The 105,552-nt window shown below is 38.1% G+C and overlaps 1 protein-coding gene and 1 pseudogene across 4 annotated transcripts; one reads left to right on the top strand and one right to left on the bottom strand.

Annotated features, from left to right (window-relative positions):
- The first annotated feature begins 8,673 nt into the window (after nt 1-8,673).
- Nucleotides 8,674-80,203, top strand: SPAG6 (sperm associated antigen 6). Of its 4 annotated transcripts, XM_004089055.3 has the most exons (14): nt 8,699-8,865; nt 8,952-9,047; nt 11,298-11,414; nt 28,006-28,131; nt 29,351-29,462; nt 34,274-34,440; nt 37,923-38,106; nt 56,139-56,344; nt 57,202-57,375; nt 58,540-58,692; nt 61,119-61,310; nt 70,612-70,728; nt 74,433-74,578; nt 79,216-80,203. In XM_004089055.3, exons 5-14 carry the CDS (start codon nt 29,417-29,419, stop codon nt 79,283-79,285), a joined length of 1,455 nt encoding a protein of 484 aa, XP_004089103.1. In that variant the 5' UTR covers nt 8,699-8,865; nt 8,952-9,047; nt 11,298-11,414; nt 28,006-28,131; nt 29,351-29,416; the 3' UTR covers nt 79,286-80,203. The 4 variants fall into 4 exon arrangements, with proteins under 4 accessions (XP_030675070.1, XP_004089103.1, XP_003257752.1 ...); XM_030819210.1 differs by lacking the exons at nt 11,298-11,414; nt 28,006-28,131; nt 29,351-29,462 and adding an exon at nt 75,392-75,470 and having other exon boundaries at nt 8,674-9,047; XM_003257704.3 differs by lacking the exons at nt 11,298-11,414; nt 28,006-28,131; nt 29,351-29,462 and having other exon boundaries at nt 8,705-8,865.
- Nucleotides 12,137-12,473, bottom strand: LOC115836724 (annotated as a pseudogene).
- Nucleotides 80,204-105,552: the final 25,349 nt, after the last annotated feature.

Here is a 105,552-nt window from a genome sequence, read left to right as displayed (position 1 = left end):
CCTCCCGTCCTCAGTCTCCAAAATCCTCAGCTCTGCTCAAAAGCCAGCGCCCCCGGCTGGGCCCTGCCCCCACCGCAGACAATAGGGGCGGCCGGGAGCGCACAGGGCGGCGCGCGCCGCGAGCAGCGGGCACCTGAGCCCCCCAAATCCGGGCGCATCGCTGAGTCTCAGCCCCAGGTGCCCTCTTCGCGGAGTTGATCAGCAATTCTTTTTCAGTGGCCAATTAGAAAGCTTTTCTTGACATCAGAAATAAGGGTGGTGCCAAAGAAAGAAGTCAAACGCCCACTCCCTTTCTAATAACATCGACACAAAGAAGAGCTCATGGTTGCGTCTGCGCTTGGTAACAGTGGCTTTCCTCTGGGTTAGAGCCACAGGCACAAGCACCCGCTGCTATCTTTCTTCTTCGCCTACCATGAATATTTTGCATGAAATCCAGAATGTAACCATTTGCGTTGGCTTAACTGTTGCATCTGGATACTAGTTATTTATCAGTGGATGGAACACTTTTTTTTTTTTTCATTTCATTGGATGATCCGCATCAACCCTTGGCAGTGTGGACTGCGTGGTTTGAAACATAAAGAAAACGACTGGCATTAACCCTTGAGGGATCTACTTTTTCTGTGGCTCTAGGACACCAATTTAACTTTTTTTAAACAAGAGAAATCTTGTTAATGTTTTAAGCAGGTTTTATTGAAGAAAAGTCCTTAAAGTATCCGGCTAAGTCTTTTATTTAGCTACTAGGATAACTCGGGAAATATGTGCATTGCCAAATTTCTTCGCTCTTAACAGTTGTCCCGGCTTTCTTAGCTGAGTGGTCTTAATGGGTTAAAATTTCTTGTAAATCACAAATGTGCTGAAATTTCCAAGTTTAAAGCTCCCTGAGGATAAGCACCTGCCTTACTCATCTTTGTAAGCTCCAGAGTCCTTTGAACATAACAAATATTTGTCGGACTTCCAGGGAATTTCAGAAGTTTCAACAACTCTTATTAGGAAAAAAACCTAACTTACTGATAACTAGCACAAAGCTTGGATATCTTTAATGAACTCAATGAAAAGCTAAACAATTTCCAAGCTGGTAGCATTATCAGATATTCTCATTCATGAATATTTAACTTAATTATATTTCAAATGCCATAGATTGTATGTTAAAATATCTGACAGATGTTTTCAGGATTCTAAGGAGAATGACAAATTGTACATAAGAACTTGAAACTGCTAATTTCTCATCTAGTGTCTAAAAATTTGGTTAAATAGCCACAAGTAAGGTGCAACTTTAAAGTGCTTTCATACTTCCTGATAGCACAGACATGGCATTAACTGTCTTTACAGCTGGACAGGAATGCTTAAGGATCTAGCGTTAGATATTGCAAATCTACTAAGACAAGGTACCTTGAAATATCCTCTTTAATTTAAATAAGCTTTAAAGCATACTGAAAATAGTATGTCTCAATCAAAAGTGATGGTAAACTCAAATTAATGCCTCCTGAAATGACTCTTAGGTATATTATTAAAAGAGGTTCACCTTTAAGCTTCACAAAATATCAAGTTCATTAAATAAGACAGTTTACCTAAAAGAAGAAAGCACTGCTTGGTTCCTAGAGGGAGCATAACGACCTGTAGCTTGCCAAACCACCCCCATCAGCACCTTAAAAATAGGAAAGCAAGGCTTTAGTGAAAAGTTCCTTTCTACGGTCTTTCAAGAAAGAAAAGCTCCAACAACTTGCTTTGGACCAAGTTAAAGAGATTATCTCCCTTTTTCATTACGACTGTCTTTCAATGAATTGAAGGATAAGATCAAAGTGCATTCATATTCATGTGAATTATCGCTATTGACTTGAATAATGATGGATTTCATTGTTTTATTTAAACTGAAACCAGGAACGCTGCTGCTTTTGAGGCTACACCCCTAAGGCTGTAGAATTTCTTCTCTGAGGACTCAAAAGCCAAGCAATTAGGTCTGACAACCACGTCATTTCCATAATGTACTTCCGTACAGAGGACTTTTTATTGGAATCGGTTACATTTCTATAGAATCTTATTACCACTCAATTTTTGACTTCTTTCCAACCTTCTCAACAAAACTCCTAAGTTCTCCTACACTTCCAAAAAACTTATGAGTAAATTGTACTGAGAAGATACAGCGATGTTTCAGAAGCTTTTGTTAATAGCTGTTCATGAATCAGACAAATTAATGTTATCAGTAATTACCTCAGGAGAGTGTTTTTGTTTTGAACATGATACATTACAGTTTTTCTAGGGTAACTGAAGAACTCAGTTACAGTAAGCTTGGGAAAATGTGTTTACCAGCTGTTTCTTTCTAAATATGTCTCATGACAATTTTCTTAAAACATTTTCATTGGGGTTTTCCTCAAACTGTCCCATCATTTTCTAAGCAGATGGAAGTTACTAGATTCAGTGGAACTCCCCCTCACTTTCACCAAGTGATCACTCTGCTCAAATAATTCTTAATAAAATGCTTATCAGTTTGGAGAACACTTTTTAGGAAATTCATTACAATAAAGTAAGCTTGTCATTGAATTCTGCAAGCAAGCTTTAAAATAGACTTAGGAAACTGCATTTTCCTGAACTTTAATATTCACAATTTATATAGCCTCTCTAAACCTAAAAAGAGACTCTAGTGCAACAAAAATCTATTACATTATCATGGTCTGAAGTGGGTTCTGGGAATATCCTTTCTCAGAAAGAGAACTGATTCAGTTACTTGGTTTCTCTCTTAAACTTTTGCCATACATTTAAGGCATTATACATAAACCACATTTTTAAAAAATTCAATGTTTTTCTATTCAATTGGGCTACAAGAGATCTCTATTTTCATTTACCCATTGTGTGTTTTTAGTATTGCAAGACACTCTTTAAGCCAGGAATTAGTAAATTGTTTCTCTTTGGGATATGATCATATATATCTTGAAATTATTTGCATACGTTCAGCTTTACTTGTAAATTTCCAGGACTGTTACCCTTGATTTATAAGGAAAATGATAAGCAATTGCATATTATTTCACCAGGGCAAAAAAAAAAAAAAAGCATTCCTTGAATAAAAAGCATTTCTTTATAATTCAATTCCTTAAGACCAGATTTGTCTTACTAATGGGAAAAGTATTAGTATTTTCTTCAAATAGGTAGTTCATCTTTTATATTGTTCATATAGGAACTTTTTTCACTGTAAAAAAATTAGGTAATATTGGAGTAGGAGGTAAAGTAATCCAACTTTAGCAATATTTAGATGTTTTCTCTGAAATGTCAAAAAGCAAGGGTCCAAACTGTAGTGCAAGCATCTCCTCTGAAAGAATGAGAGATGTAGTGCCACCGTGCTCTCGAATTTAGCCTACGTTTTAGCGGAGCTCACTCTCTGCTCAGATAATCTCTGGGGAAAAAACGGACAGATAGGTTAAACAGGAAACACTATTTCTTTTTTCAAAGGTTTCAGAAACCTAGAAAACCATCTCTCGGTACTTTTGCAGTAATTTCCAGGAGTCAGAACATACAGTCCATTATTCTTCAGAGTAACCAATGCACAAGACACTTTGGCTTGGGACTTGATATCGCGAAATGACGTCAAAAAATTAAAAAAAAAAAATCGAGGCTCGCACATGCGCAATGAAGTGCAGCTGCTTTTTATTTTTTTGTCTATATCAGCTATTGGCTCTTATCCCCGCCTCTGGGATCCGGCCTGCGCCGCGGGGTCCTAGGGGGCCGGCCGGTGTAAGGCGGTGCGGAATTCCGCACCCTACTCCAGCAAGAAAGAGCCTGAAGCCCCTCCCCACCTTTCCCGGCCAAGGCGCTCTTCTAAGTCCCGCGCGCGGACAGCCGGGGCAAAGTAGGCCGACCGGCGCGGCCGCAGCGAGTTTTCTGGCAGCGCCAGCGCTGCGGGGCCTGGGTTCCTGGGTTACGGTCTCCGCCGGCTCCGGGCTCGCCCCCGCAAGTTGGCCGCACCATTTCCCCGCCCGCGGGGCAGCCGCTCCTCCGGGAGGCTCCGGCAGGGTTCCTCCGCCCCGGCCCCAGCGCGGCAGTGCGGCTCCAGCTGGAGGCCTGGCCCGGGAAGCAAAGCGAAACAACAGAGGCCTCTTTCCTCGCCAGCCGCCCGCCGCGCCTTTCCCAGCCCAGGCCGGCGGCCCGCGGCGCGGAGGGAGCGAAAGAGTCGGGGCCTGCCCCCTCCACCGCCCGCACCTCGGCCGCCGCGCCGGGGTCCGCCCCGGGAGGCCCGCGGGAGGGAACCCCCGGCCCGCCCCGCTAGGCGCTTCCGCACTGGCGCCCTGGGGCCGCGCGCCCCCGCCCCTTCCTCCCGCGACACCCGCGGGGCCCCCGCCCGCGCTCGCGGCCTGCTCCTAGCGCCGCCTCCCCCGTTAGAAACTTCGCAGACACCGCGAAGCTGCTCGTTGGAGTTGGAGAAACTTGGGAAGAATGGGAAAAGCCGAGGAAGCCGGGGAGGACCACGTTCTTCCCTTGCCCTCGGCCCGACAGTCCTGTCCACATTGGACGCGGCTGCCTGCCAGCGCCCGGGAGCGCGGACCCAGTGGACACCCCGCTTGGGGACCCGCCGGTGTCCGGCTTCGGCTCTAGGCGGGCGGCCAGCCGCGGCGCAATCCCCGCGGGACACGCACCTAGGGGATGCGTGGCCTGGACGCGGGCTTGGTGGGCTCTCTAGAGTCGTTTCTTATGTGGCACTTTCTGTCTTTGCTGTGTCCTGCACTGATTAAAGGGTGGAGAGGATAGTACGGACCTTCTCTGACACAAGTCCAACAACGCCAACATTTTAAAGGGGTGGGAGGTATTGAGCGGGAGGGCTGACTGGCATCTGGAGCAGGGCGCTTAGTGTTTTCCAGCTCGTGATGCAGGCTTTGGGCACAGTTTTGAATTACTTAAGAAAACGCACGCGAGTCTAAACGGAAGATATTTATATCACACTCACACACCAAGCTCCAATAATTTGTTTTTATGCATGTCACCACCGCCTTAGAAAACGGCATGCAGCATTTCGGACTTATACATTGAAAGCCCCCATTTTTAGTATCAATCACTTCGCACTACACGGTGCCTTTTGGGGAAGCAAAATTATTCGTGTGTGGAATCCCCCAATCACGGGTTTCTTTGGAAGTGGAAAAGATTAGTTCCATCTCTTCATCCTCTGAATTACTGGAAAGGAAGACAGGTACAGGTATATATTTAGGAATTTGGGGCCAGTTAAACCACTGTCATCTTGACATTGACCTTAACACTGAAAAGAAAAACTTTAAAATGCAAAGAGTTGACTTTAAAAGGTTTGAAAAGCCAAGAATAGGGAGTAAGGCATAAACACAAAACATGCACAGAAATTTTAATCTTCCCTTCCCGGATGGAAGTGAACAAGTCTCTTCTCCTCTGCTGACAAACTTGATGAAATAACCGGATGGTCGGCTCAGACCTAAAATCCTGACATTATTTCCCAAAAGAGGCGCGATGCACCATTTAAGATAGTCATGTTTACTTTCATCATTATAGGTAATATTTCTGTTCCACTAACTTGGCTATGGACTAAGTAATGCTTTTATTTTTAATTCCAGTATGTAACTATGGAGTTATTTTAGTAATTTTAAATTTAGTGTTTGCAAAATGACTAATGTAGTCTCATAACTTCAGTAATTACATGCAATTGCCAGTTGAATGCCTTCTTAAACGCTAACAATGATTTTGGGGAAAAATTATTTTAGAGGAGGGAAATTTCATAGCTGCATAGAACTCAGCTAATTTTTATTAAAAACAAGAAGCCTTTTGTTATTTAAATGATGTTTTTAGGTATTCTCACTTCTTCGCCTACTTTACCATAAGTCCCTCATCTTTGCCCCCAAAACACTAATAGCCCTTAGAGCAAGTACAGCCCTTAAAACAGTGGCAGACTGCAGTACATGCCCATTGAATGAATGCAGGCTGCGGTATATGCTGGTAGAATGAAGTGATGTCTATCTCCTGCTAGGCTTCATGTCCTGGAAGAAAGGCACATTCTTTTATTAGCAAGGTATTTGACACACATTGATAATGAATACGTGTTAGGCTTGATGCAGAATATATATAAACACTTGATTCATCTCAATGACAGTTTTAAAATGCAGATGTTAATATCTAATTAGCATATATAAATCTTTAAATTTTAAAATTCAGCTAGGAACTGAAGAAAAAATACATGGATGTTAAAATTAGCAAAGCTTCTTTTAGGCATGTCTAGCATATATTCCCATGATAATAGGATTTTCTGAATTCTCAAAGGAGATATGCAAAGAGAAACAACAGGATTTTCAAAATGGCTATATTTTGTTGTCATTTTCAGTCTCATTTTCATAAATAAAGGAGGAATTATTTGAAAAAGTGATTTTGAAGTTACATATTATGATTAGCTTTTTACAAAATTAGCCAAAGGCTTCCAAACAAACCTTTCATGGAAACACTTTTTTGCAAGTTGTTCAGCTAATGGTCCATTCTCAATCAAATGTATAGTCTTATGTGCCAGTTACATTGTATATCTCTAAAGTCAGCTGGTACTTTAAGAACAGTAATCTTCCTGTAATACTTCTTAAAATACCGAAGTATCCCTTTGAATTGTTTTCTTTTTCATTGCTTAACTGTTAGAGGTGTGTATGTGATCATGGGACATTCATTTAACTTTAGAAAACAGAATAGTATTTTGTTTTAGAGTTAGTACATTGAACAATGGGTCAGGAAATACAGATTGGTTTTCTTGTCAGTAAAAGTAATCTGCCATATTTTATGCTTGAATTACTGATAATTTCACTTATATGCATATTATAATCACACTGTGTTACGTACATTTCTCCATTTAGTTTTTAAGATTTTTTAAGAAGGAACCTAGAATAAAGAGCAAAGATCTAGCTTCTTTAATATGTCCAATTTCAGATATGAAGTAGGCATCCTATATTATGTTTTATCAGGAATAATACAATTTAACTTAAAGATATTGTTAATAACAGATACTCAGACTCTAAAGTAATTTACATAGCTTTTGAACGTATGTTTTCAAAGAACTTAGTAACATCCCATACTGTGTTATGTTTATAGGTTTAGACCTCTCCCCCTCTATTGAGCTCTTAACACTTTTAAAATAGAAAACAAATAGTAAAGCCATTGCTAAAAATGGCAGTTGGAGTAGCTTAAGAGTTTGAATTGTTTGTTTAAGGACTGAAACCAAATATAAAAACTTTTAGTTTTAAGGGGATTTTTTTTTCATCATTCAACAAGGAACTGAAAATTACAAGGCTTATTTGCAATCTTAATTATTTACTCTGTTTCCTCCCACGTCTCTAAATGGGAACGCACAACTTTAATTTTAAAGGACATATTCCCATAGGGAAATATAGATATCACTGTAAAACTTACGACTTTGAGTTAAGTAAAAAGATTGTGGCCATCACTGGCTTTTGAGCTGCAGAAGCAGAAGACATGTACCTGCCCTTCGGAGGTATTAGGGACCCGACTAAACACACTTATTCTTCTCTCTGATTGCTCCAACTATTTGGAGCTCCACAAAATTTCAGGACTTCATCAAAAGCTCAGTTAAGGGTGAGATCTCAAAGATTGTTATAGAGGACTCATTCCAAATATAGAACTAGTTAAGTTTGCATGCTCCCTTCTGTTGAAGAAGTATCAAGGGGTTTCCTGTCTTGGCACTACTTAGCAGCAGCTGCGGCTATGTATCCACTTGACATCTGGTGAAACTGTAGTTTCTGATGGAGGAACATTTAAAGTTGACAACTGTCATTGAAACAACTGGTATATAGTTTTCAAAGACAAGCTAGAAACCAGTAATAGACTAAGTACTTCAATTTTGTTGAAAGAAACTGGGTAAAGGGTTCAAGTTATATAAGACAGGGAAGTCTGGTTTTCCAGGTAAAGGTTCTCTCTCCTTTTCTGTTGGAGATGTCATTCATCAACATAACGAAGCCTAAATTTAAAAGACTAAGACAAAATGTTTACAAATCACATAAAAGTGAGGAAACAGCAAAATTAGTAGTCATTAGGAGAAAGCCAGGGAAGACAGGACATTCATCACATCCTTTCCTCATCTGCTTTCCTCACTGAGTCTGTGAGTGCTCATTAAATGCTTTCAATACAGTGTAATTAAGTGTATGAACATGGTTGTCATGCTCCTCCAGGAATCTTGAAACCAGGAATGCCAGGTATATAACAGCGGGTTACAAAAGAAAACATGGATTCTTAAATCAGTGTTTTACTGTCAGTGCAGTGTTAAATGTCAGTGCAACACTTAAGTTGCATTGACATTCATGTGTTGATCGGATTGTACAATGTCACGTGTGAGATTTCTCGGGACCGTCGAAGCTCAGACAACCCAGGGCTGCAATTTACTCGTCTGGCTGCACTCGAACCAGGCTCCCTTGGCGCGTGGGTCTCTCCCAGCGCTTGGTCCCGACCCGCGCCGCAATCAGGACACCACGCCGATGTGGGGTGGCTTTGTAAGGAGCTCCGACCTCCAGGAGGTGCAGGGATACTCGACGGCGCGCGATGTGCCGGCGGCTCGGCGAGCCTGGCGCGCTGACAGCCCCAGCAGTCCGAGTCCTCGAGCTCGGGCGTCTTCGCGCCGCCGCCCCGCGCAGTGCTCCCGGGCACCGCGGCCGTGACGTCACGCCCGAGACTGGCCGTTGCAACAAGACGGCCGCGTTCCGGTTCCGGTAGGTTGCCCGGGAGACGCGGGTACACAGAGAAGCGGCTCCCGTCGGAGGCCAAGTCGTCGCCACGATAGCCCCTTTGGTGGACTCGCAGGCCGAACCGCTTCCTCGCAGAGCTCGAGGAGGGCAGACGGCGGCGGGGGCGCCATGAGTCAGAGGCAGGTGCTGCGAGGTAGGGCCGAGGCGGGCAGGTGCCCTAACTAGCTGGCGGCGAGGAGACCCGGGTGCTGTGGGCTCCACCGACTCTCTCTCCCGCAGTGTTCGAGCAATACCAGAACGCCAGGACCCAGTTCGTGCAGATGGTGGCGGAGCTGGCGACTAGACCCCAAAACATCGAGACGCTGCAGAACGCGGGTGAGCCCGGAGCCCGAACCCGCGTCGCCCCCCGCGCACTGAGTCCCCGACGCCTCCGCCCCGCTGCCCTGCCCGTGGAGCTCTTGGGGAGCCGCAGGGTGGGGACTGGAGTTCGCAAAAGCATCCATTCTTTTCAGCAGGTCTTTGGGGGTCAGGCCGAGAGGGTGAAGCTTCCAGATGGGTGTGGGAGGTGCCCGATGTCCCTATTTCCATGTTCATTGCACACAGGCAAGTGTCAGGTTGAAAGTCGAGGCCCTAGGAATTGCCAGGAAGTCATTTTACGTGAATGGGACTCTACCCTAATGAGACCCATTTTATCCAAGTGCCATTTTGCGTGCCACCCTGCCTTTGATCACCTTCGACTTCCTCACAGCAAAGCAATTCCAGTGGTTTAGACGTGATTTCTCGTCTTGCTTTAGTGAAAGGGGAATGATATGCTCGAATCTTTTCCAAGAAATTCCAAGTAGGTAGAGACCAGACTTTGCGAAATCCTTGTGGCAACTTCATTCTACTCCTCAGTCCGGACTCTTGCAGATGTGAGATGGGGAGAGAGGGGAAGAGATAGGGAGAGAGATCTTCTTATCTCATAACATACACTGATAAGAGAAAGATGATTCCTCCTCCTCCTCCTCCTCCTCCTCCTCCTCCTCCTCCTCCTCCTCCTCTTCTTCTTCTTCTTCTTCTTCTTCTTCTTCTTCTTCTTCTTCTTCTTCTTCTTCTTCTTCTTCTTCTTCCTCTTCTTCTTCTTCTTCCTCTTCCTCTTCCTCTTCTTCTTTTCTTCTTCTTTTTTGGATGATTCTACCACCATCTGAACTGTAAGGTAGCATTTTATCACTATTGTGTCATGAGAAATCTTTAGTTTATAGGATGTGATCTTTAAAACTAACACATAATTTAAAAAATTAACATGTTGACAGCAAGAATACTTAGGTGTAATGATTACTCTGGGTTTCTTTGAGGGGAATTACTACTGCACCTATGTGATACTTCGTTTTGTCACTGGGATTTTTGGCATTTATTCCTTGTGTGTTTTTATTGGGGGGCATGTATTTACAATAAAGTATATTTTATAATCTTCTAAACGCATTTTAGTTTGAAATAATTGTAGATTCACAACTGTAAGGGATAATACAGAGAGATCCCGTGTACCCTTTACTCAGTTTCCCCCAATGGTAACATTTTTCAAAACTGTAGTGCAATATCACAAGGACACTGACATTGATAAAAATTCATTGATCTTATTTAGGTTTCTTCCTTTTAATTGTTCGTGTGTGTGTGTGTGTTTTGTCCTATAGAATTTTATTCCATGTGTATCCACCACCAGCACAGTCAAGATACAGAACACTTTCATCATCACAAGGATCCTCTCTGTTGCCCTTTTATAGCCACACACACCTCCTGCTATCCCTAACCCTGGACAACCACTAATCTGTTCTCCATTTCTAAAATTTTGTCATTTCAGAATTGATAATCCTTTGTTCTATAGTTGTTTTATATGGATTAATTTTCAGTATTCTGTGTGTGTGTGTATGCAGTCGTACTCCTCAAAGTACTCAGAACAAAACCGGGTACACAGTATTTCATATACACAGACTAACACAGGCTAAGGTGTTAGAACATGTGCATTTAAAAGTACATTTTAAAGTGTAAACTTTTAAAGTTTTTTCTCTCAGTGCCTCTCAATGGCCTTCGTGAGTGGACACTTACTACTTAACAAAGCTTTACTTTCTGGACAATATGAATATAGCCAAACTAAAACTTTTAAAATGGGAAAATAATTGATATTATTTTTAAATTTTAATACTGAGATGTTAAAGTATACATAACTTTTAAGATATGGAGTATCATGTTTTAGTGAGTAGTGGCAGGTTAGCTCCTCCCATAAGAGTGCAATGTAGACTTCACAGCGGAATTTAATCCAAATTGACAGTATAAGTGGCTTAGATATAAGATTCTACACTTATGGTCTGGCTTAGGAAAGACAAATACGAAAGGAATATAACTTTATGTTTTGAAATTCTCTGCACTTGACTAATATCTGGGTAGCATGCTAAAATGTTTCTTTTCCTGAGGAACTTACTTTTAACATATTTCGTGTTATCGAGATTCAATTCAAGCATTCCTTCAGCAATTTTAAATAGAGACATAATGAATATTTCAATGTATTTATTCTTTTGACTAAAAAATAACCTGTAAGCTTTGTTATGAAAACTTTTCTTTCTTTTTTTTTTTTTTCTTTCATTGAGACAGAGTCTTGCTCTGTTGCCAGGCTAGAGTGCAGTGGCATGATCTCAGCTCACTACAACCTCCGCCTCCCAGGTTCAAGCGATTCTCCTGCCTCAGCCTCCTGAGTAGCTGGGACTACAGGTGTGCGCCACCATGCCCAGCTAATTTTTGTACTTTTAGTAGAGATGGGGTTCCAGCATGTTGGCCAGGATGGTCGCGATCTCTTGACCTCGTGATCCACCTGCCTTGGCCTCCCAAAGCACTGGGATTGCACCCGGCCAGTTTTCTTTCTTAATAGTCAGTTTACTTAGCCATTCAAATGATTTGTTCTTTTAAAAAATTACGATTTTAAAAACGTGCTTTAGAATGAGCCTCAGTATGTGTAAATCAATTATACATTATGGTCAAACTTTTTTTCAGTCAAATGCCTTCATCTGGTAGCTTCAGATACCAATGCATTTTACTCCTGACTTTGACATACTGTCTACATATCTAGGAAGATTTTGTTTGTTTTCTTATTTTTCCCTCCAATATGCTAAGTAAATATATATCATGGATGCAAGATAATGTAAAAAATATTTTCCCTATGGGCATCATGATCAAACCAGTAATTCCCTTGTTAAGAATTTTTGAATTTATTCTATGTGAAAGGAATATTAAAGGTGAAAATTGTCAGTGGAGTTTTTATTTCGTTTTAAGTCTCTGATCTTTTTTATTGTGTTTTTGATATACTAATAAGAGAATTTGCTTTATTAAATATGTCCAAAGTAATTGCCAAAGCAGACAAAGTATGTTGCAAGATCTTTTCTTCAGAGTTATTTGGAAAAGATTAAGTTTGATTTCCTTCTTTTTTTTTTTTTTTAACAAAAGTTTATTCTTAAATGTACAACAGCTCCAAGACAACACTTAATTCAAGCTATACGTGGCAAAAGATGTTATGGCAGGGAATAGAAAGGTTTAAATACGGATGAAATAAAGGGTCACCATCTCCTCAGGCACAAGGAACAGGCTACTTTTTGCTAGATTTCTTAATTCCACCTGTGGCCAAGGGCCCCTTCCCCGCGGCCTTCGCTTTTAGCTCCTCGAGTTTTTTCTGCTCCTCTTTTTGTTTCTGCTTGAAAGCCTTATCTCGTCCATCTCCTTGGCCTGCTTCTTGGGCTGTTTCAGTGGCTTCTTCTTGCCACCTTCGCAGCCGGACATGGCGCCTGCTGCCCCTTCCCCAGACCCTGCCACCGGAAACAGCGGTTTTTTTTGTTGTTGTTGTTTTCGAGACAGGGTTTCACTCTGTCGCCCAGACTGGAGTACAGTGGCGCTATCTCAGCTCAGTGCAACCTCTGCCTCCCAGGCTCAAGTGATTCTCCTGCCTCAGCCCCCTGAGTAGCTGGGATTACAGGCGTGTGCCACCACGCCTGGCTAATTTTTGTGTATGTTTTTTTTTTAATAGAGAAGAGTTTTCACCGTGTTGGCCAGGCTGGTCTCGAACTGCCAACCTCAAATGATCCACCCGCCTCAGCCTCTCAAAGTGCTGGGATTAAAGGCCTGAGCCATCACGCCTGGGTAGTAAGTTTGATTTCTAAGCAAAATTATTACTAGAAAGAACTGTGTACAAAGCATCTATAACCTTGAGGTGTTTTTTTTTTTCTCACTGAGGTTTTATTCCTCTAAATTAAAAGAACACATGTGAACAATTAAAAAGTTTAATATCTGTTATAAAACTTCTTTATGTACTCTCAAATTCTATATGTTTGAACCATTACCTCTTGCAGCTGTTTAAAAAGAAATTTTGATACTTCCCCTGTCTGAATAATTAGTAACACATGACTGTAATAGTAGAGATAATACATTGTTACTTCTACCAATTGTAAAATTTCAGCAATTGGAGGTGTTTTGTTAGTTATAAAATATAAGAAACATGTTTTGTGGCTTATTGGAATACTAGGCCACTTTTAGTTCTGTTTAGGAGGTCTTTTGAAATACACTGATAGAAGCTCCAAGGAAATGACTTTTAAACTTAGCTATATAAAATACACTTTTCCTGAACCAGCTATCTATATAAGTGGGGTAAAGTTTAAAGTATTACTCAAAATTTTACATATTACAACCTATAGTAGAACATAGCAAATCAGTAGTTATGCACATTTTCAGAAGAGTAGGAATAAATAAGTTTGCATAACACTTTAAATGTGCACCTGTATGAAGCTAATTTTCAGATTGAGGCAATTTAATGGGTTCAGAATTCAAGAAAATAAGTCAAATATGTTGTTGACATAAAGTAATTTTAGATTACATGTGTCTGGAGCAGGGTAAAAGCTCCAGATTAACTATCTAGTACCTCTTAATATGCTATGAGGAGGAAAAGCCCTGAGTAAGCATTTATCATGTATTTAAGACATACCTTGATAGGTACATGTGCTATGATCCTCTTACAAACCTGCTGTTTCAAAGGATATTGAAACTGAAAAGAAAATTAACAAAGCAACTACAAAAAATTTAACCAATCATGCTATTTAAACTTGACTTTTTTTTTGGTATAAAAGGAGTCTTAGCAGTTGTGAATATGAATGATAATTAACTCAAAACACTGACTTCTTTTTAAAAGATAGGGATAGAGAGGTTTGTTACATATGCTTAAGTGGAAAATATGCCAGGGAGCTATACACATTCTGGCTTTGTAGGCACCAAACAATAAGTTCTAAAAACAAAAGCTTAGTCAGAATTTTATTCTGTGTTCCAAACCACTGTTCCTACATGGACATTGATCTGTTTTGTTAGCTGAGCATTGGTACATAGTAGAAAATAATAGAGTCAGGGTTAGGCTCTCATTGTTTCCTTAGAAAAAAAATGGACAATTAAAAAAAAATCTAAGCTGTAGATGAGCCTATAAGAAGGCTTACAAATAGCAAATTTCATAGGTTAAATTTTACAGATTAAAGTTTTGATATTTTCAAAAGTTTTTGAAAAGTTATTTAGGTATGCCATAATCCTACTTTACATCTGAATGAGGTTTCAGGACCTTTGCACTTCTGCCTGAAATCTTTCCCTATGCTTATTTGACTAACTAATTTCTACTCAGTCTTTATGGCTCTGTTTTGGTATTGATTTCTCAAGGAAATCTTGCCTGAGCCCTCACAGTAAATTAAATCTCTTGATTTATGGTACCCTTGCTCCCAGTATTTTTGTTTTCCCCACTAAACCCACTAACCCCATTATGCTATGCATAAATTCCATGCATAGCATAATCAAAATGATTAAATAGGATGAAGGAAGGAGTAACTGAATGAGTAAGAAAAGTTTTTTGAAGTAGTAATTGTTTTCACATCCACAGGTTGGATAATTGTTCTCTTCACAAAGTGACTTAGGCCCCAAAGTGGAACTAGAACTCATTTTTAATACTACCTCATTTTGTGCTCTTTCTGCTTTAACTTGTAGGTATTAGTAAACTGTTTTATGTGATTCTAGGAATTCCTAATAAACCTTGGTTTTAACTGTTGAAACAAGTGCTGTCTTTAGGTATTTGAGTACCAATGGCTGTCCAATAACTGGAAAATTTGGTGGCTTTGGAGGTCTCTTTGAGGACTATTGTGGTATTTGAGTGGAGGTCAGATGCAGAGGGCTAACTTTAATTGATAAATTCCTCCAGGTTTGAGGGAGTGGGAGTAGTATTTAGTGTTTAAGCTGGCCTCAGAACTCTAGAGGGCCTTTAGGCTTCCTTGGGCTTCTAATTAGAATCTTAATCAAACCAGGAGCTCTTTAAACGCACGCAGAAGAAAATCTGTAATCCACTGGAAGTTGGGAACCGAGGTAGTCCTGCAGAGACTACCTTGGACTGAGACCCTGTCTGCATGAAGTGCAGGCTAGAGGAGAATTTTTCAGAGCTCTGGGCTGTCAGCTGACTGTGAGTTACTGACTGCTCTCCTGGGCTTTTGAAAACACCCAGGGGTAGAATACAGTGAAGTGGGAGGCACTTGGTGTTTGTTGATTGATTGATGTGAGTATATACTTAACATTTCTTGCTTTTTAATCATGCTTTGTGTGAAGTACTTTTTGTTCCTGGGGGCAGAACTTTGGGATTTCTATTGAGTGGTTGTACTGGCCTTAGGAGAAATTCAGGGCTACATCTTGAGAAAAAATTTGGCCTTGTCTTGTAGTGCTTGGAATGGCCTGTGTGAATACAAGTCGGGCCTCCCTAATTTTCAAAGGAAATCTTGATTTTCCCATATACTCCATGCTTGCTTTCATAAGGATGGCTCAATTTAAAATTTATTGTTTATTTAGTTTCTGTTAAAAGTCTTACTGTGGCTGGGCGCGGTGGCTCACACTTGTAATCCCAGCACTTTGGCAGGCTGAGGTGGGTGAATCACAAGGTCAGGCGATAGAGACCACGGTGAAACCTCGTCTCTACTAAAAATACAAAAAATTAGCCAGGCGTGGTGGCAGATGCCTGCAGTCCCATCTACTCGGAGAGGCTGAGGCAGGAGAATGGCGTGAATTTGGGAGGCAGAGCTTACAGTGAGCCGACATCGCGCCACTGCACTCCAGCCTGGGCGACAGAGCAAGACTCAGACTCAAAAAAAAAAAAGTCATACTGAAAACAAGTGATATTTGTGTGTGTGTGTGTGTGTGTGTGTTTAAATGAAATGATCTCTATTCACTTTTCTAAATATTCTGTGTTCTATACCTGTGTCAAGTTAGAATCACTATTAAAGTATATTCATAGGCTAGATTATGTTAGTTTCCCATATAAATGTCTTTGTAGACTTAGTTTAATAATATATCACCCTTTTTAAAAAAAAATTGAGGGATTATTTAAAAAAATAGATGCTTAGATTTTCCAGTAGCTGCTATAAATCTGTAAAGACATTTTCTGTCTTGTTAAATTCTTAATATGAAGATAAACTTGCATATTCAACAAATATTTATTTGTTTATTTATTTGAGATGGAGTTTCACTCTTGTTGCCCAGGCTGGTGTGCAGTGGTGTGATCTCTGCTCACTGCAACCTCCACCTCCCGGGTTCAAGTGGTTCTCCTGCCTCAGCCTTCCTAGTAGCCGGGATTACAGGCATGTGCCACCACGCCCAGCTAATTTTTGTATTTTTAGTAGAGACGAGGTTTTACCAGGCTGGTCTTGAACTCCTGACCTCACGTGATCCACCCGCCTCAGCCTCCCAAAGTGCTGGAATTACAGGCATGAGCCACCACGCCCAGCAACAAAATATTTATTAAGTATTACATGGTATAGGTATAATATATAATATATTGGTGCTAGATTTGAAATTTCAGGAAAAAAAGTTCCTGCTCATTTTTATTTCCCAAAGTGTTTTCCTTTTTATTTTTGCTGCCAGGAAACTCAGTGCTCTGTTCAGAACTCAGTTGCAGTAGCTATCTTTAACCTACATTTCTGATAAAATATCAGTTCTCCTCCCCACTACATAGGGCAGGTGGGACTGTATACATACCTTTGTATACATATATTAATATTTTGGAATAAACTATTTCAAATATTTTAGAATAGTGAAGTGTGAATAAAATAAAACATTAATTCTATTTAAAGATAGATTTTCAAACTGATTGCCTTCCATACATTTTCTCTTCACATGTTACCCATGAAAACTCTTGGAGCAGATAATCCTGTTAGTACTGTCCTGTTTATTCTCTGTGCTGCCCCATTCCTGATTTCAGTCTTCTGCAAACAGATGGATGTAATTAGGTATTTACTGTAAAAGAGAAAACACATTAGTAAGAGAAGACAGGACTAATTCAACATTGGCAGCTCTCTAAAAAGACTTTCAAATTAAAATAGAGTTTTGTCTGTATGGTATGGGGTGATTTTAGGTGAGGAAACAGTTTGAATGACCCACTTGAGTTCCTTAAAGCTTTATCAATTTATGTTAAAGTGCTATGCACGTACCTGACTTCTTGTACCTAAAAAGAAAACAACTGTGAACACAATATTACCCATTTTGCTTTTATTTTAACTAAAATTTACCTGAAAAGAGAGAAAATTGCACATTAATTTTCACAGCTGGTTTATTCATTATTCAATTAACATTTATTGAGGGTCCAAGTATCAGATGGATGTTTAGATGCTGACCATGCAAAAATCGGAGGCATAGTCCCTGTGCTTAAGTGGCTTATTTGCTAATGGAAAGACATATAAATAAATTATTGTTTATTCGAAGGGCACCTTACTCCAGATTTGGGAATGCGGGATATCGTTCAAGGGAGACATCTAGGAGGAGGTATATAATCACACAGATACTGTGCTCAATTTCCTAGGAGTTAGCCAGATAAAATGGCATTCAGGTAGAGGGAACGTTATGTGTAAAGGCACAAAGACAAGAGAAAAGGTGATACCCACGGAAAAGGCCAATGTTTAGTTATGACTGGAGCTCAGGGTAATAGGGCAAGGAGAGGAGAGTCAGTCATGGTTGGAGAAGAAACAAGTCTAATTATGAAGGGCCTCATATGAAGTTTAGATTTCTCCTGAAATTGATGGAAAGCCATTGAAGTGTTTTAATTGGAAGAATCATGGGATCCATTTTGTGTTTTAGAAAGGCAATTTTAGCAGTCTTTTGGAGAGTAGATAGGAGGGGATTAAATCAGGATCAGGAGACTGGGTGCTCATTTTTGCTATAGCAGTCATGTTGGATAAGAAATGTTAAAGGGGTAACATCTGCAGGACTTGGTGACTTAGGAGTAGGGGTCGGAGCAGGTAAGGTGAGAGATGACTTCAAGATGCCTCCTGGACTTCTGGTTGCTTGGACACGTTAGCACCATTCATCTGTAAAGAAAGGATGCCAAGAGCAGAGAGAAATAGTGATTTTACTCTTCAGTGGTTGAGATATCCATGCAACAGTGACTATGGTGATGTAGAGTGCTAGGGCTCAGGAGAGAGAGATAGCTGGAAAGAAAGATTTGGATATGTGGAACTAACATGTTAATTTGAAAACTATATTAAAAGTCCATTTTATATTTCCTCATGTAATTGTAAATATGTTAAGTTCCAATCATTTTATCTAGAGTATAATGCAAATCCAACTTTGCATAGCTTTCATGTTCTACATTCTCACTCAGTTGAGAATCTCACAGACAGACGACGGTGGCTGGGACCTAATCAAGAGACAGCTGGCTAGGCACGGTGGCTCACGCCTGTAATCCCAGCATTTTGGGAGGCTGAGGCAGGTGGATCACCTCAAGTTAGGAGTTCGAGACCAGCCTGGCCAACATGGTGAAACCCCATCTCTACTAAAAATACAAAAATTAGCCAGGTGTGGTGGCAGGCGCCTCTAATCCCAGCTACTCAGGAGGCTGAGGCACCCGGGAGGTGGAGGTTGCAGTGAGTTGAGATTGCGCCACTGCACTCCAGCGGGGCAACAGAGCGAGACTCCGTCTCAAAAAAAAAAAAAAAAAAAAAGAAAGAAGAGTCAGACAGTTGCACTGGAAAAGTGAATTAAATTTTGGTTTCATACAATAACAATGGAAGCAGTTACGATTAATGCTAATGGTGGAAATAATGTGAATTCAACAGACTATATACCCTTTGGTATACATTCCAAACCTGGCACATAGGCCAGTTTTTCTTGGCAAATGAGCTGTGATAGACAGTAGGGAGGAGAAACAGGAGAGCATAGACTCGAGCCATGAAGAGCATCTACCTCACTGGATTGTAATGAGGGTTACATGGGTTACTATTTGTAAATTTCTTAGAGAGGTACCTGGCACATGGGAAATGCTATGTAAGTGTTTGCTAAATAAGTGAATGAATTTATGATGTGCTGGTCCCCATCCCATCTTCCTCGCAGCCCTTCCCACTAAAAAATGACATATCAGATATGGTAGACCTTTACTCACAAACAACTGAATCAACACTGAATCACCAAACAAAACTTGGAAGATACCATAGCTAGTGAGAATAAATTTCAAAGGAGAAAACAGATTATTGTTGCTCATAATAGTTTCTTGAATTATTTACTATTACAATTGAATTCTATGTAAAAAGGCCATACTTTTTGTGATTCATTCTGACACTTTAGATAAATTACAAGACTTTTTGTGTGTTATAAGGGATAACACCCTAAATCACAATTGACTTTATGTCTGAAAAAGTATTTCAAGAAAACAAGGCAAACGGATATGTGATACCAAAATTTGTGATTTCTTTTTTTTTTTCTTTTTTTTTATTATTATACTTTAGGTTTTAGGGTACATGTGCACAATGTGCAGGTTTGTTACATATGTATCCATGTGCCATGTTGTTTTGCTGCACCCATTAACTCGTCATTTAGCATTAGGTATATCTCCTAATGCAGTCCCTCCCCCTCCCCCCACCCCACAACAGTTCCCGGAGTGTGATGTTCCCCTTCCTGTGTCCATGAGTTCTCATTGTTCAATTCCCACCTATGAGTGAGAACATGCGGTGTTTGGTTTTTTGTCCTTGCGATAGTTTACTGAGAATGATGTTTTCCAGTTTCATCCACTTCCCTACAAAGGACGTGAACTCATCATTTTTTATGGCTGCATAGTGTTCCATGGTGTATATGTGCCACATTTTCTTAATCCAGTCTATCCTTGCTGGACATGTGGGTTGGTTCCAACTCTTTGCTATTGTGAATAGTGCCACAATAAACATACGTGTGCATGTGTCTTTATAGCAGCATGATTTATAGTCCTTTGGGTATATACCCAGTAATGGGATGGCTGGGTCAAATGGTATTTCTAGTTCGAGATCCCTGAGGAATCGCCACACTGACTTCCACAATGGTTGAACTAGTTTACAGTCCCACCAACAGTGTAAAAGTGTTCCTATTTCTCCACATCCTCTCCAGCACCTGTTGTTTCCTGACTTTTTAATGATGGCCATTCTAACTGGTGTGAGATGGTATCTCACTGTGGTTTTGATTTGCATTTCTCTGATGGCCAGTGATGATGAGCATTTTTTCATGTGTTTTTTGGCTGCATAAATGTCTTCTTTTGAGAAGTGTCTGTTCATATCCTTCGCCCACTTTTTGATGGGGTTGTTTGTTTTTTTCTTGTAAATTTCTTTGAGTTCATTGTAGATTCTGGATATTAGCCCTTTGTCAGATGAGTAGGTTGCAAAAATTTTCTCCCATTCTGTAGGTTGCCTGTTCACTCTGATGGTAGTTTCTTTTGCTGTGCAGAAGCTCTTTAGTTTAATTAGATCCCATTTGTCAATTTTGGCTTTTGTTGCCATTGCTTTTGGTGTTTTAGACATGAAGTCCTTGCCCACGCCTATGTCCTGAATGGTATTGCCTAGGTTTTCTTCTAGGGTTTTTATGGCTTTAGGTCTAACATTTAAGTCTTTAATCCATCTTGAATTAATTTTTGTATAAGGTGTAAGGAAGGGATCCAGTTTCAGCTTTCTACATATGGCTAGCCAGTTTTCCCAGCACCATTTATTAAATAGGGAATCCTTTCCCCATTTCTTGTTTTTGTCAGGTTTGTCAATGATCAGATAGTTGTAGATATGCGGCATCATTTCTGAGGACTCTGTTCTGTTCCATTGATCTATGTCTCTGTTGTGGTACCAGTACCATGCTGTTTTGGTTACTGTAGCCTTGTAGTATAGTTCGAAGTCAGGTAGCGTGATGTCTCCAGCTTTGTTCTTTTGGCTTAGGATTGACTTGGCGATGCAGGTTCTTTTTTGGTTCCATATGAACTTTAAAGTAGTTTCTTCCAATTCTGTGAAGAAAGTCATTGGTAGCTTGATCGAGATGGCATTGAATCTATAAATTACCTTGGGCAGTATGGCCATTTTCACGATATTGATTCTTCCAACCCATGAGCATGGAATGTTCTTCCATTTGTTTGTATCCTCTTTTATTTCATTGAGCAGTGGTTTGTAGTTCTCCTTGAAGAGGTCCTTCACATCCCTTGCAAGTTGGATTCCTAGATATTTTATTCTCTTTGAAGCAATTGTGAATGGGAGTTCACTCATGATTTGGCTCTCTGTTTGTCTGTGATTGGTGTACAAGAATGCTTGTGATTTTTGTACATTGATTTTGTATCCTGAGACTTTGCTGAAGTTGCTAATCAGCTTAAGGAGATTTTGGGCTGAGACAATGGGGTTTTCTAGATATACAATCATGTCATCTGCAAACAGGGACAATTTGACTTCCTCTTTTCCTAATTGAATACCCTTTATTTCCTTCTCCTGCCTGATTGCTCTGGCCAGAACTTCCAGCACTATGTTGAATAGGAGTGGTGAGAGAGGGCATCCCTGTCTTGTACCAGTTTTCAAAGGGAATGCTTCCAGTTTTTGCCCATTCAGTATGATACTGGCTGTGGGTTTGTCATAGATAGCTCTTATTATTTTGAGATACGTCCCATCAATACCTAATTTATTGAGAGTTTTTAGCATGAAGGGTTGTTGAATTTTGTCAAAGGCCTTTTCTGCATCTATTGAGATAATCATGTGGTTTTTGTCTTTGGTTCTGTTTATATGCTGGATTACATTTATTGATTTGCGTATGTTGAACCAGCCTTGCATCCCAGGGATGAAGCCCACTTGATCATGGTGTATAAGCTTTTTGATGTGCTGCTGGATTCGGTTTGCCAGTATTTTATTGAGGATTTTTGCATCAATGTTCATCAAGGATATTGGTCTGAAATTCTCTTTTTTGGTTATGTCTCTGCCAGGCTTTGGTATCAGGACGATGCTGGCTTCATAAAATGTGTCAGGGAGGATTCCCTCTTTTTCTATCGATTGGAATAGTTTCAGAAGGAATGGTACCAGTTCCTCCTTGTACCTCTGGTAGAATTCGGCTGTGAATCCATCAGGTCCTGGACTCTTTTTGGTTGGTAAGCTATTGATTATTGCCACAATTTCAGAACCTGTTATTGGTCTATTCAGAGATTCAACTTCTTCCTGGTTTAGTCTTGGGAGGGTGTATTTGTCGAGGAATTTATCCATTTCTTCTAGATTTTCTAGTTTATTTGCATAGAGGTGTTTGTAGTATTCTCTGATGGTAGATTGTATTTCTGTGGGATCGGTGGTGATATCCCCTTTTTCATTTTTTATTGCATCTATTTGATTCTTCTCTCTTTTCTTCAATTTTGTTGATCTTTTCAAAAAACCAGCTCCTGGCTTCATTAATTTTTTGAAGGGTTTTTTGTGTCTGTATTTCCTTCAGTTCTGCTCTGATTTTAGTTATTTCTAGCCTTCTGCTAGCTTTTGAATGTGTTTGCTCTTGCTTTTCTAGTTCTTTTAATTGTGATGTTAGGGTGTCAATTTTGGATCTTTCCTGCTTTCTCTTGTGGGCATTTAGTGCTATAAATTTCCCTCTACACACTGCTTTGAATGTGTCCCAGAGATTCTGGTATGTTGTGTCTTTGTTGTCGTTGGTTTCAAAGAACATCTTTATTTCTGCCTTCATTTCATTATGTACCCAATAGTCATTGAGGAGCAGGTTGTTCAGTTTCCATGTAGTTGAGCGGTTTTGAGTGAGTTTCTTAATCCTGAGTTCTAGTTTGATTGCACTGTGGTCTGAGAGACAGTTTGTTATAATTTCTGTTCTTTTACATTTGCTGAGGAGAGCTTTACTTCCAACTATGTGGTCAATTTTGGAATAGGTGTAGTGTGGTGCTGAAAAAAATGTATATTCTGTTGATTTGGGGTGGAGAGTTCTGTAGATGTCTATTAGGTCCACTTTGTGCAGAGCTGAGTTCAATTCCTGGATATCCTTGTTAACTTTCTGTCTCGTTGATCTGTCTAATGCTGACAGTGGGGTGTTAAAATCTCCCATTATTATTGTGTGGGAGTTTAAGTCCCTTTGTAGGTCACTCAGGACTTGCTTTATGAATCTGGGTGCTCCTGTGTTGGGTGCATATATATTTAGGATAGTTAGCTCTTCTTGTTGAATTGATACCTTTACCATTATGTAATGGCCTTCTTTGTCTCTTTTGATCTTTGTTGGTTTAAAGTCTATTTTATCAGAGACTAGGATTGCAACCCCTGCCTTTTTTTGTTTTCCATTTGCTTGATAGATCTTCCTCCATCCCTTTATTTTGAGTCTATGTGTGTCTCTGCATGTGAGATGGGTTTCCTGAATACAGCACACTGATGGGTCCTGACTCCTTATCCAGTTTGCCAGTCTGTGTCTTTTAACTGGAGCATTTAGCCCATTTACATTTAAGGTTACTATTGTTATGTGTGAATATGATCCTGTCATTATGATGTTAGTTGGTTATTTTGCTCGTTAGTTGATGCAGTTTCTTCCTAGCTTTGATGGTCTTTACAATTTGGCATGTTTTTGCAGTGGCTGGTACCAGTTGTTCCTTTCCATGTTTAGTGCTTCCTTCAGGAGGTCTTTTAGGGCAGGCCTGGTGGTGACAAAATCACTCAGCGTTTGCTTGTCTGTAAAGTATTTTATTTCTCCTTCACTTATGAAGCTTAGTTTGGCTGGATATGAAATTCTGGGTTGAAAATTCTTTTCTTTAAGAATGTTGAATATCGGCCCCCACTCTCTTCTGGCTTGTAGAGTTTCTGCCGAGAGATCAGCTGTTAGTCTGATGGGTTTCCCTTCGTGGGTAACCCAACCTTTCTCTCTGGCTGCCCTTAACATTTTTTCCTTCATTTCAACTTTGGCGAATCTGACAATTATGTGTCTTGGAGTTGTTCTTCTCGAGGAGTATCTTTGTGGCGTTCTCTGTATTTCCTGAATCTGAATGTTGGCCTGCCTTGCTAGATTGGGGAAGTTCTCTTGCATAATATCTTGCAGAGTGTTTTCCAACTTGGTTCCATTCTCCCCGTCATTTTCAGGTACACCAATCAGACGTAGGTTTGGTCTTTTCACATAGTCCCAAATTTCTTGGAGGCTTTGTTCATTTCTTTTTATTCTTTTTTCTCTAAACTTCCCTTCTTGCTTCATTTCATTCATTTCCTCTTCCATCAGCGATACCCTTTCTTCCAGTTGATCGTATCTGCTACTGAGGCTTCTGCAATCTTCGCGTAGTTCTCGAAACTTGGCTTTCAGCTCCATCAGCTCCTTTACGCCCTTCTCTCCATTGGTTATTCTAGTTATCCATTCGTCTAATTTTTTTTCAAAGTTTTTAACTTCTTTGCTATTGTTTTGAATTTCCTCCTGTAGCTCAGAGTAGTTTGATCGTCTGAAGCCTTCTTCTCTCAACTCATCAAAGTCATCCTCCATCCAGCTTTGTTCCGTTGCTGGTGAGGAACTGCATTCCTTTGGAGGAGGAGAGGTGCTCTGCTTTTTAGTTTCCAGTTTTTCTGCTCTGTTTTTTCCCCATCTTTGTGGTTTTATCTACTTTTGGTCTTTGATGATGGTGATGTACAGATGGGTTTTTGGTGTGGATGTCCTTTCTGTTTGTTAGTTTTCCTTCTACCAGACAGGACCCTCAGCTGCAGGTCTGTTGGAGTTTACTAGAGGTCCACTCCAGACCTTGTTTGGCTGGGTGTCAGCAGCGGTGGCTGCAGAACAGCGGATTTTCATGAGACCACAAATTCAGCTGTCTGATAGTTCCTCTGGAAGTTTTGTCTTAGAGGAGTACCCGGCCGAGTGAGGTGTCAGTCTGTCCCTACTGGGGGGTGCCTCCCAGTTTGGCTGCTTGGGGGTCAGGGACCCACTTTAGGAGGCAGTCTGTCCATTCTCAGATCTCCAGCTGCGTGCTGGGAGAACCACTACTCTCTTCAAAGCTGTCAGTCAGATGGGGACATTTAAGTCTGCAGAGATTCCTGCTGAATTTTTGTTTGTCTGTGCCCTGCCCCCAGAGGTGGAGCCTACAGAGGCAGGCAGGCCTCCTTGAGCTGTGGTGGGCTCCACCCAGTTCGAGCTTCCTGGCTGCTTTGTTTACCTAAGCAAGCCTGGGCAATGGCGGGCACCCCTCCCCCAGCCTCACTGCCGCCTTGCAGCTTGATCTCAGACTGCTGTGCTAGCAATCAGCGAGACTCCGTGGGCATAGGACCCTCCCAACCAGGTGCGGGACACAATCTCCTAATGTGCTGTTTTCCAGGCCCGTTGGAAAAGCGCAGTATTAGAGTGGGACTGACCCGATTTTCCAGGTGCCGTCTGTTACCCCTTTCTTTGACTAGGAAAGGGAACTCCCTGACCCCTTGCGCTTCCCGAGTGAGGCAGTGCCTCGCCCTGCTTTGGCTCGCGCACAGTGCGCTTCACCGACTGTCCTGCACCCACTGTTTGGCACTCCCTAGTGAGATGAAACCAGTACCTCAAACAGAAATGCAGAAATCACCCGTCTTCTGTGTCGCTCAGGCTGGGAGCTGTAGACTGGAGCTGTTCCTATTCGGCCATCTTGGCTCCACCCCCAAAATTTGTGATTTCTTAACCAAATACCGGAACAATGGCCAGAGGTATATAATCAATAAAGGCTGGAAGAAACCAAATCAAGGCCTGAAAATTCTTATTCTAAAAAAAGGCAGGGGAGGAACACAAATAATTTTAAGTAAAAAGTGACCAGTGAGGGAAATGAGAACATGTTATACAATTCATCAGTGTTGTGAAACTTGTTTCAGTAAAAATTATCATATAAATATCATAATTTGTTATAGAAATATTTAAAAATCTATTAGAGTAAGGATGGTAAGTATAATTAGACACACTAACAGGAGAATATGTAATGGTTGCAGTAGTAAAATCAAAGTGGATGGTAGTTTCTAGGTCCATTAGCACAAGTGTTGGGCTAGCTGTATATTGAGAACAAATTACAAATTACCTATGCTAGGTCACTTGAAGAATAGAAAAGAAGTTTAAAACATAAGCTCTGGCTTAGAGAGGTTTTTTATTTTACTGAGGATATAAGACATTTATTCACACAAACTAGAGAACCATATAACATGCTGTGTCAAGGATGGCTGCTGTGCTGTGCTTTGCACAACTTCAGGGGTGCCATTTATATCAATCTATGTGAACGGCATTCCTTTAATTTGTGCAGTGCACATCCTGCACAGCTATACATGGTAGACCTGGAATTATTCAAAGTTTTCATTTTTATTAATTTCCCTGAGAGTAAGTGGGGCAAACAGTAAAGCTCCCCAGTGACTTTCCATTCCCCTTAAAATAAAATCAGAAAATCTTAGTTTGGCCTATAGCCAAATTTGATCTGACCCAAGTAAACTTCTTAGCTTTATCTCTTGCTACCTCACTCCTCCCATTTTATGTTTCAAGCCAGTATGAATTTATTGAGGCTTCTTCAACAGTGAGCAACAACTATATATACTTTGACCAAACCAGAAACTTGGAAATATCACTGATTCCTTTCCAAAAATCAATTTGTCTTCTGAATATCTCCTTAGACCTTTCACTTTCACCTTTCCTTTTGCCATTACCATTCTCCAGGCTATCTTCATATCTGGCTCGGTAACTATGATAGTTTCCTAAGTGGTCTTCCCTGCCTCTCATCTTGTCCCTTGTCATCCTTTTTCCCCACTGTAATCAGAGTGATCCTTCTTTACAAGCTGTGATTTTGATCCTGTCACTGCACTGACATCAATGTTCAGATAAAGTTCAAAATACTTAAAATAGTTTATTGGATACTTCAGGACTTTTGTCTCTATTTATCTCTTAGCCTTCTTTCTCCAGCTTCCTGTCTCCCTTCTTGCACTATAGTCACACTGCATTCTCAGTTTTGTCAACATATCAAACTCTTTTTCCTCTTTGTTTATACCGTTCCTTCTGGGTGCAATACTCTTCAATCCTTTCTCTCTCCATCCCCTCCAAGTTTTTCAGCAGGCAGTCAAAGTCTGCCTGAAAGCCTTTGGATCTTAACTTCAGTGTCACTTTCCCCTGTGTTGCTTCCCCATGTCCCTCCAAGCCTGGGTTAGATGCTCTGTTGTATGTTTGCAGAGCTCTCTCTACTTCTCCTATAGTGGCATACATCATAGTATGTTGGGATTATCTGTCACAACCCCTTTAGAAGTTCCTTGAGGTCAAGGACAATTGTGTTTTTAATACTGTGTATATTCTTGATAGATATATCTTGAATGAATTACTCATTCAAGAGTAATTAAAAAATGTATGGTAAAAAAGCCTCAAACTATGGGGCCATTGAACCTTTAATAGTTCTTCGTTACAATGGATGGTATTAATTAATGAGTCACTCACTAATAATAAAATTCTGTGGATGAAAATATTATAAATTTAGGGAACTGATTTCTTTAGCATTTTTATTTATCAAGCACCTGATGGTGTTTATTTTGTTCTAATCTTCCTAGCACTTTAGAAATTTTATCTAATTCTCACAATAACTTTGTGAGTAGTCCTAGAATTTGAGGGAACTGAGGCACAGAGATGTTAAGCAGTCTTGCCAAGGTCCCTCAGCTAGGAAGTGGCAGAGTCCAGATTTGAACCCAATTAGTTTTCCTCTAGATTCATGCTTTTAACCACCTTACTCTGTTGCCTCTCAACATGGGCAGTCATGTAACCTTCCTTCTATTTGTAAAACATGAAGTTTCTATTATATTATTTCTTATTGGACCCCAGAAAGAATGCCTGAGTCAGATGGTAATATTGACAGTGAAAGGTGAATCCTTTACTGTGTAATTGGTTAGTTTTGTGCAAAAATCACTTCTTGTAAAACTTGAATGAACTATAGTAGCAGTTTCATAGTAAGTGGTTACACAGAATGTAGCTTTAGATTAAAATGAAGCATATTGTTGGAATTTGAAGTTTTAAAGTTTTGTAAAATTTATAGTAACAAATATCTAACATATTTTATAAGTTTATGATTTTTTTTTTTGAGATAGAGTCTCATTCATTCTGTCACCCAGGCTGGAGTGCAGTGGCACCATCCTTGCCCACTGCAGCCTCCACCTCCCCTGTTCAAGTGATTCTCCTGCCTCAGCCTCCCAAAGTGCTGGGATTAAAAGTATGAGTCACAGCACCCAGCTGGGTATGGAGTTTCTGTTAGGGATAATGAAAAAGTTCTGGACATGGATAGTGGTTGTGGTTGCCCAACACTGTAAATGTACTCAATGCCACTTAATTGTACACTTAAAATGGTTTAACTGATAAATGTTGTTATGTATATTTTGCCACAATAAAAAAAATTTAAAAAGCAGTTTAGAGGTAACCTAGGCAACAAGATAACTTTACTATGACATAAGTGGACTGAAAGCCCAGTTTGCAGAAACCATTTGTTTTATTTTTCATTTAACTTTTATTTTGAGTTCAGGGGTACATGTGCAGGTTTGTTACATAGGTAAACTTGTTGTGGGCGGGGGGAGGAAACTTGTTTTTAAAGGAACAAAGTTGCAGTGTTAAATGTCTTTGTAAGACAGCAGACTGAGGTAATATGTATATAAATTATATGCTTTAATATAAGAATGAGTGAGGTGTTTTTTGTCATTGGAAAAACTTGACATTTTCTTCCTGATGATTTCTATATGTCACTGGCATGCAAAATAAAATAATTTGGCCTGAATTGTGTTATAACAAATTAAATGAAAGAGTTGTGATTGTTTTGAGGCTATTTTGTAATCTCCTTCACTAGACTGTTAGTTTCTTGACAGTAGGTGTCAAGAAACCTTAAGTCATATATGTATTCCTATTGCTTGCTACGTAGTTAACCCTGATATCTTTTTTGAATGAATGACTATGGACAGGATCAGTGTGGCTATTTTTTTTTAATTTTTGAGTGGCTTCTTGTTTTTTTTTTTTTTTCATAACTGGATTGCAATATGGAAATTAAAAGCAGTGTCTTCAGGCCAGGTACAGTGGCTCACACCTGTAATCCCAATACTTTGGGAGCCCAGGAGTTCAAGACCAGCCTGGACAACATGGCAAAACCATGTCTCAAAAAAAAAAAAAAAAAAGTAGTGTTTTCAGTATAGCACTGGAATAAGAAAAATAGGCAAGGAACTCAAAGCTATAAATTATGTGTATGGGAGCATTGTAAAGATTTATCTTTAAGTTAAATTTCAAAAATATTTTCACACAATTTAATCAGTTTTTATAGAGCAGACAATTGTTTTATGGATAATTGAGTTTATTATATGAATTGTTATTTTTAGTATTTGATATAATATTACATAGTATATGTTGGGTCCTTCAACTGAGCCCCAGTGATGTCATTTGCTCCTTACTAGAGGCTTTGTTTATCAGATATTGTGGCAACTATTCAGACTGCTTTAATTTGTGAACTCTAAATTTCCATGCATTCACTCACCATGGATCTCTGGATACCTAATGGACAGGCAGGTAAGAAAAATTTCTTTTTATTTCCTTCCTTCCTTCCTTCCTTCCTTCCTTCCTTCCTTCCTTCCTTCCTTCCATTGTCACCATTTTTATGCAGTTTCCTTGCATATTTATCTGTATTTTTAAGAGAAACTTATAGTTAGAATAACAAAGTCTCCATGTTTAATATGTGTAAGAGTTAAAAACATGTCTCTTTAGAGGAAGAGAAGCACATGGGGACTGATAATTATGAAGCACTAAGAGGCCATTTAAGGACTAGAAATTTGGGGTACTATTTTTGAGAATTTATTTTCTTTTCCAATAAGGTTATTCCAACAGATATTTCAAATGGACACTTTAGCTTTTATTTATATAAATTTGTAGATTTGAAAATTTTTCAAAATTCTCTTTGTGCTACTGTCTAAACTAAACAATATAGGAAAATTATAATAGAGCAGAAACATCACATATAAGCCTAACTTTGACATTGGATATAGAAATGGAAGAGAATTATGAGTCATTTTATTGGCCTTATATTAATATTTAATGAGCCAGATGCAATAGAAACATGGAGAAAATATATGAAAAAGAGAATTCCAGCCAGGTGTGGTGGCTCACGCCTGTAATCCCAGCACTTTGGGAGGCCAAGGTGGGTAAATCACTTGAGCTCAGGAGTTTGAGACCAGCTTGGCCAACATAGGGAAACCTCGTCTCTACTGAAAATACAAAAATTGGCCGGGCATGGTGGTGCATGCCTGTAATCTCAGCTACTTAAAAGGCTGAGGCAGAAGAATCGCTGGAACCTGGAAGGCAGAGATTGCAGTGAGCCAAGATTGTGCCAGCCTGGGTGACAGAGTAAGTGAGACTCCATCTCAAAAGAAAAAAAAAATTCCCTTGGGTATATGGAATAGTTAGTACCTTTTTGAGTGGGCAAAATATTTTACTTCTAAATTATAAACTAAAATTTTTTAAAATTGGAGATTTGTGGCAGATTAAATACTATAATAAACACTTATAATTAAATATTAGAATGCCAGGTAAATTAATTCATTCTTAAATCCTTAATATGTTTTCAAAGCTCTTTAGATTTAATTCAAAATATAATTCAATATGAAAAATTTCAAAAGATGATAAACCACTGCCTTTACATAATATATCAAGTGGGCACATAAATATATATATTTATTTCATATATTTATTTTATATAAATATATAAATATATATTTTATATATTTATTTTAGATATTTATATATATTTATTTTATATAAATTATATATATTTATTTTATATAAATATATTTATATATTTTTATTTTATATAAAGATATATAAATATATATTTTATATATTTATTTTATATAAAGATATATAAATATATATTTATTTTATATAAAGATATATAAATATATATTTATTTTATATAAAGATATATAAATATATATTTATTTTATATAAAGATATATTTTATATATTTATTTTATATAAAGATATATAAATATATATTTATTTTATATAAAGATATATAAATATATATTTATTTTATATAAAGATATATTTTATATATTTATTTTATATAAAGATATATAAATATATATTTATTTTATATAAAGATATATAAATATATATTTATTTTATATAAAGATATATAAATATATATTTATTTTATATAAAGATATATAAATATATATTTATTTTATATAAAGATATATAAATATATATTTATATATTTATTTTATATAAAGATATATAAATATATATTTTATATATTTATTTTATATAAAGATATAAAATATATTTATTTTGTATAAAGATATAATATATTTATTTTGTATAAAGATATAAAATATATTTATTTTGTATAAAGATATAAAATATATTTATTTTGTATAAAGATATAAAATATATTTATTTTGTATAAAGATGTATAAATATATTTATTTTGTATAAAGATGTATAAATATATTTATTTTGTATAAAGATGTATAAATATATTTATTTTGTATAAAGATGTATAAATATATTTATTTTGTATAAAGATGTATAAATATATTTATTTTGTATAAAGATGTATAAATATATTTATTTTGTATAAAGATGTATAAATATATTTATTTTGTATAAAGATGTATAAATATATTTATTTTATATATTTATTTTATATAAATATATAAAATATATATATTTTTGTGTCCACTTGATATATATGTATATATGTATATATCTATATATCTCCCCCCAAAAACAAAACAAAAAGCCCAGAATAATCAGGAAAAAATAACATGAAACTTAATTGTGATTCTTTAAAGCTATTCTAAGCATACTTTTTTGCCTCATTAATGCATTTATTATGAAACTTTATATGTTAACAAATTTAGCTTTTCTTTTTTAGAGTGTTGACTTATTTTAATTAAAATAGTGCATATTTATTATAAAAAATATGAAGTAAGTCCAGGCACAGTGGGTCATGCCTGTAATTCCAGCACTGTGGGAGGCCAAGATGGGAGGATCTCTTGAGCCCAGGAGTTTGAGACCAACCTGGGCAACATAGTGGGACCCCCATCTCTACAAAAAATAAAAAAATTTAGCCAAGTGCAGTGCACTCAGTTATTTGTTAGGCTGAGTGGGAGGATTGCTTGAACCTGAGAGGTTGAGGCTGCAGTGAGCCATGATTGCACCACTGCACTCCAGCCTAGGCAACAGAGCAAAACTCTGTTTCAATAAAACCCAAAAAAACAAAAAATAAGAACGTAATGCTCGATGATAATGACAATACAATGTCAGGCCAAGCCCTGTGCCCAATTCAAAAATGGTCACAGGGCTTGGCCTGACATTTCTTCAAAGAAGATGTACAAATGGCCAATGAGCACATAAGATGCTCAACATTATTAGTGCTATGGAAATGCAAATCAAAATCACAATGAGACACCAGCTCATCCACATTCGGATGGCTGTTATTTTTTTAAAATGGAAAATTACAAGTGCTGGTGAGGATGTGGAAAAATTAGAACCCTCGTAAAATGATGGGACTGTAAAATGGCTCAGCTGCTGTGGAAAACAGTTTGGCAGTTCTTAGTGGTGATGGTCACACAACATTGTGGATGTACGTAACTCCACTGAACTGTAAACTTAAAAATGGTTAAAATGGTAATTTTTATTTTATTCGTATTTTATTCAGTAAGAAACCAACAACAATGAATCAAGTAATAAAGCAAGCAACAAAGAGATGGACAATTTTTTTAAGTCCACCTTTCCTGAAATAACCTGTGTTAACATTGAGTAGTTATGCTATACCTTGTTCTGTGCTTTAAACTTTTGTTGTGGATATTTCAGAAATTATCTCTATCAAACAGTATAGATAATAATATATAAGTAACACCCATGAACACTGGATTTGTTGAACATGAGCTATGACCCAAGTGTGGGCAGGGGCTCTGTGTGCCTGCAGCGCTTACCAGCCTTCATGGGATTCACACCTGCAACGGTGATAGAAGATGATCTAACCTAGCCAACTTAGGCACGAAACTAATGACTAAGTAAAACCAGAAACTAGGAAAATCCATAGGTCGCATCATTAAATGTGTCTGTGATTAAGCATCACTGCTCTCTGCTTAGGTTATTTGCTAGTACTCTTTTATTTTGGTCTAATCCTAAGTGTTACTATAATGGCTTCTCGGCCTTTTGCTAAGATCAAGTGTTTAGATGTTACTGTAAATGTTTTCCTTTTGTTCTATTTCAAATGTTTCTGCATATAATAATATAAAAGAATACTGGTAATATTTGCTTTTGTGTATAACTAGGATATGTTTTTAAAGAAAAGATTTAATGATATCTAATTGAGTAGACTGGTATAAATTAATGTGTAGAAAGTCAAGGGGTACTTTGTTATAGTTTGAATTCTGTTATTACCTTTCTTGTAATCTTAGACTAAAACAGCATCATTAAAACAGAAATAGCAGTTGACTCTTTTGCAGAATTTATAGTAAGGCAAAGTTAATAGAAAGAGCTGGAATATCCAGTAAAATGACCACAATGCAAATACTATTGGTATCTCTCTTCCCACCTCCTCAGTTTTCAATATGTATTATTTAACAATTATCAATGAAAAATGTATGAATTATAACCTTACTTTACCATTCATTAGTTGTGTGACAACCTTTCTCAGCCTCAATTTTCTCGTCTGTAAAATAGACGTAATAGTAGGGCCTGCTTCATAGTTTTGTTGTAAAAGTTAAATGAATTATTATGGAAAAAAGTCCTTAGAACAGTGCTTGCATATAATAAGCCCTTGATAAATATAAGCTACTTTTACTATTGTTGCTGTTGTGGTGATGACGATGATATACCTACTATGCATTCAACCGTTGGACGAATATGATGAGCACTAGTAGTACACTTCCTCATCTCCAAGACATTTATTTGGAGATAATACGCAGGTGAGGCCTTGAAGTGAGCCTTGAAATATAAGATTTGCAAAGTCTGGGGGGAAGCCCTATCTTTTTTGTGTTAGACATCATAGCATACTCTACAACCTTTCTCTGCATGCCTCATAATAACCCTATCAGGTAATATAGACAGGACTTGCTGAATCAGGGATTCTTACCTAAATCCAAAGCCTTTCTTATTTCCATGCTCTACTGCATGTTTAACAATGATAGCTTGTATTATTCTGTGTCTTGGCCAGTTAGGTACTTCTAAATTTCCATTAGTTTATAGTGAATAGTTTTGTTTTTACTGATTTTTTCCCTTTAATTTTACTGTCTGCATATATATTGAATTGTATTTTTGCTTTTTAATTTACATTTTCCTGATTTCTGTTCTTTCATAATTTAACTCAGGTGTAATGTCTTTGCTGAGAACTCTTCTTCTAGACGTGGTCCCAACAATTCAACAGACTGCTGCTTTGGCTCTTGGGAGACTGGCCAATTATAATGATGACCTAGCAGAGGCTGTTGTGAAGTGCGACATTCTTCCACAGCTTGTTTATTCATTGGCAGAACAGAATGTAAGAATTAAAAAAAACTAGTTATATATTTTTTGTTTTAGATTTTTTAAAATGTGACAGTTTGGATACAGTTGCAAGCCTGTAGGCATAAAATTATTAGGGGATTAACACAATCTTCAATTATCTGAGCTGCATGTAATCGTATTTTCAGGGTATTTTGCTTTGGTGCTGATAACCACCATTTATCTATTATTGATAATATAAGGAGAAAATAGATTTTTTAGGGGGAAATATACATAAAGCAGTATTTCTATATATGAGAGTTTTAAACAAAGCTGTCCGATCTGTTTAGGGAAGTATGTAGACCCTAGGCAAATAGTTGATCTCAGCAGTCCTTATATGCTGGTGAAACCAAGTTAAGTGAAATAGTGAGAGACAGCCTTGAGGCAAGGGGTAGAGAAGCAACCAAAAAGAGGAAGAGAATAAGTATGTGTAATGGAAGGTTTGATAAATCTTTTTTACCAAGTTATAGGCATGTCAACTCTGTTAAGCACTATCTAAAAGTGCCCCATTTTTTCCCCCTCCTATCTGGTACCACTTTCTGTTTCTATACAATGCCAGCTATTTGGTTTCCACAGTAGTTAAGGACCACCTGTAGGTAGGTTTTGGACTGTTCATTCTATTCTGTTAGTTTATCATAACCTAGGGATAGAGCTTTCTTGACATATCTTTGGGATTAAATTCCTATTTGTGTAACAAAAAGACAAGCCAACTGAAAAATGGGCAAAGGAATCAAATAGACATTTCTCCAAAGAATATATACAAATGGCCAAGAAGCATGTGAAAAGATGCCCCACAGCATTAGTCATTAAGATATGCAAATCAAAACCACAATGAGGTATCACTTCATACCTTCTAGGGTGGCCATAATAAAAAATAAAAAGAAAATAACAAGTGCTGGTGAGGACATGGAGAAATTGGAACTTTCATACATTGCTGGTAGGAATGTAAAATGGGGGAAACCACTGTGAAAACACTTTGGTAGGTCCGCAGTCAGTGAAACATTTGTTACCACGTGACTCAGCAATTCTATTCCTAGTTATACATCCAAAAGAATTGAAAACAGATGCTCCAGCAAAGCTTGCACGCAAATGTTCATAGCAGCAGCATCCACAATAGCCAAAAGGTGAAAGCAACCTAATTCGATCAACAGATGAATGGGTAAACAAAACGTTGTGTATCCATACAATGGATTATTAGTCATAAAAGGAATAAAGTACTGATAAATGCTACACCATGGATGACCCATAAAAACATTATGCTAAGTGCAAGAAGCCAGACACAAAAGGCCACAGATTGTGTGGTTCCATTTATATGAACTATCCAGAATATGTAAATCCATAGAGACAGAAGCAGATTAGTGGTTGCCAGGGGGTGGAAGGAGAAGGGAATGGAAACTGACTGCTTTATTTGTGAGAAGTTTCTTGTTGGGGTGATGATAATAGTCTAGAACTAGACAGTGGTGATGGTTGCACAACATTGTGAATGCACTAAATGCCACTAAGTTGTATACTTTAAAATGGTTAAAATGGTAAATTTCATGTTATGTGTATTTTGCCAGAATAAAAATAAATCCTAATGGTGCAGAAATTTGCCTTATATTTATAGATCAGAGAGTCACTTACTAATGCTTGTTATAGCTCTACAAGGAGTCACAGAAATTTTATTTTTCTTGTGGATATTCCTTCCATCATCAAATACTGTTGAGCTTTCTTCCTCTTGGACTCTTAGCTCTTTCTTTTGAGAGCAGAGTCTGTATTCTGGTATCCCACGTAGAAGATTTTCAGTAGAAGTTTTCTAAGTTGAATGAATGTTAATTAGTTGTAGAGAGACAAAAAAGCACTACAGCAGAAAAGTGAGGAGGCAGTGAAAACACGAAGCGTTTGCACAAGCTTCTGTCTCCCTCACCTTCCAGCCTTTAAGTCATTTCTCACAGGAGATTTAATCTCCTCTTTATGAGGTACAAAGTCCTGTGGTTTTGCTGTTTTTTTTTGTTTTTTTTTTTTGGCATTTCTTTTGATGAGGAATGGAAGAGAAGAGTGTTAGGAATTTGGGGGAAGTGAAAATTAGGAGAAAGAGGGAATGAGATCAGAAAGTGTGAGTTATAGGCACTGTAATTAATAGTGACTATTGATACCCCTAAATGGTCTGTAAATTTGACAATTCTGCAGTATAAAAAGTCAAATTAGCTAAGGTAATGAAAATAAATATATCATCATTTTTTCCCCACATTTGTAAGAAAATAATCTATGGAAACCTACTTCAAAACTCTACACTAATATTTAGAGTAAATTAGTAGAAATTTGGTTACTTATATAATTTAAGAAACTAAAGAAAATATGTCAAATCAAAAACATCAGTACTAACATAGCATATTTCTTATATTAGCAACATATACTGATTTTTAAGATATACTATGTTTAAGATGTACTTGATGTGTTTTTTTCTCATGTAATTTTCATTGTATCAATATTATAGTCTAAGTGAATAGAATGCTTTCAAAACAGGTGCTGTAGTCAACTAGTCACTTTTCAGTAGTCACTGTGAAGAAATAGAAACTTAGAATGTAAAATAGGGGATTAATTGGGTTTTATTAATAACAGAAAGAGTTAGGAGACCATCACTGTGTCATTATGCTAACCATAAAACCATAGTGAGTGTCACAGCCACGTATTTCCTATACATTTAATTTTTTTAGCGATATGAAGAGAAACATGTTAGTCTTGTGTTTCAGTTTCATTTACTCATTCCTTAGTGAGATACAATGCATCTATAGGAAATATAAGTATGAAGCAGTATTTAAAATTTACAAAATGGTAAGTAATTTGCTTTTATCTTAAAAAAAGCATTTCTAGAGAAAATAACTTATATCCCATTGTTTGGCTGATTTATTTGCCAGGAAAAGTTTTAAAATGTGTCGTGAATGTTTTGCCTTTATGTTTATTTGATGATTGTAAGCACATTTTGGAACATGGTTGTTACTTCAGAATAATTTAGGACACCAGAAAGATTAGTTGAGGTCATGAAAGGCCTACCATGCTTAAAGACTGAGGGCAAGTAAAGGAAATGAATCAGTCAGTTGACAGTGAGCTTAGTTGCACATGCTAACAATCTAAGAGTTCCCAAGGGTCAAACAATACGTTTTGGTGTAATGCAGATACATAAAATCTCATTATTTTATGAATTTGTGGAAAGTATGTTTATAATTTTATACAATTTCCAAATGCAGGCTTCAGGGTAAAACATTTGAAATACAATGTAAAACCTACCTTATTTTCAGTTGAGTTACTGAACAGAAGCAATGAGGGCACATCAAATAATCAAAATTATTTTGCAGGATGTTTTTCATCTTTTATATTCAAAAGCTGCTGAGCTTTATTTACATTAATGTTATTTTTATGTTAGTTTTGGTCTATTTTAGATTTTGGTTTTCTAAGTACTCAATTCATTTTGAATTTTGTCTGTTTGACCCTTGTTTGTAGCGCTTCTACAAGAAAGCAGCTGCCTTTGTGTTACGAGCAGTTGGTAAACATTCTCCCCAGCTAGCTCAGGCAATAGTTGATTGTGGAGCACTGGATACGCTGGTCATATGCTTGGAAGATTTTGACCCTGGAGTCAAGGAGGCTGCAGCCTGGGCACTTAGATATATTGCAAGACATAATGCAGGTAATTTAAAATATGCAGGAGCATATTTTAAAATAGGATTATTATAATTCAGATTTATTAGGTAAATCCAGTTTTGCTTAGTAAAACAGGTGGAGTTTTAATGATGTTTCTATATGTGATGAGAAATACGTTTTGAATGATGGCAAAGTTGTTTGGATCATATATTCACACACACAAAAAAAACCCCTATATATTTCAGTCTTTATCTTTGCAGAAGGGAAATTTGAAGAGGTGGAGAAAAGGAGAGAGGGGTGGCAGAGGGTGGGAGAGTGGGCTTCAGTCTCAAAGGCCTTGGTAAATTGGTTCAGTTATTAGGTTGGTGCATAAGTGGTTTTGCCATTACTGGCAAAAACCCCAATTACTTTTGCATTAACCTAATAAATTATTTTAGTTAGTCACCCTCTTGGGGTCATTTGATCTTCCTGCCCATTCATGATAGGGAGTTCCAAACCAACCAGGAGACGTATCACGAGTGAGTGATGTTGAGGAGATACGGACATAACTTCCTGGAAAATACTGGTATTCAACTCATACTGGGCAGGAAGAAGAGAAGGAGCATGTTCTTCTATAAACTGACAGCTCAGTGGGGTCATCAAGAAGGGACCTGGGCCTCTTGTGAGAGGATTGTGTCAACGCACCCAATTGGTAAAAAGTACATGAGGAACATAATTTTCCCCATCACTTTACAGAAGTTGCTTATGAACAAATAACATAAGAAGAAAATACAGTTTTAAAATAAACATATGTAAAAATGATCAACTTTGCTAGTAATCAACAAATTCTATATGAAAACATCAATGAAGATCTTTTTAACCTGTTATTTGAGTGGGGGGTGGTGGCAGAAGAGTAAAGCAGCAATATAGCCAGGTGATTAAGAGCACCGTGACATTAGACAGGGTCTGAGTTTAGTTTAGATACTACCATTTAGTTGCTGCGTGACCTCGGACATTGCTTATAAACCTTCTGAACCTTAGCTTCCTCATCTGTGGAAGAGGATGACTAATAGTGGTTACATCAGAGATTTGTTGTGAGGATGATGACATGATACATGTAAAGCACTTAGGTCAGTGCTTGGCATATGGAAATACTCAGTAAATGTAACATATTAATATTAATACTGAAGGTTAGAGTGGACAATATGACGTGTGCACATTGGTGGAGGAGCTACAAATTGTATAAACTGGTGGAGAGCAGTTTGACGAAACTATTAAAGTTGTTGCCCTAAAAAAGCCTGCTTTGAGAATTCATCCTAAGGAAAGAATTCCACAGGATGGAAAAGCTATATTCATGCAAATGTTATTATAGCATGATTTGTAAATCCCTCAAATATTTGATAGAAATTTAGTGGATAAATTATGGAACTTAATGAAATCTGAGGCAACAAATTTAAAAGGTAATTATGAACCTACATGGTAACATGGAAAAGTGGTTATAATGTTAAAAAGATATAAAATTGTGTATTACAATTATAATAATGTAAAAATAAGTTTTTATGTGGATATAATTACAAAAAAAATCATGTTTGTATTCCTAAGGTGGTAAAATTAAGGAATTATTTCTTCATGTTCCAGATTTTCAGTGTGTGTCTATGTCTAAAATATTAGCTGCTGTGTAGTGAGTAATTAGTATATGCCTGGCTCTGTGCTGTGTGCTTCAGACACATTATCTCATTTTGATTGCAGCTACTCTTGGGTGGGCATTACTCTCCCTGTTAAATGGAGAAATAAAGTGGACTTTAGAAAGGATATCCAAAATTATATTAATGGTGGAACTGGAATTTGAGTCTAACTGTCTGACTGCAAAGCCTATGTTAACTACTATACCATACAGCTTCACTAAATACTTCCTGAAACAGTATTGAAGAAAAACTTCAAAACAGAAACAGGAAGAGGCTCTCCTAAGGTTATATTTAATTTGGTTCTTAAAATGGTGACATTATTACAGACAAAATAGAAATAAAACAGTGTAAAAGGCAAGTTGAAAAAGACAACTGTTGTCATGCTTAGAATTATTCAGAATTAAATTACAAATTATTAAATTATTTTCTTAAATCTAGATTTTGATTTTCCAAAAAGGTTCACCTTAAGACTATTGTTTAGTACATGTTGATTGAGAAAACTACAGCAGGGTTTTAAATCAAAAGCTGGTTATCATAGGAAACTACATGAGTATATTTAGTAAGTTTTTTTTTAAGTCAGAGGGACACATTACAGATTGTAACATGAGTGTTGGAAAAGAGCTTTGAGGGACAATTGTATAGATACTGTCTCAGGCAGGTGCCCCACAGATAACATTTCCATCGCTTCATTTTGTTGAGTCTGGGGCAAAATGCTTATAGTTCATAAATAGGATCTGTCTTAGGGGTCTCATTCCAAGTTCTTGGTATAATCTGGCTCCCACGTGGAATTTCCACTGTAATTTCAATATTTCACAGTAGTTAGGGGCCTGGGACCCAGAAGCTCCCAGAAGAGATTATTGCATAGATTTCTCAGAAGGAAAGGGAATTGTTACCTAGTAAACCATAAAAGTCATCACTCACATCCATATCAATGAAAATGGAGGATTTACCTCCAAATAACCTGATTTCTTTTTTTTTCGAGATAGAGTCTTGCTCTGTCACCCAGGCTGGAGTGCAGTGGTGCGATCTTGGCTCACTGCAACCTCCGCCTCCCGGGTTCAAGCGACTCTCCTGCTTCAGCTTCCCAAGGAGCTAGGATTACAGGCACGCCCCACCATGCCCAGCTAATTTTTGTATTTTTAGTAGAGACAGGGTTTCACCATGTTGGTTGGGCTGGTCTCGAACTCCTGACCTTGTAATCCGCCCACCTCGGCCTCTCAAAGTGCTGGATTACAGGTGTGAGCTACTGCATCCGGCTTTTGTTTGTTTCGTTTGTTTCTTGAAAATAATCTGATTTCTTAATGATTTCCTAAAAGCAAAATATATTGAGATTAATGAATATTAGTGGAAAACTGTTTGGTTAGACAGTTCAAGAAATATAAATCTTAAATTGAGATGCAAAAGAAATAATATGTACTTTTAAGGGCAATAGAAAGAAATTTTGTTTCTGTGTACAGGAAACAAAATTAAAATAAGCATAGAGAGAAGCCGATGGGCATTACCTGACTTTTCCTTGTTTGAAAAATACAACTTCTAAAACATTTCTATGTAAAGATTTTAAAGCATTTTACAGACAGCCAAAGGGAACTTGGGGCTGACAACCAGAAATGGTGGTTTTTTTTTTCCAACTGTGTACAAATCATATCATTAAATTTTATGATTGAATCACCAGTTATTGAATATACATGGTAATGTTTACCTCTGACTTTGCAGATAAATAAGTGATTTCTTTCTAGTTTTTCCTGCTCCTTAGTGACAGCTGAGGTAGAATTCTTCTCAGATTGGCTTTCTCTTTTCTTACTTTTTGTAACCCTTTCCCACTCTGCAGAATTCTTCTTTTGTTTCCTCATTCACACAACTGTTTTTTCGTCTGTTGTTATAATTGTTCTCTTTTATTATCATCTATTGTTGTTAATCTCTTACCATGCCCACTTTATAGATTAAACTTTAAAAAGTTTGTATAAATTTAAGGAGCACAAGTTCAGTTTTGTACATAGATATATTGTATAGTTGTTCTATTAACATATTTATTTATTCAACCAATATGAAATCTGTCACTGTTTCCAAGGAATAGTCTTGCTTTTGGAAAGGGTGCCTGGAGAGCCTGTGCCAGCTGGAAGCGTGATGGGCAAGGTAGGAGGGATGGTGGGATTCCCCAGCCACTGGGCTTCCTCAGCTGATGGCTCAACCGCTAGGAGGTGGGTGAGGGAGGCTGCTGCAGGAGGCTCCAGGCCCTCCTCCCCTGGTCCCCAGCAGCCTCCCTCAGGCCTTGTGACTGAAGTCCTGTGGCCCTGTGGAGGGTGCTTCCAATGAATGGCCGTCTGTGGAGACAGTGGCCACAATGAGAGCACTTGGGACTGAGGTGAGAGCAGCAGCCTGGCTGCAAGTGTGCGGAAGTGTTTTGTGTGAATGGTCTTCCACATTTGGGCTCAAAAATGAGTTTTAAGTGTTTATTTTGGGAGCTTTAGCTAAAAAAAAGTGTTTCTTTGTGGTAAACTTTGGCTTATCTCAAGCCTGGCAAAGAGGAATACATTTGATTAGACATTCTACAACTTTTAAATTATTGATATAATTGTCACATAGATGAGCAGACTGAAGTAGAGAGGTTAAAGGATTTATTCTGGTCACACAGCAATTTTTGGTGGAACTGCTTGGCAACGGCTCAACACTTTCAGAGATTCTTGCATTTTACACTATGAGGGATGAATGTGTACAAGATCTCATCATTCTTTTGTAGCTCCTTGTAATATCTGAAAGTCTTGCCAGATACCTCTGTTTCTAATCTCTGTTGGCCGCTTTCCACCGGGTTTACTCTTCTTTCTGTTGTGGACCTGATTTCTGTCCAGCTCTGTGGCAGTTGGGAGATGAGCTTGCTGCGCCAGAGATGAGCAGTGCTTGCAGGGGCTGGCTGATGTGGACCTGACGGAAACATCGAGTCCATTGTATCCTCTTTACTAGACAGATACTGTAAGCAAGGTCTCAAGATGAGCTGGCAGCCCGATTGTTTTCTATCTTGTATCAAATGATGAAATGATACAATGAAAAGTTTAAAATACAGAATTCTGGTGAATATTCTTCTTATGCCACCCATGTACAAATATCAATAGCTTAAATAGTACAGAACAGGCTTAGGAAGCAGTAATTAATTAAAAAATCTCACCTACTTATTTATGGTGAGAACACAAAATCTAGTCTTAGCAATTTTCAAAATAATTAACTTTTAAAAACCCCAGATATTAGTGACAAATATCAGAGATAAGAGCTAAGGACTTTGAATGGTTTTTCTTAGAGGGAGAATGGATGGGGAGAAGGGACTAGAACGTGGTCATTAAAAATTATTTTAAAGGCCCTGCAGACAGCCGTCTTTACTGACGCCTAGAGATTTCGGCGGGTTCCAGTAACATCTTTTGCTTCTTTATCTTTCCGTACCTTTTTTTCTATTATAGGGGGTTGAGGAACACAAACATAGAGGCAAATGAGGTATGTGGGATAACATATATTATATATTTCATTTATTTTGACCCTAACACTTATTTTCACAAATATCTTTGTATTTTTTTAGGTGCTAGTGAAAGAAGTATAAAGTGAAAATAAATATCCCTCTATGTTTTTTTGGGCATAGAGGCCAAAAGTGCTAAACAAAAGAACATTTTAATTAATTATAACCTTGTTTTACTTGGTAGTTACCTAATTGGTTGGTTATTTTTAGGGTTCAGTTTGTGTGCTGGTAAAAAATGTTGTGATTCTTTTGTGTTTTTATTTCTTGGAATATTTTTAGTTGGGAACTCTTGGCTAATAAAATCTTCTAATTTTTTTTAACTTAGAATCTGGAGCAACAAAATGTAATACATAAGCTCAGATTCCTAAGTTACTCATGCCTCTAACTTTTTATATGAGGCTAGCAATCCATTTATTTAACAATGTCATCATCATGGTAATCATCAAAATGTACTTGAGGCATTTATGTCTGTGTTCCCATATCTTTCCCACTGTATAAAGTAAAATAAATTGACTAAGACCTCATGTGTGGGGCTTTATAATCTAAGGCAGAAAAATTAATACAGATGAGCATGAAGGTCATCTAGACAGCTAGGCAAACACTGACACAATGTACAATACTGTATTAAAAAGCATATATAATGCATTGGGTGACTATACATTAGAGTAAATGAAAGATGAATTATAACTGGGCACAGTGGCACGTGCCTGTAATCCTAGTACTTTGGGAGGCTGAGGTGGGAGGATCACTTGAGCCCAGGAATTCAAGACCAGTCTGTGAAACATAGTGAAACCCTGTGTGTAAAAAAAAAAATAAAAAAATTCACCAGATGTTGTGGTGTGCATCTGTGGTCTCAACTATTTGGGAGGCTGAAGTGGGAGGATCCCTTGAGCCCAGGAGGTTGAGGCTGCAGTGAGCTATGATTGTGCCACTGAACTCCAGCCTGGGCAACACAGTGAGACCCTGTCTCAAAAAAAAAAAAAGATGAATTATGAGTTACCTTTTTTGTACAACAGCAAAAAAGAGGAATCTTTACTTTCTCAAGAACTTTGTTACATCCAGATAACAACTGAACAGTCCTTGGCATAGAAATAACAGGAGGAAGTGATACATGCAGTAGTAAGAGGAAGGAAAGTGCTTTGTCCCACAAAATACCTCCTCTACTTGATAATACCTACAATTCTTTTAGTTTAAATCTTTGTTTTTGGCTTTATGCAAATACCTGTGGGAGAAATGTCATTAAGTGTATGTGTGCTGAGTGGATAAAGAGAAGGATATTTTGTATACTGGTGGTTTGGAAATAAACCAAGTTTGAACAATGCACCGTGACATGTTTCTCTATTGTTTCTTGAACTTAGTTTGTTTTCCAGTCACTGGCATATAAATCTGCCTAATACCTTTTTGATATTGGGGGGAGGAACCCACTTTTATTTACATTTGAATTTCTAGAAATACATGAAGCGAAACGTACTTGACTGAAATTTGAAAGTACTCCAATTGAGCATTTCACAAACATCTACAAGAGAGTTTGCTATTAGAAGCTCAGGACTTGGTTAGCAATAAGAATTGTACCTTGAGATAAGACATGTTTTTCATCTTATTTTCCCATAGATTTTTAAATCCACAGTCTACAGGAAAATAGGAGCTGTATTCTCATCATGTTAGCTGACTGATTTTGCACAGTTAATTTTTGGAGCTTGGTTTGCCCTTATCAGGGTTTTAGATGAATGAACTAGTTTGCTCTAAAAGTGTGGAATAAGTTAATTGTCTCAAAGGATTTTCTTTTTTTTTTTTGAGATGGAGTTTTGCTCTCGTTGCCCAGGTTGGGGTGCAATGGCGTGATCTCGGCAACTTACGCCTCCCAGGTTCAAGCGATTCTCCTGCCTCAGCCTCCCAAGTAGCTGGGATTACAGGCGTCTGCCACCACGCCTGGCTAATTTTTATATTTTTGGTAGACATAGGGTTTCGCCATGTTGACCAGGCTCGTCTTGAACTCCTGACCTTGTGATCCTCCCGCCTCAGCCTCCCAAAGTGCTGGGATTACAGGTGTGAGCCACCGTGCCTAGCCACCTCAAAGGATTTTCGAAGATAGGACCGCTAGCATTTTTGGTGTCACTGTGCTATAACTGGCCATAGACCATTTCTCTATATCCCTTTTGATCTCACACTACAGTGTTAGCAGTATGGTAGCCTCTATTCACATGAGACTTTTGCAAACTTGAACTGAGGCTAGTACACATTGAGGAACTACATTTTTTATTTTATTGCCATTTAATTAATGTAAATTTAAAAATTGATACTCAGTTACTTAAAACTTTGTAGGTATAATTGGAGCAACTTGGGTATGTGACTCTACCTTTTCAACTGTAAACTTTTTGAAATCTAAATACTTATTGAGCATTTTTGATGAAAATTTAGTGGCTGAATTGAGAAATGCTGTAAATGCGAAATACACACTAGATTCCAAGGCTTAGTGTGAAAAAATGTAAAATATCTCACTAAATGTTTAAAATATTGATTGCATGTTGAAATTATATTTCAGATATATTGTGTTAAAGTATATTAAAATTATTTTTACCTATTTCTTTTTACTTTTAAAGTGTGGCTAATTTCAAGTTTTAAATTACGTTATGTGGATAATATTTCTATTGGGTAGCACATAAAATTACTGTGTCTATGCTTTGTAGATATTTGTTAAAAGGCAATGTGCTAGTAATTCTGTGGTTTTAAAAAGACATTTGGGTTATTTTTGTTTATACATATGTGTATACAAACATACATGTATACAAGTATACATGCATGCATGTGTGTATACTTGTGGATGTGTGTGTGTGTATGTGTGACCTGTAGTAGCCAGCCTCCCATATCATGTGTCCTGGTTTTCAGACTCTTGTTTAGTCTTCTCCTGCGTTATACCAGGGCTGGTCTGTGTGACCAGCAGAAGTCATGGTATGTCACTTCCTGAGAACAGGTTATAAAAGACAAGAGGCCAGGTGCAGTGTCTTATGCCTATAGTCCCAGCACTTTGGGAGGTCAAGGTTGGAGGATTGCCTAAGGCCGGGAGTTCGAGACTAGCCTGGGCAACATAGCAAGATCTCGTCTCTTAAAAAAAAAAAATTAGCTGAGTATAGTGGTGTACAGCTACTTGGGAGGATGAGGAGGGTCACTTGAGCCCAGGAGTTTCTGGCTGCAGTGAGCTATGACGGTGCCACTGCACTCTGGCCTGGGTGATAGAGTGAGATCCTGCCTCTGGAGAAAAAAAAAAATCAGTGCTTCTGTCTTGGGTACTCTATCTTTCTTGGGCCACTTGCTCTAGGGGAAGCTGTTACGTGGACACTTAGGCAGCTTATGGAAAGGTTCACATGGTGAAGAACTGAGGTTTCCAGCAGCCAGCAAGGAATGGAGGCTTCCCAGCAATGATGGGATTGAGCTGGAAGCAGATCCTCCCCAAGGTGGGCCTTCAGGTGACTGCCCCAGCTGACAATTGGACAGCAACTTTGTAATTCTGAGCCACAACCACCTAGCTAAGCTGCTCCTGAGTTCCTGACCCACAGAAACTCTGAAATAATAAGTGATGTTGTTTTATGCTGCTCAGTTTGGGATTGTGTGTTACATGATAATAGATAACTAATATGTAATCTGAATGCAAAAGTGGTTCATTTTACTATATAATAGCAAACAACAAAACAAAACAAAACAAAAAATTAATTAAATGTCCTCAAGTGGGAAACTGGTTAAGTAAATGATGGCATATTTGCTCAGTGGGATATTAGGCAAGTGTTAAAAATGTTGGGTTAGCTGAGTCCTCAGGAATAAAAGTAGCCAGTGGAAACCCATGAGAGTGTGAGAACCACTCAGGGGAGTCACACCAAGCACTGCTGACCAGGGACCACGTTTATAAAAACACGACATCAACATATTACCCTCCCAATGTTTTATTTTTATTTCCTCTTTCTGTTTTCTCTCTCCTTTACCTGTTCTAGAGAATCCCATCAGAGTACCTGTGGCCTTTTGCTGTCTAGCCTTCTCCATCAGATTGTGCTCCTTGAAGACAGGGACTTCTTACCTGGCACTGGGTTGGAGCAAAGAGTGAATACCTTTGAAGTTTGAGTAATAACATATGCATTTTCCATGGTTTTTAAAACTGTTTTTCTATTATTTATTTTAAAAATTATTTTTGTATATTAATTAAAAAATTGTTATGTATTTACGGGGTACAAGTACAGATCTTTTTTCTTTTTTTTTCTTTTTTTTTTCTTTTTGAAACAGAGTCTGACTCTGTCGCCCAGGCTGGAGTGCAGTGGTACAATTTCAGCTCACTGCAACCTCCGCCTCCTGGGTTCAAGCGATTCACCCACCTCAGCCTCTCGAGTAGCTGGGATTGCAGGTGCATGCCACCACGCCTGGCTAATTTTTGTATTTTTAGTAGAGACGAGGTTTCACCATATTGGCCAGGTTAGTCTTGAACTCCTGACCTTAGGTGATCTGCCCACTTTGGCCTCCCTAAGTTCTGGGATTACAGGCGTGAGCCAGCGCGCCTGGCCACGAGTACAGATTTCTTACATGCATACATTGCATAGTGGTGAAATCTGGGCAGGTTTTGTTTTTTTTTTTAAGCAAAATGCAAAGTTATAGGTAGAGTGAAACCACTACTATGGTTGCAAATGCTATATAAAGCAGGTGGAAACAAATACAACAACTTCTAGATTCAAAAAGCATTACTTTGTAAAGATGTAACTCCAATTATTTTAGTTATTTTCTTCTTTACCGGGACACTCCAGACTCTCTTTGTAGTTTTGCATTACTCTATTCAGCTTGGTCTCATCTGTTAAAAGTCTAATGCTAAATTAGTGGTGGGGATGGGAGCTAAAATGACTTCAAATTTCCTCAGCCTATTGTTGTTCAAGGCTATAACCAAGTGCTTTTTTTTTTTCTCACTTTCCTTTTGTCTGGTCTCCACTTGACTTTTTCTTACCATGTTTTGAAGCTGCTTGAGTCCTGTGAGAGCGGCCTTCCCTCCCAGCTGATTGTAATTTCTTACTAAAGCCCTGTTAACTCCAGATCAATGGCTTATTTGACTCACTTGACTTTTTAAAGGAGCCAGAATTATTTCGCCTTTAAAGCAAATGTATGTATATATGTTAACCCTTAAGCTCTCAAACACTCAACCCATGTGTTAGGGTTAAACTAATGGCTCTGACGATTGGGTGGAGGGAAGCAAGATAGAAATGATGAGAGTAGGAAAAATGACATTTGTGTGTGTGGGAGAAATAAAAATCACTCGAGACTTTTATATAGTAATATGCAAATTCTCCCTTTATGCTTTTCTCACTTCCACCTGCAATTGGAGATGTCAATCTCTCAGCTGAGAATGATAGCTCTAGTGAGTCACTGTTGCCTTGCAGATGTGTCAGTGTAGAACAAAGCTTTTTGTGGTAGCAGCCTCCATGATGCCTGCCTCCTCTTATTCACATCCTTGTGTAGTTCCCTCCCCCGTTGCACCAATGCACTATAGCAGAGGCAATGCTATGCCACGTCCAGGCTTAGATTATAAAAGACAGAAATGTCTTTTATAATCTTGAGTCTTCTCTTTTGAATCACTTGGGTCCTCTCTTTTGAATCACTCACTTTGGGGGAAGCCTCATCATGAGCAGCCTATGTAGAGGCCCATAGGGCACGGAACTAAAGATTCCCATTAACCCTCCCACGAGTGTGCCTGGACACACATCCTCAATTGACTGCAGCCCCAGTTGACTTCTTGATTGTAGCCTAGTGATAGGTCTTGAGCCTGAACCTGTCAGGTAAGCCACTCCTAGATTCTTGACCTACAGAAACTATGAGATAATAAATGTTTGCTGTTTTAAGCTGTTAAATTTGGTGTGATGTTACATAGTAGTAGATAACTAAACCAGTTGTAAACAGCTGGGTTAGACCAAAACCTAAAGAGATTTTTCTTTTTTTTTGAGACAGGATCTTGCTCTGTTGCCTAGGCTGAGTACAATGGCATGATCACACCTCACTGCAGCCTCGACCTCCTGGGCTCAAGCAATCCTCCCACTTCAGCCTCCCGAGTAGCTGAGACTACAGGCACGTGCCACCATGTTCAGCTAATTTTTGATTTTTTTTGGAGACAGGGTCTCTCTCTGTTTCCCACGCTGGTCTTGAACTCCTGGATGCAAGCAGTCCTCCCACCTTGGCCTCCCAAAGTGCTGGGACTACAAGAGTGAGGCACTGCGCCTGGCCAACAGATTTCTTTTACTTTGGAAGTGCTATTACCAAAATCATACTGGAGTTACCAGTAAGTAACCAGCTTTGGTAATTGCAGCAACATATTTGTTATTATAATTTCACCCAATCATGAAAAATTTGGTTGAATAGGATGAGGAATTATTATTAACATAACATTAATATCATATAAGTGGCAGCCAATTTTAAATGTAGGTTTTGTTTGTTTGTTTGTTTGTTTTGAGACAGGGTCTTGCTCTTTTGCCCATGCTGAAGTGAAGCAACGTGATCTTGGCTCACAGAAACTTCTGCCTCTTGGGTTCAAGGGGTCCTCCCACCTCAGCCTCCCGAGTAGCTAGCTATAGGTGCTTGCCACCATGCCTGGCTAATTTTTGTGTTTTTTTGTTTTTTGTAGAGATGGGGTTTTGCCCTGTTGTCCAAGCTGGTTTTGAACTCCTGGCTTCAAGCAATCTGCCTGCCTCAGGCTCCCAAAGTGCTAGGATTACAGGCATGAGCCACTGTACCCAGGCAAAATGTAGCTTTTTTTTTTTTTTAAACCTGCTTTATTTCAAAAAGCTTTTGAAGTGATACAGCTGTATATTTTTATGGCAAAACCCAGCCCATCTTCAAACTGATAAATAGGGCCACCTAACTGCAAAGAAATGATTAATTTATAAATTTCTTGTATTTTTTAATGAAACAAAATATAACTTTTGTAGGGCTTAGAAACAGTTAAAAGCAGTGCTTGAAAAAAAATTAAAAAGCAATAAAGTTTAAAGAGATTAGAGTTCCAGAGGAGTTTTTTAATTAGTGTGCTGGATACATATTTTTTGTCTTTTTTCTTTTTGGAGAACCTCTTCATTTTGAATTCTTTTTATGAGTCCTCATGATCACTTCTTTGCTCAAATTCTTCTGTCTCACATCTCCATTATGAGCTGAAAGATTATTCAAGTATCATATGTTTAGAGTAATCCTTTCTTATGAGTCAATTTTTAGGTTTTTATTAATCTCTTAGAATTCTCTGAATTTTCTTATGTAACCACAATAGTGGTTCTTCCTCTGTGACTCCAAACATGACTTCAAAAATTAAAAGTAGAAAGAACATCACCTTTCCATACCCAGAAAGCCCCCCACAGGCTGTTTTAGAGGGTGTAAGGTTTAAGCCTATGGTTGTAAAATGGGGTGGTTCAGGCTGTAGCAGGCCCACAGAGGGGTGTGTTTTATTTGGCCAGCACTGTGTTGTCTCACACAGTGTTCTTAAAAAAAAAAAAAATTGCCAACACTTAAAAACCAGGCAATTTCACATAAAAAAAAAAAAAGACCTGACAACAGTAGGCCTATATTCCTACATAGCAACACTGGGCTGAAACTAAGAAACTGCTGCCCCTTGTAGATGGTGCCTAGACTTTTGCCCTTCACTACTGCTCTCCCACTCCCTGACCTTTTTTTTTTTAAACGTCCTCTGGCTTCATTTATTTTAGTTGCTTTCCTAGGCCCTGTGGGCATTTGCAATGACCACTTCTGATCTAAACAGACAACTAGCCATGATGTAATTGGGAGAGGTTGAAGTCACTGGGGCACTATTAAAGCAAGATTACTTTTGTCTGATTTACCTAGTAACCACCATACTTATACTATGCTAAGGGGCATTCCTGTCTGCTCTCTTCCCTTCCGGTCAACATAGAGTTATTTCTAATGTTCCACTCATGCGGCTTTAGATAGTACTAATCTTATGAATGTTGTTGATCTTAAAAGTCCTCCTTTTAATTTACTTTCTCTTTTTGTTTTAAACTTAAACCTAAAGTCATACTGAGGTTTTTGATTATTCTAAGTTGAAGATTTTGATCCATTTAACTTGCAACACTTCTCATGCCTGTTACTGACGGATCACTGCAAGCTTAGCCCTTAGTTAGGAAAAGACCAAACAAACCAAAAACCCAGATTCCAAGAACAGCACAGAATGAAATTCTTAAGAAAATGCAACTGTGTGAGAAGCAAAGTCTTGTCACCCCAAGTTTTTACATGTTATTACTGATCAAAAAATTGTATGAACATAACCCTCATAAATGTTGTTGGAAAGAATTATGGAAAAATTGAGAGAGGCAGAGAAGTGTGAAAAGATGACGCTTCCCCCTCCCTTGTCACAGTACCGCAGAGGAGGCTGCCTCAGTTTCTTCACTCAAAATGAGCTATTCCTAAGCCAAATAAAACTAGTTATTCCTTTACTAAAAACAGCTGATCATCAAATTTCGTGACTGTACATTTTTGTCTACATATATGCAATAAACAACTTTAATTATTATTTGTGAGTAAGGAAGGTGCTGTTGGATAGTTTCCTCTGACAGTTTGCAGTCAAATAAAGGTTAAAAATAAATAACCCCTAACGTTTAAAAAATGTATATTTTAACTTTAATAAGGGTATGAATTAAGGCAGCAGGGTGTGAAAAAGTAAATGAATATTATTTCTAGTATATATTATTAATTGAAGAAGAATTATACATTCTTTTCATGTAATTTATTTTAAAAATAGTGATAGAGGCAGGATGAAGTAGCCTTTTGGATGTGTAATATGTATGATGTGCATTATTTAGGTGTGCCTTATTAAAGAAGACATATTCCACCATATTTTAAAATAAACTTTCTGCTATATTAAAAAATAAGCTAAAAATTTTATATTTGTTTTTTTTTTTCTTTGTAATAATAATGTTAGTACAGTTAGGCCCAGCAGTAGCTATATGTATGGGTGAGAGACATGCTTATATTTACTTTTTAAAAAATAACATTGAAGAAAATTTGGCAAACAGAGAAAAAATACACCACCCATAGTACCATCAACCCAGTATAAATGCTGTTAGCATGTTGGTATAACATGTAGCCTTTTCTCTTTGCATTTTTAGACATAGTTATAACCAGTTTTTAATCTTGTTTGTTATGTAACAGTATAGGATATGTCACATGTTATTGTGTAATGGAAGATATATTATAAAAATTTTTTGAAGATTTACTTAAAATTTGAAATGAGGCAATGATATTTTCAGGGACTGAAGATAAATTTCTTGGCTCACTGCTTTTTTTGGTCAACCTTTTTTGAGCATCTAAGTCAGTACATATCAATCTTTGATTTCATAAGTGTGATAATTGGACATCTAAAAACTCATTTCCATGTTTGAGTTTAAAATGAACTTCATGAGATTTCTCCTATGGGAAGTGATTTTTAGGTGTGCAGAGTTTTGTATGTGTTTTGGTTGCTGCTGGTTTTTTTCGAGTAGAAAATACAGAAAAAGCTGGGCGCAGTGGCTCACACCTATAATCCCAGCACTTTAGGAGGCTAAGGTGGGTGGATCATGAGGTCAGGAGTTCAAGACCAGCCTGGCCAAATGGCGAAACCCTGTCTCCACTAAAAATACAAAAAATTAGCTGGGCGTGGTGGCAGGTGCCTGTAATCCCAGCTACTCGAGAGGCTGAGGCAGAGAATTGCTTGAACCCAGGAGGCGAAGGTTGCAGTGAGCCAAGATCACGCCACTGCACTCCAGCCTGGGCAACAGACTGAGACTCCGTCTCAAAAAAAAAAAAAAAAAAAAGAAAGAAAATACAGGAAAAAAGAAGAAAAGAGGAGAAGGAAGGAAGGTTGGAAGCACTTCCTGAAATGATACTTCTGTATACATTTTCCCTGAACACTCCACAGACCTGATTCCTGGCTCTGCTCTGTTCTTGTAGTGGCCTGTTCATGTATTCACTCTGAGCAGGGTTTTCTAGAACAGAACAATGTTTTTATTCCCTTTCCCCAAGATCTAGCCAAGTGTGCAGCACATAGTAAGCACTTAATGAACATTCAGTGAGTGAAAGAGGAGAGAAAACCATGCATAAGAGACACCAAGCATAAGAGAGGAAGGAATTATATCAGGATGTTTTTAGCTGTAAGTTGTAGCATGTAAACTACAAGTGGCTTAAGCAATAAGGACATTTTTTAAATTCACATGACACAAAGTTCAGAGTAAGGGCAGTTCCAAAGCTGGTTTTGCAGCTGAACAATGTCATGGAGTACCCAGATGTTTTTCATTTTTGTACTTAGCCACCATCAGCATATTGGTGATTTCTTCCCTTATAGTTGCAAGATGGATGTAGGAGTTCCAGATGCTATTTGCAGACATGACCATGTCCAACAAAGAAGAGGTGGTATTTTCTGCTGTGTATCTCAGTTTATTACAGAGCTTTCACAGTTGCTTCCAGGTGACTTCTGCTTAGGTCTAGGATTGGCTCACAAGCCTATGCCCTAGCTGACGATGGCTATTGGGTAGACACCAACAGTGGCTGGCATAGAAACACCAGAGGAAACAATAATGGGAAAAAGAAGAGTGATAGAGGCAGAATGAAATAGCCTGTTGGACGTGTAATATGTAGAGTCTACATTATTTAGGCCTGTTGTATTCTTATCTGTATATACATTCACTATCTGATATTTAATATTAACATATGTTTGAAGCTAGGAGGACAATACTTCTAAGTAAAAAGTGTGCTACTCAAGAGCAGTAGAACCATATACATTTGGGGATGTAAACTATATGAAATTGCAAGTACAAAATTGCTAGGCCCACTTTAGGTCCTTGGAAACTTCATTATCTTCATGGCAAATCTTTTTCTACTGCCATCCCCAGCCTTCCCCACATTTAACATTGCTACTCTGGAGAGAATAGAAAACTTGGGTAACAAGTTAGAAGAACAGAATTTGCTTTCTCATTAACATTATGTTATTCTAAGGAAGAAGGATATTGCACTCAAGAATTACTCAAGGAACAGGTCAAATGAATGGGAGTTACAAAGATAGATAATAGATGTTCTTTTAAAAAGCATCTTCAGGGTTTTTGTTAATAGTACTTTTAAACCGTTGTAGTTTGCTACATATTCTTTACTCCTAGAAACTGGGTATAAAAGTGAAAATACATCAAAACAAAATATTCAGCCCACTATATATATATATTCCAGGTGTGCTTAAATAGGGACATATAGATTATTACTATATGACACTTGTATAATTTGGATTGAGTTGAATTCTTAAGCAGAATGTTAATGATCAGAAAATGAGTATTTTTTTAGAAATTATATGTAATATAACATTTTATATTTTTTCCCATTTCCTTTGGATGGGTGTTGGGGTGTGGTGGGGGAAGAGAAACAGTGACCACCTGTGTCACCTGCTGTCTTCATGGTCTTCAGTCTATTGCAGTAGCATCCCAGAGGCTGTTTCTGAGGAACCTGTTACATTGCTAGGTTGATACTGCAGTCTGTTGGCTATTGTCTTCTTTTTTAAAAACAAAGCAAAACAAAATATATTCCTCTCATCTACCTCTCATTCTTGAGATTACATAAGAACTTCCCATAGTATACTAGCTTTTACACCAAATTTTAAAAATTGAAACATACCTTTGCCAATGAATGTAGTGTTAATTTGCAGAAGTGTGTCACTGGCGCCAAGTTGAAAGAATCTGTCACTTAATAGCCTTCCATTAATACTTGTTTAATGAAAGAATGAATGAACTGTTTATACAATATTGGGACTTCTAAGATAATTATGATAATTTAAGGAACACAAATATTGGACACTAACCTGTATTTGCTAACATTTTCTTTTAGAAGTTGTGATATTACCAATACTTTGAAAAATCAAACACTGTATTATCTTCAAATTAAAGACTTTAAGTGACATGCTAAATAGAGCTCTTAGCTTGACAGTTAAGACATTTATATATAACTAAGGCACTACACATCTGGGAAAATAAGGACATATTTTGAAAGGAAGCGATTCCAGAAATGGGTGTCTGTGATTCAGTAAGAGGGGCCATGAATACAATGTGAGTAGAATCTGTAACTGTGTGTGGTGCTTTATGCTTCTCAAAAGGCAGTTTTTTCATGATATTATATGGATCTGCTTGCCTGTCTCCCATTATCTGTAATTTAAAATGTGCTATTTTTGTAGCTGTTATTCTTGGACATACAAGTAAATCAACATGTATATTCAAAAGATATGTACTTGATTTCTGACAAGAGTAAGATAAATTTATTCTTGTATCTAAACGTTAGCATTTATATACAAAAGTTTATTGATAAGTAGTAGATCTCATTTTTGAAAGTATTTTTATATGTACAATGAAAAGGCAGCTTTCTATTTTGTATGAAATTTTTAAAAAATCTTTTAAAAGTACTACAAGATAAAAGGAATTTAAAAATTGACATTATTGGCACAAGATTCATGTTAATGTTTACTCACGTAAATAGCGCAAAATACTGCCTAATTAGTGTGGTTGGTAAATTTTTGGTACTTAAATTTTCTCTGTTATTGTAAACCATGCATAAAATGCTTGTCTATTGAGAAGTGCAGAATTGTCAGAGCTTAAACAGCTGACATCTGCTTACTCTCTTAAAAAAAAAAAAAAAAGAATAACAAGCCATTTCAGCCTAATCTACCTCAAATGTGTTCATGTAAATGGAGGTCCATCTATTGACCTGTATTCTTTTCAGCTCAGGATTGGTCCACATGGTTTATGAAACCAGGAAGCCTGATTTGAAATGCAGATGTTGAGAGAGTGAAGTACACCCTCCCCTTTTTTCTTTGCTGTATCTGTCAGGGTGAAAAATGGCTTGCACAAGGGTCAGTCACCCATACTCACTTAATTACTTTTCTTGGACCCACAGAACTGTCACAAGCTGTGGTGGATGCGGGAGCTGTTCCTCTTTTAGTACTCTGTATCCAGGAGCCAGAAATTGCTTTGAAAAGGATTGCTGCTTCGGCCTTCAGTGATATTGCAAAGCATTCTCCAGAGTTAGCACAGGCAGTAGTGGGTGCAGGAGCTGTTGCTCACTTAGCCCAGATGATCCTCAATCCTGATGCTAAATTGAAGGTATTTCAAAATAAGGTTGAAAAATACATCAGCCTTCTTATAATGTAAGAAAATGGAAATGTGTACACGTGAATATTTTGCATCTAAAAATAATTAGTAAATTATCATTGAAAACAGATATGAATATATTATGTATTTGGTCTCTTAATATGTGAAAATAATGCTATAAGGATTAGATAAAGATGTGATTGGGGAAACTATGTACAAGATCAGAAGTAACAAGAGTGTTAACATTAATAATTAAAATACAGAATCACATAATGATTAAATCTCTGGTTTGGAAAAGACCTAAAGATTTTTGAACCCACCACTATAATATTGTTTCTTATGGAAATTACAATATTTATCTTAGTCTTTTTTATAGCTTTCTAAAATCTGATTTTTAGTTAATAGTCACCAATTATACTTTTATATTCGAATAGTTATATCCTATAATGTTTTAAAATTGTTAATGTTAACTAAGCAATGGGACATTCTTTGAAATGGTATCAGCATCATGTCAAAGATATTGTTCTGCTTGATGATTTTTGTACTAAATGATCACCTGTCTCATAAATTAGCAATTTCAGTATTGCATAATTAAGAAATGGTATTCATCCAGAGGTCATGTTATTTAATCATCTGTAATAGATAGAGTTTCAAAATATTGAGAACTAATTTGGAAATCAGGAATTTTTAGAACTTGGGTATAAGACTAGAACGTGAATGTCTCAAGACTCAGAAATCTGAGGCTGTTTAGGCATGTACATTTTTTTCCTTTTATAAAGGAATTTGAATATATATAAAACTGTTTACATTACATCTGAACTCTGTAGTGGATACTATATAGTGTTTTGTTTTGTTTTTTTGCTTCACAGCATCAGATCCTTTCAGCTCTCAGTCAGGTTTCAAAACATTCCGTGGATCTGGCAGAAATGGTTGTTGAAGCAGAGATTTTTCCAGTTGTACTTACCTGTCTGAAGGACAAGGATGAATACGTGAAGAAAAATGCTTCTACTTTAATTAGAGAGATTGCAAAACATACGCCCGAGGTGAAAAGAAACTTCAAGGCACAATAATATGTAGTAGTTAGTTTTAGTTTTTAAATGAAACATCAATTTGTTTATAGGGCCTAGGGGTTGTGGTACACGATCTAGTTGAGTCAGGATTTCTCATCTTCTACTGATGTTTTGGACTGGGTAGTTCTTTGTTGTGGGGAGCTGGTCCTGCACACTGTAGGACGGATGTTTAGCAAGATCCCTAGCCTCTGCCCACTAGATGCCAAAAGCACCCTTCTCCCACAAGTGGTGACAATCAAAAATGTCTCCATACTTTGCCATGTGTTCCTCAAGGAGCAAAATTGCCTCCAGTTGAGAAGACTGGGTTATATTAGCAGAGTTTGAGTTTGAAATCTGTTGCTAGTCATTCCCAACTTTCCATTTCTAGATTGTGAGGACAATGGAACTTTGCCATCCTTACCATTTTATGTCAGCTGGGAGTAGTGAGAACACTATTATAGCTCCAGGTTGGGAGAAATCACAAAGGTCCCCTGGCCTACTGTGACCACTCCAGTAGCTGCTCTTACATGGTGATTTCCTGCTCTGAGTTCCTAGATGGGAAAGAAATAGAGAGAAAGCAAGCCTGTGTTGATTCTGAATTATCTTTTTTTCTGTGTATATTTTGACTAATCAATTTTTATTTCATTAAACTTTAAGTCCTCATTGTTTATTTCATCTAACATCTTTATTTGCTTGAGATTTTTCAAAATTAAAGCGCACTCAGCTAGTAATCATTACTAGCAAAGGGGGAATAATTAGGTTAGAATATTTCAAGTCCGACATTGTCTTTCACCATTCAGTGATTAATCTGCTTCATATTCACCCATTGTGAATGGGGGGTTTCAGTAGTTAGTTATGAACTAGCCCTAGGCTTGGAGTCTACATGAGGAATTTTGACATCCATTATAATAGGGATAAAAGTTGTGCCATCGATGCATGAAAAATTGAATCACAGAATAAAGCTCCTCACAGTTTGTGCATTTGAACTAGCAGGTTTATTGTACTTGTATATTTCTTTAATAAATATAATAATTTCACTAAATGATAATTCAATTTCACCAGTTGTTTTTAGGTTCTAAATAGAGTGTGGCAATATTAAACTGTATTTAAAGACCATCATAGGGTCCTGGTGATCTAACTCTTGTTCCCATCGCTTAGCTTTCGCAGCTGGTGGTTAACACAGGAGGGGTTGCTGCCATGATTGACTGCATTGGATCCTGCAAAGGGAACACACGGCTGCCTGGCATCATGATGCTTGGTTACGTAGCAGCTCATTCTGAGAACCTGGCAATGGCAGTCATCATTTCTAAGGTTTGTTCTTGCTTCGTTTTCTTCTAGTTGCAGTAAGAAATTCTAAGACAGAACCACAGATTAATGTTCTCCCACAGAATACAAAATATAACTGACTGGAGCAAAAAAATTACCTGAAAAAAATTTTGATTGTTTCAATGCTTATTAGCAAGTTTTATTAGCAAGGAAATGGGAAGTTTAAAGTTTTACTCAGTGTTTCTCATCAACAGAATATCAACTGTTTTGAGCATTAGTATTATCTGTATTTAAATATGAAGTTTATTTGTATCTTGAAGGATTAATTGTACATATCTACAAACATGTAAAGCTTGCCTTGGTTAGAAACACCTATTTGTAAATGACATGCCCAGTAGTCATTTTCAGTATTCTGGGAGGTCTATATACCCCTCCATTTCCTGCCACTTGAGTGGGAGATGACAATGGCTAGGACATCCCTTTGTATCCACTTTCTCTTCTTCAGCTTTTATGAACAATTTCTCTTCTTAGATGTAGGCAATTCAGAGCGCATGTCAGATAGCAGTGTTTTGTTTCCTTGCTCTAGGGCTTTTGCTTTATCTCAGTTCACAATTTTGTAAGAACCCCTCATCTAGTGCAGCCCTGGCACATAGTAGGTGCTTACGAAATGTGTGCTGATGAATAAATATTGATCTCTGGACGAATGCTTCAAAGCCTGTGTGCTTACAGTGTGTGTGGTGACCCTCTGGGGTGTGGGTTTCTTATCAGCATAGAAAACCTGCTGCTGTATGTTAAACAGAAATGTGGATTTTTTTTATCCCTTACTAATCCTCAGAATAAAAAGGAGCCTTAGATCTTTATTTTCTACCTATTTCTTGATAATTCTTTGCTTTACTCCCTTTTATCCTGCTCTTTTCCTTTTGTTCTTCTACTACCACAGACTGTGATAGTGACTAGAGCAATAGTGGTGCTTTCTGAAGGGTCGCGGTAAGGATGTTACGAGGATTTTGATCCTTCGTTCTTTTGTGGATAGTCATGAAGCTTATGCATGGGAAGAATGATGAAAAAAGAAGCAATTGCCGTTGCTTCCCATATGTCTTCCTGAAATTAACCAGGGAGCTCTCCCCTTCTTTTGTCTGAGGTTGCCGCTGGCCTTTCCCACTTGGTTTGTTTTTCAGATAGAGATCAAGGTGTTGCTTGCTGAAACTCCAGCAGTTTCAGGCAAGCCACATAGTATGGTAGCACTCTCTGCTTTTCCTGTGTGGTACTATAAAGACTAACAATAATACGTTGCATTTAAATAGTAATTTTAAAGCAAATTTGCATTCCTTATCTTATTTGCTGTTCATTATAATTGAGGCCAACAAGTCAGAGCTTTGGGGATGGAGTAGAGGCACTGTCTCCTTTTCCTCCTGCTTCTTCAGTCTTGTTACATCCTGGACATGTGGGCTTTCTGGAAAGTTGCTTCATTCTGAAGACAGGTCTGACCTTTAATATTGGCAGACATACATTTTTAGTTGTAGGAAAGAAGCCAATGAAGAAATAAAGCTGACCTCTTCAGGAAATTGGTCTTAATAACCAAATTAAAAAGCAAAGAATAAAAGTATATATGATGATTCTGGCCTTTGCTGTGGTAGCATAACCATGTGATCTTTTTTTGTGGTACCAAATTTAAGGTGATTACCATAATCTCAAATTAGTCGGAATATTACACCTTTACAGAATTTGGAATTAGAATTTGATTTTTTTAAATTGTTCCTTGGGTATACAAAATGTAATGTATTTGAGGCTCTTTAGTTTATTCTGTTTTTATTATTTAGATAAAATTGAAGCATAAGATGCAAAATGTAAGCATGCGCTGTGTAACAAAAGTAATTGTTGCTTTGACATTCAATCATGTTAAAGTGGAAAGAACTATAATTTAAAAGTTGACCATAATTGATGGAAAATTATTTATGTACTGTTTCAGGAAAGGTGTTGGTGAATATATTCTATTGACAAGGTACTTAGATAGGATTCTTACTGATTTATTTTATTCTCAGACTTATTATATCAGGTTTATTATATTTGGTGAAAATACAATTTCTTTAAAGATTCTAAACTTTTTAACAAAGGAAAATAAAAGATTTAAAAATTCTAAACGTTTTTAGTTTGTCACAGTAAAATCTGGCTTTGCCTATTTCCTAGTCTGTGACATCTGTTGTTTGGTTAAATACCTCTCTATTTGGGGGGTAAAAGCTAGTAGAGAAATTCTTGGTTTAGTTGAATTGTTACCAATAATTAAGGTAATTTAGTTCTAGTCATTTTATTGACTTAAGAAATGACAGCCCCTGTGATGTGCTCATTTATTGAACCGTTTAAGAAAAAAAGGATCAAGGCTGAAATGATTTCTTCTCATGTTTGAGAGACATGGAAGACTCTTTAATCCTGCTCTAGATTCATAACACTTGCTCTTTTGATCCACGCTGCAGGGTGTACCCCAGTTGTCAGTCTGCTTGTCAGAAGAACCGGAAGATCATATTAAGGCTGCAGCTGCTTGGGCCTTAGGACAGATTGGAAGACACACTCCTGAACATGCACGCGCTGTTGCAGTCACAAATACTTTGCCAGTTCTGCTTTCTTTGTACATGTCAACAGAAAGTTCTGAGGATCTCCAAGTAAAAGTAAGTGCTTAATTCTGTTTTATGAAGATTTTGGCTCATTTAAAAAATATGTCATTTAAAATCTCTTTGTTTTCATCATGTACAATATTGTTTTATGAGTCAAGAAATACAAATTTATCAGAATTGACTTCACTCTTCTTTGAAAATGAGCTACCCTGTCTCTAAAAATCAGTGATATATTTTACAGAAAATCTCTATGGGTGCAAAGTTGTTTGTAAAATGAATGGTTATTGCATTCTACATTCCTGTTGACTTTTCTTATGAAGTAGGAACTGAAGAATAATAGAATTTTTTAGTTTGAATTTGCTGGAGAGACCTCTAGTTCATTTTACATTTAAAAGTGGAATCCAAAAGAACTTAAGTTACCTTTCAAATGTATCATATAACTAGTCAGAGGGTATTTTTGAACCCATAATTTACGTCTTTAATTCCAAGGCCACCTGACCTTTTAATTATATGTCTTATATTTGTTTCTTTAAAAAATTGTCTATAAGACTAAATTAAATATTTTTAAATCATGCATTTTTAAAAGGCAGATTTTCTGAAATATTACTAGCTACTAAAATGCTTCACAAAACATGAATATGAAGAAGGATGGTTTAATGATTTTAGAATTTAAAAAAAAGAAAAATGTTTTCCAGCATAGTTCCTATTAGGAAAACTTATAAGTTTTTGAAAGCAGCTTGTAAAATTGTCTTGGATTGAGGAAAGTTCACAGAACACACAATAATTTAACAGTAAATTAAATTACATTTAAATTTTAATTAAAACAGTAAACTAACAAATAGGAAAACAATTTGGTGAAACTTAACTTTAGATGGCATAATGAGATGGGAAGTTTACTTGAACTATACACTTAAGGGACTCTGAAAGTTATGTATAGCGAATTATCTATTTGACTTGTAAATTTTATAAAAGTAAATTTATGTATATTTGGTCATGTTTGCATATTATTTCTCTACTAATGCATTGAGGGAAATTGGTTTCTAAGATTTAACTTTTTTTTCAGTTTGTATAAGGCTTTCTAGACCAACAATAATTTAATAGATTTAGAACTTCCCTCATATGTCTCTCACATGTGCATTCTTTGGCAATGCTTGTAAGGTCTTTTCTAGTTTAGCAGGTCTCTTTAACTTTCTGGTGAGAAACCAAAACTCTATTCCCAGCTTTAAGTTGTCCAAGCACAGCTGATATACATGTATACATGTATATCATTTCAACCTATATATGTAGTCCTCTTTTGGCTTCGTATTTCTTTAACCCATTATCATTGTTGTTTTTCTCCTCCTCCTTTCGTTCTCCTCTTCCGTCCTCTCCTGCCACCCTCCTGAGTTTCCTCTTAAGTTTTGGAAATAAAGTAAAGGGATATATGAGCTAGAGCATAAATCATTAATAGTGGACTCAATAGTAATTTCAGCTTGAGAAGCCCTTACAAATAGTCCCTTAGGTAAGAGTATGTACTTTTTATATACTACTACCTTATATATCTTGCCTTTTAATAAATTATTATGATATTATGTTGTATACATATCACTGGAGAAAAATAAATTTGAAAACTTCACTTTTTGAAGTAAGATAAATTTCATTATGTTTAACAAGTGGTATTTTTAGGTTAACTAATAGAAATTAACTTCCTTCTGCCTATATTTAGTACAGTATTACTTTCAGGAAATACACTGAGTAGTAAGTTAAAAAGTGGGATCTTTACCAATCATTATTCCATCAACAATCTTTTAAAGGCTTCAAGCCCATCCAAATATTTTATTATTGTAGTGATTTGATCATTCTTTTTTCTTTCCCCACGGTCTCGTGAATTCTATCAGCTGTTATTTTAAAGGGTGTAGAATGAAAGTCCATTCAAGCCTGTTCGATTTGACACCATCTCAGTAGGGAAAAGTATCTAAGAGTGTCAAGAACTGTCTAATGGTATTTCTCATTTGTTACTCTATGGCAGCTTTCAAATTATAAGCCCATGTTGAAGTTCATTTTGTCCCAAAGGCATGTCAGCTTCTGTAAGCATTCTTTAATTGGTTTCCATGCAGGAGAACCAATGCGCAGTCTTTTGGAATTTCTCTCATGTTTTCTTTGGAGAAATATCTATTCAGACCCTTTGCTCATTTTAAATTGGGTTACTTATCTTTTTGTTATTGAATTGTAAGAGTTCTTTGTATATTCTGGGTACAAGTTCTTATAAAATGTATGATTTGTAAATACTTTCTCACATTCTATAGATTTTCTTACTATTTGCTCCCATGTTACTCCAAATCTCTTAATAAAAATGGAAAGTAAATTTTTTTCTAATAATCTTATCTACATGTTTTGAAAATATTCAGGCAGTTATACCTTTATTTGTTTGGATTTAGAGGCATCATATTGAAATGTTTCATCTTACTTTGGCATTTGAGTCAGTTCATTCTAGTTATAAAACTATGTTTAAGATAATTATTTAATTATTGTGTTCTTATGGTAATAGTTGTTCCCCCTTCATTTTTTAGCAGCTTTATTGAGCTATAGTTCACATGCCATACCTTTATCCACTTAAAGTGTACCATTGAATGGTTTTGGGTATATTTACAGAATTATGAAACCATCACCACTATCTAATTTTAGAATATTTTTATTCCCCACAAAAGAAATGCTACCCATTAGCTGTGATTCTGTATCCCCTCTGCCTAGCTCCAGGCAACCATTAATTTACTTTCTTTCTCTATGGATTTGTCTCTTTTGGACATTTCATTTAAATGGAGTCATACAACATGTATAACCTTTTTAGAGATAGGGTTTCCTTCTGTTGCAGACTGGAGTGCAGTGGCATAATCATAACTCATTGCAGCCTTGAACTCCTGGGCCCAAGTGATCCTCCTGCCTTAGCCTCCCAAGTAGCTAAGACTACAAGTGTGTACTGCCACATCTGGCTAATTAATTTTTTCTTTTTTTGTAGAGACAGGGTCTCACTGTGTTGCCCAGGCTGGTCTTGAACTCCTGGCCTCAAGCAGTCCCCCACCTTGACCTCCCAAAGCACTGGGATAAGAGGTGTGAGCCACCACACCTAGCCATGTGCCTGCCTTATTTACTACTTAGTTGAAGTTTCACAGTTCGTCCATGTTGTGGCATATATCAGTATTTTGTTCCTTTCTATTGCCAAATAATATTCTATTATATTAATATGTCACATTTTATCCATTTACTAGCTGATGGATGTTGGATTATTTCTACTCTTGACTATTATGAATAATGCTGTTATAAACATTATTGTAACAAGTTTTCGTGTGCATGTATGTTTTCATTTCTCTTGGGTATTTACCCAGGGATGAAACTGCTGGGTCAATGCATAACTCTGTTTAACATCTCGAGAAACTGCCCAACTGTTTTCCATTGTACTGCCAGCAAGGTATGATGGTTCCACTTTTTCCATATCTTTGCCAACTCTTGTTATTATCTTTATTTTTGATTGTAGCCATCCTAGTGGGTTTGAATTGATATCTCATTGTGGTTTTGATTTGCATTTGTCAAATGGCTAATGATGTTGAAAATCTTTGATATGTTTATTGGCTGTTCATACATCTTCTTTAGAGAGATGTCTATTCAGACCCTTTGCTCATTTTAAACTGGGTTATTTATCTTTTTATTATTGAGTTATAAGAGTTCTTTGTATATTCTGGATGCAAGATCTTATCAGATGTATGATTTACAAGTATTTTCTCACATTCTGTGGGTTGTCTTATTTTCTTGATGATATTGTCTGCAGCACAAAAGTTTTAAATTTTAATGAAATTCAATTGATCTATTTTTGTTGTTGTTGCATATGCTTTTTGTGTTGTATCTAAGAAGGCTTTGTCTAACCAAAGGTCATAAAGATTTACTCCTATGTTCCTCTTCATTTTAATAGCTATTACTCTTTGGACCACAATGCTTTCAGAACATAACTTTCTGAAAAGAATTTTTTAAAATTTTTAAGCAGTTTTCATTCAAGATAATTGTATTAGCCTGTTCTCACACTGCTGTAAATAACTACCTGAGACTGGGTAATTGATGAAGAAGTTTAACTGACTCACAGTTCTGCATGCTGTACAGGAAGCATGGCTGGGAGGCCTCATGAAACTTGCCATCATGGCAGAAGGCAAAGGGGAAATAATGTCTTCACATGGCGGAGCAGGAGAGAGGGAGCGAAGGGGGTGCTACATGCTTTTAAACAAGCAGATCTCATGAGAACTCTGATATAGTTTGGCTCTGTGTCCCCAGCCAAATCTCATCTTGAATTGTACTCCCATAATTCCCCCATGTTGTGGGAGGGACCTGGTGGGAGATAATTTGAATCATGGGGGTGGTTTCCCCCATACTGTTCTTGTGGTAGGGATTAAGTCTCATGATAGCTGATGGTTTTATCAGGGGTGTCCACTTTGGCATCTTATTTTCTCTTGCCACTGCCATGTAAGAAGTGCCTTTTGCCTCCTGCTGTGATTCTGAGGCCTCCCAAGCCATGTGGAACTGTAACTCCAATTAAACCTCTTTTTCTTCCCCATGTCGGGTATGTCTATCAGCTGCGTGAAAACAGACCAATACAAACTCTACCATGAGACAGCACTAGGGGGAGGGTGCTAAACCATCAGAAGCCACTCCCATGATCCAATCACGACCCACCAGGCCCTACCACTGACAGGAGGCCACACCATTGATATAGTTTACTCTCCAACACTGGGAGCAAGCCATATCAATAATCCACTAAGGAAAGGAACAATTAGTAATTTTTGGTATTCTTCCAATTTTTAGTGAAAAACAATTGAAATTGTATTGGTTTCCCATAGTATTGTCAATTTTATTTCGTTAATTGCTATTTTTATGTGTAGTGTTAAGAGGTAAAAAAAATAGTGTTGTTACTTACTGTGGTTTTTCCAATAGCCCTAATCATGGAGGATACAGTCAGTTTTTAGAAATGACGGAAAAATGAATGAAGTTAGAACTGTAGATGCTATGCTAGTTAATAGGTAAACCAGGCCCAAACCCTCAGAACGCCCTCAATAGATAGCCCAGGATTCCTTCTCTGACATCGTCATATATTGTGTCTAAGGATAAACATTAACTACTAAATGCAATGACAATTAGGAAAACTTATAATCTGTTATTCATTAGCTCAAGGTAAGATATTACTTGATTTACTGAAGTAGGTAAATAGGAGAGTTTTTTTGACCCCATAAAATTTCTGTACAATTCATAGTATGGAGTTGTAAGAGTTATTTTATTTTGCTCACAGCCATAAACAACCAATCATAATGCATATTTTCTAGAAGGTAACGAATCTTAAAACCAACATGTGACATGATCTTGTATGTAAAAATATCCTAAGGAATTCACACACACACACACACACACACGCACACACACAAATCATAGAACTAATAAGAGTTCAACAAAGTCATGGGATACAAGATCAATATACAGAAATCAATTGTATTTTCTTTTTTGAGACAGGGTCTCACTCTGTTACCCAGGCTGGGCTGCTGCCCAGGCTGGAGTACAGTGGTGCAATCTCAGCTTACTGCAACCTCCACCTCCCAGGTTCAAGTGATTCTTGTGCCTCAGCCTCCTGAGTAGTTGGGATTACAGGCATGCACCACCACGCCTGGCTAATTTTTTTGGTATTTTTAGTAGAGACAGGCTTTTGCCATGTTGGCCAGGCTTGTCTTGAACTCCTGAGCTCAAATGATCCACCTGCCTCGGCCTCCCAAAGTGGCTGGGATTACAGATGTGAGCCACTGCTGCTGGCCTCTCAATTGTATTTTCATGTACAGGTAATAAACAATTCAAATATGAAGTTAAGAAAATAATTTTATTCATAATAACATCAAGAATTAAATACATACAAATTAACAAAAGTTTAAGACTAGTACACTGAAAACTATAAAACATTACTTAAAAAATAAATTATGAGACATTCCATGTTCATGGACTGGAAGATTCAATATTGTTAAACTGGCAATACTCCAAATTGATCTATATATTTAACATAATCTCTATCAAAATCCTAGCTGGCTTTTTTTTCCCCCAGAAATTGAGAAGCTTATCTGAAAATTCATGTGGAAATGAAAAGAACCCAGACTAGCAAAACAATCTTGAAAATGAAGAACTTAACACTCCCCAATTTCAAAATGTACCACAAAGCTATAGTAATCAAGATAATGTGGTACTTGCTTACAGAAAGACATACGTATCAATGGAATTGAATTGAGAATCTGAAATAAACCCTTTTTATCATCAATTGATTTTTCACAAAGATGCCAAGGCAATTTAATGTGCTGGGACACAACACATTAACACAACAAAGGTGCTGGGACAATTTTATCCTCAAGTAAAAATATTAATTTGGACCCCTATCTCATACCATATACCAGGGTTATCTCAAAATGGATCATAGATATAAATATAAGTGTTAAGACTAGAAATTCTTAGAAGAAACCTAGGAATAAATATGTGTGACCTCAGGTTAGGCAATTATTTTTTAGATATTTTACCTAAACACAAGTGATTTTAAAAATTGATAAATTATATTTCATCAAAATGAAAAAAAACCTCTTATGCTTCGAAAGACACCATTAAGCCTGGGCACATGGCTTATGCCTGTAATCCCAACACTTTGGAGGACAAGGCAAGAGGATCACTTGAGGTTAGGCGTTTTGAGACCAGCATGGGCAACATAGTGAGACCCTATCTGTACAAAAAACAAAACAAAACAAAACTAGCAGAGTGTGGTGGTGCATCCCTGTAGTCCTAGCTATTTGGGAGGCTAAGGCAGGAGGATTGCTTGAGCCCAAGAATTTGAGGCTGCAGTGAGCTATGATCCTGACACTGCACTGCAGCCTGGGTAAGAAAGTGAGATCCTGTCTTTAAAAAATAAAAGGTTAACATTAAGAAAATGAAAAGACAAACCACACAAACTTGGAGAAAATATTTGCAATTCAAGAAAGGAGTTTAAGTATTTTTTTTTTTTTTTGAGACAGACTCTCACTCTGTTGCCCAGGCTGGAGTGCAATGGCACAATCTCAGCTCACTGCAAACTCCGTCTCCTGGGTTCAAGCGAGTCTCCTGCCTCAGCCTCCTGAGTAGCTGGGACTACAGGCACCCACCACCATACCTGGCTAATTTTTGTATTTTTAGTAGAGACAGGGTTTGGCCAGGCTGGTCTCGAACTCCTGACCTCAGGTGATCCATCTCCCTTGGCCTCCCAAAGTACTGGGATTACAGGCCTGAGCCACCGTGCCTGGCTGAGTTTAAGTCTTTTTAACAACTTTATTGAGATATAATTTACATACCATAAATTCACTCATTTTAGGTACACAATTTAATGATTTTTAGTAAACTTACAGAATTGTGCAGCCATATTCACAATCAAATTTCAGAACATTTTCATCATCCCAGAAGGAAGCGTCATGCCCATTTGTAGTCACTCCCTCTTCCTCCTCTCAATTATACCCACCAGCTCCGGACAACTATTAATCTACTTTCTGTCTTTCTAAATTTGACTTTTCTGGACAATCCATATAAATGAAATTATACAATATATGAACTTTTGTGCCTGGCCTCTTTCACTAAGGGTAACATTTGTGAGGTTCATTCATGTTGTTGCATGTGTCAGTACTTCATTCCTTTTCATTGTCAAATAGACATGTAAAGAAAGTCTTAAGTAACTAGGATTTCTATCATGCTGGATAATACAGCTGATTATTAATTATAATATACATTTCTATCTAGAAGAATATAATCATAAGCTGATTATATTTCTTCCACATGAAAGATAGTAAAGCTCAGTGAATTCCTAGTGTCATTAGACTCTTTTCTACAGTTCTTGATTAATAACTTGACAATACATCAACTTAGAACTACTAGAATAAGGCTGTCTTTATTGTACAGTGTATGTGATTTCTGCTACACTGTTCAAGGACCTTTTCACTGATAACAGTGAAGTTAAATTTGTTAGCTTGCTAAGATTATCATGATTTAAGATAGTTCCCAAGTATGTTGGGAATTGAGAGTTTAATTCCAACTTACATTATACTACTTGTGGGAAAAAGCTGGGCTGCATATTTTACATTCCTTGTTTTATTTAATCTAATTTATAAAACAGTGTTTGAGGATGAATGTGTCAAGCAATAAGAGGCTACGCAAACCTGCTTAGCCTGGGTCTCTGGGAAACCTTAAATTCAAGAGATTCTTTACTAATAACACACCTGTGATAAAGTTTGGCTGAATCGATTTACCAATTATAAAGTTCATGATGTGAAAATCACAATGCTCCTTGACATTTCAAGAGCATTGCAAAACACTCAATAGCAAAACAATATGGTGATCCCAGAAGACCAGGTTGGGTAAGGCCTCAGAGAGAAAATAGGTGAAGAGAAAAGCCATAAGGGAGCACTGAAGCACAAAACCTCAGACAAGCAGATGTGGAATTCTAATGGAAAATAGCTGGAGACAAACCCAATTGTTGTAAAGCTTTCCAAACTGAAGGGGACAGCCTTTAAGACAAAGAAAATGAATCACAACCAGCCATGGCCTGAGGGCTGGCTGCCGTGATGTGCTGCAGCCCCATCAGGGTCCTTCTCCACTTGTAGCAAGGGTCAGCACCACATGATGTCACCTTGAAATACGGAGTGCAGGAGGGGGTAGAAATGGTACATATGGTACGTATTCTTCTGCTTGTGGGTGATACACTCCCTGTGTTGAGAAGATCTGTAATTGAGTAGATCCTATCTGTTTTGCTTCTGTGAATGGGGAAGTGTCTACCTACGAGCTATAGCAGCACCTCTGCAAATGCTCATTGAATAATGCACACTGTAGCCACTTCTGACTGCATATGTATAAGCCATGAAATCATGGAGAATATAGAATGCTTGATAATGACATTCTTCAAAAAACCAAATTATTTTCTCGTATTTGTTGATAAGTAGAAATGGGGTGTATTAGTTATCTCAGTTTCCTGTATACAAATTTTTACTCTAATATAGTATATATTAATTTATAGTCTGTAACTTTGCTTTATAATTTTAATTTTCTTATAGGTATTTTAAAAGCTCAGTAATACACTTTACATTTTAAGGCTTAACACAAAGACAACTTGTAGGATATTCTATGATAAAATCAGTCAAAGCAGGAGTTTTTTTTTGACAACAATTTTTAAAAATGAAACAACTGCAGCTTAGACCAGGAAATTGATTTTATTTTCAAATTCCAGGAATGTCAGATTTGAATTCTTGTCAAGGTTTCATTGATTACTTACTTATGTATACATTCTGCTTTATATTTCAAGAGTAAAGAAGCCATAAAGAATATCCTGCAAAAATGCACCTACTTACCAGCCCTTGAACCATTTCTATATGGTGCTCCTCCCAATATTCTGAAACATGTGGTTGGACAGTTCAGTAAGGTAAGAAATGCCAGCCTCTAAGGGGAGGAAGAAAATTAAAGTGATTTGTTAAGTTATTTTTTTTTCTGTTGGGTCAGTGGCTTTTTCTGTAAGACGGGGTCATGGTTTTACTACTTAACTCTCACCAATCTGTATGGACAGGGAAGTTACCTTAATAAAATTCACATGTAAATAAAACACTTTCTTCGTCCTCACATTTTCCTCAGAGCCTCTACTGTCTTTTTAACTGTTCCCAGAAAAGAAAAATCTCATAATATAGATAATTTATATTGATAAGTGACTTTTAGTAATCTTTCTAGTGTCTTTCATTTCACTCACCTGGGAATATGGCAAAGCTCAAAGAGAAAAGGAAAAAGGTTTCTGAGCCACTGAAATATCTTTCATGAAGTCCATGTACTTTACTGGAGATGTTCTCAGACAGTCATTTGGAGCATATTGACTTATTTTATGAACAATTTTAACAAATACAGCTGTCATATTTCTTAGATTGTTGCAGATTAAATGATAGTAAATGGCAGTAGGTAGAAAGGTCAAGCTGCTATAAGTGGGCACAGCCAGCAGAGCTGATTACCAATAGCAAAGGATGAAAGAGAATGACTCTATTACCACAGACACTGATAGTCAGGATGGTGACCCTAAGCTATCAAGAGCTGGCTAAATTATGCTCAGTGAATTTGACTTAGGAAAATGGGGTCTGTACAAGTAGTAGCCCATGGTGGTTATGAGCTCGGGTTCTGAATTGGAGTACCTGGAGTTCCCACTTACCAGCTCTGTAATTCTTTAACAAAATGTTGATCTCTCTAAACCTTCGCTTGGTTACCCATAAAATGTAAATAATTAGAGTACTTATTTCATAGGGTCATTATAAAGAGAAAGATATTGTATGTTAAGCATTTAGCTCAATCCTAGGCACATATTAAGCACTCAAAAGAACAAAAACAACCAAAGAGTTGTATTTAAGAAATAAAACATGCAAGTGGGTCAGGCTAATTTAAAAGATTTTTTAAAAAATGAATGGGGGGGTGGCAAATTCATTTGAATAGTCAGTTATAATGCTATATAAATGAGAAATTACTATTCATACACTATGTTTCTACAAATAATGAACAAAAACTATGTATTGTTACAACTTTTAAAGTAGTCCCTACAGATAAGTTTGTCTAGTTTTAGGTCTTCATCTGAAAGATAGAGTCTGCTAACAGCCTTCAGTTCTCTCAACTCTGTTCATGACCTCCAACAGTACGACTGGCCGTCAAGTGCCAGAGCCACAGGAAAGTAGAAGTTTCACATTGCTGAAGCCACTCATCCAGGCAGGATACAGTTCTGTGTATCAAACACTTACATCCTTTCTTCCTCCTTCCAATAAAATAAGCTCCCCCTCTTAGTTATATGGGATGAGGGGAATATAATGGCATGCCCTCTTGACAAACCAACTAAATAACCAAATATTGCAGAGAAAAGACTAAATTACTGCAAGGGAAATTGATCCATTTCTTTATTTTTTGTGTACTTTTGGGTGCTAAGAAAGTGACCAGCTAATTTGATCATCTAAGAGTGATAAGGGGTAAGGGGCTGAGTAGATCATCTACAGACAGAGTTATCTGTTCTTGAACTGGGTAATTGACATTATTTCTGAAAGTTTCATTTTGTAGTTTAATCTTTTAGGCTAGTGAGTGAGATATTCTGATTTTATTGAAGTAGCTATGAAAGTAAACACTACTCTACATTAAGAGTTCAAAATACATAAAACCAGTGGGATGTGTGGAAGTTAGACAGCCCCAAGATAAAATAAATACAGTACCTGTATCATATACACTTATAAATGTGCCTTCAGGAATATTTCCTTAATCTAAAGATACCAAAGCACTAAAAAGAGATGATAAAGCAAGGTAGAAGGTAAAAAGATACTGAAGTGGCTGGGGACAGAGATAGGAAGTAATGAAAATTCTCCAGGCCAAACAAAATATGTAAAACCAATATATTTATAGAGTATTACATTTTTTACAAATATATACTAGTGCAATTTTTTATTGTCCAGCTGATTTATATTATTGCTCTATTAGCAAGATCCTTTTGTGGTTTTAATTATTTGTTAAATGCCTACATGTACCCAGCTCTCTGTTGAGCACTGGGGAACAGACAAAAAAGATTAAGTTGTTCTTCAGGGAACTTTATAATCTAGCTGAGGAGAGCAGACAAAATAATTAGAAAACATTTCAATGTACTAGACTTGGAGATAAACTTTTTTTTAAAAGAAGGAATGAGTGAATGTAGTCTGAAGTGTTCAGATAGGGCTTCAATGGAGGAAGGACAAGTGAAAAGAGCTGGTCCTTGCAGAAGGAACAAGTTGGGAAAAAAAGAGTGTTTCTCTCAGAGGGATAGTAGCAGTGACCAAGGAAGAGAGCAGGACTTCCCACATTGTGAGCCCACCCCTTGCCCAGGACCTTCCTAGTCTGGTCAGTCTTTTTTTTGCCTCTCATAATAAATTTCTTCATTTCCACTGGCTTTTTCCTGTCAACATGCAAACGTGCTCAAGTCTCCTTGATCCTAAGATCAAAACCTGCAACATCTTTAGCCTTTAGTTCTATCCTACCACGGTCTACTGATTCCCTGTTTTCTCTTTCTGAAACTTTAAAGTTTGCCTTGACTTCCTTACTTGGGACACTTTCCTCAGCTGCTGATAGCCTGCCTTCCTCAACTTCGCCTCCACACACAGCTGCCTTTAGTCAAGTCTTCAGCACCTTCTTCACTGTCAGATCCAGTGACTTGTTTTTTAGTTTTCATTGGTTGCTTTAAGAAACCTTCTCTTGGATTTATTGATTCCTTACGTTTCTGATCTTCTGTCTCTCTAACATTTCAGTCCCCTTTCTCTGCCTACTCTTTAGTATATTCATTCATTTGTTAAACATTTGTTGAACCTCTGTTAGGTACCAGGCACGAGGGAAATGAATGAACTCAAGTATAGTTTCTGCCTTCAGTGCCATTGTGACAGACATATAATGGATAATTAAAAATTAAAATTAAAATATTGTGTGGTATTTAGGTATTATATGGTAAGCACATGGATGGTGGTTTGACAGAATGCTGACAAAAGAAAAGAACTCAACTCATCCTGGGATAAGGGGATAGGGGCTTCTAGAGAAGGATTCTTAAAGGAGGTGACACTTGAGCTAAGTCTTAAAAGATGACTAAGAGTTAACCAAGCATAAGGGGAGAGGTTTGTGGAGTGTGGAAAGCCATTTTAGGAAGAGGTAACAGCGTGGGCAAAGGCAAGAGATGACACAGCATGCATGCTGTGATGTTACTGAAACAATATTTAGGACGGAGATTAGTGGTGGCTGGAGAGGTATTTAGGAGCTGGGTTCCACAGGACCCTTTGTGCCTTGTTAAGGAGCTTGCCGTTAAATTCTTAGGGAGCAAACAGACCTTGAATGGTGTAAGCTTTATATTTTACATCTGTGAGTGGATCTCCATTGCCTTTGCCCATGTTCATTGCCTTTATTTCATTTCTTCAGCTTAAAAATTAACACATTCTAAAAAGAACACATTTCACTTCAAATTAGCAGCAGATTTGGCTCCTTATGTTATAGGTATATTGGGTATAAATTCTCTTTTACATTTTCTCACATACAGTATTGCTTTTCAATAGTAATAATCTAACTTGGAAAAGAAAAGCTGACATTTTATGTGCTTCACTTTGCAAGGTGCTGCCGCATGATAGCAAAGCTCGACGACTTTTTGTAACAAGTGGTGGCCTTAAAAAAGTTCAAGAGATAAGAGCAGAACCTGGTTCTGTCCTTCAAGAATACATCAACAGTATTAACAATTGTTACCCAGAGGAAATAGTCAGGTGGGGAAAATGGACTTTGAAACGTTCAATATTAGAATGTAGTTTTTCTGTTTTCAAATCTAGGTTTTATATCCGCTGTGTAAAAATGTGGACTTTGAAATACGACGTGAGGCCAATATGTACCTTTATTTCTCTCTTGATCTCTTCCCCCTGCCAAATTAATTAATGATCTGACTGACACGCACATTTCCAACTCAAACTGGAATGTCATTTAAGACTTTTTTTTTTTTTTTTTTGAGACGGAGTCTTGCTCTGTGGCCCAGGCTGGAGTGCAGTGGCGTGATCTCGGCTCACTGCAATCTCTGCCTCCCGGGTTCACATCATTCTCCTGCCTCAGCCTCCCGAGTAGCTGGGACTACAGGCGCCCGCCACCGCGCCTGGCTAATTTTTTGTGTTTTTAGTAGAGAAGGGGTTTCACCGTGTTAGCCAGGTTGGTCTCGATATCCTGACCTTGTGATCCGCCCGCCTTGGCCTCCCAAAGTGCTGGGATTACAGGCGTGAGCCACTGCGCCCTCTGGGTCAAACAACTGAATCTTTAAAAATGCCCCCAAGGCATGCAGGATAAAGGCATATTTATCTATGTTTTCTAATCCTACATTTATTTCTTATTTTCTTTGATTAATATTGGAAAATATAAATTCTGATTTTTAAAACTTACATGCTGTAACATATACTTACGTAAGTTACAACATGTCTGTTAATTCTTCCTATTTAATATCAATGGTGTTTAATACATATGGCAACATTAATTTTAAAAGCACAAAAGCAATTTTAAGATTAAAATTTGTTTTCTATCCACATATTTTTATCCAGTAAATTCTTTCCCGAGTTGCAAGTTTGTGCACTTTTTAGGAAGTTTATGAGAACTCCTTGACAAAAAGAGTTCTAATAGGTAAGCTTTGAAATATTAATATATATGATACATCAAAGCAGTGATATATCATAACCTGTATAATTAGTCTACATATAACACTCTGTCTCCAAGCTGGAGTGCAGTAGCGCGATCTTGGCTCAGCTGCGATCTCCACCTCCCAGGTTCAAGCTATTCTCCTGCCTCAGCCTCCCAAATAGCTGAGACTGCAGGCACGCGCCACCACTCCCAGCTAATTTTTTGTAGTTTTGGTGGAGACAGGGTTTCACCATGTTGGCCAGGATGGTCTAGATCTCTTGACCTTGTGATCCACCCACCTTGGCCTCCCAAAGTGTTGGGATTACAGGCATGAGCCACCATACCCGGCCACAAATTTATATTTTAAAAGTTTGTATAACATAAAATGTGTAAAACCATCAAATAAAGGAAATATTAAAATATTTTATGAAGAAAATAAAATTAAGTATTATACATGGAATATGTGTCCCTTCACAAAGAATGGTATTTTATATAAGTTTAAGGTAACTTTCAATATAATTTTGTTACAAACAAAGTTATAGAAAGATGCAAAAAAAAAAAAAAAGAACTAAAGTGTCCCCAGAATGAATGACCTATTAGAATCAGCCAATGGTAAGGTACTTTATTGAAGAGAAGTTTTTTTTTCCCACTTTTTTGAAGGCATATTTTAATTGAGCACCAGGAAAAACTGCAAACGCCATCACATTAGAAATTAATCTAGTGCTTTGTCAAAATACCATTGTAAATTTTTAACTTCTCCAATTCTGTGGGCTGGGGTTTCATTTTTAAAATAGGCTAATTATCATAAAGAATTTTGGTTACCTGACTAATGTTTTCAAATTTCTGATATATATATATATTTCACCCACACAGGGCAAGTAGGAAAACCTCAGTTATGTTTTAAAGCATTAGGTTCTATAAAATGGTATTTTATAGAAATCTTGGAAATGTTATCTTTCTATGAAAATAGACAAATATAATCTCAAAATAGTTTTTTTACAATTACATAATTCTCAAGAATCACTTGGTGATAACTATTTTAGAATTATCCTTTGTAAGAGTTTATCAACTGATACATTCATCTGTTGCTAACCTAAACATTTATTTCATACTGCCTTCCAATTTAGTAATCTTTAAATTTTTTTAATAAAGAAAGGTAAGTAAATGAGAGGAAAGGGGTCTCAACTAGACATTAGAAGACCTAAGTTCTGGGCCTGGCTCACTCCACAGCCATAAGGTGTTTTTGAACTCCTTTTTCTTCAAAATCTCTGCCTCAGCTGGGGTGGGGAAGCAGCTTTGGGGCAACATCTAATTTGGGGAGGGAGACATGGACACAGTCTGCTATTCAGCATATTTCTGGTATCATAACAATATAATAATAACTCCAATTCTCTGTGGGTCTAGGATAAGGTTAATTTGCTTACATTCTTAAAGGCCATTTAGAGGTAAGTTGGGATAGCTGTGGTTGCTGGCCAGAGGGAAGGAATTTCCTGGTCTTATCTGGAGACTCATTTTGGTTCTTTCCGAAGGAGTAAGCTAAGGGCTCAGGCTTAGGTGTCAAACAGACCTTAATTCCGCTCTCAGTTATAACTACTTACTATAACTAACTATTACCTTGAAGGTAATAGTTAACCCCTTTAGCCACAGTTTCTGCATCTGTACAAGGTGGTTAAAGATAATTACCTATTTCATAGTTAGAATTAAATGAGAAAATGCTTAGCCAAAGGGCTACATGTGGCTACTGAGGACTAGAAAAATGGCTAGTATGTCTGTTAAACTGAATTTTTAATATTGAATTTAAAATTTATAAACTGGCACTTGATTCAATTATTGGAAAACTTTTAGATATGTTTGGAACCACTTGTGAGTCTGTTTTTTCAACTGCAAATTTTATGTAATCTAAATACAGACATACTAGCCATTTTTTAAAAATTAATTTATTTTTTTGGGATGGAGTTTCACTCCTGTTGCCCAGGCTAGAGTTCAATGGCGTGATCTCGGCTCACTGCAACCGCCACCTCCGGGGTTCAATCGATTCTCCTGCCTCAGCCTCCTGAGTAGCTGGGATTACAGGCATGCACCACCATGCCCAGCTAATTTTGTATTAGCACAGATGAGGTTTCGCCATGTTGGTCAGGCTGGTCTTGAACTCCTGACTTCAGGTGTTCCACCCTCCTCAGCCTCCCAAAGTGCTGGGATTACAGGTGTGGGCCACTGCGCCCGGCCCATACTAGCCATTTTTCTAGTCCTCAGTAGCTGGTGGGTCCCATTCAGTCTACATGTAGCTGGTAGCTCCCATATTTAACATGGTAATAACAATTATTATTAATCTAATATCAATGATAACATCATTATATCAATACTAAGAATACTATATTATTAAATAAGTAAAATATTAATATGTTAATATGATAAATTAAATATTTATTACATTAAAATATAAAATTTATTAATATTTAAATTAAAAGGTTAAAATTTTACAGATATTTAAAAATCTACCTCTTGAATTCATATTATCTGGTGTCCGATACATTTGAAGGCCTAGGAAGGTAAAGCCTGCTTTAAAATTTTTGACTAACTCAGAGAAGAAGCAGTTGTGAATTTCTCAGTGTAAGAATACTTCGAAGAAACCCACTGTTGAAAGACAATTTTAGAGAAGAAACATTCTTTAAGGCAGCTTTTTGGGTGTGTACGTAAGTAGCTGTTTAACTACAGATGCCTGTAAGCACACTACTCACTACTAAGAAAATACAGCTGTATTTTTTGGTCCACCTTAACTTGATAAATTGTGGAAGGAATTTTAGTGTAATATCAATTATGAGTTTTTAGGTCAAGCATCTGGGCATAGATAAAGATAACAAAAGGCAAAACAAGTCTCTAATATTAGGTTTTATATGGAGAAAATGCCTTCAGAAGCTTAATTATTTTGAGTGTTTTGAGAATTTTTGAATTATACTTCCATAGATTTAAAAATTATTGTAGAATGCCTGCTAAATTTTGACATTCATTTATCTGCATGTAAGTTATTTCCATGACATATTAAGCATCTCACAATGCACTGATCAACATATTTAATACTTTTATACTAAATCTTGTATAAAATGTTCAATTTGTGAATGTAAATGTATAGTACTATAGATGCCCAAGAACTATTAATAGTAAAAATGATTAATTTCCTAGGTTTGTATGATACAAGTATTTGTAAATAGTTTTTCAATACTAAATTATAATTTATTAAATAGTTTTTCAATATGAATTATACTCCCAGAAATTTTTGTTTTCCTAGGGGACCAGATCTGATTAAAACCCATGCTGAGAATGATCTCTAAGGCAGTTAGAATGCAGAAGTTGATTAGTAACAATAGACTGTGTAGTGTAACTTACGAAAAAAAATCTATTAGCGATGATCCTTAAAGCAACATTAGCCACTTGATATGATTAAAATGAAGTCTCTGTAATAAAATATTGTCACTGGATTGAAGATTCTTGTTTGGAAAATGTCCCCTTTGCCATTACATTTATATCCCTTAAATGTTTTGCTACTTCTCTAGCACAGTTTTATGAATTCGTATTCTGTTCCTGGATAGCCTCTAACTTTATGCACAAAGCATTACTGGAGCATAATTATTCAGAGTGTATTTGAGATTTCACTCACAGGATTATTTCAGATAAATCCCCTATATTGAATCTTATGTGCCTGCTGTGTTGATCGTTTCACCAGCATTTAATAGTGTATTTTCTTTTTCAGGTATTATTCCCCTGGATATTCAGATACACTTCTGCAGAGGGTGGACAGCTATCAACCACTTAATAACTGAGCAAAGTTATATTTTGATACTCAAATTCACAGCAGAGTAGTTATGAGTAACAGTAACTAAATCTTTCTAAATATTTGAACTAAGTATATTCTAGATTTATTTAATGGGAAATACCTTTAGATAATATTTTCTAAATTTATGTAATACTTTAAACATTAGTAGCTTGAATATATGAGGAACTATTCATGGTCATTCGCATGCATAGGATTTGCTCTAAAGGTAGATTTTAAAAACACGTTAAAGGGCCTTAAGGCATTTGTTATTCTGTTCAAAACCACACACACTCGTACATGCAGACAGCTCCAAAGAGATAGATAAGAGATGGCATTCAAAAACTCTAAATTATTCTAGCCAATTCGTCATAGGCATAGGCAAGGAAAGCTGGCCTTGCTAACTATATAGTAGTATACAGAAGCGAAATCTTTGAAGGAGGAAACTGATGACAGATATACAGGGCACTTGAAGGAGACTCTGATGCTAGTTATATAAGTGCGTTAACTTAAGACACAGACTCTGTGGGTAACCTGTTAGGTTTTACTAAGAATTTAGGAAAAATTTACTCCTCTTTATCACAAGTTTTCCAAACTCCCTTCCCCACCCTATTTAAAGTGTTCCTTACCTTTCATGGGGCCAGTGAGTGTAGAATTCAGAATAAAGAGTTATACTCCTGCATGCATGTTCTCCCTCTCATTGAAAGGTTTCTTAGTCTAGCTCTGCTCATGAATGAACAAAGAAGCAGGCATGTAAAATGGATCCTTGTCCTAGCGTCACTTTCCTAAGTTTCAAAAGTCACATTTTCAGGTATTTAAGGAATAACTGAAGATAATACCATCAGGCTCAGACTTTACATGCATTTTTACTTAGGAAGTGGTAAACGGGTGAAAGAGAGTTTCAATAAAATTTTAAATAAAAACAGCATTAGAATTGTCCTTTTCATTTTTCCTATCCGGTGTGTTGCTGACCTTGGGGAATATGTGATTGGATTTATGGGTCTGGTTAGTTGCTGTGTGTGTGTCTTTTGCTTTAAAGGGATATTACTTCTGCTGCTCTCTCCTGGAGGAGGTGAATGATAACCCACACAGCCCCTAGGCCACGGTGTTTCCAGTCTGACTCTGTTTTCAGGTTTCCTTCTTGGACTCTCTCTCTCTCTCTTTTTTTTTTTTTCATGCAAAAAGAGCTACCCATTTGTTTTTTGTACTTTCTGGATTCATCTCTGTCATCATTATTTCCTAACAGTGCATAACTTTGTTGTGTCTTTTAAAACTTCATAATACCCAATATTACCCCATTTCGTTTTGCCTTATATCTGGCTAAGATTGTTGGTTATTTCATTTTTTTAAAAATACTTCCTTGGGCCTATTTTGTTTCCTTGCAGCAATTTCTTTGACCTGTTGAATAGGAAAATGTAATTTGTATTCCCAGTTTTATAGCTTTCCTTTCTTTCCTTCATGCCTACACAGCTTGTCTTATGAATCTTTTAATTGGAGAAAATAAAAGTAGTTTTTATCTTTCTTCATTAGGGCTGTTTTTCTTAGATGCATTGGTAATGACAGAAATTAGTTTGTCTGGGTTAAAACCACCTCAGATGTTGTTGGAATGTCAAATTTCCTGGTTGAAATTTTTCACTTCATAGATAATTTCATACTTATCAAACAGTACTAAACAAAGTAATAAAATACTTAATAGTGTTCAGATGGGTGTTATAATTTGATCATATGCATTGTGGAAAATTTATGCTATGAAATGTTTCTTGACATAAAACTCTTTAAACAAAATGAAGCTTTACTTTTTGAAAAAAAGTATGTTGTGAGATTTAAAAAATATATATAAAAACAAAATCTTTTTCATTTGTCATAGGGTAAAAATAATGTCTGTTATTAATGATATCCACTGATATTTTTCACACCTCATTTGAATTTTGTCAATTCTAATTACCTGTGCAAACCCCTGTCCCACTGCTCCCTATCCACCCCCAACCCCAGGAGTTTATTTAAAATTCCCCTGTTCTTAGGAATTCTCAACTTACATGAACAACTATTTTTAGGACTTCAGTTCAGGAATAGAATTACTTGGACCTTATTATTATAGATTCAGTCCTTTCACCTGTTGTGGAAATAGGTGAAATCAGTGGTGCCTGAAAAGAGATGTTGAAAACATAGGTTCTAGTCTCTCTCTGTTAAGTATTATAGTAAGGGTGATAATAGTTGCTCAGCTTACTCATAAGAAGCTTATGAAAGTAACCTGCAAGGGTGAAAATAACAATGTTATAAACAAATCCATTTTATACAAACTCGACATGTGATTAATGGAAAACCTAATAGTCAATGACAGATTACATATTTTAGCCAGCAATTGTGCAGTATTCCCCAGGCCCCACACTCTTAGATAAGTGTTGTTGAAACCAGATGATTTATGATTTTAAAAAACCCTACATTTCCTGCCCTCATGGAGTTTTCTAATATAAACACATTTGCCCAGACAGAGGCAGTGGAATAGTCACAAGACACTGAACACAAAGCAGGCATATTTAATGTACTATGGAAAAACAAATGACAACCCCATATTTACAGGATATTGACCTGTTTTTCTAACCCCTTCCTCTCAAAGAAAACTCTTTTCCTTAAAGAAAGGATGAAAGGTTTGCTTGTTTCTAAACTTGATTTGAGGTCCTGCTTAACATAAACCCTGACCTTAAATTCCTGGGTGAGGCCCATTTCCCATCCCAGATGTCAAGTTTAGAAACTAACCTTGAAAGAATGAAGAATTTTTCTGTTGTGTTTTCATATAGCCAATTCTTTGATTAAGATAGGTGCTACCAAATGTTGAGGTTTATGTACACTGTGGCTTATTCTGCCACAGAATTCACTGTTTAGAAAATGTTGATTTGTAGCTCTTCTGCTTCTTTCAGGAGATTAAAAGGATCAAGTGGCTGTCCTATAATTATTACATTTACCAGTTGTTTAAGATACTTTTGACTTTTAAAATTAGATTTGTTCATGCACTTATTTTTCTAGTAACATAAATACTTATGTTGTTTTGTTTTTACGAGGCCTTGGTAGGCTATAAAATTAGATGCATATTCAGTGATATTAAAGAATGTTGAGTTTTATTGCTTTGTAGGTATCAATAAGTTAATTAAAAAAAAAAATTAGGTAGTATATGAATGGATAAAGAAAGAGGCAAAAATATGACTCCAGATCTCACAACCCAAAACAGAATTGTCATTAACAAGCTGAGATAGTTCCAAATAGCTCTCTAAACCTTTGTACAGCTAGAAAAATTCTGGAAAAATGTATTCGTGCTACACGTTATTTTAAAATTAAAACCAAAAGTTACTGCAGTTTGCTTGTTTCATGGAAAATAGAGTTTTCACTTTGTTTTTAATTTTAGTGGGTTTAGGGAAAAATATTTCCTTGGGGATTAAGTTAGAGGTCAATACAAAATATTTATAAATGGGCTTTTATTCATGATTTGATACATTTTCTAAAGTAGATTTAAACTGAATGCTGGATAAAGAATATTATACCAATATATATCATTATTGCAAAGTGATTTGGTATGGATATTTATACATTAAATAAAGCCTCTAAATTTCCTCACATATATAGAATTTGTGGTAATACACTCTCGCTAAATTTTTTTTTTTTTTTTTTTTTTGAGACAAAGTCTCGCTCTGTCACCCAGGCTGGAGTGCAGTGGTCTGATCTTGGCTCACTGCAAGCTCCGCCCCCCGGGGTTCACGCCATTCTCCTGCCTCAGCCTCCTGAGTAGCTGGGACTACAGGCGCCCGCCATCACGCCCGGCTAATTTTTTTGTATTTTTAGTAGAGATGGGGTTTCACCGTGTTAGCCGGGATGGTCTGGATCTCCTGACCTCGTGATCCGCCCGCCTCGGCCTCCTAAAGTGCTGGTATTACAGGCGTGAGCCACCGCGCCTGGCCCACTCTTGCTAAAATTTATGCATTACTGATAGTAACTGGTTTACTCAACGTATTTTTGGATATAAAGAAGTCCAACTCTATGAAAACTATTGTAACCTATATTGAGTGTTTTTTTATTTCTGTTTGCATGTATAGTTTAAGTCATACAAACAATACAAGCGAGTAAAGTGCCAAAGGGAATGTCAACATTTTCCCATATTTTCCTTCACTAACTGAAGATGACCTTTTACTTAGATGAGTGAAATGTGCCCTGTTCTCTGTCCCCAGTGTCACCCAGCACTGTGATGAGCACACAGGAGAACCAGCAGCAGGTTGGACTGAGAGTGAGAGCCTCCAGGCTTCTGGTTGACCTTAGGTCACGCTAGCTCTGACCATAGCAAGTCTCCTCAAGTCCCTAGGCCTTAGTAGACCCATATAAGAATCTCAAAACTACCACCCCAGTCAGTGGCCTTGGCAAGTTGCCGATAGCACCCACTACATCAGATTCTGAGGATTAAATGAGGATGAGCAAGCAGAAGGTGTGGCATGTAGTAAATGGTGCCACCGTTACTCTATATATCTTTGTATAATATAAAAGGTGCCCAGTCCTCAAGATAGTTTATTTCCATCTGGCAGAAATTATTGTAATAGTCTTATTTTGTTAGAGCAACACACTTTACTGCCATCTGCTGGAAAATTCTCTTTATAAATATGCAAATCCATGATGTCTAATATGTGAACTGTGCCCCCTGAGAAGTGCTGATGCCCTTGTAAAGTACACAACCTGTATGACCATGCACATAAGTGCTTGATAAATCATACTTGCTACTCTTCTTTTCACTTTTGTAATGGATTTCGAAAAGAGTTTCAGATAAACAATGATACTGGATGAAGAAATTTATTTAAAAAAATCAAAGAGTCAAAGTTAGTATCAATAAAAAAATCAGCATTTTGTTGCAATGCCTGGAAACATTTGTGCCCACTACTGCCCTCACTTCCTCCTTCCCCCACAGAAAAGTGTGCTCTACAATAAAACCTGCAATCTAAGTTAGCAGAGATGCTAATTAAGCCATTATTCTTGCATTTATAAACACTGTATGTGAGACCAAATTTGGGGCCACATTGTATATATGCAAAACCAAAGCACATTTTGGAATAACCCATATGGCCTTTTCATCTTGACTTTAAAAATTGAATAAAAAATATTATATTAATAATGTATCATCACTGCAAGGTGGCAGATCTCCAGAAAGCGACACTTCTGGGCTTCATTTTCTTCATCTCAGAACCTGGGTTGGGACATAACAAGTGTCTCTCTCTTCTAGCCAGACAGTCCTTAATGAAGGGATGTTATAGTACCATTTTGCACACAAAAGGAAATATTTGGCTCGTTTTCATAGCTAGCTGTACAGTCATGGAGAAGACTGACCAAAGTTGGATAAAGGAGAGTTTATTGATAATGGGAGCACTCTCCCAGGACGCAGGATTTATCACTCTGGCAAGGGTGATAAGATGACTCTTGGAAGCTTGGAGAAAGCAGCAACAGCCCATGGCAAGTGAAGTGGAAATGCCATAATTGCCAGGGCCAACTGGAAGAGGTGTCAAGTGACACAGAGAGGTGGGCATACTGGAGTAAATAGCCTATGTGGGGATGGAAAACCCACCAGCTGACTGCGTTCTAAGTGAAGGCCTGGAGGACATACCATTTACCAAATTTGGAGCCACATTGTATGCAAAACCAAAGCACATTTTGGATATAAAGAAGTCCAACTCTATGAAAACTATTGTAACCTATATTGAGTGTTCTGTTTTTTTTATTTCTGTTTGCATGTATAGTTTAAGTCATACAAACAACACAAGCGAGTAAAGTTCCAAAGGGAATGTCAACATTTACCCATATTTTTCTTCAGTAAGATGATAAGAAATGCATTGTTAAGAGGGTTACAGTCACTGAGAATCTTAGTGGAGGCACTCTTCTCTATGCCAGGGTTTACTGGAGGAGACACTGCTACAGAACTGGGCTCCTTAACAGAGATAAGGATGATAGGATCCTGAAATAACAGAGGCCAAGTAGCAAGACTTAACTGTCAGAAACAAGGTGTGCACAGTTTTTGCAATGAGTGGCAAGATTGATGTGGCATCCAGGGGCCAATTTTGCAGAGAGCTATGAAAATGCTTAATAGAATTTCCTAGAGGCAAGATAAATGAGCAGTCAACAAGTATCAATTTCTAAAATAAAAATATGAGGCTGAGGGCAGCTGTCATGGTAAAAAGTCAATCACTAGCTCAGTTTCCAAACCTGAGTCAGATCTCAGATCTGGGACCCGCTGGGTGAAGGAGAGGATGATCTTTATGACAACAGAACCTAAAGCATCTGAGCAAGTATGTTTAGTAGTTACTTCCCCAGCACTTCAGAATATTGTCCCAACCCTTTTACCAGATGATAGAGCTCTGTAGCAAGTCTCGACAGCAGTACAAGAAGCCCTGCTATATCCCTCAACAGACCCTATGGTATTAGAGGAATCTGTGGTGGGAAAGAATGCTGGGGATAGTTGCTGGTAATCAATCTCAATAAGAGAATCACGGCATAGACCCCCTAGGATTCTGGAGAAGGGCCATATTATCTGTAGTAAACAACAATATACCATTCTAAAGTTCTTGGCTGGTTGTGGTGGCTCACACCTGTAATCCCAGCACTTTGGGAGGCTGAAGCAGGAGGATCACTTGAGCCCAGGAGTTCAAGACCAGTTTGGGCAACATAGAGAGGCCTCATCTCTACAAAAAATACAAAAATAGTTGAGTGTAGTGGTGTGTGTCTGTAGTCCTAGCTACTTGGGAGGCTGAGGTGGGAGGATCACTTGGGCCCCGGAGGCCAAGGATGCAGTGAGCCGTGATCACACTACTGCATTCCAGTCTGGACATCAGAGAGACCCTATCCCAAAAAAATAAATAAATAAAGGAAATTCTTGCAGACCCCTGGGCCCTGATTGAAATGAAGCACCTGACCCTGAGACATCAAGTAACTATGGAGCCTGAGATATTCATCATGAGCTGGCTCTGTCAGACCCACCAAGTTATAAAGTTGGGTGGGCCTGGTGGCAATTTATCACAAAATTGAAGTGGCATGAGCTGGGCCAGAGGACACAAGTAAGTTGTACCAGTTGATGGCCCAGACCTGCATGTCATCCACTCCTATTGCACTGGTGTTTATAACTACGGTGTTCACAACTATCTCAGCTCACAACCATAGATGCAAGGAGGTGTCCCTTGTGGCCAGCTGATGGAGGAAGAAAAGTGCCAGCCTTCATTCATAGCTGGCTGGCTCAGCATAAGAGTGCAAGCCAAAAACGGATGCTGCACTACAGCCCTACTTAGGGTGATCTTAAAAGAGGGTGGTGAGGGAGAAATCCTTCCAATAGGCAAAGTTCCACAGGATGCACTTGGTCATCCACTTTGTGTGAAAAGAAGAGTGGTTCAAGGTAAAGAACATATGCAGGCTCATGGACAGTGGTGAATGGGGTGGTAGTTTGGTCAGGGGCTTAGAAGCAGAAGGATTGGTATGGATATAAGGTGTAAAGAACTTTGTGTTGTATGTTAATGTGCATCAAAGCAGCCACTACCAAAAGGCACTAAACAACATTCATGACTCAGCCATGCATGCAGCAGCCTGTCTCGTTGGCTCCTGTAGTGCTGGCACAATGGGCACATAAATGGAGTGAGTAGCCATGGTGGTAAGGATGGTGGCTATGAATAGATCCAACAGCATGGACTTGCATTCACCAAATCTGATCCAGCTACTGCCACTGCTGCTGCCAAATGTCTAACCTGTCAATAACAGAAACCCCAATGTAGTATCCCTCAAAGAGACCAACCAATCATTTGGAGGTAAGTTGACTTCAACTTCTTCCACCCTGGAAAGGGCAGGAATTCATCTTGATTGGGACTGTTGTATATTCTGGCATGAATTTGCCTTTCCTATCCATAGGACCTCAGCCAGTACCAATACCCAAGGACTTAAGAATGCTTGATCCGCTGGTATTAGATTCCATATGCCTTGAGTCAGAGTCTACTGGTCCTATCACACATACTGCACCATTCCTGAGCCACTGGTATGATAGAATGGTGGACTGTCCTCTTAAAGATGCAACTGGGGCTCCAGCTTGGAGAAGATACCCCCACAAGGTTGAGATACCACCCTAAATCAATGTCATTATATGGTGCTATGTCCCCAGTAGGTAGAATACATAGGTCCAGAAACTATAGGGAGAAGGTGGAAGTAGGCATGGCTCTGCTTACTGTCATTCCCAGTGGTACATTTGGGGAATTTGTGCTTCCTGTCCCCAAAACTTTAGATTCTGTGGGTCAAGTGGTCTTGGCTTTCACTGGGGTAATACTTCATCAGTGGACACAAAGTCCCATTGTACTTCACACTACAGCTGCCACTCAGTCACTTCAGTCTCCTTGTGCCAAGAGACCAGTGAAAAAAGAGTCACTAAACTAGCAAGACCATTGACCCTGATCATCAGGAGGAGGTAGAACTTTGTCACAGAACACAGGGAAGAATGTTTGGCACACAGGTGATCTGATGGGATGTTTCCTGATGCTCTCATGCCTAGTTTTAACAGTAGGCAGACAAGAACAGAAGCTATGGCTGGGATAGACATGGGGACCAGGGACTCAGAATCTTGGAGACAAGGGTCTGGGTCACCCCATCAGACAGTCTGCCTAGACCAGCATGGCTGCTGGCAGTGGCTGAGGCAATTTGAGAATGAGGACAGGGTAGAGAAGAGGGTAAAATGTCAGTTACCTCAGGCTTGAGATCTATTGCAGCTGCAGTGACTATAGTTTGCTGATTAACCTTATAAGTTTCCCCAGTAATAAAGGCCAATGAGAATCCTGGAATTGCTGAGTACTGGGTGGATGAACTTACCCCAAGCGGCAAGTGGATCTGAGCAGCACAATGGGTGGCCCATAATACTCTAGCGCTCCACCCATATCTCCTCTTTAGGACCAAGGGCCAACAAACCCATCCTCCAACTGCTGTGATTTTTGGTCACACATTTTATATCCTTACCCACAAATATGAGCTGAATTAAATCCTCAACCCACAACCAGAATGAGTCTTAATAATTTGCTAGATCTTAAAATTGACACCTTAATTTGAGCACCCCCCCCCCCAAATTTGAGAACACATAGGCAACTAGTTCAAACTGGAATCCGAAAAACCAGAGCATCTAATTTTCTCAGATGTGAATCCAAACCAGAAGTTCAGACACTTCGCATATATAGCCCGGGTAGACTCTCTGTGGCCTTAGCAGTCCTTGCTAATTAGAAGCTTCTGTATTGCCTCTGGCAGCTTAGCTGCCAAGCATCTTCCCAATTGTGCTCCCAAATGAAGGTAAGGTAAATGGCTAGAATTTTTAAAAATTAACTTATGCTCAGTTATCTATTTGGTTCAGAGGAGAAAGAAAACATCAGTGTTTTTTCAAAAGGTAATTCCACACCCAGCACCATCATACCCTCCAAGTCACATGGTAAAAATAAATGATGCCTGTCTGTGGTTAATTGTGAAGCCATCTCAGTTCTCATCTGATGTAGTGTAATGAAGGCTCTGAATACCAAGAGTGAAATCTTAACCTTAACAAATGACCTTGCCTCACAGTTCAGGCACAATTTTTAGGTTTCTCATCCAAGGCGGGGGGGGGGGGGGGAGGGGAGGGAGGGGGCGGGATTTAAAAATCAGTATTCATATGAAAAATTATTCTTAGAAGCCCTTAAGATTGTTGCTCACACAAGAGATGCAGGTCTATGTTTATGCACCGTGAGGATGGGAACCATGCTTGATTCATCTTTGTATCCAGCACAACACTTAGCATAGTTGCCTAGTGCGCAGCAGGAGATCAAGAAATAATTATTGAATAAATGAATGAGGCTGCAAAGTTCCACGAGCCATCCTAGTTGCTGGCAACCCTTGAGGGGAATTTGGCCAAGACACTTTCAAAATGTAGCTTGCCCAAGTAAGAAAAGGCTCTTTTCAAGATCTACGCTGTCAGGACCGCTGCCACTTTGTTTTCATTGGGCATCGGAATCTGGCTCTACCATCCTCCACACCTGCTCAACTCAGGTTAATGGTATCTGAAGTAGTTCTTCTTAGAACTTTAAAATGGTAGCAAAAAGACCAGTTTAGAAGGAATGAACCACATTGTAGGGTGATTTTCTGAGTTTATTTAACAGCTTGAGCTTGAATACGTACTGTGCGTGTGTGTGTGTGTGTGTGTGTGTGTGTGTGTGTGTGTGTATGTGAGTGCATGTGTATATGTGCCAATCAGATTCTCCCAGGAATTTTAGATTTGCACAGAGAGACAGTGGTTGGGAGTTGGTAGCTAAATCATTAATGGCAGCCAACTCTTTGGAGGAACTTGTAGATTTCAGCCTCTGAGGTCCTGGGAACTGCCCTGGGCGACTTCTCCCTGAGGGAGGTTAAGTTGTTCACCTCTTCCTTGTAAGACTCTTCCCTCCAGTAAATTTACTCTTTTACCTATATTGTTTCCAACTGGTTTTTGTTATCTGCAAATGGAAGAAAGGCATTTTGGAGGAAACCTGTGGATCTGAGCTGCGCTCTGGAAGAATGGTGGGGTGGAGGAAGGACGGCTGAGTGGAGAGGTCAGGGGAAGGCTCTTAAGGCAATCAATCACCTTTCTGCCCGGAGTCAGCTATGGACAAGAGGCTGCCAAGCAGAGAGTTGACTCAGCAGAGGACTGCAAGGGGCCACCCTGAGTGAGGCTGGTTTTTAAATATTCATTTCAAAAGCAATTGAATGCTCTCTTTCCCCTCTCCCGTGCTTAGGTATGTCTTCTACAGTTCTTGTTCCAATCACTTCAACTCGTTTGTGTCTCCTGCCTCTGCTTCTTCCAAGGCACCTACTAATGTCCAATGAGTCCACAGGGTCTTCTCTTTGATCCCAGGATATTTCTGTGTATTAGCAGCCTTTTTATTGAACCTAAGGAAGGAATTCAAATGGTGATTTAATTCGTGCCTTTCTCCCCTCCTGCCCCTTCTCAAGTATCCCATTGTGGGAATTTTGGAGAAAAACCCTGCCTCTGATTCAAGCCGTGTATGTAAATGAATTTATTGGATGCCACTGAGAAGGCTACATTAGGAAATGGAAGAGAGTTGTGAATTTAAGAAAAACTACAACAAATCTATGCGGGAGGAGGGAAGGAAAAAAGGAGGAATTTGAACCATTTATTTGCAGCATGTCTTACTGACAGTTAAATACAGTGGTTTGTTCTGTTTTCTGCCACTCCAGGGTTATTTAATTAAATTCATGACCTAGGATGCTAACCAGCCCCACATCTAAAATAATTGCTTCTCTGTTGGTGAGATGTAAAGCCGGGATTGATTTTCCCCTGGCTGATAGCTCTCCTTTCTGACTCATGAATGTCATCTCCACTCCCTGCCCCACGTAATTTGATCTCTGTATTTGATCCCTATTTAGTAGTACACTTCGCCAAACAGATGTCTGAGTAATTAAAATCCCACATGGGCACACTCGTCAGTGAGTTACATCTATTTAATAGTCAGCTTAGAAACTTTTCACCCTTCGGCTTTTCTCCCATCCTGGTGTCATATGTCAGTAGCCTTTAGCTACAGGTTTTCATTTGTTTTTGTCTATAGAGATGCTTAACAAGTTTTTGATCATAGCTATGTGTTTATAATTTTCTCTCTTTAAATTTTAACATTGGTATATGTTTGGAGTGGGGTTTCGGAAGAAGTCTCTCAAATACTTAGAGTGCAGTTTTCATGTTGGAACATTTTTAAAAGTTATGTTTATTTTATAATATTATTTTTTAATGTTCATTTTCTTTTTTTTTTTATTATACTTTAGGTTTTAGGGTACATGTGCACAATGTGCACGTTTGTTACATATGTATCCATGTGCCATGTTGTTTTGCTGCACCCATTAACTCGTCATTTAGCATTAGGTGTATCTCCTAATGCTGTCCCTCCCCCCTCCCCCAACCCCACAACAGTCCCCGGAGTGTGATGTTCCCCTTCCTGTGTCCATGAGTTCTCATTGTTCAATTCCCACCTATGAGTGAGAACATGCGGTGTTTGGTTTTTTGTCCTTGTGATAGTTTACTGAGAATGATGTTTTCCAGTTTCATCCATGTCCCTACAAAGGACATGAACTCATCATTTTTTATGGCTCCATAGTATTGCATGGTGTATATGTGCCGCATTTTCTTAATCCAGTCTATCGTTGTTGGACATTTGGGTTGGTTCCAAGTCTTTGCTATTGTGAATAGTGCCGCAACAAACATACGTCTACATGTGTCTTTATAGCAGCATGATTTATAGTCCTTTGGGTATATACCCAGTAATGGGATGGCTGAGTCAAATGGTATTTCTAGTTCTAGATCCCTGAGGAATCGCCACACTGACTTCCACAATGGCATGAAGTCCTTGCCCACACCTATGTCCTGAATGGTATTGCCTAGGTTTTCTTGTAGGATTTTTATGATTTTAGGTCTAACATGTAAGTCTTTAATCCATCTTGAATTAATTTTTGTATAAGGTGTAAGGAAGGGATCCAGTTTCAGCTTTCTACATATGGCTAGCCAGTTTTCCCAGCACCATTTATTAAATAGGGAATCCTTTTCCCATTGCTTGTTTTTGTCAGGTTTGTCAAAGATCAGATAGTTGTAGATATGCGGCATTATTTCTGAGGGCTCTGTTATGTTCCATTGATCTATGTCTCTGTTGTGGTACCAGTACCATGCTGTTTTGGTTACTGTAGCCTTGTAGTATAGTTTGAAGTGAGGTAGCATGATGCCTCCAGCTTTGTTCTTTTGGCTTAGGATTGACTTGGCGATGCAGGCTCTTTTTTGGTTCCATATGAGCTTTAAAGTAGTTTTTTCCAATTCTGTGAAGAAAGTCATTGGTAGCTTGATGGGGATGGCATTGAATCTATAAATTACCTTGGTCAGTATGGCCATTTTCACGATATTGATTCTTCCAACCCATGAGCATGGAATGTTCTTCCATTTGTTTGTATCCTCTTTTATTTCATTGAGCAGTGGTTTGTAGTTCTCCTTGAAGAGGTCCTTCACATCCCTTGTAAGTTGGATTCCTAGGTATTTTATTCTCTTTGAAGCAATTGTGAATGGGAGTTCACTCATGATTTGGCTCTGTTTGTCTGTGATTGGTGTACAAGAACGCTTGTGATTTTTGTACATTGATTTTGTATCCTGAGACTTTGCTGAAGTTGCTAATCAGCTTAAGGAGATTTTGGGCTGACAATCCTCCAATTTTTAAAAAAACTATTTGAGATCAAATATTGAAAACCTGTTTGGTTGCTACAGGTCACTGAAGGATTTTGATGGGACAGAATTATAGAAGGAAAGAATACATATTTGAAGAAGGCAAGGAAGGTCAAGAAGGGCTGATTACAGGAAATTTGTTCACTTCTGAGAGAGGATTTAGACGGACACTTATTTAGAAAATGTTGAATTGAATATGAATACTACAGAGACAATGTTCTTATGATAAATCCTATGCTACTAAGTAACATTTCATAAAACGAGGAGAATGCTATAATTTACAGTAGATAAAATAATTTCCCTTACAGTTGATGATGCATATTGATTTTAAATTCCAAAGAACTAAACACTGTGAACTAAGTATAGAATACATATGCATCTGTTCTGATACCCATCAAACTGGACTTAAACAAAATCAGATAAATGAGGAGGTAAGAAGTCATAGCAAAAGGATTCTTTATTTTCCTACTTTTAAACAGATGGAGTGCTAGTGCATTTAGCATGAATCATTTTATAAAAGTAAGTTTCTCAGAACATGCATGTTTCTTGTGAAGTTCCTTTGTACTCACACTATTTCAGAATAAAAAAAAATGTGATCGAAAAAACAAGCAACAAGTTCAGAGGTTAACGGGTGTTGTTTTAGTTCTATGTGAACAAATTGTAAAAGTATTTGTACAAACTTTATTACCATGATGGTATTTAAAAGCTAGGTGAAAATCCTATTGTTCAGTGGGAACTTCATCTTAGTGGTTTGTACACAACTTCTGGTCTTGTTATCTAAACTAACAAAGGTCATGTAAATAAACAGACATAAATTAACACATGATTCTTAAACAGTGATATGGACTAGGAATTAGTATTTCAGGAAGGTAGATAGCTTCCAAATAACGGAAATGCTATGGGTGTGATTTTCCTCAATGTTTAGTATCTAGTATTATTATACCCCTTGCTGGCTCATGAACTGGTATGATTTTCATTCTTGCTGTGCTCAGGATAACCTTCCCCTGCCTGTTCCCCAGCTCCCTTCCCTTCAACGCAGCTTGTGTTTAATCTATTTAAAGTTCAGAGCATTTTTTTTTCTGTGATTCAAGCTTGTTTTCCCTCCAGTCATTCCTTACCACGTGTTTGTCCATGCCCTGCTGTCTGTCTCTTTCAGATTTTTTTTTAAAAGGTGATTAATTCCAATAACACATTTCTAGCTTCCCATTGTCTTCGTGTAAATTGGGGAGAATATTTCGTGACCTCATCACAAAGAAGTTGTGAAGGTCAAATGAGCTCTTGTGTATGAAAGGGCTTTGTACATAGCTACTGGCTTCACGTAGCCAAGGACCTTCCACTCCAGCCCCAGCTACCTGGCTGGGTCAAATACAGCTTGTACCATTTGCTAGCTGTGTGAACTTCAGCAAGCTATATAACTTTTCTGTGGAACTTCAGTTCCATAAAGTGGAAAATGGGGATCATAAATGTACTTAAATCCTGGGGTTCTTTGGTGATGGTTACGTGAGATGATTCATGCATATTATGAGGTCAGAACATGATTAGGACAGTTTCAGTTTTAAGCCCCCAGTAAGTGCTAGCACAAGTGCACGGATCAGATGGTGTTTCCCCCTTGAAGTCAGTGTACTTCCTCATAGGCTCATCTCTCTCTAGCTCGAGGTGAAAGCTAGGCTATATCCCTTGGGCGTGGTCTGTCACAACTAAGGATGAGGGCAGGTGTAGGGATCCTGGCTGAGCACATGTCTTTTGAGGATTGCCAGGTACTTTAAACAGCTGTCTCTCTTTCTCTAAACAGTGTTCACTTGGCTTGGATTCTCCTTTAATGACTTTATTTCGAATGACTTGTTTATGTCAGTTTTTTTCAGTTTGCCGCCTACTTATGCTTAAAGCCACAAAAATACCTCCTTCCTAATCTGGAAAATGGGAATAGTAAGAGTATTTACCCCTGGCGTTGTAATGAGATCAAATGAACCTCTTCCAAAGGATATAAGGAAGTATAATATTCTAGGAAGCTTTTGAAAAATAAACTGGAGAAGAAAGCATTTCCAAATGTTACCTTGAACACAGGAAATGAGGTGAGAAGAAACAAAACAAAACATACAATAAAAACCTAACATTCTAAAAATTCAGTAAGTTAGTGATTCTTCCAAATGAGCTCGCCTCTCAAAGTGGTTCTCTGAATTTAAGCTCAATGATCCTGTTGTTGCCCAAAAGGTTTTGGGATTTCTTCTTTCAAAAGGGTTGTTAAGGACCTGTCTGTAAATACTAATTCTTCCGCTTTAGGATAGTCATGACAAATATCTTTCTACTTCACAACTTCTAATTTGATATTGTTATAATTTTTGGTATACAGATGCTTTAAATGATTATTGCAGATAAATCTATGAGTTCTTCCATTGTTTTGTGGTTAGTTCTTTCACATCCAAAAATCACTTAGCTATCCGTTTAGATTTTTTTTTTTTTAGTTCTTTTATAGTTCAGTTTTCACATTTATCTTTTTATCTGGAAGGTATTTCAGTAGACTGCATGAAGTGAACATTTAATCTGATTTTTTTTCCCAAATGGTTGGCCAGTTTTCCTGGTGCCAGTTATTGAATAATCCGTGTCGTCTCCATTAGTGATGTTTCACTTATTGGAATATTGAGTTTTCTTTCAGGGCTATCTGTTCTGAAATATTTATTTGTCAATCTTTCCTCAGTAGTTCAATGTTATTGTAATTATTATGGCTTTATAATATGTATTAACATCTGGTAGAGTAAATCTCGTGTTATTATTCTTTCTTTTTGAAGTATTCTGGCTACTCTGTTTTTTCCTCCAGATGGAAATACATTTTTTCAACTTCAAAAATAGTCACGCTGGAATTTTAGTTACAATTGCAAATTAAGGGATAGATATCTTTGTCTAGGAGCATAACATATTTCTCAATCTATTCAAATCTTTTTGCTTCCATTTTTTCTCTTTTTCTTTGTATAAATCCCTTTCAGTGCTTGCCAATATTATTTATATGTGAATAGAATCTTTTTAAGAAATATATTTGTTCCCAGGTTTCAACACGCCAAAAAAGTTATATTTCCCAATAGGTTATTGCTAGATCAGTAGAAAGTTATTGATTTTAATAATTATTTTATAATAGATTTTCAATCAAGTTTCTTAAGTTTTCTAGGCAAAAAGTTCTGCAAATAAAGGCAATTTTTCTACTGCTTTGCAATATTTTACTTAGTATTTCTGTTTCTTGTCTTATTACAGAATGACTTCAGCATAATTTTAAATAATAATGGTGAAAGCAGGCATATTTATACCTGCTTTTAATGAAAATGCCTGTCTGTCATTGAGTGTGGAAATTTAAAAATATACACAAAAGTAAATGAAAGTCTAATGTGCCGCTCACCTCGCCTCAACAATTATCAATATTTTTGCACACACTTTTAGTGGAATTATAAATTAATCCAGTCTTTTGAATATTAATTTGGAAATAGCTATCCAAATATTGATCTGCAATTCCGTTGCTAGGCATTAATCCAACAAGTATAGCTGCATCAATAGGCAGAGACATTCAAGTATGCTCTAACTGTATGTAATTGCAGAAAAGGAGAAAATAGTCTAAATGGTCCCTAATAGGTGAGTGAAAAATCATGGTTCATTCATATAACTGTACTCAACCACTACAAAAAATTTTGGTAGGTCTGTATGTGCTGATGTGGGAAGATGTACAAGGTACTTTATAAAATTAAAAAATAAAAAGCAGGCCAGGTGCAGTGGCTCACACCTGTAATCCCGGCATTTTGGGAGGCCGAGGCGGGTGGATCACCTGAGGTCAGGAGTTCAAGACCAGCCTGGCCAACATGGCAAAACCCCCTCTCTACTAAAAATACAAAAATTAGCTGGGCATGGTGGCGTGCACCTGTAATCCCAGCTACTCAAGAGGCCTTCGGAGAGAAGGTGTAAAGTTAATTTGGCTGTCTTACCAGTACCATTATTATTTTTATAAAATCTTATTAAAAGATATGATGTTGGCTATCAGTTTAACATTTACTAAAAGTTTTTTAAAAATAGTTGTTTTAATTGGGAATAGGTGCTAGATTTTTATCACTTATCGAGATAATAAGGTTTTTATTCTTATATAACCTAAATGTATTTTTATATAAACTATTTTCCTAGTATTGAAATATCCTGGCATTTCTAGGATAAAATCTACCTGATTGTTTAAAATGACTGACTTTATTGAATTTAATTTGCTGGTATTTTTGGTATTTTGGGGGGAATTCTGGCATTGAGTTTCTTATGTGAGCTTTTATTTTTTGAGTGTCCTTTCTTTACCGTTTTTTTTTGAGACGGGGTCTTGCTCTGTTACCCAGGCTGGCGTATAGTGACAAGATCACGGCTCAATGCAGCCTTGACCTATCGAGCTCAAATGATCCTCCCACTTCATCTTTCCGAGTAGTTAGGACTGCAGGAGCCTACCACCAGCCAGGCCCAGATAATTTTTTACTTTTTGTATAGATGGGGTCTCTTGGAACTCCTGGGCTCAAGCGATCTTCCCCCCTTAGTTTCCCAAAGGGCTGGGATTACAGGTGTGAGCCATCATGCTTGGCGTATACCATTTTTGATAGGTTTTATAATAAAAATGGTTTCGCTCACAAAAAAATTAAATTTTAGTGTCTTTATTCATTTAGAAAGAGAATTTGATGTCTTTCAAAATTTGCAAGAATTTGCCTAAAGACTCTCTTGGTCTTTAGGCCTTTTTTAATTTATCCCCTAGCTTTGATCTACTTAGTTTTTCTACTCCTAGATTCAATTTGGGTGATTTATGGTTTTCCAGAAAAAAATGTTTAGCACATAGCTAATTTCACATAGTAGTCTCATATAATTTATAAAAAGTCTCCATGGCGGATCAGGAGGTCAGGAGATGGGGACCATCCTGGCTAACGTGGTGAAACCCCACCTGTACTAAAAAATACAAAAAATTAGCTGGGTGTGGTGGCGGGTGCCTGTAGTCCCAGCTACTTGGGAGGCAGGAGAATGGTGTGAACCTGGGAGGTGGAGCTTGTAGTGAGCCGAGATCGCACCACTGCACTCCAGCCTGGTCAACAGAGCAAGACTGTCTCAAAAAAAAAAAAAAGTATCCATATCTGTTATATCTCCTTTCTCCTTTATATTTTCTTTTTTTTTTTTTTTTAAATAGATTCATCAGTGATTTCTCCATTTTCTTTCCACAGAATTACCTTTGGAGTTGATCAAAAACATTGTTTCTAATCATTAATTTCTGCTCCAAAGTTTCCCTAATCCTCCATTTCTGGAGTTTAATTTTTAAAAAAGCATTAATCAGTTCACTTATTTTTACTCTTTCTAGTTCAATTTTTCCCTGCCAAATGATGTTACTAAACTCAGTGTGGTTTCAAATGACTAAAAATCTGCTCTCAGAGGAGGAAGATTTGCTATCACTGATGATGTCATTTAAAACAATGTGACTCAGACTCTTGTGGCAAATTTCTAAAGAATTCTAAAAATGTTTGAGTAATGGAAACACAATTGCAGCAAGCTTATGACCTACTCTGAAGGAGCCAATCTGTAAAACCTGCACGTTTGCTGAACATTATCTGCCCTTATATATTTAGAAATAATCAAGTGCTAGGATTTAAAGAGGAGCTCTCGCTTTTGTTTATTGGGATGCCTTCTGATACTGCATGTCCATAACCCAAGATATTCTTAATATTTTTCTTTTTGTGAAAATGTATTTAAACACATCATGTGTACAGCCTGGCTTCATTTTTGCTCCCAATAGAAATTAACCTCAGATGAAACATTTTTCAAACAAAGATTAAAAATTGTTCACATGCAGCCGGCGCGGTGGCTCACGCCTGTAATCCCAGCACTTTGGGAGGCCGAGACTGGCGGATCACGAGGTCAGGAGATCGAGACCATCTTGGCTAACACGGTGAAACCCCGTTTCTACTAAAAATACAAAAAATTAGCCGGGCGTGTTGGCAGGCGCCTGTAGTCCCAGCTACTCGGGAGGCTGAGGCAGGAGAATGGCGTGAACCCAGGAGGCGGAGCTTGCAGTGAGCTGAGATCATGCCACTGCACTCCAACCTGGGGGACACAGCGAGACTCCGTCCCAAAAAAAAAAAAAAAAAAAAATTGTTCACATGCTAGGATAACCAAGTTTTCCTTGCAAAAACCAATTCACTATGATGATGTGGATGAAGGCAGAATGTGTTATTAAAAATAATTAAGTGCTCTGATAGGCCACAATTATAAGCAATAAAAATAATCTCTAATAAAATGTATTGTGCCAATAGAAAGGTAGATTTTAGGTGTGACCTTTGCCAAGGTATGTAGTAGAACTTATTAGAGCCATGTGTTTGTAGATTATGTAATAGTTTTTAAGTGGTCAGGAAGGGGAGGGTTTTGTGGTCAGAAAAGTGGAACTGTCCTATTTAACATATGACCCTGGCCATTCCCATCTCAAATTACTGTTGATCAGGTTACAGATGGTTGGGAAGCCCAGGTGAAAGGGAAGGCTAGAATAAGGCCCGACAAAATTGCAATAAACAGTAGGCCACAAAGCCAGTGGCCGTTATCATTAAAAACACTTACTGAAGTATTTAATATAGAAAATAATGCAAAGAAAAATTGTTTTGCAAAGCACTATGAACCAGAAATCACTTAAAAAGGCTTTAACATATCCTCCCCTGATGTCTTTAGGAAAGCTAGACCATGACCAAAAACATAAGTAGACCCCGCAGACTAACAGTTTTATGATCATGATTTGAAAGCATTTTGTTTTGCATTTGCATGCATCTCAGGTTTAAGTTTCTGAATTTTTAAAGCATTTAAGTGCCTAATGCTCTAGGAATTTACTCTGGAGAATAAACACCACTAGCAACCAATAAATAGAAGCCCAAATTTTTACTATCTCTAGCAACTTCAAATAGGGGCATACCTATAAAAATTTATATATTCAGCATTGGTCTCAATTGGGTTGCCTTTTACAGAAGCACTTTAATGGGACAGTAAACCAGAGCCCAGAGGAAAAAAAAATCCTAATTTTGTGTTATTGTGGTTGCCAAATTTTCAGAAAAGCACAGATCTAAAGCCCAAAGGCTATTAAATGATTCACATGAACAGAGCCTGAGGCCAAGTTTAAGTGCAAAGATTTTATTAGGAGGTACAATTCCAAGGTGGTAAGGGTGAAAGAAAAGGCGAAGGCAGGCAACTACATTATTGAGCTGAAAACAACTTCACATTCAAGGATGGCTTCCAGACAAGCCATGTAGAACCAACATGCCTTGGGACTGTGTGGACGGCAGGGAGAGGAGTTTCTATGCTGACTACTTCATGCTTTCTGCGCCCTTTGGGGAAAGTATGCCTCACGGAGCTCTAACTCTCCCACTCCTCCGGGGGCAGCACCTGACCCCTCCAGGCAACTGCTAGGCAAGAGCATTCTGTTCCTTCAAATTTCTCACCTGAGTCTGAGTCAGAGCATCCCATCATCAGAGCCTGTGTGTCAGGGAGGCAGTGCTGAAGCATGACCCTCACCTGGGGGAGGCTGTCGGGAGATGGCACTGGAGGCCAGGCCTCTACCTAAGCGAGAGGTGCAGGCCGGGGTGGAGGTGGACGGTGGGAGCGAGTAAATCCGGCGAAGCACATCAACCGGGTCTGGTAGGGCATAGCCTTCTTGGACCTGAGCCATTCCTACTGCTGGTGTCCACTGCTTCTCAATTCAGAAACAGCACGGATTTAGCTCTCAGATTTTTTCTGTGATTTTCTCCCTTATTCCTCAACGACCACCTAGCCACGACCTTCTTTAACTCTTGCCCCCACCCCCCAACTTTTGAGGAAATGACTTTTCTTATAATTTGAATGTTAATAAACCGTACCCATTTAGAAACTACAGTTTGATGATTTGGGGCGACTGTATACGTCATGTTGCCGCCGCTCCTATCAAGATATGAAATTGTCCCACCACTGCCCCAAAGCTCCCCCGCTCCTGTGCATTCCATTCTGTCCTGTTCCACTCCTTTCCCAGGCAACTGCTTTGCATCGCCACCGTTCCTTCTTCTAGAATGTCCTATAAATGGAATCAGACCGACTATGGCTTTTTGGGTTCTTCCCCTAACAGCATTGTGTTTTTCAGCTCCACCCAAGTGGTTTCGGGTATTAATCCTATGGTAGAACTAGCTAGATGCTGGAGAACTCATTATGCGCCGGTAGGTAATTTTAACCTGCATCGTCTCATTTCTATTCTGTCACAATAGAGGAAACTGAGGCGCGCCCGGCGTGTGGACGTGTGAGGGAGCACCGGGCCGACTTCCGCCCGTCAGTCGGCCTGGACCTGCTGGCACCCGCTGTCAAGCCTGACGGGACAGATGGGGCCTGGCGTCGCGGCGAGGCATCGGCTTGGGCAGACGCACAGCCCAGGAAGTGGGCGCGTCGCAAGTTCCACGCCCAAACCCGGGCAGAGGGCTCGGTGGGCGCGAGGCTGAGGGCCCAAGAGGCCGGGGCCACTAACCCCTCGCCCCCCGGGACGGCCTTCGGGTCTCCTCGCTCCACCAGAGAGGCTCGCGGCGGCTACTCTGAGGCGCAGGGGCAAGGCCGCAGCGGGCAGCGAGCAGCGGGCAGCGGGCAGCGGGGGCCGAAACACAGCGCACACACAACACGGATCGACTGGAGTCACCGCGATGCCTCCGGGGGCGCGGCTGTATAAAGCGGCGCTGTGCCGTATCACGCTACACGTTTCCTTCCGCGCGGAGCCGGCGCTACTTCCCGCCCCTCCAGGCCGCCGGGCCGGGAGTTGCTGAGACGTCGGCGAGGCAGCACCCGCCCGTAGTCGCTTTTCGCCTGCTTCCTCCGCTCGCTCTAGAGGGCACAGCGAGGTTCGGGGCTCAGCCTGCCGCTTCCCGAAGACGGAGGTGGCCGCCGCGCTCCCGCCCGCTGTAAAGGTCCGAGCGGGAAGAGCGGCCTCTGGTTTCTGTGGTATCTGGAGACTTCGTTTCCCGGCGCGAGGGAAACAAAGATGCTGGCGTGGAGCGGCTTGCCCGCCGCTATTGTCTGGCTGCCTAACAGGGAGCGGCCGCTTTCGCTTTCTTCTGCCGAACGGAATGTGGTGACTCGGGCGCCGCGGAGCGCCTTTCGAGGCAGCTTTGTCTGCGGAAAGGGAGCGCTGCGGACGGCCTGTCGGAATGGTCACCGCCCGCTTTCCGCGGGAGGCGCGCCGGGGACCGCGGGGCGATTTCTCCGCCTCAGCGAAAGAAAGGAGAAGCCAGGATTTGTGGCCGCCCCGTCTTCGTTCCGATTTGAGCCCTGGCGTCGGCGGGAGGGGACAGTGCTGTCCGCGCGCACCCCCTCCGTCGCCGTCAGGGTCGTGCTCCTTAGGTTTCCTGCGGTTTTTCTGCTGCTCTGAGACGGTGTCTGGGACCAAGTTCTCACAACATCGTCTTCTCCTCTCGCAAATAATCGTTTTATGATGTTTGTTCTGCTGAATCCACCGGACGCCTCAGACACGGGCCCTGACGGCACCGCCGGCCTGAGGGAGTCGTGGAGAGAGGGGAGGAAGGCGGGAGGGCTGTGGGGCTGCGAGCTGATTCGGGGATCCCATAATCTTAGAATTTTTATGCAGAGCCAATGGAAGCGCCTGGTCAGAAAAGCAGGAGGAAACCGAACTTAAGAAAGGGGCTTGGAGTCAGCAGTGAAGCATCTATTGTTTGTTTTAGTTTTGTTTTTATAGATTCAGGAGGTAGAAGTGCAGCTTTGTTACTTCCAGGTATTGCAGAGTGGTGAAGTCTGGGCTTTCAGTGCTGCTGCCACCCAAATGCTGTCCTTTGGACCCATTAAGTAATTTCTCATCCCTCAGAGTGACTACTATTTAAAAGGCAGCTATTGTTAGAGCTGGCAAGCTGCAAGGGCAAAAAACAAACCAAAAAAACAAAAAACAAAACAGGTTGAGGGGAGCATAGAATATATATATTTTTTGACAGCAGCGTAGTAAAGTTTGGATTTAGAGCTTTTTGTTACTGCCCATCTCCCATACTCCTGTTTTATTTCTCTTTGTAGCATTTATAACCTCCTGGTATGATAACGCATTTTACACGTTTATTGGCTTCTCTGCCCACTTGATTTTTATCTCCTTTTGGACAGCAGGGAATTTTTTGTTCCCTGGAGCCTAGCACGGTACCTAGCAGTGTAGTGGGGGCTTTGTAAATATTTGCTGAATCAGTGGATAAAAAAGAAACGGCACATTATCTAAAGTTACTGTGAGACAAACATAAAACCAAAAGGCGAATGATGCAAGGAGAAGTTATCTCTTTGAACCTGCTCTTTGTGTTTTGGAGCAGTAATACATTAGGAATAGCTAAGAAGGGGTCACGCCAGCATTCCATTTTCCAAATAAGAAAGTGAAACAAGTGAGCTCTCACTTTTAGGATGCTTTCCACTTCATTAGAGGGATTGGTTCTCTGAGGTCAACCCATCCAAAATGTATGAAGAAAATGGAAGCCATTTATTACCGTTCCTCTGTTACCCTCAGACATATTCTCATTTCCAGCAGCAGGGAGTTAGGGTGGCATGCCTCGTGAGCAAAACATGGGGCTTGGGGACATTTAGAACACCTACAAGATGGTGGTGTACACAGTGCTTGGAGACATATCTGGGGAGTGTTTCAGATGAAAATTGGCCACATCCTCCTATTTATTACCTGTTTCAAAAATGGCCCCACAGGTTGCACATTTATAAGTGGTGGATTTGTTTTGAGGGAAGTGAGCGGGAGTACACTTTATTTTGGAGTGAAGAGGGTCAGAGTAGCCAGCTCCTCTAAGAAACTACTCCAGTCTCAATCTCCATTCTTTTGGAACTTTTCGTTAGGAAAAGGCCACATCTTAGTTGGGAAAGTTGATAATACCTGTCTCAGTACGGCTGGAAAGCTCTAAATAAAATAGTTAAAAATTTGGTGTATTCCTCAGTCACCCAGTAATTATCGCATCCTGGTACACAAAACTGGAGGTATCCTTGGAGGTCATTTATTTATTCAAAAAGTACACTGTATTTGTTGAGCATTTTTCGTGTGCCAGGCATTGTTCTAGATGTTGTAGATATAGCAGTGAACAAAACACAAAAGTCCCCTCTTTCATATTGTTCCACTCCCAGGGCCCTTTCATCCTTTCACTACATCTTTTTTCTTATTTTTAGATTTGCCACAACCACCTTCTTTGCTAGTTGGTTCCCGTTATTCACCAATTTTTTAAAAACTCATTTCTTCAGTCCCTCTGAGCTATGAACATATCAAAAATATATGATGAAATACAATTGAAAAGTCAGATCCTTTTAAAAAAACTTTTAACCAGAATGAATCCATTTCTAAAATTTTCTTTTTTATGCCTGTAATATTTAAAAAGCCTAAAAATTATCTTGCTGGTTTTCTTCAGTTGACTGTTGTGTAAGTGAAAATTACTTCCCAAATCCTACTACTAGCTATTATAATCAAATCAGCTTTCACTCTTCCATGAGAATGTTTCCGTCACAAGACTTTGGTTGACCATAACCAATTTTATAGTAATGTACAACAAAAAATAATGTGGAGAATAGCAAAATTAAACACATTTTTTAAAAAAATAGAGGTGTTCTTTTCCAGGATTTTTTTTAAGAGTAAATAATGTTAGCTTAGAGGCTTAGAATGTAAATGTATAACGGGATTGTAGTGCACAGCACAGCCCCATAAGGAATATTCAAGCCTAATTTATGTCAGCTGTATTATCTCTGACTCTCTTCCGCCGGTTTTCTCTAAACTTATTTCCTGTCATTCAGTCTAAAATGCTCACTGCCTCAAATGTTCCCTGAAGACTATGGCTTAACTATAATTCTTCCCCTTCCACATTTCATATTTAAATGTATTTTATTTCAGACTTGCTTAAACATTCTTCTGTACTATCCCTACTTCCCTGCCTATCCTCTTCAGCCTAAACCGAGGAAGCATGCTGAGCTCCTCCCTTCTCTCCCCCATGTTGCTCAAGCCTAGGAGTCAAAGCCAGATTACCTAAAATGCTAGTGATTCTCAATGCTGGTAGACATACTAGAATCACTTACGAGACTTTAAAAATACTGGTTTCCTGGCCTAGCCCTGACCAAATAAATTAGAATCTATGGCATTGGAGTCCTAGCACTGATATTTTTATAAAGCTTCCCAGGAGATTCTAATGAACAGCCCAGTTTGATAAACTGCAACAGGCAGCCCAAGTATCTGTCCTCAGCAGTGATTCTCAAACTTCAGTGTTTCAGAATCACCTGAAAGGCTTGTTAAAACACAGATTGCTAGACCCTACCTGCTGAGGTAATGATTCAGTAGATTTGGGGTAGAGCCCCCAAATTAGCATTTCAAACAAGTTCACAGGTGATGCTGATGCTGCTGGTTCAGGGATCATTTTTTGAGATCCTCTGTTCTAAGACACCAACAGAAACAAAGACATGCAAGAAAAAATGAGAGAAAAAAATTGGAAAGATTTTATTTGATATTTCAAAGTTTTGAAGTAATTATCAAGGGGCAAATTAGAAACGAGCTTCTTTACCTTTATTTTATGGTTTAATGTAATTTTTAAATTTAAAATTGTATTTGGGAAAAGAGGACTACCATAATTCTTTTATTGTTAGGGGTAGTTTCTAGAAGTCTTAGGCCCTGTGCATTTTTTTCCATATAAACCTCACCTTTCACCCTTCCATGAGAATGTTTCACCCAGATTTTGCCTGACCATAACGAGTCTTACAGTAGCCCACAACAAAACGTTTGTGGAGAATAGCAACATAAAACACACACACACACACACACAGTGAGAGATAGAGCAAGAGAGTGAGAGTGGAAGACAGAGATCTCACTTCCAGCAAAAGCCCATAAGGCAGAAATAGTGTTTATCTTGTTTTCCTGGTGATAGGCAAACGTTATCTTGCATGTTCAAGCCTGTGACAGAGAACTTGACACATGGAGGGCATGCAAATATCATTGCAGAAAACTTGTCCGAGTTATGGAAATAAAGAGTACTTTG

The sequence above is a fragment of the Nomascus leucogenys genome, chromosome 9, assembly GCF_006542625.1.
Source record: "Nomascus leucogenys isolate Asia chromosome 9, Asia_NLE_v1, whole genome shotgun sequence".
NCBI lineage: Eukaryota > Metazoa > Chordata > Mammalia > Primates > Hylobatidae > Nomascus > Nomascus leucogenys.
This window is presented reverse-complemented; position numbering and strand designations above follow the sequence as displayed.

What these genes read in the sequence shown, in the direction of transcription:
- SPAG6 (XM_003257704.3), top strand. Translation starts at nt 8,841, where the DNA reads ATGAGTCAGAGGCAGGTGCTGCGAG. An exon ending in TATTGCAAGACATAATGCAG is followed by an intron (nt 38,107 to 56,138) that starts GTAATTTAAAAT and finishes TTGGACCCACAG; the next exon opens with AACTGTCACAAGCTGTGGTG. An exon ending in TGGTTGGACAGTTCAGTAAG is followed by an intron (nt 70,729 to 74,432) that starts GTAAGAAATGCC and finishes TCACTTTGCAAG; the next exon opens with GTGCTGCCGCATGATAGCAA.